The sequence below is a fragment of the Epinephelus lanceolatus genome, chromosome 21, assembly GCF_041903045.1.
Source record: "Epinephelus lanceolatus isolate andai-2023 chromosome 21, ASM4190304v1, whole genome shotgun sequence".
Lineage (NCBI taxonomy): Eukaryota > Metazoa > Chordata > Actinopteri > Perciformes > Serranidae > Epinephelus > Epinephelus lanceolatus.
In genome coordinates, this window is record NC_135754.1 from 6,553,968 (window position 1) to 6,698,146 (window position 144,179).

The following is a 144,179-nucleotide window of genomic DNA, read 5'->3' on the forward strand; positions in this document are numbered from 1 at the left end:
AACTCCTGTGTTTGACCACTCACCTCCCAAAGCATAACTTCTCTGTCTTTCTACTAACGTTATGTCAGCTGACTTCCTCCATTGCCACTGTCAATAAACACAATGGTTCAATAAGGTGATAACTGAGCATACTAGTTGTTGTGGCAGGACCAACCCTTTTTACATTTCTGCAGTCCACAAATGTGTGTGACATTCATATATATATATTTTTACATGTATCATATCAACGTTTCTAAAGTGACACAGTATATGAGCTTCTTCTGGACGTGGTCTGGGGTTGGTGGATGTTGTGTCCCCTAGGTGAGACCCCTGCCAAGCTGCACACCACTGAAGACCACTGTTCAAGTCCAGTTGTGTTTTAGCAAGTCATCGCTGTTTCCAGTGGCTTTTTTGAGCATCAAATGTGGTGTTTTTTAGTGACCCGTTACTGTTTTCTCAGCGGGGATAGTGCCACAAAAACTGGTTGTTAATCAAGACATCGCTGCGTATCCTGTGGGAATGGTGCCATGAAAAGCAGATATTTATGCCAAAATGTGATCTTTTCCTAACCATAATGTTACTGTGCCTAAACTTAACCACATGTTAAACAGTGTTGCTGAAATGTAAAGAAATGTTTGAGCATATAAAAAGAAAACATATATAAGATATATAAAAATAAAAAAGATAGATAAAGTACACAAAGAGTGACCTAAAACGTACATATATATATATATATATATATATATATATATATATATATATATATATATATATATATATATATATATATAATATGCATTGATATGAGAAATGGCCCTCTCAATATACATATTCATATCTACTACACAATATTGTACAAATGTTATGTATCCATTGTTTGCAGAAATGTACAGTGCCAACATTTTATCTGCTGACTGGTTTCAGCAGGATCCTTCTAACCCCTACATATGACGCTGATAACCACTAATAACACCCTCTTAATTGAGTAATAACATTAGAACCTGTAGCCAGTGCCGGCCTGTGGCACAGGCAGTATAGGCAAATGCTAAGGGCGCCATCATCCATAAGTGATGCTACAAATAGCGGCCAGCTAGTCACACTTTACAGGCTCTCTGGGGGAGATGGGCAAGCTATCCGACATCAGGTGAACCCCAAATCATGCTGTATCGTTATCATGTGAAAAGGACAGAAACTCTCTGGTGCCCACTCAACTACCACTACATTACTGAGAGGACACAACTACCACTACTCTACTGAGGGAAGCATATGTGGAGAGAAAGGACATGAAATAAAAACGAACAAAACAAACCTACAAATCTGTGTTTAAGTCAATAGTAGGAGAGCTGGTTATCGTTACCTCTGAGCAGCCAGTGGCAGCAATGAACAGCTCACGGAGGTTGTATTGATTTACATTGTGAAGCATTCAAGCTCTATTAAGTAAGTCTAGGGCACCACATGTGCTAGGGCCACCACTGTTGGTAGCTCAACCCAGCCTGGCTTACTTTCTTTCATAAGCTGTAGCTGTGGTGTGGCTGTGGAAAATGTGAAATTACAGAATCAATATCAGTTATCACTGCAAGAACAAAATCTTCTTTTGGGTAGTTACTACTGTGCACAAATGAGTATGCAACTTAAAACAAACAATTTTAATTCAACTTTTTTTGTACAGTATCTCACGAAAACCAAATTCAAATCAATACAGAGAAGAAGAAGTTGAGAATCTTGCTCACCCACATTCACTCTGCTGGATGGCCAAATTCTGACTAATTGGTGTGCAGCTTTAACTTTCCCACCGACCCAGTAATGAATGCATTTGCTTTGTTGCATTATTTATAAAATGTTTTTCCTTTCATCTTTCACAGGAAAGTTTGAGGTATCTGAGAAAGACCAGATAATAAACGCATAGTTAATTTGCAGGTAAAACTGTTAAAATGAAATCACAGAAATCTGATTGGATGTTGACAGCAACTGACATGGAGGAGTTGAGCCAACATGTTGATCTTTAATCATTTGAGTTTGGTATTTCAGCTCATATGGCAAAATCCACAAAGTGCGATTTCTAATGCAGTCCTTTTACGATATGAACCATGTTTGTGGCACAGAGGAAAATAAGAGAGACAATTGTTCATATGTTCAGTTAACTTAAAAAAAGCCACCATGTGAGCTACTTGGGTTGTAGATGAGTTAGTGTGAAGTACATCATGTTTGCTGGGGATCAGCTGTTAAAGGAAAATGAATGAACTTGATCCTGCTCACAGTGTGTACACATGGCCAGTACATGTTGATTCTTACTGCTTCCAAAATCAGTGGCCAAGTGATTTAATCAGATTTGTCCCAAACTGACTCGATACCATCGTCATCACTCATGTCCCCGCTGTCTCCTGCATTAATATTCAGCAGCTGACGTGAACAGAAGCAGATTCAGTGAGAGCGTGGACTGCTCTGTGAGCTGAGAACACATGCAAACATCTAAACGTTTGTACTCCAGAGATGCATTTCAAACACAACAGGGGTCGACGACACGCCGTGCCTCACAACAGTTTACATGGGGAGACAAAGTGTGTTTTCTGGAGAAGATGAAAAACTACCTTGTGTTTCCTCCTACAATAATGGACTGATTATTTATGAGAACAACAATATATTCTCTGATGCTTTCTGCCAAACTTGGTACCCTCAGTGGCTTCCGTCGGTGTGAGAAGTCTGCGGATCTTCACCTCCTACTTTGTGTTCTTGTTTACTGTTAGCTGTGCCCTCTCGAGGGCGCCTGCAAGAGAGGAGTTAGTATTGTTTTCTGCCAACCTCAGCAGTCGTTCCTGCCTCTGCTAATTAAAAAGCATCCTCAGCCTCCCCTTCACCCGCTCACAGGTAGCTGAGCTGGGGCTCCGAGTGTGGAGAGGACCATTATACCTCGATTTAAAAACACTTTGCAGGAATATTTTATTTTATTATCTTTTTCAGCTGCTACACCTAATAGAAAGACATTTTTTTACTTTAACAATCACAAGCATTTGGGGGGGGGGGGGGGGACATTTTTTACAGGCACGGATCCTCAAAAGGGTTTTAGTTTCTCAGACAACCCTACGCAAGGTAAAACAAAACACGCTCATGTGTTTTGTCACACCCTTGGCACGTGATATTGACTAGAAAGGAAGTCTTTTATGTCTTTATGAGAACTCCAGTGTAAACCCATCTACAGCAGTATTTAGCGCAGAGAGCAACTCACGTGGCATAACGGGTGAGAAAGTCCATATAGGGCGGTAGGAAGGGGAGGTGGATGGATGGGCCCGAAAAACTCTTACCCGGGAGACAGCAGTTTGTGTCCTTTGTAAAGCAAAGGTCAACTTTAAAAAAAATAAAATAAAAAATTACATATGGTCTTCAAATACTTATATCACTCACATGACATATTAATGACATATTAATGTCGTGTTGTCAGCCCCTCCAGGTAATCTCAACAATTATAGCAAATTTTATCCAATCACCAAAACTTTCCAAATTTGACTGTTTGAAATGGGAAAAATCTAATTTCATTGTAGAGCTACGCGCAGCATATCCTCATAGAATGGTACATAATGTCCTTTGAAAATTCCCACACAGCAGTTTGTATATGTGCTATGAACTAGCGCCCCACGAATGATGTGACGTCCTTGACGTATAGTTATGAAATGGGCTTAGGAAAAGAAACATAGTGACCACGCGTTGTTCAGAACACACACACACACACACACACACACACACTTACTCTTGTACTTATCCCTTTTTACTCTAAACACTATATCTTGTATATTTTTTAATATTTGACTGATAATTAATACCCCATTGTTTAAAAAAAAGAAGAGAAAATATAGTCCTAGTTTGTAGGACTGTAGTCTCCTGGTCGACTAGTCGATTATTTGGTCAATATGTTCTCGTCCGACCAAATTCTCATTGGTCAAATAATCGCTGTGTTACTTTCATAAGGAGAAAAGTGCTACATCAACAGCTTTCCAGGATTAATCCATTATTTCCTGCAGCAGGGGGGACAGGCTAAGTTACCTCTGAAAATGGAGGTGTTTTCAAAACGCCCCTGTTGTTGACAGACAGTTGAACTCACCCATCCTCATGCTCAGCGTCGCGGTGACGCAGACCTCCTGTCTGTTTCTGTATACTGACACCATTTCCCTCAGTGGAAACGAAGCTTGTATTTACTTGTATTTTACAGATAAGAAACAATAAATTGTGAAGACAGTAACTAAAATAGCATTTTAAGACGTGTGTGATTTATCCTTCAGGGACTTCGCCTACAGGATTTATCCTGGCTTCATACGAACAGAGGAAATCTCTGCTCGTCGCTAGGCTAATTTATACAATGTAAAATGCCATAGGCTGGTGCTAATAACGTTAGCATGTTGTATTTGTTGAGAAAACGTGTTTAGTGTGATGGTTGTTTTGTCGTGAATCTTGTGAGTTGTAATGGAGCTAAACTGTGTGCCCTACCTTTGTTACATGTTGCTGTTGTCCCTGGCTTTATATGAGAAGAGGGAAAGATCGCTAGGGAAAGATCGCTAGACGCTAGGCTAATTTATACAATGTAAAATGCCATAGATTTGTGCTAATAATGTTAGCATGTTGTATTGGTGGGGAAAATGTGTCCAGATAAAGACAAGTGTTTGTCTGTCAGTTCTGCGATTTATAGTGAAGCCAATTTATGTACTTGTGTCTGAAACTGTCTCCATTAAGCCATGTTTAATGTGTGTTTTGAATCAACTAAACTTTACAGCACTTAACACAGTCCTCCACCGCCGACTAGTGTTTTGGAGGTGTAACTGCAGAGTGACACAGACACACCACCGCAGAAGTAAAAATAACATGCAGATTTTTTTTCCCCCCACGACCAGAGTTGGGTATAGACTGCTTTGATTACTTTTTGCAGTAACGAGTAACCTAACGCGTTAGTTTGCTGTTTGAGTAATCAAATACTTGAGTACAGTTTCTACAAGCCATCAGTTACTTCCTTTACTTTTAGAACGCTGGTCCTTCAGCTCCGAAACAGCAACGACTGTCTTTTGGTTCTAATAATGGAGATAATGTTAAACCTATCAGTCTGAAAGAAGCCACAAAGCTTGTGGCTCGCCACGTGGTAGAAGAAATGCTGCCTTTGTCTACGGTGGAGTCTAAAAAAAGGTGGAGGAGGTCAGACTCAGGACTTGCATTATGCCTGGTAGACACTACACGACTTTTCTGCCCAATCCGAAAGTCACTATGTCACATTACAAGATTGTGGAGTTATAAAATCGTGCCGTGACTTGGCCAACAGGCATGACACACTACACGATGGTACACGCCAATTATCCCCGGTCGTCTTTCACGACATGTGTGATGTCATTATTTGAGTCACTGTCTGTTCATGTGCCAGCCGAAATGTTGTTGTAATCACTTAAAAGCGTCAGCAGATGGCAGGAGCTACATTTGAAGCACCATATGTAAACATTCAAGCTACTGTATCTTCCACAACCAAGGTCTTAGAAATGTTTCACAATAAAAGCCTATTTAGAAAATGGAGGGATTCTCTCAGCCGAGGTTATAAGGGGCTTTTAATTTGAAGGAAAATCAGAAAGTGCTGAGTTTGAAATGACGACACAATGTGTTAACTTTATGAAGACAACAGGAGCGGATAAAAAGTAAATATATAAACACACAGAGAGATTAATAAATAACGGACCGTCTATAATGTAGTTTGTTTCAAATGAAGCTGGGAGCCTCTGCAGTTGTGGTGAGTAAAAGCCCCGCCCCTGTTTGTTAATGTTATTACTTTATGTCCGACCATGAGGATGGGCCATTGTTTGCTAGCTTGATGCTAATGACGGTAACGTTAACTCAGCGGGTTGACAAAGTGCCTCTGCTGTTTCACACCATCATTTCCCCCTTTTACTCTGTGTAGTAACATCCCTAGAGGAAATATTAAAAACGCTGGGGTGTTGTTGTCATACAGTTGTCTACGGCAGCAGATCATTCTGTGTTTCTACTGGTCAAAGTGACGGCTGTGATGGGAGAATTGGATCTCAGCGAAGGGCAAGTGTATGGAGTTATATTTGTCTCATTAATAACTATAAATGTGGGTGGGCTGTGCCCTGCCTGCTGTTGAGTGTTCTTGGTGGATGCGGGGGGGGGGCAGTGAACCTGTGTGGGCCGGGCCTGTGTTTCCTGCCCCCTCTTGGCCTCCCCTCCGCCCTGGTTTCTACCCTGGGCTGGGTCCATGTTGCACGCCTCGCTTTTTTAATACATCACACACCAGCTCAGGAAAGGAACAAAACAAAACATAAACCAAAACCAAAACCAAAGCAAACAAACAAACAAACTGCTCCCCCCTGCGTCCCGTAGCAGACATGGGTGGGGGTCGGCCTGCTCTGTGGCTGTGTGGGGATCCGAGGCAGATCCTTCGCTTCTCTTCCTCCCTTTATTTTTATAGATCCCCCCTTTATTTATTTATTACTATCATTATGACGATGATGGCGATGATGATGATGATGATTATTATTATGTGTGTGTGTGTGTGTATGTGTATGTATATACTTTTATTATTATTATAATTATTATTATTTTATTTTATGTATTCATTTTGTTTATTTTGTTTATTTTTTTTTCTATTTGCTTATTTTATTTATTTGTTTATTTTCTATTTTCGTCTCCCCCCTTCAGTGCCTATATGATGATAATGTTGTTGTTGATTATTACTATCATTACTATTATTGTTATGTATGTCGTTGCTACCATTTATATCTACTGTTCATTAGTTAAAATACACGCACGCACCCACGCACTCACGCACCCACGCATCCACAGTCACTAATTGTTGTTTCGTCATGTCGTATGTCTCTTTATGTATGTATGTAGCCTTATTTTACGTGTCCTTACATGTATCTTGTATTGTTTCACAATAAAATAAAATTAAAAAAAAATTAAATTAAAAAAATAACTGTAAATGCACAGAGGGTGATCTACAAATATTTCTTGATCTGCACACGTCATAATTATGTGTGTGAACAGATCGACAATCTGTGTGTAAATGTGTAATCTGTAAATATAAAACACATTCCACAAATACAAAAAATATCTGTGAATACATTAAATTAATTTACAAATAAATGAAAAGCATTTGTGAATATCTTCCTAACATTTACAACTTTCAAACAGGCATTTGTGAACTCAGTTTTTATTTGTGAATCAAAAAAACATTTGAGGATCTCAGTTCTACGTGTGTGGATTTGCTTTTTACACACACAGATTTTTGAGACAAACTTTCCGCTGGTCCCGAACGAAAGTGCACTCGTATGACTCTGATGACGTCATTTCCGCATGTGAAAGTAAGAGCACGCAGTCTTTCTATGAGCTGTTTTTTCTTGTTGTTTTTTAATAATAATCAGCGATAAGTAACGTGCATTCATTGTTTTATGTTAATGTCATACAGTGAGTATTAGTGTGTGTTTATTTATTCTATGTATCTGGCACACACTTTTGTATACATTTCTGTTTGAGTATGAAAGGCACGGTGGCTTGGCTGCTTCTTCAGTTGGCAGTTATCAGCCAACTCATCCTTTATATTTTTCATTTATTCTTTCGAGTAGGATTAAAGTCACAAAGCACTTAACATCTTATTATTAGTGTACTCTTAGTAATGTAGTTGTAATGTCTGTGCTGACCGCACCGTGTTTAGTTAGGTTACATCATTTCAGTGAGGTTACCTTAACTCTTGTAAGATATGACAAGTGGCAACACCCTGGTTAAGAACAGAACAGCTGTTGGTGTTGGTAGCTCTTTTTGTTTAGAAATGTAATATTGTAGTTGTATTGTTAATTGTTAATATGTAGATTGCGCTAAGCTAACATTAGCTACTGAAATAGCATCTGCTGCCATGGCAACAGTAAACATTTATGTTACGGGCTGGGGGGACGAAAGCAGGGTGTAGCATTTTATACATTGTAAATAGACCAGAAGTCAGTACCATCCAACCTGTAAAGAGGGCCACGGTAGAAGATGCTGGTGAATGACATCCAGACATCTCTCCACAACCTTTCAATGCTAGTGTAATCAGTACAAAATTATGGGGTTTAAGATTTAGACATTTTCAGCACAGCATTTAAAAGACCATTTTATCGTTAAACAATAATAGAAAATAAATATAGCTATTCATAAAATATATTTGTTTTCATAAGAATGAATAAAAATGCAATATATAAGTGTATCTACATCTGATCTAACCCATGCAGTCTATGTTCTAACTGCTGAGTTTTCTAGTTTCAATAGAGCCATGGACAGCGGAACGCATCTGAACAAGGGGGGGCCATAATTTCAAGTCACGTGGAGGGGTGGGGGGGGGCATATGCATTGAAACAGACAATATTACTGACGTATTAAATAACGTTGTGGAGCACTTTTTTTATTCCGACGCCACACAGTCACATCTACAGTATACGCATGAACACGAACACATGCTTGCTCAGATTAACCCCTCTGATCCCACTCTAACATTCACACACAACAGGCCAAGCCTATTTACACATATACGCACAGATGAAACTATAGCAAACAACAAAGTATATCCAGTCCACAACCACAACCAAAACTCATCTTGCTGCCTTGAATCTAAATCAACATCATATTCATTATCATCACGAATCAGCACTCATATCAGACTGATGTGCACAGCCGCACACACACACACACACACACACACACACACTCAACAACAAAACAAGCGCAGCTGCGCAGTTACTGAAACGTAACCAGAACGCTGAATTTCTGACCATTACCGCCCGCAACCGCAATGTGTATGTCCACTCCCGCCCGCTCCCGCAAAACTCTGAGAATTTATGCCTGCACAGTAATAGAGATGCATTGATTTTGTGTCTTCTCCCGTCCCGCAGGAGAAAACACGTCATTTTATAGGCTATTAATAAAGAGATTCATGGGGTTGTTTGTTTCGTTTCCCTGGTCTGCATGTCTTTTGACGCACTGGTCAGGAATAGCGCTCCTATTTCGTTGTTTTCATTGAGTTTTTAATGAAATAAAGGCTGTTTCATATTCTATTCTCCTCCTCTGTATTTATTTATTTTTCTACCTTTATATAATCACGCAGTGATTGAGGTTAAGGCAGGCCCGGCGCCAGGATGAAGTTACTGTGGGGGCGGTTAAAAATTACGAGGGGGCAAATCTTTATTATGCAACATAGGTTCACACAGTGAGTTATAAAGAGTGCGCAGACGTGCGTAATAGTCGCGCATAATGACAGCTCGTCGCCGGTGAAACACAATAAACTGCACGTCTTCTTTCATGTTTGTCTCATGACAGACAGACAGACAGACAGACAGACAGACAGGTGGAGCAAGCGGCAAATTGGTATGAAAGCTGGCTCAGGGCATATTCGTCCATTTATGAATAAATATGGAGTGGAAACGCTCATGCATGTGCACCAAGTTCCTGTGTTGACATCCTGTCGCTAGGCTACATCTTCTTCTTCTTTTTTTTCTTCTTCTACTGTTTAATGGGGACCCACGGGACCCGGCAGGACCCAATCCCAATGCAGCCCTCTATGTGAGAGTACAAAAGTTACCCGGGCCATGGCCCCCCTGGCCCCCCCCGGTTCCGCGGTCTATGAATAGAGCCAAAAGTCATGATGACACAAAAACACTTTGACCAGTAGATGGTGGTAGCAGGTCTGCTGACCAAACAAAGACAACTGCTATGGGGTGAAATTAATGCCAAAACTCCACAAACAGGCAATAGCGTTTCACGCACGTTCACCGTTTCGCAAACAAACTTACTGTGTTTTGCAAATACAAAACACAATTCACAAACTAATGTATTTGTTTTGCAAATAGGAAATTTACCTATCAAACAAATACACCATGCTTCTGACACTAATAATGTTTCTTCAAGAGAAAAACAAAATCCTTCACCTAAAAAAAATACCACTACAAAACAATTTTACCACTACAAAACAATTATACGGCTACAAAACAATTTTACAACCACAAAACAATCCTACAACCAGAAAAAAAATCTACAAAAAAATTTCACGCGCGTAAAACAATCCTACGCCCAGAAAAACAGCCACGTGACTTTTGGCAGTAATATTCCTCCCTCCTGTTTGTTTTTCTCGTGTGCACTCTGATCCACAAACAAATGTCCCGCAATTGGTACTCAACAACACTGGGTGGCGCTGTTGAATCACTATAAGGTCTCCAGCGCCATAGTACCAGAGTGAGGCCCGGTCCCGGACCCAAAATGGAGAACCGAGGAGGAGGGAACGAAGCTCAACCTGTAAGTAACGCGTTTGTTTTATTATCCCCTCGTTTTCAATCATGCAACATTATTGAAATATTATGAGTTGGTGCGTTATGCTGCACCAAGAAACATGTGGGAGCGCTTTGTGTTCAGTTAGGTCCAGACGTTGCGCTCCTAGCATTGCAGGCTAACGTTAGCTCTCGGTAGTTTCCCTTTCCATGACTGACGGCGTTGGTAGCTAGATGAAAGGATGGGGTCAGGCTCACGTTACGTTGAGTTGTCACTCTGGCTTGTAATGTTACTAATGCCGGTATGTATTCTGAAAAATTAACATTCAGAATTGCACATGGCAGATGTTATTACCCTAGCTATCACTACAACCGTAACATTATGAGCTGCACACGTGCGGCTCAGACCAGGCAGAATATGTAAACGAAGAGTTTAGCTCAGTTAGCTCAGAGTGACAGATCAAACATCGTAATTGGCGATACACTTGACAGAATAACAATGGTTAGATTGGTATTAGTGTTGTTGATGATGTTTGATCACTTGAACAAGTTGACATAAATATGGGACAGACTGCTTGCTACAGGTGGCTTGGCTGACATTAGCCTTGTGCTTCAGGAGTTCAAGTTTAGCCTCCGTGTTCACCGTGTCGCAAGCGGTCACAAACTAACCAATTTTACAAGCGGTGTATGACATAACGGTAGGAACGGTAACGGGAGAGAGAGGGGCTGGCCAACGGACTGAGCAGTCAGTGAAGACGACGTTAAGTTTGCAGTGAAGCTAGAACAGTGTGCATCCTGTTTTTATAGGCAACTGTGGCGGGAGTAGTGGTGACTTTAGCTGTAGCAGCTACAAGTCTCCCTGTGCCAATCCATGTTATTTAAGTACATATATTGTTGATGTTTCAAGTCTTTTTTTTTCATTCTTGTTTGTATGTATGTGTGTATGTGTGTATGTATGTATGAATGTATGTATGTATGTATGTATGTATGAATGTATGTATGTGTGTGTGTGTCCAGAAGCCTGACTACATCCACATCGCCGCTGCTGCCCGAAACTTGCTTTCCCTATTGGCAGCAAATGTGGAGCAAGCTGGGCAGGTGGCTGAGGTGCCAGGCCAAGTACAGGGACAGGGACAGGGACAGGCCCCACAGTCCAGCCAGGAACGCAGAACGATTCAGGAGAACGTGCAGCAGGAGATGTCTAAGTTAGAAAAACAACATTGTATCTATAATGTGTATAGGCTATGCCGCTTCTATAGGTTGTTGTTGTGAACTGTTTTTGTCTGTAAACAACAACATCCCTTGCATGCCTGCCGGTCCTCTGTTGTTCACCCTGAGGTTTCTCCGATTCCCTGTTAAAAGGGTTTTTCCTCAGTGTGAAGGTCTAAGCGTAGAGGATGTTATGGTATAATGTTACTATGTAAAGCCCTTTGTGACAAACTGTGTAAAAATGGGCTGTACAAATAAACTTGCCTTGCCTTTCCATGTGGGTTAAGATTTTGTATGACTTGCCTTTCCATTTTCTTTACAGGTCTTTTCCTGCTCTCTTTAGGAAGAGCACTGGGAAGCGCAGGTTTTCAGCGACAAAACCAGCCGCAGCGTCATCCCCAAGAGGAACAAAGATTAATTTCTATTTGCTTCCAAACCCCTTGACAACCCGAACTCCACAGGGCACCGAGGAGCTTACACTCCTGATGGCAGGCTTGGGAAAGAGGGTTATAATGGTTCCTGACAACAGCAACCATTCAGAGGTAATACCTGTCGATGTTATAAATGATAAAAATGTTTTAAAATGGGAGACAGGAATTAACGGTACGCCAGAATTTAACATTCTATTTTGATCAACCCTTTTACCTAGGTGAATTGGTGATTTCTCTTGACCAGAACCAGAATGTAGACCGATACCAGGCTCTTTCCCTCTCTATGAAGAGCCTGGTAGAGCGAGGCTAGATAATCAGTGAAAGCACCCGTTGAACTCTTTGTTTAGAAGGAAAAACTGCATTCACACTGCTCTCCATGGCACATACTTCCTCACCACTAAACTAAAGAGAAAATGTGTTTTTTTTCCCCCAAAAGTAATTGCCAATGGTTTGTCCTATTAAGATTTCAGAAATGCTGCAGTGTGAGTATCCAAAGCTGAAGAGTTTGTCCGGGGGATGGCTGTTTTACAAGGCTACTGGTAGGCATACAACATAATTTGTGATGATGTGTGTTTTGACACATCTGAAATGGATTATTTTAAAACTGTAGAATTAAATCAGTGTTGCTAGATATCTATGATAATATTCCAGGGTTCAGAATTAACATGCCCAAAATGTGGATAGAGTATTCAGTTGATAACTTTCTTTTACTTTGATCCCTATTAATGTGATCATTTTGCCACTGTTCAAAACAATGAAGGAGGAAGTGGCCAGAGAAAACTCGCCATGGTCCCACCAGAGTCGGAAGGGTACAATGGCAAGCTCCTAAAAAGTGTTTCCAGTTATGGAAAAATCACACTATTCATCATTCCACTGCAAGACAACATCGACACAACACCACTCCCAGCTGATGCCCCCGAGTTTAGCAAGATGCCAAAGTCAGAATGCAAGTGCTGTGGAGAATGTTTACCACTACAGGCATTGGCTCTGCATGTAGCCTCATGTAGTCGCAAATCTTGTACTGAAGAAGTAAGTTTTTCAACATAACACTTTTAGCTAAAGTGAATGTTTTTAAAATATTTTTTTCAACCTAACCTAATCTACTTGACAGGAAGACAACAATGACAATGAAGACGAAGAAGATAATGGTGCTGGTGCTGGGGTTGGTGCTGCTGTTGAGAAAGATCAGGATGATGTTGCATTTGTATCCTGCAGTCAGAGCAGTAAGTATAAGTACACTGTCATCGCACAAGAATACCTAAACATATTTTTACGGTTTATTGGTTAATGATGGGTTAAGCAAGCCCAACAGGGAATATGCATAGATAGATAGATAGTAAAATCAGTTGTTTTGGGTTATTTATATTTTCTAAACAAAACAGTAAGTCCTTGATAACATTTGATTCATTATTTTTCTTGTCTTCTCTGCTTTCACAGATGCTACAGAGATGCCGTGTCCCATTTGCCAGGTCACGTACCCTGCTCAAGTCATTGAGATGCATGCCAGCGGCTGCAATGATATGTATGTTGTTGTATTACTCCCTGTATTTACAAGGTCTAGATTCTGCCTAGACCCTATTCAGATATTAGAGTAAGCTAAAACCTAGAAATTATGTCATTAATGCCATCAACTAAGGAGAAGCACTTGTTTGAAAGCAGGGGATTGGATTTAGATCCGACGGAAGGACCATGTGGTGCATCCTCACAGACTGTGCCTTCTCAGAATCAGGCCGCAAGACCTTCCGAGTTAGACCACACAATTGAGGGTTTGTAATCTATTTGATACACCATTTGAGTGTTTCATGTTCAAATTTTTGGTTAATGGCTTACTATGTTAAACTTTCCATCTATTTCTAGATTGGAAGACCATACCAGACCAGGCAAAGGCTGCTCAGGTGTACAGGAAGACAGCACTTGAAATCCACGCATCAGGGAAGCCACTGTATTTGCGTATTGACATTAGGAGCAGCCAGTTAGACCAGGAAATGGCTTTGATTGCTTTTTATAAAGCATGCAGCGCAGAGTGGGCGAATCCTCTGCAATGCAGACTTGAAGGTCCATCTCTTTTCTCTCTTTTTATTCAATTTAACAATTTATGTGCAGTTTGATTTTCACAAATAACCCTGAGTATTTCTTATATTTAATAGGTGATCCAGCAATGGGAGAGGGAGTGAACCGCTTCGTGTTGTCCAGAATCATGGAGAAGCTCAAATATGGTTTTAAGATCAATTTAGGTAGTGTCCTCAATTACATTGCCATATTTGATTTAGCTGCAATATTCTTACTGCCATCATCTCTCCAATTAATGCTGTATGTGTAGAGGCCAAGTAAAACTTTGAATACAAGGTACCTGATCAGGGAATTTCTTCTGTTTGCCAGGAAATGCTGGTGCCACGAATCTATTTGACGGCGAGCCGGATCACCTTGTTCCCTCTTCCTCTGCTTTCATTGTGGACAGTGACCTGTTCTTAATGGCAGGCTGCATGATCGGTCATTGCTTTTTAAATGGAGGTCCTGCACTGACGGGACTAAGCCCTGCCATTGTGCACGTCCTATGTGGCGGCACACCTGAAACCGCCCTCATAAAAATTGACTGCCCAGACTTGGACCTACGAGAGAAGATCACATTGGTGTGTATTCTTCAAACTAAAAAAAAATTGTTTTTTTTGTCTAATGGTAAATTCAGGTTTTTACAGATTTGTGTTTCTGTTTTTTTTTTTTTTTAAATAGATTCTTCTTTATTGGGTTTAAGTGTGTTCATATTTTGTCTTAAAGCTTGAAGGGAGTTCTGAACTGTCAGCAGAGGAGAAGGAGAACCTTGACACCTTGTGTCTCGCATGGGACCTTCCATTGATGACCCAAAACAACCGAAGATGGCTCTTTGAGAGGCTTCTACATCATGCAGTATTTGAATATATTTCTTTTTTAACTATTTGACAACATTTATATCTCTTTTAAACCACTATACGTGTAAAGATTTGTTTTTGTTTCCCCACTAGGTCATTGGACGGACGATGAAGCAAGTAAAGCAAATAAGAAAAGGCCTAAAAGAAACCATGGTGTGGCCCCTCATTTGTGCGCGCCCAGATGTTGCTCCAGAGATTTTCCCTCGGGAGATGAGTTCTGTGTTGACCCCAGAGGTAAAAAGCACAAGATAAGCAGTTTTGGTAGTATCTGAAAGTTTATTGTTAAATCCACCAGGACAATTGCCTATCCCAGTTTGTTTCTCTGCTTGTTGTTTTTATGTGCAGTGCATTCTGGAATGCATCAAGTGGCCCAAAATGACCGGGACCGAGGACGATGACGATGATGAATGCTCTGTGTCGGATAAGAGCCGCATCACTGGCTACCTACGGCAGTTCATTGAAAATGGTATACTTTATTATATGAGTGATGCATGTACAAACAAGACACTGGCTCTGTTCGTCATTTTTATTCTTAATTTATGAAAGAAGAATTGCTCGAGCTTGTTTTTAAAAATAAATATTGAAAACTGGAGTCAAACAGTAATGATGAAATAATATCGATGAGTTGGCATCAACTATCTTAACCAATACTTTTCAGGTAAACTTTTGGAAAGCATTGTTCTTGACTAAGATGTACATGACAACCATGAGCAAAATGTATAAAAAAGGAGAGCATGCTCATCACTATGAGCATTGACATATTTTAAACATTTCTGTTTTTCAGCATCCAGTGATGAACTGAAGGCACTTGTGAAGTTCTGGGTTGGATGGGAGGCTCCAACAGCTACCCTCATAGTGGAGGTCGTAGACTCCAGCCTACCAAAATCGTCCACATGCTTTGAGACTCTCCGTCTTCCTGCCCGCTACAAGGACTACATGACCTTTAAGAAAGACTTGATTGCCTGCCTTCAAACTTCCGACACAGGGTTTGGATTAGTGTAGTGGCAGTATAGTGTCATTAAAGGGGAACTATGCAGGCCTGGTCGCTTCCCCACTGTTTTTCTGACCCTCCTTCCAGCTATGTGCGTTTATTTTCAATGAAGCTGGCAAGAGGGAAATCCATGAAGCGGTGGATAACGTTATATATGCAATGTTAGGAAGGGTATATTTGTATAGTTTCATTTGTCATAAACAAGAGATTTCAGTTTGCAGGGCGCATTAAGGCATGGTGCTGCTAGGATGGAGGCACTGATCTTGCAAGGTTGGTTTTCGGCTAAGAGGTGCTACGTAGAAGACAGAGAGCCTCTTCTCTGCCTCTGACAGGTTACAAGTCTTTAATTTAACCATAATTGTAATTCTGAAGCTGTTTAATGAAGGTAAGGTGCGTAGTTCCTCTTTAAAAGCTGGTTATTGTTCTGTTAAGGTTTTTTTTTTTCACCTTGGCTGCCTGCTGTGACATAAGCACAGTTGCAAAGCACAGAGAAAAAACAAATTCATTACTCTGAAACAAAATAAAAACATTCTTGAAATAATTGAATGACATGTTTATTGTACAGAGTTTTCAACAAACAGCCCAACATGTATTACACATAAAGCAGTGGTAATAAATTTATACATAAAGCACCTTTCACAGAAAGACTTATACATCATACATCATCTGAACATTGTTAAACTCTTTGACATCAATTTTGCCTTTGTTTCCTCACCAGCTGATTGGACAGACGATAAAGATAAGAGGCCTTCATTGTTACTGAATAAAACAAGGAAATTGAAACTGTCCATCAACAATGGTGACAACCCCCTTTTTACTTGGTATCAGGCCCTTGAATATGAAAAAAGTGGTCTGCTCACCTGAATGATCTTAACTGAGGCATCAGTGTGTAGGAGGGAGGAAGCAGAACCATCATCTTCATTGACCTTTTATTTACAGTTTTTTTTGAAGCAATTGTACACAACAACCGCAATGACAAATAAACATAAGCCAAAAAAAACCAAAACTTTCAACCATGATTCCGCCACACCCTACAGTCCCAACATCACCAACAGTCTTACTGTAACCCTAATAAGTGTTGCACATACTGGACCGTAGCTAAGTAGATGTCTGCACCATGTGATTGTGATTGTCTCAGAGGATTTATGGCTGCCCTTAGTGCAGCCATTTGTTCAGCACTCAGTATGTTGCCGGTATCTGGAACAGTGACCCCATGGTGTGGCTCATCCAGCAGGCCACTGTCCTCCCAGTCCAAATGTGGTAAGTACAATCCCTGAAAAGACATGTAGATTGCTGAGCAGTGGTTTTAAAACATTCACTACCAAAACCACCAAGGACCCCAAAACAAAGACAAAAGTTCTCAAATTTTCAAAAGAAAACTGAACCACAATGCCTGAGGAACCCACTTTGCTGGATGTAGAGCTTAAAAACACATTGGCATTTTTATTTTTAAATCTGATTGAATATACTTGATCAATTCAATTAAAATCTTCTCACACAACTTGTGCATATAATACTCTAGCAAATTTGAACAATGGAGCACATTATGCCCCCAAATTTTAGCTTAAATTGGCCAATAAAAGTCTAGTAGTCCTTTCAATAACTATTATACATATTGTGAATTAATATTCTCTAAAATGTGACATTTATTATTTACCTCTGCATTTTCTGGTTCTTCCATGGCATCTTGAATGCTCCCCATCTCCCACAGCTGATTGGGTGTCAGGTTACCCTCGGTTCTGAGTGGGTGGTTGTCCCATCCACTGCTGAAGGTATCAAGACTCGCTTGTAGTCTTGGCAGAAATGCATAATGACAGCTGAAGAGGTGTGCAATGTTTGATAGTTCAAGAAAACCGTCCTCCTCTAGCGAGTGCAGCACACTATAGTAGACGCTGGTCACAGCACACCACACGTCTCTCCAGAGTCGATCAATTCTGGGAAGAGAATTTGATTAAGATTAGATATGTTAACCAGAGATATAACCTAAAGGTCTCTAAGAAAACTGAAGGACAACTAATTGAATATTCTTTTTCTTTTCTTAATTTAAAACCTTATTTTTCAGTCACTATGTGCTGCATGTCAAAGACTTGGATATATATTTACCTTGTTTATTTTCATAAAAGATTTTATTTTGCATAGATAGACAACTTTGTTTTAGCAGTTGAAAGACTACATAGAGGATACATGTGGGGGTGCATGAACCCCCAGCCGGGAGTCAAAAACTAGCTGGTGTACTGTATGTGGCTCTAGCCAATCCACCACCTTAGCACCCAGATTTAATTACATTTCATGATCAGATATATAGGTATACCACCATCGACCAATGCTGCAAGATTGTCAGGTGGAAGACAAAGTAGTCTGCAACTTCTTGGTCATAAAAAATAAATGAATGAATGAATGAATGAATGAATGAATGAATAAATAAATAAATAAATAATAAACATTAGAGTGTTTTAAAATGAGCATTATATCAAAAGTATCCAAAACGTTGTTTTTTTTTATATTTGGTCTATAGAAATAGAAGTGTAACAAAAACCTGCCTTTGATTGTGCACGCTCTTTCCAGCAATGAAACTTGACCTTCCAGTTCCCTTGACAGAGAACATCAGCCGTGCAATGTCAACATTCTCAACTCCATGATCCCCTCTTACCCTTTAAAATAAAAATATTGAGCATTTATTATTTTTGGTGCTGTAAACATTTATAACTTCAGACATTCCCTGTTTGTGTGAAAATACACACAACAACTTAACACTTAAAGATGAAGTAGTTACATTTAGCAAAACAAATAAATAAATAAAGGGTTATAGTCAAACTCAACTGCTTGATTGACATATTTTGGTGAGTTAAGTCAAGGCATGAACCACAGAACCTGTACTATTTACCTCGATGGGAATCCATGTCTTTCCACTGACTGCTGGAAGAATGCCAGTGCTGTTGAGGACCGATTGTTGTTTGCTGCACCCAGGTACATGATCTATAGAAAACATTAACAAGGTGTAAATTTTTTTTTTTGTCAACAGTCCTCTTAAATGTTTTTTATGTCACATGAATTGCACCTTTCTTGAGAAGCCATCCACAGCACCAAAAATGACAATGTTGTACCTGGTTAGACCAAAGACATCATTATAGTACAGCCAGCAAAAAAATATAAATGAAATATCTTTCATTTATATTGCATCAAATCCAAACATACCGTATTAGTTTGTGATTGGTGTCAACATGGACCAGAGCTTTGGGGCCAGGAACTGAGTAGGTGCGACGCACAACACACCCTAACTGGTTCAACCGACATAGGATGCCAACAGTGTCCACGCGGTGCATAGAGGCCCGCACCCTCTCCCACTGCACTCTGAATCCTCGGGCCTTCAAGCTTCCTTTAACTAAGCGGTACCCAGCATGAGGCATTTCTTTTTTTATTTCAGTGATCAAACGGTCCAACTCCATGTTTGAACAGGTGCTATAGCGTGCTCTGACAGAAAAGCCAAACTCTCTCATTCTCCTATAGATAGAGCGAGTGGACACTCCCATCAAGTTAGCAATACAAGGCACAGGAAGCTCTTGGTTGATGAAATGTAACAGTGAATCTGGAGAAATATCGAATCTTGGACGCCCGGTAGCTCCATGACAAACCTGCACAAATATTATGGGGACCTGATTGTCTCTCTCTTCAACAACCAACTTGTGCAGCTCTGTAAGTGCATCTACAATGGCTTTTGGGATCAGGACCTGGGCAGAAACAGCACTGAAAAGAACAGCCTCCTGAGAACACACAAATTCAAGGTAATCCAGGTCAAGTGGCTGCCGACTGATGATATGCTGAATCCGAGTCTGGAGTCTCTGTAACATAGTTTGTACAAGCAGTTCCTAGAGAGAAGGGAAAAGGGGGGATGTTTGAGAGCTCAAAAATAATGGTTGATTAAAAAAAAAAATAATAATAATCTCTTTCACAGAAACCGGATATGCATAGACAAAGGTTACATTGACTTACATAACGTGTACCGCTCTATGTATTGACCAGCAAAATATTATAACAAATAGATAAAAAAAAAAGGATAACACAACGAGCCTACATATTTATTATCATTTACTATGACTACAACCGACTCATTAAACAAAGACATAATTAAACACGGAGGCTAAACTTGAACTCCTGAAGCACAAGGCTAATGTCAGCCAAGCCACCTGTAGCAAGCAGTCTGTCCCATATTTATGTCAACTTGTTCAAGTGATCAAACATCATCAACAACACTAATACCAATCTAACCATTGTTATTCTGAGCCTGACCCCATCCTTTCGTCTAGCTACCAACGCCGTCATAGTGATTCAACAGCGCCACCCAGTGTTGTGGAGTGCCAATTGCGGGACATTTGTTTGTGGATCAGAGTGCACACGAGAAAAACAAACAGGAGGGAGGAATATTACTGCCAAAAGTCACGTGGCTGTTTTTCTGGGCGTAGGATTGTTTTACGCGTGTGAAATTTTTTTGTAGATTTTTTTTCTGGTTGTAGGATTGTTTTGTGGTTGTAAAATTGTTTTGTAGCCGTATAATTGTTTTGTAGTGGTAAAATTGTTTTGTAGTGGTATTTTTTTTAGGTGAAGGATTTTGTTTTTCTCTTGAAGAAACATTATTAGTGTCAGAAGCATGGTGTATTTGTTTGATAGGTAAATTTCCTATTTGCAAAACAAATACATTAGTTTGTGAATTGTGTTTTGTATTTGCAAAACACAGTAAGTTTGTTTGCGAAACGGTGAACGTGCGTGAAACGCTATTGCCTGTTTGTGGAGTTTTGGCATTAATTTCACCCCATAAACTGCCAACTGATGATACATATAGAAAATACCAATTACACTAAAAACAACAAATGGGGTGCATGATTACAATAATTGCAATGGTAAGTTAAACATGACACAAGTTATCTACTGACTTCTGGTCTATTAACAATGTTTATACCATGGTCTGGGTGAATACTCAATTCTGATTGGCTGCAGGGTGTCCGTTAAAAAGTGTTATAGGACAGCTAAAAAGACGTTCCGGTCAAATTGCCTGATGATAGGTTCTAAATTATTGCGCTGGCTCAACTGCTAGTTTGTAACCATAGCAACGGAGAGAGACAACGGATTACAATGGGCATCATGAGTGATTTTATCGTTTCATTTAATTTATTTGGTGAATTTGATCATTTTGATGACTGGGAAGCAGAAGAAGAGAGGTTAGAGAATGAAAAGAAAAGGGAGAAACGGCACAAGGAGTCGCGGGTCTACACCAATCACAGCCTCAGGAGCACAGCTGTAGGTTGGCTCTCTGACACTGGCCTGGAAACTCGTCAGATCATGACGGTCACGGGACATCGGTGTGAGAGCAGCCTGCAGGCTTATTGGGCTCCGTCAGCGCAGGAGAGACGAGACTGGAGCAACATCTTGTCATCTCCAAATGTCCCAACAAGCAGTGCTCACTCTGTCAATCTCCGTCCTTTAAATGCCACTATGATGGACATAGAGAACAAAAGGATACGCACATCCTAGAAAAGTCTTAGCCTAGGTGCTGGACCACAAAGAGGCATCAATGTAGAAAAAGTTGAGTAAGCACACTAGATACAGCTCCCAAGATTTAATCTGAATATCACCACATGTGACGTTTCGGGCACAGGCCCTTCATCAGACATGAAACTGGTACAGAGACACACCTGCTTAAATCAATGTCAGGGATCACCTGACAGGTCATGTGATGTGGTAAACAAAAGAATGATAAAAAAAAATACACATATATGATCATATCTAATCCCCATCAATAATGCTAATAATCAATACACATCACTTCACATCAATACACAACAATAATGATACTCACAATCAGCATGTGAAAAAGTAAGATCGAAGCAACTTGAATATCACATGACAAAGAACATCAGGTATAAACCGTCATACTGTGATGTAATATCAAGAAGAAAAAAGAAAGTAGAAGGAATACCTGAAAGAAGAGGCGCCTCTGCTACTCTTAAAAGTAGTGATATAGAAGAACAAGACATTTCAAATTGTCCACAGCTATATACGAGTAGAGAAAATAAGAGAAAGTCATGTCAACAACACCACTGGAGCAATGGTGCCATGTACCAAAACCCACAAACAACCACAAGCTCGAATGCTAATGTCAGCACAAGGTAATCATCATCAAAATACAAGAGTCAACATCATCATCATCAACATCAGCATAATAATGGATCAAACACTAAGAGCAAGCATACAACGCATAGAACAGTCAAAAGGAAGTGTCACAGGAAAGGCCTCAGGTCAAACTCCTCATTTAAACCTTTCGGAGAAAGAGTGCCAAGGGTGTAGATCCAAAATGCTTCTCTCCTCAGTAAAAGAGAGTTTACATCACCTCCCTGACTTGGTAGTTTGACCTGTTCAATACCAACATATCTAAGGGAGCACACATTATGTGAAGTCTGTGTAAAGTGTACTGCTACTGGGCTTCTGTTGTCATGGTTACGGATGCTGGACCTGTGCTCCTAGATCCTAGTTTTTAAAGCTCTACTAGTCTTTCCAACGTAGGCTAAGCCACACGGGCATTTAAGCATGTAGATGACGTTCTTGGTGTTACAAGTGATCATGCCATTGATGTTGAAAGGTCTACCAGTACTTGGGTTATTGAAAATGTGTGTTTTATGTGTAAAGTTACACTGAGTACAATGGCCGCATCTGTAGTTACCATGGGGAACAGTCTGTATAAAGTGAGGCTGCACAAGTGATGGGAGGTGGGCTCTCACCAGCATATTACTCAGGTTAGGTGGTCTCTTATAGACAATCCGAGGAGGTGAGGTGAAGCACTTGAGTGTGGGATCAGACTCAACAATGTGCCAGTGTTTCCTGATGATGTCCTCAAATGCTTTGCCCAGAGGTGAGTACTGAACAATGCAGCTGACTCTGGAGTCTGCTGTTTTGACTCTGGTGCGTTGGAGACACTCAGTCTGTGATACATTTTCAAATTTGGTGCGTGCCTGTGTGGGTCATTATCAAAATACGGTGATTTTCCGAGTCAAAAAAGTAAAAAAAATTAATTCAGTTTTCACAAATGTAATTTAATGGGAAGTATTTATTAGCATGTTGACCATGTTAACAACTGTAATGGACAACTAGAACATTTGTCTTTTTTAAAATTTTTTATGTTTTTTATAAGGCGTACTTAGTTTTCTGTCATTGGTGTTACCACACTTTCGGTTATAATTACAAGATTCATGAATGCAATAAAATGAATCAAAAGGCACATATCACAACATCTGGAAACTGTTGAACAAACTCCATGAAATAAAACAGTAATTTTTGGAATTAATTTTGAAATATTTAACATTATTACTCAATTTCAGTGATAATGTTTTATTCGACTATATGTGTACTTTTGATAAAAGACAAAATATGCTGATAAAATTACTGAAATTTACCATGGATGAAGTCAAATAATAATATATTTGGATAAAAGTTAAATTGCACTGACATAAGTAATAATAATATCTTAAATGATGTCTAATGTTATATGATCTTCAAATTTCCTTGTAGTAACACCACTGACGCAAATGTAACACCAATGACTTTATACTGTATGACAAATAATTTCTATTCATTGTTACATTTAACATTCCAATAAATGGCACTGTACAACACTGTATAACAATTAATTTAATTTCAAATTCAATTTCAATTAATTTCATGCATTTCAACTCAGTATGAATAAAATCTAACTGTTCTCATTCATAGCTGATGAAGGTAAAGATAACAGTAAAAAAAAGAACAGAAAACAGGCAAGGATAGGCCTGAATGACTTTAAAACAGCTAAAGACTTCCATTAAAACAGTCATTAAAAATTCCATAACATGGAGTAAACAGGCATAACATTAAAACGTAAACTTCAAGAGCTATTTCATCTATCTCTGTTATTAGTGCAAACAAACGAGGGCCAAAAAAGAAGGCACTGGTCTCTGCAGCTCTGAAAGAGCTGTAAATTCATCTTTGCTTGTTGTTGATTTTTGATGTTTTCTTTTTGTAATGTTTACATGCGAGTTTCTAAATATCTCCACGTCATGGGATCGATCTCAACAGATCTCCGGTTGACAGGGCGAGGTTCAGGAATGAAACACACAATCTGGCTGTCATCATACCAGTTAACATCTTCCCTTGGGCCAGGCCAGTAAAACTTGTTAATTCCATTCCTGTGCATGCACTTTACTTTAATGTTGTGCTCCTCAACATCCAAAATTACCCCAGGAAAAAGGTCTTCATCATAACTGAGTACACACCACCGACCACTGTGATGGTTTCCAATGACATCAGGTCGGGACGGCACTGATGCATTATTTTTTTCAACTGTGTTCTCCATCATAAAGGTAGCTTCTTGAAGCTCATAACAGGGACAGTCCCACACTCCTTTTGCTAGCTGACAAAAGCAACTGATGTCCCTGTATTTGACTGTTCCAGGTGTGGTGGAAATCACTTGGTGAACATTCATTGTCCCTTTAATAGGGAGGAGAGGGCATATTTATATGTTTTAGTTGAGATAAAACATGCTAAATGATGATAAAACACAGGCCTATAGTCATTGGTGTTACAGGCAAGGGCGGTAACACCAATGACAGTAACACCAATGACAAACATCTATAACAGGCTAATTGCACAAAATGGTGTCTAAGCTAGCTTAAATGTGGCATGAGTCAGCATTTTAAAATCTGTAAATTACACTAATTAACCTGTTTTTTTCCATAAAAATATTTCACTCTAGCACAAATCAAAGTAACACCAATGACACAACAAAAAGAACCACGTCGAAAAACAAAACTTTAACTGAAAATATCTTACTTTTACTCAGTAAAGAGACACTCACCATGCATTGACTTAAATGGCTCTTCTTCTTCTTTCTGACCTTGACCTGACCTCTTACATATTCTTGACCTTTCAAAATAAGGATCTGTGATACCAGTAACACCAATGACACCCAATCAAGGGACAGATATTCTTTTAAAAAATATTTTTATTATTAAATAGCCAATTTAGTTTTAATTTTATTCATATATTAAGAGCAGTGTTTGTCCATAATTGACCAATTATTATTTTTTTAAACAAAAAAGAGGAAATATTTTTACACCGTCCAATACCGTTGAATCATGGCAGTGGGACAAGTGTTTTTTTAGCTACAAAGGAAATTAAAATTTAAATAAAAAAATAAAACTGCAAATATATAAACTGAAATTATCATCATCATTTAAAATGGTATTGAATTACATAATTTTGGTTTAATGTGGATGATTTTTTTAAAATTTTCAAGCATTTGTGTGTCTGGAAAATGCAGGGACATGTTTTTCACCGTATTTTGAGAATGACCCGTGTAACCCACTCATGTTTGTATTGTCTGTGTAGAAAATGTTTCTCTAGGTCATCTGCCTGGATTTGGAAATCAACATCAGAGCTGCAGATGCGTCGGATGCGACTGAACTGTGAGATGGGCAGACTCTTTTTCAATGGTACTGGGTGGAAAGATGTGCCATGGAGAATGGAGTTTCTGTCAGTGCTCTTACGTTATAGATTAGAACAAAGTCTATTTTGATCTCTGTTCACAAGGATATCTAAAAAGTTCATCTTGTATTTATCATAGTCCATGGTAAATTTCAAGTGGTGGTTGTTAGTGTTTATGAAGTCATGGGATTCCTTAAGTTGTGTTTCAGAACCACTCCAGACAAAAAATACATCATCTATGTACCTTCTCCAGCTGGAGATGAGGGGTAGATGAGGATTGCGTTGTTGGTTGAAGATGATGTCATGTTTGAAGAATCCACAGTAGAGGGAAGCAAAGCTAGGAGCCATTTTTGCTCCCATACTTGTTCCTGACACCTGGAGGTAGAAGTCAGGGCCAAACAGAAAAAGTTGGAGGTGAGTACAGTCTCAATGAGATCCAAAATACAAATAGTACTGGGAATGCCATGAGAACGCTGATTGAGGAAAAATTCTGAAGCCCTTAACCCCCCTTCAAAAGGTACATAGGGATTCAATATCCATAGTCACTAAAAAAGATTCCTCTGGCATTTCGATGGATTGAATCATTTTAATGAATTCCATGGAGTCTTTAACATATGATGGAAGTGACATGACCAAAGGCTGTTGAAAGTGATCTATGAAGGCTGAAATGTTTTCTGTGAGTGTGCCGATGGCAGCAACAATAGGCCGACCAGGAGGGACATCTGTGTAGCTTTTGTGTATTTTAGGTAGGGTGTACAGCACTGGTGTCACAGGAGAGTCCACAACCATGAAGCTGTGTTCAGTTCTGGTGATTTGTCCACTCTCCAGAAAAGAATCCAATTTCCTCCTGATGCGCTCTTTAAACTCTTGTGTGGGATTGTGATTAAGTTGTCTGTAAAATGTGGTATTGCTTAATTGTCTCTGGATTTCACCCTCATATGCGTTGCGGTCCTGGATGACGATAGCTCCACCCTTATCTGCACTCCGGATGACCAGTGTGCTGTCATTTTTAAGAGCCTTTAATTCACTTAACTGATTTTTAGTCAGATTATGAGACACTCTATACTCCTTTTTTCTTTTGAGGAGGAGGGAAACATCATTCTTAACCAACCTACAGTAGGTGTCTATAGAGGCATTTCTCTTGTTAGGGGGAATGAAGGTACTTTTACCTCTGAAGTGAGTTTGTGCTCCAGTGATGGTTCTTTGACTCGTGCTGGTGGCATCAGCGTGTTGCGTCACCTCGTCTGTACCTTGGATGGAGACCGGAGGAGAGTTAGGAGAACACCTGTCATTGCCACTGAAAAACTCTTTAAGCCTCAACGTCCGAAAGAATTTATGCAAGTCTACGATGGTGTCAAAGTCTTTGCAGTGTGTGGTGGGAACAAATGACAGGCCTCTGCTTAAGGCGGCCAAACAGGTATCCGATACAGTTTGACTAGATAAATTAATTACATTGTGTACCTGTTCTGTCTCCGACGAGTCGGATATGGATCTCTGACGGGAGTGGCCCTTCCCCCGCTGGCATTTCTTCCTCTTTGTGCGTGAAATGGTCTCCTGGATTTGTCGCCTCTCCCGCCATCTAAAAAAGACCCGCTTGTATGAGAGTGGGCACTGGATTCGGAGTCCTCGTCCAGGTCTGTAGTCAACTGATACTGTGTGTGGTGACGGTTAGTCGATGCGAAGTTAACGTTACCTCTCCGGTCTTTGCTGCTCTTGGCCCTGGATCCTCGTGTCCTTCACAAAGTCAGATTTTTCCATTGATACACTCTCCCACTGTCATAATCTGCAGCATCTCTTTCAAACTTACTCTTCTTGGAGGCAGTAATTTCTTTGGCTAGTTCATTCTTGAGATGTTCACACTCGTCCAAGAGCAGTTTGAGTTTGTCCGTGTCTGCGAGCTTGTTTCCCAGAAGTCGTTTGACCTGCGAGATCTCCTCGCGCACTCTCGCAAGATTTGCCGACACCTCCTGGATCGTGAGCGCCATCAAATCAAATGAACATTTATTCAATATCTCGCACCATCTGTCACAGAAGATATCATTGTCTTTGCCAATAATGGGGCCCTTGTTAATCCTTAGGCCACGTGGGATCCTTTTCACTCTCATATAGTCACTGAGTATGACTGCGTGCAGGTATAAACATGTTTCTCTTTCCTGCAGTCTTTCCAGAGTCCTGGTGGAAACCTCAGCTTTGGCTCAGCTTTGGCTTTGGCTTTGGAAAGTCATCTACATGCTTAAATGCCCGTGTGGCTTAGCCTGGAAATGGAGCACAGGTCCAGCATCCATGACAACAGAAGCCCACTAGCAGTACACTTTACACAGACTTCACATAATGTGTGCTCCCTTAGATATGTTGGTATTGAACAGGTCAAACTACCAAGTCGGGGAGGTGATGTAAACTCTCTTTTACTGAGGAGAGAAGCATTTTGGATCTACACCCTTGGCACTCTTTCTCCGAAAGGTCTAAATGAGGAGTTTGACCTGAGGCTTCTGACACTTCCTTTTGACTGTTCTATGCGTTGTATGCTTGCTCTTAGCGTTTGATCCATTATTATGCTGATGTTGATGATGAAGATGTTGACTCTTGTATTTTGATGATGATTACCTTGTGCTGACATTAGCATTCGAGCTTGTGGTTGTTTGTGGGTTTTGGTACATGGCACCATTGCTCCAGTGGTGTTGTTGACATGACTTTCTCTTATTTTCTCTACTTGTATATAGCTGTGGACAATTTGAAATGTCTTGTTCTTCTATATCACTACTTTTAAGAGTAGCAGAGGCGCCTCTTCTTTCAGGTATTCAGGTATTCTTTTTTCTTCTTGATATTACATCACAGTATGACGGTTTATACCTGATGGTCTTTGTCATGTGATATTCAAGTTGCTTTGATCTTACTTTTTCACATGCTGATTGTGAGTATCATTATTGTTGTGTATTGATATGAAGTGATGTGTATTGATTATTAGCATTATTGATGATCATTTGTATTGTACTTTGGGGATTAGATATGATCATATATGTGTATTTTTTTTTTTATCATTCTTTTGTTTACCACATCACATGTCCTGTCAGGTGATCCCTGACACTGATTTAAGCAGGTGTGTCTCTGTACCAGTTTCATGTCTGATGAAGGGCCTGTGCCCAAAATGTCACATGTGGTGATATTCAGATTAAATCTTGGGAGCTGTATCTAGTGTGCGGACTCAACTTTTTCTACTATGATGGACATACCCATATCACTTTCAAATTTCACTATTAATGGTAATGTAGCATTTAATTTTAAATAGGAAACAATCGTTAATTTGTTAATGTGTTTATATGATTTAATCTCGACTACTGTATGTTTATGAATTATTTGTTGCAATTAAAAACAATTTTGACTACTATTTGGATGTTGATTATTTGAAACAAATTTTTTTGGGCCTATAAATGAACGCCAATGAATCATGAAAGTAATATCTCAAGTTTTTTTTTTTTTTTTTGCGCATCATCCTCTGAGCACCAGAGTCTGTAACATACAAGCGGTAAGAAGTGCACTGGCTTTCTGAAATAATCATCTTCTGAATAATATCACGTAACGTTTAGCCATCATCTCACTTCCCTTCACTGATCAGAGTCGCTCTCTACGCTGCGGCCACAGCGGGTTTCCATGGCAACGCCTGTCAACTACAGAGATTAAATAGTCGTCGGACATTAACCTTTACATAAAATGCTGCACCCTGCTTTCGTCCCCCCAGCCCGCAACATTAATGTTTACTGTTGCCATGGCAGCAGATGCTGTTTCAGTAGCTAACGTTAGCTTAGCGCAATCTACATATTAACAATGAACAATACAACTACAATATTACATTTCTAAACAAAAAGAGCTACCAACACCAACAGCTGTTCTATCAAAGACTTTAACCAGGGTGTTGCCACTTGTCATATCTTACAAGAGTTAAGGTAACCTCACTGAAATGATGTAACCTAACTAAACACGGTGCGGTCAGCACAGACATTACAACTACATTAGTAAGAGTACACTAATAATAAGATGTGAAGTGCTTTGTGACTTTAATCCTACTCGAAATGAAAAATATAAAGGATGAGTTGGCTGATAACTGCCAACTGAAGAAGCAGCCAAGCCACCGTGCCTTTCATACTCAAACAGAAATGTATACAAAAGTGTGTGCCAGATACATAGAATAAATAAACACACACTAATACTCACTGTATGACATTAACATAAAACAATGAATGCACGTTACTTATCGCTGATTATTATTAAAAAAACAACAAGAAAAAACAGCTCATAGAAAGACTGCGTGCTCTTACTTTCACATGCGGAAATGACGTCATCAGCTGGGTGATCACGTGCTATCCGAAGATGGCCGAGTGATACGAGTGCATTTTCGTTCGGGACCGCCGGAAAGTTTGTCTCAAAAATCTGTGTGTGTAAAAAGCAAATCCACAGACGTAGAACTGAGATCCTCAAATGTTTTTTCGATTCACAAATAAAAACTGAGTTCACAAATGCCTGTTTGAAAGGGGTCCATGTCATTGGTTCGACAGCCCATTGGTTCAACATCCCATTAGTCCGACTGTCCGCGGTGCTGAACGGCTCGTGGTGGGCGTATGGTGCGCCGCGACCGGCTTGAGGTGGAGCAGGCTCACGTCTTATGTGTTTGTCACTTTCTTTTTCATTTTAACCCACACCATGATCTTTTCCTAACCCTAACCAAGTGGTTTTTGTGCCTAAACCTAACCAGACCTTAACCACAGGGCATCATGATGATTTCGGAACGGACTTCGGAACAATGAGTTTAATATGGTCTGAACAATGGGATGTCAAACCAATGGGCTGTCGAACCAATGGGCAGTTCCCGTTTGAAAGTTGTAAATGTTAGGAAGATATTCACAAATGCTTTTCATTTATTTGCAAATTAATTTAATGTATTCACAGATATTTTTTGTATTTGTGGAATGTGTATTATATTTACAGATTACACATTTACACACAGATTGTCTAACTCTGCCCACTAATCGATTAGTTGAAGATTATGTACGACTTTAGTCGACCAAAATTTTCTTTGGTTGACTATAGCCCTACAAGTTTGTGACCCAGACACAGGGAACCCACTGGTTGTTGCTGGTTTGTGAATGTTAATTGTTGTTAAAACCACTCTTGAGATGGTGGGGGTACCTCTGTAATCTCATGTAATTTTTCCCCTGTTAATTTGATTTTTTTTTCTTTTTTTTTAATTTTTCATATTATTTTTTGGGCTTTTTGCCTTTAATGTACAGGACAGAGTGAAACAGGGTGAGAGAGAGTGGGGGTGACATGCAGCATGGTTGCAAGCCGGAGTCGAACCTGCAACCGCTGCAGCGAGGCATCGCCTCTGTATATGGGGCGCCGGCACTATCCACTATGCTACCGACGCCCCAGGATTTATTTTAAATTTGTGCTGGTATCTGCCTTGATATCAGCCCTACACCTCAAAGCAACATGGATATCGAAATATATATTTATAGTAAAACTAGAGCCTAGTCCAGCCTTTTTGGGCCAGCGCTCTCCTATTTATTATCCAGGTCCCTTACCACCCCTCATTAATTAAAATGTAGGATAAGTGTCTTCTCTGAATATAAATGGTGATTTTTACCCTGTGTATATTATTTTAAAAAAAGCATGCTATTGAATGCCAAATAACAGATTTGATTAAACTGCACAGTTAGGTATCATTATCATTAGTTTCCCAGGGAGCAAAAAAGCCATGTGAATAGGAATTATATTTGTGAGTCTTGAACAAATGCAACAATTAGAAACTTGACATTCAAACTTTGATTACTGTAGAGCTTCTTTTTGATCACAATCGACAGCCTGTCAGAAGGCGATCATTTGGTGCTGGTTCCAAAAATGAAACTGAGTGTCAGTCACTTCATTTCCTGCATTCTGGTGTTTTTTCTTCCACCAGATTTATCATTCTGGTGGAAATGTCTTCATTTATGTAAGGGAAAACACAATATTCAGGCAACAGGTGGCTATTTAAAATATAAAAAATTAAATGGAATATAATGCAATAAGGCTCTCAGGCACTCTGTATTGCCGTTAAATATTTATTTTCCTCTGAATCAACTTTTCTCATTAAATGTTATCTCTGATAAGTTAACACACATGATTTACTCTTCTATCCTCATTTGTGTCCTCTGTTTGAGGAGGTAACCTCTTTAAATGTGCATGTGGCACCTACGTCAATGATACATTAATTCATTATAATTAATTTATGAATCCTTGGACTTTAGCTATTTAGCTGTTTCAGCAAGATTTCTGCTCATGTTGAATACTTGATGCACATTCAAAACACATCCCACATGCAGTGGCGGCTCCTGCCAAATTTCTCAGGGGGGGGCAATTGTTGTGATGATGGCTGAGGTGACCCGTTCAATGGGTAAATTTGAATTAATTTGGCTCTACAATGACTGAACAATCCACTGTGGTCATCAACAGACTAATTTTCAGCAGTTTGCCCACACAAATACCTTTGAATGTGAACAGAGACCTGTTTTACCATTAATCAAATAAAATTGACTAAGGTATTCACTGAGTCATTGTCAGTCCTAATCAGAAAACATTTTATTATAGCTAAGTGGGAATTCATTTTGTGTTCTGATTAAAGAAATAAATGCAGGCATACCCTACAACTTAATACAATGCACATCACATGGTATCACTGCTCTTTGACCTGACCTGAATGTTTATTTGTTGTTGTTTTTCAGTTTCAGTTATATACTGGGGGGACATTTTGGGCATTGGGGGGGGACGTGTCCCCCTCAATGTATATTGTGACTACTGCCCTGTCAGCATGCATAATTAGGCCTCAGTTGTCTGGGTGCACAAAGGTGAAGTCACTGGTCACTGGTCATACAAAGTTTGATGGAGTGCCAACTGGACAATATGGAGATATTTGCATCTTGAAAGCTGGATTACAAACGTGGATAGACAGGGAGAAACACACACAAGCCTAAGACGTGGTAAGATAAGATATTCCTCACTATATGAAGTGACGCGCTTTCATGTGATATGCGTGGCATTTCTGTGCGAGCCTGCATTTGCAAGTAATCCATCCAAGAGTAATGTGTGTGCAAAGCTGTATGAAAGCTTTGTTATACATAATTTAGTGTAAATTTATAATTTTTTTTCGCTGTTGGAAAGCTGCGGTTCCGCTGTTTCACGTGATATGTGTGGCTTGTCGCTATGACCTATGGTCACAGAGAAAATCCATAGAGAAGAATGGGTGTGAATTTGGACGCACTATGCGTCGTTACTTTATAACCTATATGGTTAAAAAGCCTCTTGGATCAGCTGGAAACGTTAGCCATGTTGATCTTGAATGTGACCGCTGCGCAGTGGCGCTGCCTCAAGTGATGTCGGAATAATAGGAAAAATTAGTTTCCGACTGTAAAGCAATATTTCAGTGGAAATGGTTGGCGACGTGTTTTTTAAACATTTTGAGTGATAAAATACAACACATCTTCTTTGTAATGTCCATGATGTCTCCACATTACGACTTAAATGCTCATGAACACACAATGAAGTAAGAACGACTTCCCAACATGGGAAATCGGACCATCCGAGGAGCACATGAATGATACTTGGTGGTTTACATATGACAAAAACACGTTGGGGCAAGCCAACACATAGAGATTGCATTGGAGTGCCTGCATTTAGAAAAAAAGCCTTTTACATGAAAATCTATGAGAGTGAATCGGGGTGATGTCCAGCCAGGCTGACGTTGCCCCAAAGGGTCGGAACACGACTTCACACTGCCTCTGAGGCAGGACGAACTGTTTCGTGTGAAAATTATCAGAATAATTAATGTATTGTGTGTATATATGACAATAATGATGATGATGATATTCATACATTTATTATCATCATCTTTCTTTTGTGGCTCAAGGAGGGGCAGCGCCCTATCACCCTCTATTGGCCAGCCACCCCTGCCCACATGTCTGAGTTCTCCAAAAAGTCAAGAATAAAGTCATAATTTTTTGGGAAAAAAAGTCCTGCCCTAAAGTCTGCTGTGTATCACATTATTGCTTTGCACTTTGGTATTCCCTTCACTGGTTGACAGACACAGAGCCCCGTTTGGAACTCTCTCTGGATGAGACAAAAATGAGGTGGAACATAGAAACTAGATCTAACAAGGAGAGACGACTGTACACACCACTAACGTAGGCAAGGCTTGCTGTTAAAAAAGAAAGCGAAGCAGATGCAACCACAATCTCTTGGCCAAGCTTTTGACGCGCATATAATTGACAGGACCGGCCGCTTCATAGTAAATAGTGAAAATCTGCATGCAAAGGCTTCATTGAAAAAGCTCTCTGAAGTTTATTAACATCGACATGTTTCTGTGTCGATGCAAGATTAATGCCTCTGTGTCGGATGTTATCCGCAGCTGCGAGGCTTCGTCCATCCATCCATCCATCCATCCATCCATCCATCCATCCATCCAACCATCCATCCATCCATCCATCCATCCATCCATCCATTCATCTTCAACCACTTATCCGAAGCCAAGTCGTGAGTGCAGCAGGCCAAGCACAGCATTCTAGACGTCTCTTTCTCAATGGTTTCCAGCTCTTCCTGGGGGATGCCGAGGCGTTCCCAGGCCAAATGAGATATATAATCCCTCCAGCATGTTCTGGGTCTGCCCCTACACCTCCGACAGGAGTTGCCCAGGAAGCATCCTGATCAGATGCCTGTACCACCTCAACTGACCCGTTTTGATGTGAAAGAGCAGTGGCTCTACTCCGAGCTGCCTCCAGATGTCCGAGCTCCTTACCCTATCTCTAAGGCCGAGCCCAGCCACCCTTCTGAGGAAACTCATTTTGGCCGCTTGTATTCACAACCTTATTCTTTCATCATTACCCAACGCTCATGACCATAAGTGAGGGTTGGGACGTAGATGGACCATTATATCAAAAGCTTTGTCTTCTGGCTCAGCTCCCTCTTCACCATGACAGTCCAGCACAGCACCTGCATCACTGCAGATGCTGTGCCAAACCACCGATCCATCTCACGCTCCATTCTACCCCCACTCGTGAACAAGACCCTGAGATATTTGAACTTCCTCACTTGACGCAGTAACTCACTCCCAACCCAGAGGGACCAACATTTTCTATCGGGAACAGATTGCTAGATTGCATAGACCTGGATTGCATAGAATCATAGCTTGGAGGTACTGACTCTGATCCTGACCGCTTCACACTCAGCTACAAACTGCCGTAGTGCATGCTGGAGATCATGGTGTGATGAAGCCAACCGGACCACATCATCTACAAAAGGCAGAGATGCAATTCTGAGGTCACCAAACCAGACGCCTTCCTCTGCCTGGCTGCACTTTGAGATCCTGTCCATGAATATCACAAATAGAATCCAAGACAAGGGAATCAGAGGCTTCGATCCAAGCGGCAAATTATGATAAGTAGGGATGAGTTCAAGTTGTTCCGTGTTAGCTCATACTACCCAGACAAAGAGAGCTGGAGGAGAGCGGCTCACCATTCTTTGAGTATTCTTCAGCACTATGTCGAAACAGCTGCTCAGCGGCTGTCAGCTGTTGCTCCCCCCACCCTTGTAACTGTCACAAATAGATTCTAATTCTATCTGTGACCGCATCGCAAATGCTTTGGCAATTTTCACTTGCCCCTGCAATTCAGTTGTGAAAAATACCTATAAACATTGCAACAATAACATCGCAATTTTTTAGAAAAGCTGCTGTAAAATCAGGTGTTTCAGGCTGCAACAATAAAAAACAGCCAGGGACTGATGTATGGAAGTCCTAAATAAACATCATGAATATAATTTTTCTTGAAGTATGCAAATGGTATTTGATAGCATATAAAAGCTCTTAAATAAAATGTTTTGTTAGATTTAAACTTTTACTTTCATTAGGTTCATTAGGCTCAAAGACTACATACGTAATAAGGTTCTGAAAAAACATCATGATTTGGCTTAAACTAAGTACATATGGTATGTCATGAACTATAAGTCACATATGTCATACTCCTCGTGACTTACATATATCACGTACTTAAAATATGTCAATGTTGCCTTTAGGTGACATGCTAGACAAAAAAGGCCCTTGTTTGGCCCATGACCTCAACACATGGACTTAGTAGGTCTTCATAGTAGTGTTGCATCAGGGCTCAGAGGGTTATTAATGTGGTTAATATAGACACCAACTCTTAATTCTCATGTGACATATATGGAAGTCCAAACAAAGAGCTCTCAATAAAATGTACCTGAAATTGCCAGACCAAATCGCAAAGGTTAATTAGTCTGGCCCCTTGAAGTTTCCAACAGAATGGTGTCACTGCTGTACACCAGAATACCTCTGAATGCAATTGGATAGACTGGATAGACAGTCACTATGTCAGATTAGGCGGTTGTGGAGCCATAAAATCGTGCCGTGACTTGGCCGACAGACATGACAGACTGTTGTTTATTGTTTATTAAATGAATCCCCATTAGCTTAGGCCTTGGCGACTGCTAGTCTTCCTGGGGTTCATAAAACATAACAGACATAAATATAATGGACAAAAACACCAGATGGCAGGAGCTAAAGTAATGTACGCAAGCATGCAAGTCACTGAATCCTCCACAACAAGTTCCTGCAAATGTTTCACAATATAAGCCTATTTAGAAAATAAAGTGATTCTCTCAACCGAAGTTATAATGGGCTTTTAATTTTATACAGGTACAGGAAGTGCTGAGTTTGAAATGACGGCCCGATGGATTAACTTTATCAAGGCAAACGGGAGCAGATAAAAAATAAAAATATAAAAATACAGAGGAAATAATAAATAACGGCCCGTTTATAATGTTGTCTGTTTCAAATGAAGCTGGGAGCCTCTGCAGTTGTGGTAATTATGTGTGTGTGTTTAATTTTCTTAATTTATGTCAGTCTCCATTATGAAGAAGTAACATTCTTTGCTAGCTTGATGCTAATGGCAGTACTCAGGGGCTTGATAAAGTGCCTCTGCTGTTTCACACCATCTATTTTCCCTTTTTACTCTGTGTGGTAATGTCCCTTGAGAAAATATCAAAAAGGCTGGGGTGTTGTTGTCCTGTAGTTGCCAATGGCAGCAGATCGCTCTGTGTTTCTATTGGTCAAAGTGACGGCTGTGACAGGAGCAGTCATGAATGAGAAAAAAACAAAAAAAAAAAAACATGCTAGACTTTCTGTTGGAATGTCCTGAGGTGTCCCAGACGTGGCGTTGGTTGTCGTCTACTATGACACACTACATGAGATGATGTTCAGACTCTACTTACTAAGTGCACCGGAGGTGTATGCCGGGTGGTAAGAGTGTGCACCCAATGCCCAAACAGCACTCCTATTTACAGTGTCAAGCATGCTGTGAATCTTTGGTCTGAACTGGGCTTTATTGGGAAACATCCAAGCAGAATGTGTGATGCCTGTAATCATACAGACTGTGGATCATGTGATGTGTCCTAAATATGCATGTGAAAGACAGTTGCTGAGGAATAAACTGGAGCTTAAAGGAATAAAAGACATGCACTTCAAAATAATTTGAAAAAAACCCCCAAAAAACTGATAATATTCCATACAATTCAAATATATTAAATAACATTTTATAACAAAGCACTTTTTTGTATTTTACATATTTATTTCTGTTCATGTCATTATTTATTTAATATCAGCCATTATGGAGATCCATATGTTTGTAGCCCACTAAGTATCCATTTCATACCACCAGACTACATTTATTTATTAATGCTACACTTCTCATATTTTTGCAATTCATCATTCTCTAAACCATTATGTACAAGTATGGTGTCCAATTACCAATAACGAGGTTGTGATAAACTCCATCCATGACAGAGTGAATCAATATAAATCATGTGGCACATCTTTGGAGTCCAGTCCAGCTGCCCTCCATAGTCTGCATGGATCTGCTCTTTTTCTTTCTGCGGGGCTGAGGAGGGATTGCTGCAGCCAGCGTAGCCTTGGGCGTGCTTTCGGGGGGCTTTGGGCTCAGGCTTTGAAGCAAGCTGTGAGGGCCTGACCACTGCAGCTTTCCGGATGTGTGTGTGAATGCTCGTGTATGTGTGTGTGTTTGAGTGTGTATCTGAGACAGCCTGAGAGAACTGTGAACGTGATTCTGCATGTCGATGCACATATAAATCCCTAAATGTTTGTCAAGGGGCTTTTTCTAAACAGTGTTGTGTCGCATGTTCTTGTCAGAGATGTCTCATCTCCATCCCCACAGAGTGCTATTCAACATGAGGGTGCCTTGCATTTGTCTTTGTGATAGATGGAGATTTGCCTCTGAGGATGGGGTAGATACCCAGTTAAAACAACGGGCTATACTGTATGTCAGCCACATCATAGTTAATTCTCCAGAGACTGATGTTTAAGTAGATTCCCTCCATTCTGCTGGACCTTTGCTTTTCAATATCTGAGATATGTGTAGCTGCAGACACATCCCGTTTGTAGTGTACACAACTCGCCCCAAAACTCGCGCCCACCACTAGTACAAGGCAAACCCACTGTAACAGCTAGCTGAAGCCTGCTACAATGCTACACTTAAATGAGACAAAATGTAGCAATAATCCACTTTATCATTCACAATACATGAACATATGGTTCAAGATGTTTCCAATTACCCATATCCTAATTTTAACCGCTCTCTTTTAACATAGTACTTCATAGTGTTGCACGGTATACTGATACCAATGGTAGACCGCAGAACTTAAACACCACGGTACATATGACACCATAATGTTGGAGTACCGTAGTACTACGGTACCCCACGGTACCACCATTGTGGGATAAGTTCAAAGTCCAATCGCAAGAGGGTGAGTATCCTCGCATTTGCGACTAAAAATAGTTTTCTGCGAGCAAAAGAAATCATTCAGGAGCACGCTGTGCAAGTTCAGATTTCAACCAGCAGCAGAAACGAAAGGCGAATCCTGCCCATTGTGGGTTGAACGGGGGTCACAGACAGGAATATGGTGGAGCGCTACGGCCACACAAGATAACGCAGTTTACCGGCAACTGAGAACTCCAGGTCCAAAAATTTCCTTTTTGTTGGTGTCATGACTGCCCAGGAGTACCTGAACAGCCAAGCCGTGGCGGCACACAGGTATGTGACGTGTCAGAGGAGAAATGAGCTGTTCACATTTCTCTCTTTGTGGCAGGTAGCGGCCCACAAACCTCACCGCACTTAAAGGAGCTATATGTAAGAAATATAAAGCAAATAGTCATAAAATCCTCCTAATATGTCTCAGAGACTAAGGAATAATGTTCATATAACATACTGATCTCACCGACAACAATAGTACAGCCAGAATATTCGCATTTAAAAAAAAATTTTATGGTCCGCAAATCATGTTTATGTTTTGAATTTGTGTTTTGGCCTGTTGCGCCACCCACCGCCGTCTACCAGTCACGCAGTCAGTAGAGTCTCAGCATCAGTTACAGTTACGACTGAGCTACAGCAGCACGGCAAGCAGCATTAGCAGTGTCCCGGTACATAGCATTAGCAGCCGGCTCCTCATCAGCTGTATCCCGGCAGCAGCGTTAGCAGCAGAGAAGCCGGACTTGCTCGAACGGTCTGCTGGAAAACTGAAGATCAAGGACGCGGCGACGCAGCCCTGCCACGGCAGCTGCCGGTGGGTAAACAAATCAGTCTCCAGCGTGCCGCTGTCCAGCAGCCTCGAATCTGTAGGGGAGGGGGGGGTGGACACGACTCGCGGCAGTATTTTGAATTTGAGTGCAGTAACCGTTTTGGCCACATTCTTACATATAGCGCCTTTAAGGGACTGTTCTTAACTTATCAGAGGAGGTGGGTGGCTGGTTGATTTTTATCTTATTTATTTATTTTATTTTGATCCCCCCTATGTTAATTACTTATTCATACTTCAAAAACAGCATCAATATGTCAATAAGTAATTTATTCCATTGAAATATCATTGATGTATTATAGAAAAGTGGTTTATCTTTTTATAAATGACAAAAGGCACATCTGCCTAATTTTTGTTTAGTATCGTGATACTACTCAGAACTGTGATACTTTCACTGGTATCATACCGTGGGTCCCAATTTTGGTACCATGACAACAACAGGTACTTCATACCTAACATTAACTAATTGTTAACAGAATTAGCATGAGTACCTAGATGAAGCCTTTCCATTACTCTTACCCTAATGTTAACCACCTCTCTTTTAACGTAATACTTCATCTAGTGTTAGCTAATCACAAACTTAGCTTTAGCATAAGTAACATGATGTAACCCTTCTCATTACAATAACCCTTACCTCAACCACCTCCCTTTTATCATAATACTACGTAGCTAACATTAACTAATCGCTAAATCTGCATTAGCATAAGTAACAAGATGTAACCCCTTCCCACTACCCCTACCTAAAATTTAACCACCTCTATTCTAACATAATACTTCTTGGCCAGCTAATTGCTAACTTAGCATTAGCATAAGTAACACGATTTTGCCTTCCCATTACCCTTTCCCTAACCAAAGGAAGCTATAGTCCCATTTACACTGCCAGATTTTCGGCGAATGTTGGGCTGTTTTGCAGGCAAGCTGCGAGTGTTTAGACACACAGAGCCATATTGGCGAGTTTATCCGAGGTGCCCAGTTTTCCGCCATGTAGGGGTAAACGTATCGGCAGAACCTTTTTGATTTAAAAAGAACAAAGTGCCCTTCCGCCATGGGAGGGGCTGTTGATGACGCCACACATGTGACCCACTGGTGGTGGACTAACAGGAAACAGCAGATAGCAGGAATGAGCAGCTAGTAGCAAGAGGGAAACGCAAACCTGACAGACACTGTAAAGATGGGCAACTGGGGAGACAAGGAATTGCATGCCCTCCTTGCCCTGGCAAACGAAGAGGCATTAACCATCAAGTGACAGGAATGGTGAAAGACAGGCCAACTTATGAGAGAATCGACGAAGGACTGAGCAGCCGTGGCTTCCCTCGGAGTACGTCACTGTTTACGTCACACGCTGAGCTACACGTTTTGTTACTTGCTCACATCCACCATTGCCCTGAAAAAAGGCACATTCTGTATGAACAAAAGTAGGAAGGCCGCATTTTGCTGCATTCCCTGATTTTGTTTTTATACTGCCAATGCTGAAAGAAGTGATTGGGCTTTCCTGCAAATTTGCACAATTCCTATTTAAAAAGGGCTTATGAAGAAGGAAGGGTCATGGAGTCAGTGACAGTGTTTGAGGAGCCAGACTTTCGTGTCAGTTCTATTGGAGTCAATATGGCTGGCACAACAAATCATACTATAACCCATCATATCTTTGTGATGCTTGCCGACGTTTTTTATCTAAATGTGTGTGTTTATTTCTCAAATTACTGGTCTCCAAATAGATCATGTCTCTGTCCAGCAGATCTGGTGGAAGGACTTTTCAAATTTGAAACAATATAGATATGACGGGTTAAAGTGTGATTTGCCGTGCCTGTTTACAAGGTCTTTAGTATCCCGGTTTTGAAGCTTATCTCGATGAGCATATCTGGGATATGATGTTTCCATGGAACACAGAGAAACCGGGTTATTCATATCCCTGTATACATGATAAATACCAGTAACCCGTTTTCTGATCACTGCATCCTATCTGCGCAGGCGTGTTACGTCTTTTACGTCTTTTGTTTACAACAGATTGAGTGGGAAATGTGATATATTTATTATATTTAGAAGTAAGACAAAAATGAGACCTCTGTGGCTTCTAGCGGGCTTAGCATTAGTATATACTCACATTGCATTACAGCTATGGCTCATCCACTTCATCTTCAGCAATGGCAGGAGAGAGCGACAACAAATATTGAACACGTCACCAACTTTGATAGGTATTCGGCTGTCATTTCATCATTTTCAGGCAAAATTCAGTCTCTTCGTCACTCCAAAAATGGGAAGCTCTCGTTGCCGCCATGTTGCTTGTATATCTGGTGCATCACTCTGGCACCTGCGCACACGGTGGGCAGCCGTCAGAGACGGGGATAAGGCGTTTACATGCTCCAGTATCCCGGCTGCTATCGGAGTACTCCAGGTGGCAAAACCAGGTTTCTTGAAACCGGGAAAAGGGCAAAACCCGGTTTCTGAATTCGGGATATGGTGTTTACATACTGACGTCATGGCCATTTCTTCTCTTATAACGTAATATATCACAGCTAGCTAATCGCTAACTCTTTAATTTTGTCAGGCCTTCCGCTTCCAGGCCAAGCAATGAAGGGGAATATTTGTGGACTGATTGCGGACTGACATGTCTATATGGTGGGCAAGTCATGTCGCTAAAGGGTGGGTCACATAGCTGACAGACCTACTCTTAATCTACCCTTGCAGCCACCATTTAAAAAAAAAAACTTTAACACAATGCACCCACAATGTGTTCCTTTATCCATTTACCTATTTGACTAATGTTCCTGCAATTTGATCCACTCTCATCCAATCACAGATGGATGGAGAGTGATTTTCTGCACTCAGGTTTGCTTGATTTTCATCAGTTTGCAGTTGGCAGGCATGCATCTCTGTCCGTGCTGGGCATTTTATTCAGTAGATGAAAAAACAGCTGGGCCACTGTAGAGGGATCCCTCCCTCTATCTGTAACTGACTGTACCCAGCCAGCTCTTAGACAAGATAATAAAAGTCTCCACGATGTGTTCTCTCCAGGAGGACATCATGTACTGTACCACATGAATAATAAAACCCTCTTGAGAGACATAAATCCTGCTGTCTAATCAGAGCTTTAATTTGACTTTTTTATGGCCCCCCAAAATTTCTAAGCCTCTGAAACTGCATTTAGACCTTGAGGCTACTGAAATCTACGCCAATTAAATTGCTGTGGGTGGGCTCTCTACATGGAAACTCTGGTATTAGCCAAGTTGGATGCTGTTCTCAAATAAAATGTTAGGATGCCTTTTGGTCATTTTGCTCACCACCTCAATTGTAGAGCTTTGGGGATGCAGGAAGAATTACACGGGTTGGGGCAAGAAGTGTAAGCCTCATAGGTCATTAACATTCACATATTTTTTTTCTGTTTTTAATTTTGCTGAAGGAAGAGGGAACGGGTCTTTTTTTCGAGAGCAGGGATTTTTTTTATTCAGACAGTCTTTTTTAAATTAAATTTCAGCCTTCAGGCTCTCATGTGTGCCACAGGTTATAAAGGTGGATTTTACATGCAATGGATTAATCCTGTCTCTGTGTCATCATATTTTAAAAACACAACACATACAGATCCCATTAATTATTACTAATTTAATGACTCTAATGAAGAGTGTATCATTTTGGATGTGCCCTACAGTTGCGCCCCCAAAGGCCACCCTGATACAATCGACCCCCCGAAAATAATTGGAGGCCTCTGTGTGATGTCCTGATGTGAGGTCCTCAAAATCAATGTTCTCCATCAAATTAAAGCTGTTTGTCTTTTCAAGGAAAAGAACACCCAGCCTGTTTAAAGAAAAATGAATCACCTAACATGTATATATAGATACATAACACAACAGTATTGTTTTGGAACTTACATGTTATCTCTACTGGTATTAGTCTATTTACATCAGATATCAGTATGTGATTCCTTAACTCTCCATATTGATATAGTTTTCAGCTAGCCTATACACCTCAACAGCATAAGAATTCCTGAAATTCAGTTATGGCTTTTGGTTTTGGTGTGCCACTCCAAGATTTTTAGTGGCCTCGTCTAGCCACCCCGGTGAAAAAAAACTGTGGGGCAGCACTTGTGCTCTGGCACAGATTAACACGCAGAAAAAAAAAAAAAGATCGCTGAATAGATTTTTATTATTTTATTTCATTTTTGTTTTTATTTTTCCAGTGTGACATAGTAGTGACAGTTTGCAGAGGTGTAGAAAAATATATTAGCATTAAGAAAATAACTTTGACATTATGATATGAATATGATACAGATTTTTAGTTGCTTTTGTTAGTGGGGTAATCATTATAAAAAAATTAACTGCATAAAGTACCATAAAACTTGGATTTATAACCAGGGCTATTATTTGCTTAAATCACTCATATTAACAGGCCTATATTTGGGACAGGCGTCTATTTGGGACAGGCCTTTAATTCCTTTTACACAAAATTGTTGCTCAGCAAAGATGGGAAATACAATCGATTATTTAGACCAGTATAAAAATTGCTCATTTGAAAATTAGGTTTCAGAAATCAGTTATGGATCATTCATTTGATTTAGCTCCGACAGGCAGCGCATTAGAGAGAGAGAGGGAGTTTCAGCACTTGATTACAGTAAAAGTGAAGACTTCACTCATGTCAAACAAAATTCAGCAACGATTATGATGGAACACTATCTGTAGTTTATATGAAATGACCACAATCTCTGAACAGTGCAGTGGTGGTGGCACATAATGTGTTGAAATTATGTAATGGTGAAATGGTTGGGTTTAGGCACCAAAAGATCATGTCAAAGATCATGTTTTTTGCCAAAAATTACTATAGTTGTTGAATGTAAGTACGTCATTATGTGACGTAAGTACAGTAAATAACATTACGTGACATAACTACGTAAAGGACGTAAGTACGTTAATAGAAGTCAGCCTTGTCTTTTAGTTTCACACAGGACACAAACAGCAGTCTCCTAGGTGAAAGTCCAGTGTTTGTTATCCCTTCCACCACTGCAACCTCCTACCTTCACTGACTTTCTCACTCTTTTTACTACCAATGGGGTTGTAACATTAACCACTACCCACTGCGTGAAGCCATTAAACCAGGGAATTTATGTGCACCCCGAAAAAGGATCCTTATTGACTTTTAATCCTACTGTTTTCACGGAGTCATGAACTACCACACAGTACAATAATACTGTCATGACAAATACAATGGTTTCCATGGTAACTGCCTTATTAGCCCAGCCTTTGCTGTAACCAAGTGTGAGATGTAACCTACATTCTAGTGTTAGTGTCATTCGTGTGACATGCTCGACAGCTTTCTGACTGCACACACACACACACACACACACACGCACACACACACTCTTGTATTTCTATCTTCTATCTGTGAGGACCCTCACTGATATAATGCATTCCCTAGCACTTTACACTAACCATCACAATTAATCACCTAACCCTAACCCCATGGGAATGGAGAGCTGCGGATGATGTGTGTCGGCTCATACCTTGCCTTTGGTGGCCCAGTTCAGCTGCCCAGTCGATGGATGAGACAGTTACAGTCACCAAGATAACTTTTTCCCAAGACTACAGTGGCATGCAAAAGTTTGGGCACCCCTGGTCAAAATTTCATTTACTGTGAATAGTTAAGTGAGTAGAAGATGAACTGATTCCAAAAGGCATGAAGTTAAAGATGAAACATGCTTTTCAACATTTGAAGCAAGATTAGAGTATTAGTTTTATTTTGTACGATTTTACAGTGAAAAAAAGGAAAGGAGCACCATGCAAGAGTTTGGCCACCCCAAGACATTTTGGCTGTTAGAAAACTTTTACCAGGGTCTCAGACCATAATTAGCTTGTTAGGACTCTGGCTTGTTCACAGTCATCATTAGGAAAGGCCAGGTGATGCAAATATAAAAGCTTTATAAATACTATGACTCCTGAAACCTTGTCCCAAGAATCAGCAGCCATGGGCTGTCCTAAACAGGCTCCTCTAAACAGCTGCCTAGAACTGAAAACTAAAATATCTGATGCCTACAAAGCAGGAGAAGGCTATAAGAAGATAGCAAAGTGTTTTCAGGTAGCTGTTTCCTCACTTTGTAATGTAATCAAGAAATGGCAGTTAACAGGAACTGTGGAGGTCAAGTTGAGGTCTGGAAGACCAAGAAAACTTTCTGAAAGAGCTGCTCGTAGGATTGTTAGAAAGGAAAATCAAAACCCCCGTTTGACTGCAAAAGACCTGCAGGAAGATTTAGCAGACTCTGGAGTGGTGGTGCACTGTTCTACTGTACAGCGACACCTGTAAAAATATGACCATCTGAGTCATCAGAAGAAAATCTTTCCTGTGTCTACCACAAAATTTAGTGTCAGACAAACAAGGCTGATGTTTTTTGGAAAGAAGTCCCGTGGACTGATGAAGTTAAAATATAACTTTTTGGACGCAATGAGAACACCTGTCCAACTGTTAAACACAGGGGTGGATCAATCATGCTTTGGGCTTGTGTTGCAGCCAGTGGCACAGGGAACATTTCACAGGTAGAGGGAAGGGTGGATTCAGTTAAATTCCAGAAAACTCAGGAAGCAAACCTCACACATCTGTAAGAAAGCAGAAGATGAAGAGAGGATGGCTTCTACAACAGGACAATGATCCTAAACACACCTTGAAATCCACAATAGACTACCTCAAGAGGTGCAAGTTGAAGGTTTTGCCACGGCCCTTATGCATGGTGTTCCTTTCCTTTCTTCACCCTAAAATTATACAAAACAAAAATAATACTCTAATCTTGCTTAAAATGTTGAAAGGCAGGTTTAATCTTTAACTTCATACTTTTTGGAAATCAGTTCATCTTCTACTTACTTAACTACTCACAGTAAACAAAATTTTGACCAGAGTTGCATTTCGGTCCTCACTATGTAGCAAGTATGAGTACACACACACACTTTCACAATGAAGTGCAGGGATTTTCAGCACATGTGACAGTGGGAAGTGGAGAACTGGTGACACACTGGTTTTTAATCAGCTTCACCTTTATCCTCTTTACTACGCTTACACTTTTCAAAATCAGTGTTGCAGTTCAAAGAGGTATAAATAGACAGCTCGTGCAGCGCAAACTGGGGGACATTTTCGTTGATATCTCCAAACTTTCATCCACCACAGTTGAAACCTTTGGGTTAATTAGGCAATCCCTCCCTGACTGCTATAACTGTTTTGATGCCTGGCTTCAAAACACTACTCTGTGTGCTAGTTACATAATGAAAAACATTCCAAAGGCTTGTCATATCACACGTCGACCCGCACGCTGTGTAGGAAAACCTGCTGCCTGAAATTGAAACTAGACAAATAAAGACATTCATAATTTCCACATTAGATAGCCTCCTGTTTCACAGAGCCCCCTTCCCACAGCTGAATTATTCATTTGCTGCATTATTCAACAAAGTGTTATTTATCCTTTCCTTGGGTTTTTAATCTTTGCCAGCAATGACTTTGTTCCAATATTAATGAAACCTGCCCTTTAACAAAGACATCATCTCTGGCAGGGGGAATGGGTGCAGAGCTCAAACAACCAGGATGAGGAATGACTTTGTCACAACAGTTCACTGCTGCAAAGCTTACCTGTCTTCAGGCCTCAGGAGACACACACACACACACACACACACACACACACACACACACACACACACACGGACTTTCCTACTCATTAGTTGAGTCCCGTCGCTTTCTTTCAGTCACGTACTTTTGATGTAATTTTCTTGAATGTTGATGTTAAATAAAACATTATACTCTAATATTAACAGAGTTGCAAGATTTTTTTTTTTTGTTTCATGTCCTGCATGTCATTGTTCCCTTTTTGAACTCCTACTGTCAGTTTATTTATGCAGCTGCAAGTCTTCCTTTAAACTGTACTGAAAAGAGGCCATGTTCCCACAAATGAGCCATGTACTGTTCACTATTCCAAAGTCTCAGTTTGAAAGCACTTTTGGGGTTTTCAAAAACTAATTTGCCCCCACCCTCCGAACTTTTCTATGTAAGCTCTCTGGTAGCCTGCCAAATATGTGGCTAAATAACTGAGGGCTCTAGTTTCCCGGCGCAGCACAGGGTGGCGAACCCCGCGCAGAGCTAGTTTCAAGCAGCGCAACCCGAGCGCGCTCAGTTTGGTAGTTTGGCAAACCGAGGTGCTTTGCCAAAGGTGCGCTAAAAGCTCGCCAGCTGAAACCAGGTCTACTGTCAGCACAGGCAGAGTGCAGCCGGTGTAAGCCGAAGTTTGGCTGACCGGCGGACAGTGCGCACACGTCACCAAAACCTCACAGGCAGGTTTCCAGAATATCAGGCACATTAATGATGCAATAAATAGCCACAAAAACCACTATTCAATGCAACTATCTGCAATCAGCACATAAATGTATCTCTATATCGACTGTCCCGTCACATCTGATGTCGGATCAAAGGGGATTGGGACCGTTTGGCACGTTTGGCACGCGTAATGGAAACCCAACCTGATTTGATTAACACAGCTGCAAACTAATGAGTTCACATCCCTCTCAGCCAACCACAAACAGCCACAGCATCAGATAGGGAGTATATATTCAGCATCTGTCATCTTAGAAAAGTCAAAAGAAAAGAAACAGAGTGAGACTGCAAGAGAGAAAGAGAGAGCGCGCGCGCGCACGAGAGAAACGCAACAGTGACTTACAATTGTGGTGACCTCCTCCCAGGCTACCTTTGCATCATCAGCCCGTGGAGGTCTGCTCGCAGTTGCGTATATTCGGACACTGCGAGCTTGGACCTCCTGGACCAAAACATCAGTTTCCTCCTGGGAGAAGTTTGGCCGTCTGATGCTGCTGCTCTCTTCTGCCATGGCTAATTGAGTAAACTCTAGTTACGCCTTCGTGCGGCGCATTTAAGGGCGAGGAGAGGGGCTCATTTGATTGGTGTGATGTGTGTAAAACCCGCTCCACGCCTTCTCTCCTCCCTCTTTCTGACTTGCGCAGGTAGGAGGGACAGAGGTGGGAAAGAGGAGTAGCTGCGCCAGGCGTACGATGTGCCAAACTTGCAAAATCCGCCTGGCCACACCCAGTTGGTGAAGTGCAGGTGCACTGCGCCACTGCCTCGCCCGGTCTGCGAAACTAGAGCCCTGAGTGTTTTGGCCACATGGGAACAGCAGTACAGGTTAACATGGCAAACGTTTGCCCTTCTACACACAAAACAACATAGTCATTTATCATTCACAGGTGTGTCAGTACTTTCGGACTGTCGTGAGATGTCTGCTACGGTTTAAGATAGGCAAGGTTATGCTGGGTCATTTGTGAGACATGGATGTAGTTACGCCTCATTCCTTACTGAAGTTGCTCACCAAGTGCAAGCTGAAAAAGTTTTTCAGGCTGCTGTGGGCTGCTGTATTTTCTGGTCCTCAGAGACCAAAGTCTCCTCCTTCCTCTGGCTGTGCCGGCTCATCCTGTTTCCATCCCTGAGTGATAACTTACTGTCTCTTTTACAATTACCAAGTGCTATTTGTCTCCATTGTTTCTCTGGTTGTGTTTCTTATACACCATTCCTGATGAACGATCAGAGATCTTCTGTAATTAAGTCTTATTTTTACTGCTTAGTTTAAATATAAATAAATAAATAGATAAATAGGGCTGTTAAGTGATTTGAAAAAAAATATTCTAATTAATTACATGCTCTGTGATAAATTAATCTAAATCCTCTAAATCATGCAACTAAAATCTAAATCTAAGTTAATTAATCTAAGTTAATTGCTGTGAAAGTATTTGAAATATTTATTCAGATGAATTTTGGCAGATGTGTTGCAGTAGAGCTTCTGGAATTTGGATCCAGTTTGGATTGGATTTGGGTCCAAGCAGCATTGTCTCGTCTGCCTCCATCATGTGACAAAGTCAATGTGGCCTTCAATGATGCACCAGGTCAAAGGGCGATTAATCTGCATTAATATTTTTAACGCGTTATTTTTTTTGTGATTAATTATTAGAGATTATTGCAACAAAAAGATTTTGTAGCTTTAAGTAAATATGGTCTCTAGCTGTAACCATACAGAAAACTAAGAGAAATCAAAATGAGATGCTGAATATACACCAGAAGAAAAATAAAGAAAGACCATGTTTGATGCAGTCACTCTAGCCATGATACCACAATCCGCCGCTTAAAACCAATGGCTCCTTCTCTACTCCTTACCCCTCTTCTTCCAGCCCCCTTGCGCAGACCACATCCATCTTCAAAGAAGGGTTGGCTACTTTGTGCTTCACAAAATATTCACAAAATTAGATTTTTGACCAATAATCATCAGTGATGTGGATTAGAGGGTGACATTGGAGTGGATATTCACTCCTGTCCCATCCCACTTCAAGAAAAATACTCTTGTCCCATCCCAATCCCATGACAGAGTAATAAAAACAAAGGAGGTTGACCTTATTGATTACATTACATTATAATGCTTGAAGATAATTTGGAATGAAGGGTTTGAATTATTGTATGTGATTATTATCAAATTCTAGGCTAGCAAGAGTAATGCAACAACAACAACAACAACAACAACAACAACAACGACAACAGCAACAACAAATAAATAGTAGATATCACAAACATGTGAGGTCATGTACTCTTCAAATAAGTGAATAAAGTGCTGCATAATGTAACATTATTTGATGTGGTTTAAGGCTTCAAGCCACTGAATAGTGTTCAGATAGATAGAGGGATGCTCTTATTGCCCAGTGCATTATGTATCAAATACCCACCTCAATCAAATCTAGTGTACAACATACAGATGCATCACCATCATTTAGAATATCGTAATAAGTTCAATATTTTTTGTCATATATATATGTATATATATATATATATATATATATATATACAGTACAGGCCAAAAGTTTGGACACACCTTCTCATTCAATGTGTTTTCTTTATTTTCATGACTATTTACATTGTAGATTCTCACTGAAGGCATCAAAACTATGAATGAACACATGTGGAGTTATGTACTTAACAAAAAAAGGTGAAATAACTGAAAACATGTTTTATATTCTAGTTTCTTCAAAATAGCCACCCTTTGCTCTGATTACTGCTTTGCACACTCTTGGCATTCTCTCCATGAGCTTCAAGAGGTAGTCACCTGAAATGGTTTCCACTTCACAGGTGTGCCTTATCAGGGTTAATTAGTGGAATTTCTTGCTTTATCAATGGGGTTGGGACCATCAGTTGTGTTGTGCAGGAGTCAGGTTAATACACAGCCGACAGCCCTATTGGACAACTGTTAAAATTCATATTATGGCAAGAACCAATCAGCTAACTAAAGAAAAACCAGTGGCCATCATTACTTTAAGAAATGAAGGTCAGTCAGTCTGGAAAATTGCAAAAACTTTAAATGTGTCCCCAAGTGGAGTCGCAAAAACCATCAAGCGCTACAACGAAACTGGCACACATGAGGACCGACCCAGGAAAGGAAGACCAAGAGTCACCTCTGCTTCTGAGGATAAGTTCATCCGAGTCACCAGCCTCAGAAATCGCAAGTTAACAGCAGCTCAGATCAGAGACCAGATGAATGCCACACAGAGTTCTAGCAGCAGACCCATCTCTAGAACAACTGTTAAGAGGAGACTGCGCCAATCAGGCCTTCATGGTCAAATAGCTGCTAGGAAACCACTGCTAAGGAGAGGCAACAAGCAGAAGAGATTTGTTTGGGCCAAGAAACACAAGGAATGGACATTAGACCAGTGGAAATCTGTGCTTTGGTCTGATGAGTCCAAATTTGAGATCTTTGGTTCCAACCGCCGTGTCTTTGTGAGACGCAGAAAAGGTGAACGGATGGATTCCACATGCCTGGTTCCCACTGTGAAGCATGGAGGAGGAGGTGTGATGGTGTGGGGGTGTTTTGCTGGTGACACTGTTGGGGATTTATTCAAAATTGAAGGCACACGGAACCAGCATGGCTACCACAGCATCCTGCAGCGACATGCCATCCCATCCGGTTTGCGTTTAGTTGGACGATCATTTATTTTTCAACAGGACAATGACCCCAAACACACCTCCAGGATGTGTAAGGGCTATTTGACCAAGAAGGAGAGTGATGGAGTGCTGCGGCAGATGACCTGGCCTCCACAGTCACCGGACCTGAACCCAATCGAGATGGTTTGGGGTGAGCTGGACCACAGAGTGAAGGCAAAGGGGCCAACAAGTGCTAAACACCTCTGGGAACTCCTTCAAGACTGTTGGAAAACCATTTCAGGTGACTACCTCTTGAAGCTCATCGAGAGAATGCCAAAAGTGTGCAAAGCAGTAATCAGAGCAAAGGGTGGCTATTTTGAAGAAACTAGAATATAAAACATGTTTTCAGTTATTTCACCTTTTTTTGTTAAGTACATAACTCCACATGTGTTCATTCATAGTTTTGATGCCTTCAGTGAGAATCTACAATGTAAATAGTCATGAAAATAAAGAAAACGCATTGAATGAGAAGGTGTGTCCAAACTTTTGGCCTGTACTGTATATAGAAATATATATATATAGATATATATAGATATATGTGTAGTTTCTACACCATCTAACCTCATGTAACTTTATTTGGCCATGAAACAGCCACCTGCATAACGTTAAATAACGTTACTTTTGAGAGCATGGCACTGACTTAATGAGCTCACATCATGCATGATTAGCTAGTAGCTTTCAACACATTTTGTCACAGCTAAAGCTTCTAACATTAATGCTACTTAGCAAGAACTTAACTTTTTCTTAAACTTTAAGAAAGTTGCTGCTTGGTCGTCGCTAAAATAATAATAAAATTCATTCACTCACCTCATCAGTCAGCTAGCAGTATCGTCATCTTCCTGTCAACTCAATTCAAGTTTTCCACGTTCTGCCGATACATCAGATAACTTCCTGCATGTCGTTTCAAAATAAAAGCTGTCCGGTGTGTTAATTTCTTAACCATGCTGTGTGGGGCTTCCTCAGTTTTTTTCTCTCTGAAATTTTTACCAAGGTCCAGACCTCATTGTCCTCATAGCTGGCTACGGCCATGGTTGTGATGCCATTGCATTGACAAAATCTGTCCACAAATAGACATAGAAACATATAAACATCACTAAATGCTTCTGTGGTTGTTTCCACTGCAAGTAGTGTCACCTGAAATACGTTTCACCACCACAACAACACACACAGACACACACACACACACAGGCTCAAAAGGTGAAAACAACACTAACCGTCATAACGTTGTCAGGCGACTCCAAGAATATCAGCCAGTTCCGAATCATGTCACTGCTCAGTGTTGAAGGGAAGATTTTCTTCAGCATTGTAGCTAAGCAACTGGCTGAGTTCTTCCTCGAGAATGGATACATCGACAGTGCAGAAAGGCAGCATCCCCGGGGTACCAGGGTGTTTAGAGCACATGGGTGTGGTCACTCAGCTCATCAGGGAGGCAAGGGAGAACAAGGGTGATCTGGTGGTGCTGTGGTTAGACCTGGCCAATGCCTATGGCTCAATGCCCCACAAGCTGGTCCTCGAAACACTGGAAAGACACCATGTTCCAGCCGCAGTAAGAGACCTCATCCTGGATTACTACAGTGATTTCAGAGTCTGCAGGATCAACAACATCTGAGTGGCACAGATTGGAGGTGGGAGTCATCATGGGCTGCACCATCTCAGTGATCATGTTTGCTCTGGTGATGAACATGTTGGTAAAATCTGCTGAACCAGAGTGCAGAGGCCCCAAGTCAAAGTCTGGGATCCGCCAACCGCCAATCCATGCCTTCATGGATGACCTGACAGAGACCACTGAGTCAGTGCCTGGAGGCAGATGGATCCTGAAGGGGCTGGAGAGGCTGATGGGATGGGCCAGGATGTCATTCAAGCCAACGAAATCAAGGGTCTTGAAAAAGGGCAAAGTAGCAGACCAGTTCCGCTTCTCTATCGCAGGAACACCAATCCCTTCGATATCTGAGAAGCCGATAAAGAGCTTGGGGAAGTTCTTTGACAGCAGCCTCAGGGATACAGCCTCCATTAAGAACACCTGTGAGGAGCTGGAGGGATGGCTGAAGGACGTCGACAAGTCTGGCCTTCCAGGTAAATTCAAGGCGTGGATTTACCAACATGGGATTCTGCCAAGGATACTGTGGCCACTAGGGTTGGGTACCGTTCATAATTGAACCGATACGGTACCGGTACCGGTATCTGGAATTCGATACCGGTACCAAACGGTACCTTATTTCGGTACTTTTTAACCCTATGGGCCCTAGGCCTTTTTGGGGCATTTTTACTGCCTTTACTTTTAAGCTCATACCACAGTCATTATAAAGGCTACATACACATGCTATATCTTGTTTTTTTCAGGACAATCTGGGCTAACCAGATTTGCCATCATTTCATGTTCTTCTATGTGCCTGTATTTTATATTATTTTTATATCAATGAAAAAAACAAATCTGTGTGCCTAAATTCTTACATTTTTACATGTATCTCACCATAGCAATTTGGAAAATGACATATTCTGCCATATCTGAAGAGGGGAGACTCTCTGGAATCTGGCAATATAAGAACCATGATGCTGGGACATTCTGTCACTTCACAGTTGTCCAAAACATGTGGTTTGTGCCAGGCGGACATGTTTGCCAGTATTTTTTCATTATTGCAAGAAATTCCATTGACTCATTCACAAGTCAAAAATGTGTTTTATCTGAAAGAAACATGCAATATTTACATCTAAGATCATAGAAAAATAGTCAACCAAGTGCAATGATGTCTTCCAAGATAATATTTGTTTTTCAGTTTCAGTTATATATTGGGGAGACATTTTGGGCATTGGTGGGGGGGCACATGTCCCCCTCAATGTATATGGTGACTACGGCCCTGTCAGCCTGCATTAGGCTGCAGTTGTCTGGGTGCGCAAAGGTGAAGTGGCTGGTCTTGTCATACAAAGTTTGATGGAGTGTCAACTGGACAATATGGAGATATTTGCATCTTGAAAACCGGACTACAAATGTGGATAGACAGGGAGAAACACACACAAGCCTAAGACGTGGTAAGATACGATATTCCTCACTATATGAAGTGACTGACAACAAGATCTGTATCATGGATTGTAAAGAAATTCGTCAGGTTTTTATTTTGTAGACGATCTGGATTTATAGCGTGATGGGATGACAGCACAATGATGTGTGTGGTCCTGCGCTTTCATGTGATATGCGTGGCATTTCTGTGCGAGCCTACGTTCGTGAGTAATCCATCCAAGAGTAATGTGTGTGCAAAGCTGTATGAAAGCTCTGTTATACATCATTTTATTGTAATTTTATAAATTTTTTTTCGCTGTGAAAACATTGGATTACCGACAAGTGCTTGGCCTTGTTGGAAAGCTACAATTCTGCTGTGTCCGCTGATATGCGTGGCTTCTCGCTATGACGCACGGTCGCAGAGAAAATCCACAGAGAAGAACGGGTGTGAATTTAGACGCACTATGCGTCGTTCGGGCCCATAGTCTAAACTTCTCAGTTTCAACATTTTATTGAGAACATTTAGGAACAGTGCTGCATGTTAACTTTTGTCTGCACATTGTTTTTGTCGCCATTGTTGCTGAGTCTGAGGTGCGAGTCATGCGCTCTCGCTCTGCCTCCACCTCAGGTACCGAAATTCGGCACCGTTTCATTTTAAGTGAATCGGTACTCTGTAGTACCGATGTGAATCGGTACCAAGTACAAAAAGTACCGAGTTTCTGTACCCAACCCTAGTGGCCACTGCTCCTCTATCACATTTCAGATCTGGAGAGGAGAGTCAGCCGCTACCTGAGGAGATGGTTAGGACTGCCAAGGCGCTTGAGCAACATCACCCTCTATGGAAACACCTGCAAACTGACACTGCCCTTGAAATCCATTGAGGAGGAGTTCAAAGTATTGCGCGCAAGGGAGGCGCTGCAACTCCTTGAGTCAACGGAACCCAAAGTCTCTGGGGCAGGGGTGGCAGTCAAGACCGGCAGGAAGTGGAGAGCAGAGGCTGCAGTTGAGCAGGCAGAGTCACGGCTACACCATGGAGTCCTGGTGGGAACAGTGGCCAGAGGAAGGGCTGGACTACGAACCGTAGCGCCCCCCTCCCGTTTTAACAAGGGGGAAGGAGCATAGGCAACTAGTCCAGAATGAGATGAGAGCAGCCGTTGATGAGGAGAGGTCCAGCAGAGCAGTGGAAATGAGGTAACAAGGTGCCTGGACTAGATGGGAGCAAGTTGTGGAGAGGAAGATCACGTGGACTGACCTCTGGTGGGCAGAGCCACACTGCATCAAGTTCCTGGTCCAGGCTGTCTATGATGTCCTTCCCAGCCATCCAACCTGCACTGCTGGGGCTTGGTTGATACTAATATAAATATTGAGTTGCTGCCCAAAAGCTCTGGGGGAAGGCCGATACCGATGGCGACATGACCAGGTGCTCAAGACCATTGCAGAGAGCATCTGTAATGCCATCACCAGCTGTCAAAGGTCAAAACCCATGAAGCAAAACATCAAATTCATCAGAGCTGGGGAGAAGCCAAGAACAACACCTAGAGCAACATCAGGGCTTCTCAACACTGCACAGGACTGGCAGCTATCAGAAGATTTGGGCAGTCAACTCAAGTTCCCTCAGCATGTCGTTAAGACCACCCTCAGACCTGACATCGTCCTGGTGTCAGAGGCAACAGAGAATGTTGTTATGCTGGAGCTCACTGTGCCATGAGAAGAGTGGATGGAGGAGGCCTTCGAGCGGAAGAGAGAGAGATACGACAACCTAGTCAGCGACTGCCACAGACAAGGCTCGAAGGCAAGGTGCCTGACTGTGGAGGTTAGGGTGCAGAGGCTTTGCAGGACAGTCTCTCTGCAAAGCATACACTGCACTCTGCATCACAGGTGAGAGGAGGAAGGCTGTCTACAACAGCACAGAGGCGGCAGAGAAAGCCTCTAGGTGGCTCTGGATAAAGAGGGCAGATCCGTGGTCGAGTGCTGCTAGGCCTGATCAACCTCAGCTGGGTCGCCTAAGCGAGGTTGTCTGATGTTCGAAAGACCCGAAACACCCAATGACCTCAGGTAACATCACTGATGATGTGCCCTAGCTATGCATCAAAAGATGTTTCACTAAGGGCTGGTGAATACACAAAGAAAGAAAGAAAGAACGAAAGAAAGAAAGAAAAAAACATTTTTGACGAGTTAACTAGTATTCTGTAACCTATTCTATTTAAAAAGCTACCTTTCCAACACTGTGTAACTACAGTAGCACATTCACTCCTGCATGTGTACAGTACCCTCCCATCCCTGAGAAATCAAGGGCCTCTTCCCACAGCTCTGTCTACAGTTGACACATATGTGAGCTATGAGTTATGTGTTACAGAGACCTGATGCGCTCTGACTATTTATTGGAGTTATGGAAGTGGGTGACCCAGTTCTCCAAGTCTGTCTCACATCTGGGCTGAATTTTGCATACTGAAACCATGAGCTATACTTACACGACATCTAAATCACACCTAATTAAGGACAGGATGTGAAGATACATGAGCTGGGACTGCTGTTGCTGCTGTGCTCCTTAAGTTGAGCTAATGAAGTGCAGTGAAGAGCAATTCTCTTCATCATCAAAGCAATCCAAAGCGGAGAGTTTCATTCATGTGCTTTACGTGTGCAAGCCAATTTCAGTGGGTGGAGCCAAAGAACTACAGGCACCACTGGCGTTTCAATGCCGAGTGCCACACAATGTAAAGAAGAACACAGAGCAGGATGAATGAATCATTAGGAGGGGGAATACATTAACAGGCACTGTGAACTTCAAGAATGGCAAATAGCATTAGCTACAGAATCATACACATACTGCTTGAATCAACATAACTTAATCTTTGCAGTGATAATAGTTTTGCCATGTCACGCTATCTGTAAAATATATGTCCGTGAATTTCTTCAGAAATCATATAATAGAGGGTCTCCTAATAACTTCAGGTCTTATCATCAAGTTTTAAGGTTCTCTTCAGTACTGAGTAAACCAGGTGATTGTGGTCTACATATCTGGATACAGTGTTAACAGGAACTGCTGGAGCAAATTAAGCATGACTTTCAATAGGGAGGAGCAGGAATGAGTCCCTAAGCCCGGAAACGTGTTAGCATTTTTGCACGGAATTTCTGAATGGGGGTTTTGGTGAGATGACTGAGAAAGGGTCTATGGTTGACACAAGCTTAAGAGACTTTCACATTTTGCTCTGCAACATAAAATACATCAGTTAATACCCCACTCAATCATTTTGAACACCAATTTACAGCCTTGTTGTTGCAGCTACATTAAGTCATCTGACGATAGTGTAATTTGCTTATAGCATAATGTGGCCTGTCCAGTAAAAATCAATAGCTTGGATTAAAACATATTATGAAGGAGGATTAAGGCCATGTTAAAGAAGAAAAAAAAACTTTTTATTTTGAGAATTAAGTTGTAGATCTATAAGAATAAAGTTGTAAATCTTTGAGAATAAAGTAAAAAAATTATGAGAATAAACTTGTAATATTAGGTGAAAAAAAATAAGTCTGGAAAGCTGGGTAACAGTATAAAAAAGAGACAAAGTGTGTACAAACAGTGTTGGGGGTGACAGTAATATGTTTTAGCATAACCAAAGTAATAGAATGCATTACCAACAAGATTACAGGTGAGATTATTACATTTACAATGACACATAACGCATTACAACCCGAAAACTGTTTATTGTTTTCATTTTTCATTCATCCACACTGATCCACACCGCTCCACAAAAAATGAAGGCGCTGACAACGCCACCTAGGGTTTAAGGTTCTTACGTGAACATTCAGTCATTCATTTCCATAACCGCTTATCCTCACTGGAGTTGCGGGGGGCTAGAGCCTATCCCAGCTGACAGTGGGTGAGAGGCAGAGTATACCCTGGACAGGTTGCCAGACTATTGCAGGGCTAACAGAGACAGACAACTCACTCACCCCTATGGCCAATTTAGAGTCGCCAATTAACCTGTCCCCAACCTGCATGTCTTTGGACTGTGGGAGGAAGCCGGAGTGCCTGGAGAAAACCCATGCTGACATGGGGAGAACATGCAAACTCCTCCTGGGTTTGAACCAGGAACCCTCTTGCTGTGAGGCGACGGTGCTAACCACTACACCACCGTGCCTGAGAACACGATTAAAAAATGTATTACATAAAATAATGAATAAAAGACAGCTGTAAGATAATTAAAACATATTAAAAAGTCTCTTAAATCCAGTTCATTACAAGTCAATTACTGTCCTTTGTCAGGTGAAGCCGTCGTCCTCTGGTGCCAGCAGCTGTGCTGGCCTCAGTGGCCTGTTTCCTTTTCCATGTGTCCGGCTGTGGCTGCTCTGTTGTTGCCGTGCCCCTCTGTACAGCCCTCCACTCGCCCTGTGGAGACAGACAACAGCCTCCAGTGTGTTGCCAAAACACCAAGATTTGCCACACTCTGCCTGGCCCCGCTGCCAGCCCTCCCAGTATCCGCCGTAAACCAGAGATTATTCCTGGGCAGTAACTGCTGCTATCGACCCAGGCTGGAGCATTCACGCTGAACAGATACTGGCTGCTGTGCTTCAGGCTACGGTAGCTTGTCTCTGGAAGGTCGCCATGTGACTTGTGCTGGCTCCGAGGTTTCACTCCGTCTTTCTCTGCCATAGGCCTCCGTGCTGATTCATACTCCTTGCCTGTCATGTCCCACACCTGTACCTTGTTTTACTGATTGCATCCAGAGGATTGTCACTGTATACTTAAGGGGCAGTAAAAAAAAAATGTTGCATGCAGTGACCATGGCACAGCAATGTTGGCATGCAGGCATCTGTATGAATGATTAAAAAAAAAAAAAAAAAAAAAAAGCAATCCAAGTTAAAACACTCAAATGATAAAAGTCATAATAAAAACACTCTGTAAACAAAGAGAAAGATACAGAACATACAACACACATGCAAAACAAGCCCCACTCATGCCTGAATTGCTGTTTTGTGCAGATCTTTTACCTAAGTTGTTATCTGGCCCTGGAACACTGTCCTTTGATATATTTTAGTGTGTGACGCAAACAACTATGGCATGTCTAGCTAAAGCATGTGTAAACATCTAAAAAAGGCAACAACATCAGAAACTTGTAGTACCATCCAATAAGTTTCATCTATTATTGCTTATACTGTAATTTTAATAAATGAACAAAGCATGCAAGCTACTTCAGACAGTTCACTCAAGTCTGCTTCTGTTCTCACAGGAAATACTCCTTTCGCTGCAAAGTATATCCAGTGCAGCCTAAATATTTTGTCAGACTACTTAAAAAAGTATTAAACTGCTGAAATTTTCTTTTCACAAAACTGGGCTGTCTGTGCAGCAGAGAGACGAAAATACTTTTGAAATTGGTGATACATGACCCAAGAAAATAGAAAAAAGGCCTGTGGCATTTACTTTTACCAGAAAGCACTGCATCGCACTGGACCAATAAATGCTCACACTGGTGGGTGACCTAACATGAGTTGCCCATCCAAAAACAATATGGTTGCCTACTGGTAACAAAACAATCTCATATTACAGTTAAACAGTAAACCAACATATGTTTCTGAAGACATTTGAGGCAAGAAAAAGTTTTCTCAGTTGATCAGTTTTTTAGCCTCCATTTTAACAATACGGGAAACAGTATTGCACTCACTTCCTCTTCACAAACTCTCAAATTACATCTACACAGTGCACTAAAATATGTTTCCAAAAATATTTGTGGCAAAAATAGGCAACACAGTAACAGAATCTTCGTTCATACTTGATAAGCACTGTCCAGTGTTTTCGTTTGATCTGAGTTTTTTCAGCCTTTGTTTTCACAATACAGGAAACAGTATGCCACTCACTTCCTGTTTACAAACTCTTGAATTACAGCAAAACAGTGCGCCAAAATATGTTTTAGGTGAGTAATAGATAATACAGTCACAGAATCTTAGTTTCTATATGATCAGCACTGCGTAGTTTTTGAGTTTCATTTGAGTTCAAGAGAGCGAGAGAAGGGCAGCTCCAGGGGCGGTCTAATAGTATTTGATATGGTGGGTGTACTGTGTTCCATGAGATGGATGAGTAGGTTACACAGGAGGACGTGGGTATACTCTCTGTAAATGCCCACATTGTTGGAAACTGGCGAAGTATCCCTTTAAACTATCATGTCACAGGGAATATCATCAGTTGGTCCTCCATTGTTTACCAACTTCAAACTTGTTGGCGTGACCACCACAGAAGATCCACTTCTCAAATTATCCAATTGGACAATGGTGAAAAATGCTGACACGACGTGGGGTGCTTTTCCACTCTGAGTTGAAGTTTTTTCATCTTGAGTAGTTCAGACCACTCCAGCAAAAACGCCAGCCGCCTCAAGAAACGCAAGGCACTTAGCAATACAAAAACAATGAGCATAAAGTCAGATCAGCTGATAAAGACACGTCACAACCACCACCAAGTGACACTTCTAAGGAAGGCGGAAGTTTCCGCCGAAACATGTCACGGTATGTAATATCCTAACATGTCTGAGATAAAAGAACAACTGAAGTCATAAACTAAAGACATAATGAACACCATTGAACTGCTAAAATGCTTTCTGAAAAGCCTGCATTTGCTTGGTTCTGTTTATGGAGATGTGCAGGTCACTCCCTGAAGTCATGTGAAAGCAGCAGATATTTGTCTTAAGTGACGTACACTGTCAAAGTGCAGTTATGGACATCAGAAGCCCTGCAATTATTGTTAAATTTGTAGACTCATTATTTAGTTTTGTAAGAAGTTCATTCCTCATATCCTGGATGGATCATACAATTTAAATAAAGTTGGTTATTAGGGCTGCTGATAGCTGATGGTGAGAACATTACATTTTCCATGCTGTCCTGATGAATAATACTACAACACAACTGCTGTTGCCTTCATGACACAGGAATAAAGTAGAAATTACCTTTTTCTAACACACAAGGAAATAATAATAATAATAATAATAATAATAATAATAATAATAACACAAGAAGAAATGATTTCATTTAAGTTTCATTGTGGGGAAAATATGATGGTCCAATATCTTCAATACATTACATAACTGATTCACTTTAAAAGAGGATGACAACCTGACGTGACAAGCCATGATTATTACCAATCTGAATCACACCTCGCAACAATGTATGATAATATATTCCTCTTAATTGAGCTTGTACTTGACATTAGATGGCCTGATGTACCTGGCTTGGTCAAGTACAGTCCAAAAAGTTGCTGTGTTGTTTGCAGGCTGAGGTAGAAACACAATTTTAGTGTCAAAACAAAATGGCATTGTTTCATCTAATCTGTTTTAATGCACCATTTACACCATGTCACTTTGCACCAGCGCTTTGTTTGGAGCCAGGAAATTACCAAAAAGGCTGAAGTTCAGGTGAAACTAGTTATGCTTAACAAGTACACTGTGTTTTTTTTTTGTTTTTTTTTCCCCAAAATTAAGTGATTTATAATAGCCTTACCATATGTGCAATTTGTTAGGCTTCAAAGTCAATGGTTTTATGAGTGATAACAGAACCAAAAATACAGGGAGTAACAGCTAAAATGGCTTTACTGATAGTAAAAGGGGAACACCACCTAAATTAAGATATCCAATTTGTTATTTCCATGCCCACATTGTAAACCCCAATTTGCTTGCTCAACTTAAAAAAAAAAATTGTAATCACTTTTGAACTCAAAACTTTTAGTTTAGTACAATACATTAACATAAACATGTACATTGAGTACAGAAGACAAAAAATAAATGTGTCACATGACCCTTGCCTGACAGGAATTTTATGTAAGTAAAGTAACACATTTCTTTTGTTGTTGCTGTTGTTTTTTAAGCATTTAATGTCATATGAACATAAAAACATTAACTACAAAAATATATTATGGCAATCTCTTCTCAATCACAAGAATGACAAAAGGATTGAATTCTGAACCAGGAAGTGCTCTTTATTTCACCTCAGCACAACCGTACATTAATATCCACACAGGGTCCTGTACACACAAACTGTGTATACAACTTAATTCTTGATACAAAATGTTTTTTACCACAACACTAACTGTAGCTTTGATAAAGCTGCCAAATGTCCGCTATATAAAGTTTCAGTAAGAAGTCATAATTCCCTCAGGTGAAAAGGGGTCAAATGGCATACTTTTGCTGTTGCCTGACATCTGATAAATCTAACAAGCACATACACTCTCATCGTTTTTGTTCGTTCAGATAAGCTCAGATTGGTTCTTCAGATTCTGCCCTGCCAGCAGCTCTGCATGAGTGTAGACACAACCCACCAACTTGATAACTTTTATAAGTAGCACAGACAAAAAGTGACTCTTGACTACCAATGCTCAAGTCTCAAGCTAAGCCACTGACTGCAGACAGCTCCACCTCCCACAGCCAGGACATAGGTTGGGTAGTAGCACACTGCAGAGGAGGCCTCACCTCCTCACTGCTGTGAAACAGACCTCCATATCTGATCAACCATCACTTCATCTGTCAGTCCACTCAGCAAATACATGCATCAGTGTATGCATGTTAATATTACTTTATTCTGAGACAACAGAAACCTTTCCTGTCTCTTAGACCTTTCTTGTATATTTTCTACACATCACAATGGATGATCTGTACTGTAGCTACTGAGGTGCTGGAATAAATAAAATACTTTGGAAAGAAAGTCATAAGTGCACTGATTTTAAGAGGGATGATAAAGACTATCTTTGCAAAACAGAGAAAACTTGGCAAAAAAATCAATTTCTCAAGGAGTGTGTGCTACAAGCTTTGGCAGATTTTCTATTTTTATGTAGTGAGGGAAATAATAACATCAGGCACTTAGTAGGGGTTTAACAATTGGATTTGCATTTTGGATGAACTCAGAAGAAAGATTTCACCTTGACCAGCATCTTTATAAGTAGCATCAAGTTTAACATCACATAAAATGTGTAAACAGAGGAAACACTGTAGAATGTGGTGACCAGGGGCGATTGCTCTGAGACAACAAAATTTCCTAAAATTTCCTGAAATTTCATAGGAGAAATGTTCAAATATGCACTATTGAATTTACATTAAAATAAGAATTTACATTGCATTAAACGTGCGCTATGATGAGTTTCACATCATGACTATGGTGTTCAAACGTCAGCCGTTTATCACCAGTTTTCACACGCGACCTCCCTGTCATACATTCTCGTGTCGGCACAGTGGACGCGGAGCCTTCAAGCATTCCTATGAGACAGTGCTGAGCAGATTTTTTTCATGCAGCAAAGCGAGACGGTCATTGGATAAATGCAACAAAATCATCACTTCCAGGGAGGCTCAGCTTCCCTGGGACTTAATGGAGCGGTAGGCGGGAGAGGACGCTCAGTGTATGCATGATGATTGGAGGAACTGCCTAAAAGGCTGAACCCCTTTGTGATTGACAGCGCTTTTGAAATACACACCAGCATCGTCGCATTTCGAGCTCAGTCCCATGCAGATATTTCGAGTGGAGTCTTCTGACAGTGTGCTGTCCGGAGTTCTATATATAGCTCATTTTCACTGTTAAACCCATCTGAAAATCTTTGAGGTGTGTTTTGCTGTGGTTCTATGGCATTGGTGTGGTTGAAAAACAGCTTCAACAGATTTTATGATGTAAACTTGAAGTGAGCTTCCCCTGTTTGAAAGACAAGCAGCTGCCACTGGCACTGACACAAATAGAATGAGACTTGCATCCATAGGTCTGTTGTCCCTCTGCATGAACAGAGTTTTTTTTAGGTGTGGAGAGCCACTATCTCAGAATCAATGTGTGCAGCATATCCATTATGGCCTCCCACTGGGTCAGCAGGTCCAGCCTGATGATGCAGGGGTCTTGTACTTCCGCTGGTCAGCAACCAGGTGTTGAGGATAACATAGAGAGACCTTTTTTCTTTGCCCCTTTATGTGCTAACACCTGGATTGTTACACTCCGCATCCCTGGCTCATTTATGGGCAACATTTATTTTGCACAGGGTTTCTGCAGGTATCAGCAAATCTAATTTAATGCTTTATAATGCCCTTTTTAATGCCACTTTAAACAAATTTAATGCCCATGTCAAACTGCAGATGGCCCACAAGACGGTTTATTTGCACATTTCAAAAAGAACAAAACCAGCCTGAAGAATGATGTGAAAAACTAACTCTAACCTGAAAAGGCCGGAGGCGGTCACTGTAGCGGCAGGTGTGGTGGTGGTAGCAGCAGCAGCTGCAATTGTGGTGGCAAAAGCAAAAGTTGCGTTGCTGGTCACGGCAAAGAAATTCAGCACAGTTAACTGCTGCCTGCCTTTAATCACAGACTTGTGACTATCTGACAGCATGTGTGATTTCACCGCATTGACGGGCATTGTGTTTGAAGATCTTTTTGCACACGCTGCAAAATGCCACTCGTGGTTTATCGTCGACAGGCTTTAACCAGGTTCTGAATAGTTCCTCATCCAACCACTTCTGCTGAAACTTGCACAGTGTTCAACATAACATTTTTTCCCCACTGGCCCCCTGGGCCAGTAGTTCAGAGTTTTACTGGCCCCTTGTATATTCTTACTGGCCCAAGTAAAAAAAAAGAGAGAGAGAGAAAAAATGTCTATAAAACTTGATTTCATTTAACTTGATTTCATTTAACTCCATTATACCTCACCATAGTGCGTGATGGTCTATATACAGCACAGCCTCTGTCCACTTCTTAGATGACCTCACAACAGGTTTACAGAGCTTTAACTTCTGCCTGTATGAGGGAATCAGGTGGACGGTGTTGTGGTCAGGGGACGGGGTGATAGGCTTTGTTAACAGTTGTCTAACAGTGATCTAGAATATTCTTCTCTCAGGTCGGACATTTTATAAACTGTTTTTATTTGGGGAGTTCATGTGTGAGGTTACCTTTGTTAAAGTCGCCAATGACAATAACTAAGGAGTCTGGGTAAAGTCCGCTCCACAAACAGTAGCTATCAGGTCGGCGAGCGTGCGCTGTAGCCTACCTCCTGCACGTTGGCCTGCAGTGGGATGTAAACACCGACCAGAATGAATGAAACAAACTAACGGGGGGAGTAAAAAGGTTTGCAGTTGATGAAAAAAGATTCCAGATCAGGAGAACAGTGCTGCTGGATCACTGTCACGTCATTACACCAGCCGCTGTTAGTGTAAAAACAGATACCTCCACCTTTAGTTTTGCTGGAGAGTTCCGTGTTACAATCCGCTCAAGAGTTGAAAGCCTGCCGGCTGCAGCGCAGTCCGGTATCGATTCACACAGCCACGTCTCCGTGAAGCACAAAACTGCAGATGTAGAAAATCTCCGTTTTTCACCATCAGTAGCTGAAGTTCATCCAGTTTACTGGCCAGCAAACACACGTTGGAGAGAAATATACCTGCATGGCAGCGGTGTGCAGTGTCCGCGTTGGCGAAGACGCACAAGCGCACCGGCACGTTTCCCCCTCCTCCGGCGTTTCACTGCACGAGCAAAGGTGAGGGCACCTTTGGCCAAAAAGCCCAATAAATCAACTGAAGGCTCCAGAAAAGTGGGATAAAAATCCGCTGGAGTGGTTCCCCTGACAAAAAAAGCCTTACAGTGTCACTGGCCCGAGCGGGCCTGTGACCTGTCAATCAACTTGCCCGACATACTATTTTATTGGCCTGGGCCATCAGGCCATGGGTTATGTCAGCTTTCCACTATTGCATTTTTCCGCCATTTCGCTAATATTCCCTCCACTCTTTCGCCACAGCATGAGCGTGCTCACAGCACGTTGCATTCCAAGCATCAGGTGTTGTGACTTCGTGCACCGACCGTAAACAATAGCCAATTAAAGGGTTCCGCCTGTCAGTCATCACATTATACTTCCGATCAAAATTATTAAATGTTTATATAATCAAAATAAATCATGAATAACAATATTTTTTTTTCCATCAAGTGTATTTAATTTTTTAATGCCTCTGGACATTGAATTTAATGCTTTTTAATGCCATTTAAGGCTTAATTTTCGCAAAATCTATTTAATGACTTTTAATGCTTTTTAATGACCCGCGGAAACCCTGTTGCAGACACAAGGGATATTTATGGGATGCCTGTGGAAATAAGTTAAAGGAATACTTCACCCTACATATGATTATTTGTATATCAATCACTCACCCTAAGTTACGTTGAATTGGTAAGGTAAATGGTAAATGGACCTGCATTTGTATAGTGCCGTTCTAGTCATCTGACCACTCAAAACGCTTCTTACTCAGTCACATTCACCCATGCATTCATACACTGATGGCTGAGACTACTATACAAGGTGCCACCTGCTATGCAGTTTTTTTTAACTCACTCACACACCGATGGAAGCATCATCGGGAGCAATTTGGGGTTCAGTATCTTGCTCAAGGATATGCATACCTCTGAGCCACAGCCGCCCCTAAGGGAAGGAAAACTTTGTTTTGATCTCATGCCTCCAAGGTGAGCAGTGAATCCAAAAACTGAGAACTTCTTGATGAATTGAAGTAAAGGGAATCCGCATTTAACAACAGCATAATTAAACTCACCAGCCACTTTATTAGGTCCACCTTGCTAGTATCAGGTTGGAACCCCATTTGCCCTTTGAATTGCCTTAATTCTTGGTGGCATAGATTCAACAAGGTGCTGGAAACATTCCCTGGTGGTTTTGGTCCATATTGACATGATAGCATCACACAGTTGCTGCAGATTTGGACACAGTTGGCAACAATACTCAGGTAGACTGGCATTTAAATGATTTACAATTAATTGGTAATAAGGGGCTTTGGTGAGCCTGTGTGAACTGTAGCCTCAGTTTCCTGGCCTTAGCTGACAGGAGTGGCACCCAGTGAGGTCATGCTGCTGTAGCCCATCTGCTCCAAGGTTTGAATGTGTTGTTCGTTAAGAGATGGTCTTCTGGTTATTTGAGTTACTGTTGCCTTTCTGTCATCTTGAACCAGTCTGGCCATTCTCCTCTGACCTCTGGCATCAACAAGGCATTTTTGCCCAGAGAACTGCTGCTCACTGGATAGTTTCTCTTTTTCGGACCATCCTCTGTAAACCCTAGAGATGGGTGTGCATGAAAATCCCAGTAGATCAGAGGTTTCTGAAATACTCAGACCAGCCCGTCTGGCACCAATAGCCATGCCACATTCAAAGTCACTTAAATCACCTTTCTTCTCGTTCAAACCGAGCAACAGAATGGGGATTGGCTGATTACCTACAGTATTTATATTAACAAGCAGTTGAAGAGGTGTACCTAAAAAAGTGGCCAGTGAGTATTTATCAAAACATCTGTTTACAAACTTTCTCACAGCTTGTGCATTATAATCCAAGTGTCATTATCCAATTGTATGCTCAGTACTTCACAAACACATGCATTTTTTGCTAAAACCTTAGTATTTAAAACAATTCACGGTAACAGTCTCATGCATGGACAAGTAGTGTGCCTGCGCTTTTTTTATGAGATGTGTTTTAAATATTGAGATTTTATTGAAAATGCGTGTGCTTGGGAAGTACTGAGTAAATGGATGTCTTAATACAGCTTTGCTATTGTTAAATGCAGACCCCTATGACTTCAGTTCATCAAGAATATTTTCCATTTTTTTATTCTTCATTGTGGATGCATTCAAGATAACTTTTCTTCCTGAATCTAACATTACACATGGGTGAGAAATTGATATGCAAACTGTCATTTGGAAGGGTAAGGTGTTCTTTTAGGTTACCTTATGGTAGGTTACCCCCAGTGATCTTTGGGAAGTAGCTCTGTGAATTAAAGATTCTAAGACTCAGGTTGCTCTCAAGTAGTCTGTATTTGTCTTTAAAAAGGCAAATGGGAAGACCGACAGGATGGATTCGATGCTAGTTAGTCAGTTAGCACATTCACAACACAACACAACGTTGAAAGAACAAGGTATACCATGTGCTGGCAAACAAAAACATAAACAATTACAAACTGTTTATGCTAAACAGCTCAATGGCTCAGAATAATCTTACCTGTTTTTATCACATGCTCTCTTGAATTTAGTCATTTGTTTGCTTTCCTCACTTCCCTTTCTCCTCTTGTGCTCTGACACCAATTCACCATATTGAATCAACCGAAAAACAGCCAAGTACTGCCTATTGCCAACAGTACAGGACGCACCACAAAGCTGGGCAATGGATGCTCAACGGCTGTCGGCTTGGTGTGTCAGGACACTTTTGGTTAATGTGGCTTTTTGTTTGCCTCATTTGCATCTTTCCCCTGCTCCCCCAGATAATTTAATATAATTTTATAGTTTCTGAAACCTTGTAATGATGTGCTATTTTGGCCAGGTCTCCTTCAAAAAAGATAATTTAATCACACGGGTCTTCCTGTTAAATTAAAGTCATAGTTGGTGATGTTGGAGAGCTAGCAAGATTTGAAAGTGGCACCTCCTCTAAGCTCCACCCCCTGCTCCCCCTCCCATCAGTGCTCCATCCAAAGCCACGAGCCCAGACATGCCTGAACGCGCATCCTGCAGTCAGCAGAGCAGAGGAGAGCCGAGTAAAATCACAAATCCCCCCAAAGCAAACAAATAATTACCTGTCCAACAGAAAGACAGCAACCTCTGCATCACTTTTCAGGCCCTTCAGCTCCCTCAGTTGTGAGTTCACACAGGGAGGAGGGAGGGAGGGACGGAGGGGGGCTCGGGCAATACGAGACATGAAGGCATCTGATTGGTTCTTTCCATTCGCACCGAATGGCAGGGATTGGTCAGAGTTGTTACAGGCCTGCAGCTGCCACAGAGGTCGGATTTTTTTCATTCCTTTTTCTGAACACATTTAAGCTTAAAATATGAAAAAAGTTATGTCTTTTTTGTCTTCTTACAGAATTAGAAATCATGCGATGTTGTTAATATTATAGTAAAGATATTTCCACAACAGCCAACTGTCCCTTGACTGTTTTACATTACATTCATAAAATCTGGTAAAAAGGTTACGTTCAGGTTAATGACTTCATAATGACAATATCACACTGTAATCACAGTTGATAAAAAATTGTTTTGTATTTATAATGTAATACATACTTAATTATAACACATAATTTCCATCATATAGAGAAGGATACCATTGACATGACAGTGGCACACTGACTTCATGAATGAGCTCAATACTTCATTGGTTAACTGCAGGCTGGGATGTTTGAGCTTGCAGTGCAGGTCTGTGACAGATGGATAAATGTCCTCACAAAGAGAACCATGCAATAATAACACCACAGGTTACATTTCTCCTTATGTTCTGCCCTCTTTCCCTGGCTGCCTTCCTCCTGCTGGGTCTTTGGTGATACAACGGCCCCCTGTCTCCTTCACTGCCACTTATTTCACATTACAGCCATCATCTGTGCAATTGGCTGTGTAATGCCGACAGCGACTGTGGAAACCTCAAATGAGTCGTAATTGACCTATAATAGCACTTTCATCTATGAGCCTTCTGCCCAAATCCCAACATTGTTCCTCAGTGATACCCATCTGCCTCCCCCTACTGATACTGTTCTTCTCACTGCCTACTGGAGGTTACAAAGGTCTGCCTGGTTTCGTTATAGGTCACAGTTAACCTGAGATGATGTATTTCCCACTTGGAATGATTTGAGCAGGAGGGTTAGTTCTAATGTCTTCATACTGTACTCTGAGGCAGCTGTTGTAGTGGATCGGTTAATGCAGTTGACTTTTTCTGTCTGACCCTCTTTTGCAGATATAGATATGTCATTGTGACCTAACAAGTGTAGCAGAGTAAGTTGTTTTCTACCCATTAAACTGTCATTAAGCTCATGGATGGATTTCTGAATGGGCCTACCAGGCTCAGGCCCGGGGCCCAAAGTGTCAGTGGGCTCCTTGGCCTTCACCGGCAAAATGTCACTCAAATTCAAACTTGCGTACCAAAGGAAACTCAAAATGACCAAAATGACCAAAATGTCCTCTGCAAGGACAAGCGACTGGTCTCTTCGGATCCTCCCTCCATCCATTCAGGGATTGGTAATGTAACAACTGGGCATCGCATTATTGCAGTTGTACAAGCTAAGCAAGACAGTTTAACTTTGTCAGAATCAGAATCAGAAAAACTTGATTGTCCATTGCAAAGCAATGGAAATTTGTCCAGGCTTCACCAAAGCTAAGTGATGTTAGTTTGCTAATGCTTTTCACAGACGCAACTAAACATCCTTTGTACTAACCCAGACCCTTTGCAACACATACCACATGCATATATGCTCACTTACAAATTGGCTCGCAACATAACTATATCCAAAGGGGAAACTCGCTTCAACTCCCTAGTCTTTGTCCTAACCGGCCACACAGTCAGGCAAAACACACACCCACACACACATATACACACCCATGCTTATAAATAGTAGTATAGCATAAACAGAACCTGGGTTTGTTGAAGGTGGCAGTGCTCTTTGGGCTGAGAAAGCCATGTGTAAGTAAGGTAAAGGAGGTTGTTGGGTTGGTGCGGGGAGCAGTGAGAGCTGGCATTAGGGGAGTGTCTCTGGGACACCAGAGATCACTGTTTAGCCTCCTGCAGGTGTCGTGGGACCAACTAGACAAAACACTGGTGAAAGGAGGTTCCCACCTGATGACCCCAAAGACGGGTTAGTTATCACTGCTCATTATTAATTTAACTATTAATCAAAATTCCAAATTTATAGTTCAGTGAACTTTATGAGACTGATATCATTAACTGGCTATTAAGGAATGGTGCCCCACGAGGTGATTTAATGTAAAGTAAGTCACATTATTTAACATAATTAATTATTATTAATAATAATTATTTTGGATAGCCATTTTGATAATTTAATTTGAGAACTGTTACGAGGTCAGGCCTGCATTAAGGCTTAGATCCCAACAATGCAGAGCGGGTCCTCTTCCATGGAGTACACCATATTATTTCTACAGCTCAGAATGGACACATCAAGCATTGACTCTGAATAGGGCCATTCACATTTTTATGTTTGTTCTCTCACACTCTTGGCACACCTGAGGTTTCAGTCCTGCAACCTCACAGCTAGATTCCATGAAATCCTACACACCACGCCTTTAACCAAAGTGCTCTTGTTAACTAAACCTAAGACAGATGGATGCAAACCTGAAGTTCTGGTATCAAGGTCCTGCAATTTGCATGCCCACCATTCTCCCCAATCCAGAGCCTACGTGATACATGAATGGAGTGTTTTGTTACCCGAAAGAAACACTGACCCTGGACATTATCCAAGCAGTGATTGTGATTGTGTTGCCACAACCAAAAGCGTTTTAATAACATAATAGAAAAATCTATGAGTTACGATTGCTGGAGTGATGTTGTCCGCTTTGACAACTTCAACTTGTTTTTATAGTGCTGAGCTGCATCCTGGTTGCTCTTACCCTCCTGTTGCTGGGAAGCTGCACCTCTACTCTACCTCTGCTGTACCATGGTTGGGGCCTGTTCCAAATCCCCATCTTCCAATCCCCAGTGTAGCAGCTGTTTTGTCTTTACATGTCTCTACACCTACACATGTTTTGTCCCTTTGTGGTTTTGTCTCTACTTTTTATGTCTCTGCATCCACGCTCTACACTCCAGCAATTGTTTTCATATCGATTGGTTTTATGTCTATTATTTTTGTTTGTTTGTTTTTGCAGCAGAGGCGGTTCAGCCCTGCTTTGTCTGCACTCCCTTCAGCAGAGAGTGGTAAACTGTCCATGTAGGACACTGGGAATGTTTTGGGTGCCCAGTGAGAATACGAAAATACAAGCAGTTTGTGTTTTGTAACTTTTTCTTTCTGTATGGTAAGGGTTGGTTTAAGTGGTGGTATTGACTTTCTTTTCAGTTTGTTGGTTTGTTTATTTGAAAGAGTTAGTTCTTTTGTGCTACATGTGTCATTATTATCATTTATTATCATTTTGGTGATTGGCGTTTTTAATGTTTTTAATTGTCTTCATGATTTCTTTTTCTTGTTTTCTCTGTTTAGTTGTGTGTGTGTGTGTGTGTGTGTGTGTGTACGTGTGTGTGCATGCGTGTGGTTGACTGTTTTTAAAACAGACTGTGTTAACTGTGTCATTTTAAAGAATTTCAATTTCAAATCTGGTTGACCTTTATTTTTGAGTGTTCAGTGGTTTAAGCTACAGTTGGTAACTTTTACCAAAAATATTTGTCGTCTTTGCTAAAATTTTTGCTACATCCCAACAGATTCACATGAGACAGATAGAGCTGAGAAATGCAGCTGTAAATCATGTCAATTATCAGTGGTTAAATACATCAATTCATTAAGAGAAAAACATTTTCATACTATAATGCATTGTAAAAAAAATACAAAAGTCAATGTAATACAATAGCATTCTGAAATTTAAAGTGATTTTGTACAGTAAACAAATAAATGGAAAATAATTAAACAAAATGAATAAATATATTAATAATTCTAATAACAAAATCTATAAAAAAAATTGTGGTAAAAATGGATAGTCTGTGTAATATGATAATAATAACAGAAATGAATAGAAAACAAATAAAATCTAAATACTAAAATGCATCTGATAAAAGCATCTGTGTAAAATCAAATACTGTAGATAATGAGACAGACATAAGAATTATAGTTTATACAATATGGCTATCAAGATATGTATGCACTCGATCAATAACAAACCTATATAGAAAGCAAAAGACTGAAATGAAGGTTACTGTGCTAAATAAAACCAGTCCCTTAATGTAAAGAGTAAATGGTTTTGTATATACAAACATACATATATTTATATAAATATATAATATATATACAGTACCAGTCAAAAGTTTGGACACACTTTCCCATTTACTTGAATGGAAAAGTGTGTCCAGACTTTTGACTGGTACTGTATACTGATCAGGCATATCATTTTGACCATCTGCCTAATATTGTGTTGGTCCCCCTTTTGCTGCCTAGACAGCCCTGACCCATCAAGGCATGGACTCCACTAGACCTCTGAAGGTGTGCTGTGGTATCTGGCACCTGGCACCAAGATGCTAGCAGCAGATTCTTTAAGTCCTGTAAGTTGCAAGGTGGGGCCTCCATGGATTGGACTTGTTTGTCCAGCACATCCCATGGATGCTTGATTGGATTGAGATATGGGGAATTTGGAGGCCAAAGCAACACCTCAAACTCGTGTTTCTCACACCATTCCTGAACCATTTTTGCTTTGTGTCATGGCGCATTATCCTGCTGAAAGACGCTACGGCCATTAGGGAATACCATTTCCATGAAAGGGTATACATGGTCTGCAACAATGCTTAGGTAGCTGGTACATGTCAAAGTAACATCCATGCATGGCAGGACCCAGGGTTTCCCAGCAGAACATTGTCCAAAGAATCACACTGCCTCTGCCAGCTTGTCTTCTTATCACAGTGCATCCTGGTGCCATGTGTTCCCCAGGTAAGTGATGCACCTGGCCATCCACGTGATGTAAAAGCAAATGTGATTCATCAGACCAGGCCACCTTCTTCGATTGCTCTGTGGTCCAGTTCTTACTGTATGCTCACGTGCCCATTGTTGGCACTTTTGGCCGTGGAGAGGGGTCTGCATGGGCACCCTGACTGGTCTGCAGCTATGTAGCCCCATATGCAACAAACTGCGATGCACTGTGTATTCTGACACCTATCTATCAGAACCAGCATTAATGTCTTCAGGAATTTGAGCTACAGTAGCTCATCTGTAGGATCGAACCACACGGACCAGCCTTCGCTCGCCACATGAATCAGTGAGCCTTGGCCACCCATGACCCTGTCGTTGGTTCACCACTGTACCTTCCTTGCACCACTTCTGATAGATAGTGACCACTGCAGACCGGGAACACCCCACAAGAACTTGTTTGCGAGACCAGCGAAAGCACGTGAACACACATGAAGGCGGTGCCGATGTTTCACGGTCTCGCTCAAGCGCACATACGTGACATGACAGAGAGGCAGTTAGAGCTACAGGCTACAATGAGGCTAAAAAGAGTTTAAATGACGTTTTTCCAAACCACTTTTTATGTCGGGGCTTCAGGACACTTGGATCACTACAGACGAGCAGTACGGAGATATTCTGTTGTTTCAATTACGTGTTTTTTGGACGTTTTAATCTGGGGCACCCGGCCTCCATTAGGTGGAGTTTTGTTGCTAGCCCCATCTACGCAAGGGATGTGAGGACTTTAAAACTTCACCTGAGCCTCCCTCAGCATATGGGTGAGTAGATAATGGCTCAATTTTCATTTTTGGGTGCACTATCCCTTTAAGCTTCGCCTTGAAATGTGCAAGCTATTCCAGAAGAAAGTCAAGTTCCTGGGACACGAAGTCAGCAGCCAAGGAGTTGCACCGGACCGAGAGAAAGTGATAGCCATCCAAGCTGGAACACCCCCACCACAGTCAGGCAAGTGAGATCCTTTTTAGTGTTTGTAGGCTACTACAGACGGTTTATCAAAGACTGTTCCAAAGTTGCTAAGCCACTGAATGAACTTTTGAGATGCACGGGCGGGAGCCGGGGGCAACGCTCAAACTTTGACTATGCAATCAAGTACTGCCTTGGAAGAGATCATACTAATACTGAATACTTCCCCCACAAATCCTACAGCAGCTGAGAGGGAGTGTGTTGAAGGCCTGCATGTAAGAATGGTGGGATCCGCAGACCCTGGAGGGGACTGGCTCACCAGCTGGGGATGGGACCCTGACCACAGGGAGAAGACCCTGTTCTCTGCCAAATTCGTGGGTACTTGGAGCAAGGTGGGTTGCCAGATGCTACACAGAGACAGTTACTTCCACAACCCATAAAGAGGCTGCTAAACCAGTGGAGAAGGCTGGAGCTTTTAGATGGGGTTGTATGCAGACAAATACAAGACTCATTGACTCTTGAGACATTGAAACAAGTAATGGTCATTGAAGCCCAGACCCAGGCCCTGCCAGAAGCGTGCCATAAACATTCAGGACAACCAGGAACAGAACGGATGCTATCCCTGTTACGGAGGAACTTCTACTGGCCCCAAATGTATCAGGTGGTACAGGTTTACACACAAAAGTGCCCTCGCTGTGTTCTGCATTAGGAAAACAAATGCTAGAGCCCGCCTCGTCCCCCTCACTCCAAACGCCCCCATGCACATCGTAGCCATGGATTTTTTTGACACTGAGCTGCCCAACAGATACCAGAACATCCTTGTGATAACCAATCTGTTTACTAAGTATGCATGGGCAATCCCTACCCCAGACCAAACAGCTTCAATTACAGCTCGTGCATTGTGTACTCATGTCATACAGCCCTTTGGCTGCCCAGAGATCTTCCATTCAGACCAAGGCCCAAATTTTGAGTCGAAATTGATAAAAGAACTGTGCCAAGAGTATGGTTGTCGCAAAAGTCGAACCACCACTTACCTCCCACAGGGCAATGGAGCTTGCGAAAGATTCAATCAGACGCTCTTGAATTTACTAGGGACATTAGAGGTAGAGTAGCATTGTAACTGGGTGGGGTACTTGCTGGGGCTAGTTCAGTCCTTAGGACCCCTATAGACATGTTAACTGAAACAGTAGGTTCAGAGGCCACTGCTACCACAACTGAGTGGGTTGACCAACACCATAGACAGCTAAGCTATGTTTACAATAAGGCAACAGCTCATCTCAGTAAAGCAGCAGGGAAGAACAAGAGAATATATGACAGGACAGCTCAGGATGCATCCATGCTGCCGGGTGAACATGTACTGGTTTTAGACCAGAGAAGACAGGGAAAAGGAAAATTGAGTGACAGGTGGGAGAACTAGCCCCATGTGGTGGTAGCCAGGCCCTATCCAGATCGTCCATTGTACTCAGGCCTGAAGGCAAAAACGGCCCAGAATGTGTGCTCCATCACAATAATTTACGTCCCTGCCTCCCCTGTTTAACCCCCAAATCAACTGAGACCAAGGAGCCTGAGGCCAGAGAAACCAATAATGGTTTTCCAGTTTGGGGTTTGGCACTCCCCTTTAATCCGGGGGATGCTGCTCGAGAAGCCCACGGCCCTGAGTTAAGATGATCCCAAAGGGAAAATAGGCGTAAACTGTATACAGAGTGAGCCATTCTAGGGACTAGAACACTTTGAGTTGGGGGGAGTGTCACAGGGTGACTGTGTGTCTATGTGTGTCTGAGCCTTGGGTGTGGGGGCGCTGTTTAATGTTGTGTTTTTCTAGTGTTTTAGCTGGGTTTGGCTTGACCCGGAAAGACACCGGCTAAGCAGTCTCGTGGTTGGGGGGAGTTTCAGCACCTGTCCATTGACAAGAAAAAGGGCGGATACAGAACAGGTGTGTGGAATGATGAGGGAGACGCGGTGCGAGCCGACGCTGCCAGAGAAAGAGATTCGGTGCGTACAGACCGCGACGCCAGGTTGAGGAGACGCCAGGTTCAGGAGGACTGTGGACGAGGGGACGTTTGGAGCCAGAGGAACGGCTGACACCCCGCATGAGCCACGAGAGAGGCGGAGGAGAGCAGACGGAGCCCGCTGTGCCCACAGATCACTAGAGGAGAGAGAGATGGACACCTCGTGGGAAAGCAGATGGGTGAATATGCACTTCACCCCTCCTCCAGTCAAGTCTCCTTTTTAAATGTTTGCACATCTTTTGCACATTAAGTCGTTCCGATGCAGAGAACAGAATAACTGAAAGATGCTAGAATAAAGTGGTAGAAACTGGATTAAGAAAGAGCCCATCCTTAATGTTTGCTTTTTTGTTTTTTTTTTGGTTTTGTTTTTTTAAATTTTGTTTCATTTGCATGAATATTTAGTTGTTTTGTGTGCCGTGTAGTTTGTTACATTTGCTATTTAGTTTATTTACTTTTATTGGCTCTACCAATTATTCACCACTCACATAGGAACTTTTAAAATAGCGAAACACTGGTCAATCTGTTGATTTGATCTCACTTTGTTTGTTGGAGCACGGAGCAGCTGTGAGGGAAGAGAGACCACCTACTCACCGCAGCTGAAGATCAAAGGATTGTACTTGATTGTATTGGACAATGGACTCTGTTAGCGTCATTTTACCCCTCTTAAAAGACATTTTACCCCCACCAGATAGATAGATGACTTTTATTTAAATTTTAGATCTGGTTTTAAATTGTGCATTAATTTTCATTTTATTGTGAAATATTAACCTTTGTCTGCATGCTGTTTTGGGTCAGCACGACTCCCCAGCAGAGGTCCGCATAAAGTTATTTTAAATTCACAACACTCACCTGTGACACAACTGCACGTTAAGAATGTAAAATCGTAGGGACGTAGCCTCCATCTAAATTTCAGGCATTGTAATAGTGATAATAGCGATTCCAAATATAACAAATGTTTAAATTTATGGAGGCAGCCCTGATGAGTCTTCAAGCAGTTTAGAGGGTTTACAACTAGATTTGTAAACCTCTCACATTACCAAGTAACCTGTGCCAAACATCAGTATTGACTAAGGTCCCCAACCAGATTCTCCTTTGCTTGTTGGGAGGGGGTTAACTGGGGATAAATCAGCCCAACACTCCTGTAGTCTGAGCCCAGCTTTAGTCAATATCAAGCCTCATCATTTTTTATTTTGTTGTTTTTTTGCCAGTGGTGTTTGGAGCAATCATAGTTGGATCATCATCTGCCAAATGTTTACTTGACAGTCCTTTCAAAAACTTCTCCATGCTGCAGAGCAGTACCATCACATTCACTCAGCATTCCCCTTGTTGTACCTCCAGTCCAGCATCCAGTTTGGGGGTTCAGAACATATTTTGTGGACTGAATATGTTTTTGCGCTATTTTTACTTTAATAGATATATTTCTTTCTTTTTTTAATGTTACTTTGTTGAAGGTAAAGTGTCAAAAAGGGGAAAAAAAGTTTCGACAACTTGCAATGCTTTCTGCTCTCTCATGTCAGACAATTCAACAAAACACTGTGGAGTCCGTACTATGTGGAACTCAAACACAACTCTTTGTTGATGTGGCTTTCTGAATGCAATATGGAGAGTAACAAATAGGGGTCATTTTATGGCTGGCACAGAATGCATCAGAGCTTAGACTCCGTATGAGAAACTGAATTTGCTCTCATCTGATCAGCACAGCTCAAGTCTCTGAATACAAATTGAGAGGGAGGGCTGAGGAGAATGCTGCTCCGGCTCTTCTGATTCCAGCAGGATTGGATGTGCCTTATTTCCAAGTGAAGTGCTCGCTGCTTCCATTCTCTGCCCTTTGGTCCTCCCCTGCTATCTCGCTTTCAATTATTAGTTTTCTTCCTCTTTTTTTTTTGCAGTGGGGGTGGAGGGGCTGTGAAGAGGTAAGAGGTGAGGTGACCTGATATATATCAAATCAGCCCTAACAGAGGACAACTCATCGTCAGATTTTCTTTTGATTAGACTCCAGCATCAGAGCAGCGGAAGAGAAACGCATCAGAGGGGCCAGAGGAGTACACAGGCCTGATAACAGGCAATCAGTGAGAGCCACAGGTCAGCTTGTACACGTTGTTGTCGAGCTAATAGTATTGAGACTGCGCCATGCTTCCGTATCGGTTGTTGTCTTGGTAATGAGGCTGCACAAACACACAGAACAAAGACATGCTAGAAGAAAAAAAGAACAAAGAGCAGCATGTATGAGCATTCACTCTCAAGGATCTCTGCAGCGTCGCTCCCCTGTGAGCATGCCTTCTCATGACTGTGCTTCAGAGGCCATGTTCAGCTTGTCTTACAATGTTTTACTGGCTTCAGTGTCTGTAGCACAGTTGTTCTGTACTTTGACTGGAGTATCCCCATCCTGCCGTCCAGCCCCTTCAGGGCATAGCTCCACCATTGTTGAGCACAGATAGTAATCCATCTTGCGCACTTACAAAATATTGCAGCTTCTCTCTAACTTTCCGATAAGAATCCTGTCAGAAACAAAAGAAAATCAGAGACTGACCTGTCACAGATGCCTGGCAAAATCTAGGTCTTGGGGAATTTCAGTGTTGAAATGCTAAAGCAGAATTTATCAAGGCTATTAATATTTAAAAATCTACTCAGTTACCCCTGTCTCTCCCTCACAGTGAGAATGAAAGAGCTTACTAATCAAAAGCGTCTCCCCACGTGGCCTGATTCTGGTGATTATAATGATGTTTATGTCACTTAGTCATTCCTTCACTCACACACTTTGGTGTATGTTTTATACATTTTTTCTAGTTTCAGAGCCTCAGCAGACATTGAAATAGTTGATTCTGCAGTTGTGAATCAAACTGGGCGTGAGGATCATCTCCTCACTCAGCAGAGCAGTAATTGCAGATGTGCTTGGTTGGAGATGACTGGAGATATCCTGACACCAGAGCGCTAATCACCTTTTATGTTGACTGGTTATGTGGTATCTTGGGACTTCAGCCACATCACTCTGGCTGCAACTCTGCGCTCATTCAAGCAGTTTGTGGACTGTCCAGTCAGGGGAAATAAGCCATTGGACAGGCTGAATGAAGTGCTGTACACTATTCAGTGGAAAACAATGTCATAGTTGTTGGGTCATTTCAGTCTGGAGAGAAATAAGCGACTGAACGAGAACATTGCCAGGCCAAAAATCAAGTTTTCTTATGGACTGAATATATATTGAGATTTCACCACCAGGCAGAGATCTTGGCAGTAGTGATACAGGGTTGCAACACTATGCCTCTGTCCCCCTACCCCGATCCAATCGACAGCTTCACATTACTGCACCAAACGTTTGTTTTTGTAAATAAAGAGTTGGTGCTCAAATTTGTCTGACTTTCTGTCTTTCACTGTAAACAAATTCCCAATCCATCTTTGATTTTAATGTAAAGTCTACACAAATGGCCCAAATTGTCAAAATGACAAAAACTTGAATCTCAGGTATAAGTTTTATTCCCTTCTTTGTATTATTTATTTAATTCCTTGTTCATTTATTCATTCATTTATTAATATGTCTATTCATTTATTTACTTTGATGGCAAAAGGAAAGTATACACTATTAAAATTCTGGTAAACAGCAGCACAAATCAAATGAAAGTGATAAAAATTCATATAAAGTACATAAAATGGGAGCGATTTTACTTTTGTCCATGGTTACCAAATATAACTGCAGTTCCTTTTTCCACCGCAGGGAGGGAAGTTTGTCCCAAAGCTTGCCACTGTGTTTATCCCCTACACCTTGATGTAGGGAGCATCATTCAGCTGTGAAGGTGACTACAAACCTGCCAGAGTGTGAGTGGGTAGGGTCCGGTTTTGGAAAGGCCCATATTGTGGCCTGTTGGGGCTAAATGGGAGGAGTTTCCCAGCATGCCTTAAGACAATGTGTTTAAGGTTATAAGCCGGAGAAAACTGTGTTTTAATGTGTTCTGAATCACTCACGTTACCCATCATGCAGTGATTAATGTTTATGTATTTTACAGTGGTTCTAATGGGTTACACTTAATGTTGTCGTAAAGGACATTTTTGCACCAAGAGTTAAGTCGTATACACAGTTAGTGACGTCCCGCCTGTGTGGAGATTAGAGTCTAATGTAAAGTTGGGGTAAGGTGAAACATAGAACACCTCCTAGTTCAGAAATCATCTATTTGCCTTATTCTAGCATTCAGGAAACCTATGCTCAATATACTCAATATTTTTATTGTCATATAACAAAATGAAATGGTCAAATAACCATAAAGAAGTCATGTTAAACTGACAGAAAATTCCTGTCAGACAAGGGTCATGTGATGTGTTTGATGTACTAAAAAATGTTATGTTACTGAATTGTACTAAACAAAAAGTTTTGAGTGCAAGCTGTTTACAAAAACATTTTAAGTAGCATGAGCAAATTGGGGTTTACAGTGTTCCTTACATCATGAAGAATATATGCTTTCAAAGGTGAGTGATGTGATTGTCACACAGTGCTACCCAACTGCCACAATAAATGGTTGTTTCTCCTAAACCGAGAATACATTACATTTGTACATTATTATGTAGTGGAAACGGTTCAACTTTACATTTCAAAAACACTGTGGTTAATGTGGTTATGTTTAGGCACAAAAAACATGTAGTTATGGTTTGGAAAATGTCATGTTTTGGCTTAAAATAGCTGCTTTTGGTGGCTTATTTGGTGCTGGAAATGCAGCAATGTCTTGGTAAAAACAGACGCTTTTTGTGGCACTGGTAAACACACTAATAGATCGCTGAAAAACAATTACGTTTAGTGGCTAAAAGGTCACTGGAAAATGTAGCAACGGGGCACCTAAAAACAACCAGTTTTGTTGTTAGTTGGTTTCGAACAGTCGGCGGCGGTGGTCTGGCATGTGTGTCACACTATCACCATCCTCTCTGCCTCCAGATGACAAAGTCAGCTCAAGTCACTTTAGAAACATCGATATGATACCTAGGAAGACTACAAATGTAACATTTCTGTGATTTGCAGGCATGAACAATGTTAACATATTCTCCTGATGACTGGGCTGAACAATGTATGAGAAGATGGGTGACATGACAGCCCCCCAAAAGTGAAGCCAAAACATCTCGACCGCCCCCTGGTGGCTGGCTGCAGTATAGGTTATAAACCCTGCTTCCTCCATGTTAGAGGATAGGACATGGGCCAAACTAAAAAACCAAAGTACAGGTAAAATACATTTTTTTCCCAAAAAAGGTTTCTGTCACTTTAGGTAGCTTTATAACGTCTTTGTTTGTTCAAGCAATCATTTTTCTGAGAGGTCTGGTTTTAATCAGTTATTTGATGCTGTAAAAAGGGGGTGTGATGTCATGACTGACAGTTGTGTGTCGGTCGGTGTGTTTACAACAATGGTGTTACTTGCGATTGGCTCCACTTCCTGATAGCTATCGTGCAGACTCTGGCTACCAATGACATAACCTATGCAAGATTGCAGCGGCCGTATCTGGGACATTTTGGCTTCATTTTTGGACAGTGGGAGGAAGTGGAGGCACGTTGTCTATCTTTATATAAGGTCTATGGTCAGAAATGATAAGCCCGTCTCCTCAAGTGCACAAACATGCAGTCTGACTTAATCATGTAGATGTATACACATCAATTTTACATGTTATAACTTTTGATTGGCATGATGACCTGGTTAGCTAGCAAGTAGGCTCAAATTAGGCTACAGGTTAAATGCAATGTCACCAGAGTGGATATTTGATTTCATTTCAAAACCTCCCTCTGAGCCAGCTAAGTGCCAGAGAGAGAGAGAGAGAAATGACAGTTGATAAGTTCACAACTGCCCCTCCCAGATCTGTGCCAGTTGGCCGACAGCAACAGCGGCAGCAGCAGCTAGCCCCAATCAGTGGTACTACTCTTCCTTCCTGGCCTTCTGAGGATACTCAAAATCCAGGTGCAGCGTCCCTCAGAACACCAGATTATGCATTCCCAATCCGAAAATTCACTGGGGAGAGCTTCACTCACTCCTGCAAGGCCGCTTGGTTCAAACAGAGGCAGTGGGTAGAATACATTGTGAACACTGACAGCATTGTGTGCGGAGTGTGCAGGTGAGCTATCAATAACAAGGTTAAAGAGTACTTGAGTAAAAAGTTCCATGTACTAGCTGTGTTAAGTGCAGGTACCTATTTTTCTTTTTTTTTGCCTATTTTAGTTTGGCCTCATGTTCCATTTCATGCAATTTCTATATGACTATATGAAACAGCCAAATTTTATTCAGAAATGGTCTCTTGTTTATGTAAGCAACCACATCAATTTCCATGAGCAAGTAAAGTTTCCTCGGACCAAAGTTCCTTCCTTCACATATGGAGAGAAGGTCGTAACCCTTGTCTCTGTTCAAGGATTGTCTTTGACACCACATGATGTCAGCTGAGCCGTTACCTTAGCTAGCTCACTGGTGCAAGCTGAGCTAGCAGCAATGTTGCCAACTTAGCGACTTTGTTGCTATATTTAGCAACATTTCAGACCCCTCTAGCGACTCTTTCAAAAAAGCGACTAGCGACAAATCTAGTGACTTTTTCTGATGTTATAGGAGACTTCTGGAGACTCTGACGTGAAAGCAAGTATCGTTCTTATTCTTGTCAACGAGCAGATGATGGCGCCGTGGGCCCTTCCCTCGCCCTAAAGAACTCACAGACGGCCCAGTCCTCCCTCCCAGCAGCAGTCAGAGCAGGGGATGTTAACCCCTCTGCGTCCAGACTGTAAGTGAATCGCGCATGCACTGGCTGATCCCGACCTGGTTTACAGTCAGGGCAGGATGTACATGTAAAATTTTCTTTGTCTAACATAAATCACTGAAAGAAGGTTCATTTGTAGTTCTAAACATATTCAGGGTTTTTTTTTACTCAGTTTTTATCTCTCCCACAACGTTATTCCTCTCTCCTACAGCAGCCATTACAATTACATGCATATAGTCAATTATAGAAATTAGGTGATGACGTCATTTAGTGACTTCTAGGGACTTTTAGGACAGCCAGTAGCTACTTTTCTTACTGAGGAGTTGCAAACCATGGCTAGCAGTAGATTCACACTTTCCTCTGTGTTGATATGGTTAGCAAGTGTAGTTCATTTGTAAAGAAGTAGTTCCTACCTGAAAAAGCTCACAACAAGGTCTGTGGATTATCTTGAGCAACTGGTTCACGGTTTCTGGATAAAAAACACATTTTGAGTTTTTCTAGTTTAATTTTTAGCACTTTGAGCACTACAGGTCGAGCCCCATCTAGTTCCATTATACTGGAGAGAAGGCAGACATCTCTACTGCCGATATTACCAACAATCAGCAACTCTACACTAAACACTAAAACAACCCAGTTGTTTAACATCTAACATCTGGAGGAATGTTACATTTTATTGACACTAGCTTAACATGTGAGCCTTTATAGTACAGATAATTCCACCCCCTTTCCCAAAGTGTTTTATCTGGCCTTTATTAAGCACTGGCGATTATCTGAATACCAGATTTCATTAAGAATTAATTTACAGTAAGTAATTTCCTCATGGTCTCCTTGGCAACCAACCCATTAGTGTTGATTACCACCACCCCAATGCTAAAGGCAAAGGAATTAGAAAAGAGAAAGGCATCTCATGTGCTTCATATAACGCAGATTTAATAGACAGGAGTGTAGAAATAATGTCTAATTGCGGCACACACCTGTCAGAGGTTATGTATTACTGTGTGTGTGTGTGTGTGTGTGTGTGTGTGTGTGTGTGTGATTTAGCTTTTAGATGTGTTAAGGTGATCAGCTGGCTGATGTGATTGAGCAGGATAATCGTTCTGCCGATGTGATTGATCTGGAGCCGCTCCAGAGGGACTTGGCTATTGGACGGAGTGCAGCGGTGGGATATGGATGATAGAGGAGTGGAAGCAGTTACTGTGGGTCTGTGTTCGTTCTTCTGGGCTCATTAATCACGGTATAACTTCATGCCTGATAACTGATGTAGTTTTAGTTCTCCCAACATACTGACATCTCAGTGACATTATGCACTGTTAATTCTTTATCTTGCATGTTGGAAACTGTTGACCGCACTGCTATGTCCTGAAGGCCTACTATATTTTGCTAACCAGTCACCTAATAAGGCAATTACACAGATCTCTCGGAGGATTGAATTGTGTCCAGATCCATCTGGTATCAGATTATAATGGCTGCAGTGTTTAGATTTTTTTTTCTCCGTACTGACTATTAACACTAATTCAGCTTTATCTTACCTGGTCTGCCAGTGATCACTGATCTCTTTGAAAAAAAAAACCCTTACAGTTAGAATCCTTAATGTTTGCATAAAACTAAGTTTAATACTGTTTATGTTTGGCAATTTTCTACAGTAGCCATTCAATGTATTTACATTCTGTAATTACTTCACTATACTGGTTTTCATTGTTAGTGGCCGAGTCTGCCATTCCTGCTCAGGACAGGAAACAATACAGCATGTGTTATTGTTTGTAATATTATGTCATTGATATTTGCCTCACTGGGTGTGTTTCCATCCACCTGTTTCGCACATTTTCAATTTGTGCATGAAAAAGTGTCACTTGGAAACACCAAAAAAATCAAAGAAAATCTCAAAACATCACAAAAAGGTAAGCATTGAGGAGGCGCACCCTGGGCTTGCCTCTCTCTGCCTCCAGTGAAGGTCCACTGCAGCGCTTTACTCTTTTCACATTTAAGAGTAGTAACTGAGCTCATGCTGGGACTCCTGCCCCTATCTCAAACTCTTGTACTGTTTTCACACTTTAGGGACCTCTGCTATCTCTTAGTGTCTTAACCCTAGCTCCTGGTAAAGCAGTGCACATGCATGTGTTTAGAGTCAAATGTACAAATCCTTCTTGTCTCTTTATCAATTTCCGATCAACTTCAAGGTCATTTTTGGAGGATTCTTGACATCAGTCACTGCATCTCCCCAAAATCTGGCGAGGTCACATTAAGAATAAAGATCAAAACATCTCTTACCTTTTTTTCCGTTTTTGTGTGTGGCCACAATGTGCTCCTCATGCAGAGTATAGAGATGCAGCAAACTGGATGTCATTTCCTCAACCAATCCCATCCTCGTCACCAATTATGTTGTGGATTAAAGATACTCAAAACACAGGGTTGACATTTCGGGGTTTACTCACAAGGAAGCCAAAGAATTGGTACATCATGACAATTTACAGTGTCTGACAAACAGTGACGGACTGGGACCAAAAAGAGGCCCTGACATTTTTGACACAGAGGCCCCATGGCGGCGCATTGGCCAGCCAGGGGTGAAAAATTTTCATATTATTTTACAAAAAAAATATGCATTTTTATGTCATTTTAGATCATTAGTTCCTTATTTGTGAAAGAACAGGCATGGTGTCTCATATCCCCCCTCCCACATATTACTAGGTACTATGACTGATGATTTTACACATACTAACATAAAAAACACTACCATTGGCGGAACGTTTCAGAGCGCCACAGAGACACAGACTGTTCCACAACTACCATAGAAACTCACTCACTCACTCACTCACTCACTGCCTTGATGCACAATAGAAGAGGAGATATACAGACACAGTCATTATGAACGATAAAATTGATTTGTGTCTTGCATGGGAGCATGTGGAAAGCTAACCATATGATGAGAATGCAGAAATTCAAAACACACACCACGCAATCAACTCACTACAATCGCACTGGTACAGTAGACAACAATGCACAGCACACAAGATAATAAGGCAGCAGCAGAACCCCCATAAATTCAGGCACGTTCAAAGGCCAGACTAATAACCTCAGTTAATAATACTAGCTCTATGTCTACCAAAACACGAAAATCTGAAATCAAACACCACACAACTTCATCCTAAAGGCTTAGCCTACTTCCACCATTAACCATAGGCGCCCCCTCTTGGACAGAATACAGCACAACCAAATTATAACAACAGAAACATAAATCTTACACCAACCACAATGCATATTACAATAGCTTCACCAAAACATGAAAAGAGCACTGCACAGCCACAGTGCACACTTCAATAGCTCTATTAAAAGCACTAGTTACAACAGAAACAAGAAGGACCCTATGTGTTATAAGCCATAATAAATGTTACAGCAGCCACAATGCATATTACAATAGCTTCAGCAAAACATGACAAGAGCACTGCACAGCTAGAGTATAAAAATAAATATGTCTCATGTGTCTCTTTATTGTTTTATGTACTAATTGTTTTTATTGTTAAGCACGTTGTAACTCTGTTTTGAAAGATGCTATACAAATTAAGTTATTATTATTTATTATTATTATTGTCTTACCTTTAAGTAGTTAGCAGGCTGCGAAGGAGTTTGCTCTTCTCTGAGGCAGAGGCCGTACTGCTAGCTGCACTTGCTGCAGAGGTGCTCGGTCTGTCGCCGCCGGGTAAACACTTTTTTGTAAATAAATCTGATATTTACGCATACTTTTCACTCTCCGCGAGCATAGCTTTCCTTTTTTTCTCTCTCTTTTTCTCCGCTCCACCCTTCTCCACCCGTCTTTTCGTGCCTCGATCCATTTTCTTTTCTTGTTGTGATGTTGTCGTTGATGTTGAGTGCATTACCCATCATTCATTTTGTCACTCAGATGTCAAATGTCATCACTCAATGATCGCAAGAAAATGCTTGATGACCAAAAACACTTTATATTACCGGTAGCCCCATTTCACTCATATTTATTTAAAATTATATTTAGGCTACTACTTTTGTGAGCGATAAAAATGTTTTGGGCTGCCAAGAGAAGATTTATTTATTTATTTTTTAATTTTTAATTTTTTAATTTATTTATTTATTTATTTTTTTATTTGCCTGCCGGCCGGCGGCTACAGCACCATGCAGCCATTCTGGCATTTGCCCAAATGCCAGATGGCCAGTCCGTCACTGCTGACAAACAAGCAGTATCAGTTGACACACCTACAAGCTTTCCAATAAAAACATTAAAAGGTGTTTCCCATCACTTATGTTGCTGTTTCCTGTTATTCCGATAACCAGTTTGTTGAACAATTGCTTCTCCTCACATACCCAGTTTGGGCCAGAGTCATGTCAAGTCATTTGGCTAAAGTCATGTCTGGTCATCTACACCAGTAATTCCCAACTGGTGGGTCAGGGTCCAAAAGTGGGTCACAGGTCAGGAATTTCCAGCACAGAGCTTTCATTCTGACGTGCCGTTTCCAGCTGTCGAGTAAGTGACTTACGGACAGCTACTTGACTTTGACAGCAAACTAACTCGATGACACGGCCAAACCCAAGTATGACGCTGAATATATTACACTGTGTGGACCTTGAACTAATGACTTAAGAGAAATATGGACCCGTGGCTGGACCAGTTAGGAACCACTGATCTACACTATAGGAGTTTATGACAGGTCATCTACACTATAGTTGGGGAACTGTAAAAAGGTGCAATAAAACAGATTCACTAAATGAATAATGGCTTACAGTCATATGTACCACCATTGCATAAGCCAGGGGTAATTACTACACTTGTCCTCAGGCCAGACTTTTTCATAGCAGACATTGTTATAATGGTGTTATTTTTGAATAATAACTGTGTTATCTTAAAACATTTTGCAACATCAGCCTCAATTTTTTTTTCTTGTCCTCTCTAACCTTTTCCGCTCCACCTTTTCACTTTCTTGATCCTTTATTATCCATTTCCTTTGCTCTTTCTGTCTTGATTTCATTTGATTAATTCTGCTTGACCTTTGACATTTCATGGATGGATTCACTTGAAGGGTTCAGGGGGAGGTGAGGACAGTCTGTACCACTGCACCTGCTTTACAGTAAAGGTAGCCTATTGACAATTTTGGGGACCATGTTACCCCTAATCAGATGGGCTTTTTACATCATCAATTGGGCCTGCAGATCAATATATTTTTTCCTACATTGCCCTCCCATCTGGCATTGGCCAGAATTGCCAGATTGCCAGTCTGAGCTGCTCAATGAGTGTTTGCTGTAGTATTGTAGGGGCGCAAAGGGAGAGATGCACAGATACTGCGTGAGGTGAGAGGGACAAGAGTGTGCTGGTGCTCTAATGACAACAGGGAGTTAGTTATCATAGTTTTACCAGCTTATCAATACACACAGCTCATGGAGGCAATTAACTTTAAATCCATTAGAGCCCCATTGTTACAAGTCACAACTCAATCAAATCTGAACGCAGAGTCCTAATACACACTTTCTGATTCAGAGTGACAAACTTACAAGGATATCATTATCTCTGATACACATAGCGAAGAAACAGCCATAAATCCACTTAGGAATCATAGAAATTTGTAACTCCAAAAGTTTTATGTTTCCTTCTAAGTACTTAAGTGATAGTTGTCTATACATTCACAGGTACAAGTCTTAATAGTTGATACAGCATATTTTTAGTGGTGCGTCTTTGCAAAAATGTAAACATATGAAAGCCAAGACAAAAAATACAGGGCTAAACTTGTAGCTGATTCTTTTTTTCACAATCCTAGTCAACAGTGTCATTAACTGCCATGATGTAAAGACATTAGTTCCTTCTAAAGGAATAGTTTTTTGAAGTGGGGTTATATGAGTCAGTGTACTACTTTCAGTACATGGCGGTTGCCGTTTCCCCAGTTTGGAGAAACAGGCAAGAGTGCCAAAACTGAAGCTAAGCTACATGCTGCTGTAGCTGGGGGTGAGCAGCCAAACTGTTTTAAGCCACCAGAAAAACTACAACATTTTACATGGACCCTATATAGAGTGATGCAGGGCTGAGACCAAAGATAGCATCACCCTAGTTGCTTTAACGTAACTACAAGCTCTGTGGCAAACCACTGTTTATCATACTTACAGGTTTTGTTCAGCAAGATAATCTTCAGAAATGAACACCACTTGTAGGATTTTTGGAGCCTAAATGCAATCACCAGAAGTAACAAGCCAACATTAAGCTATAAATGACCAACACTGCAGTTGCATGACATAAAGTCACCACCACAACGAGACTGTAAAGCTATGTTCGGCGTGATGACATTCTGTAGTCTCATTTAGCTACTTGAGAGTGACTGCCTCTTTAAAGACAAGTAGGCTAAAGGCTTAAACATCATGGGTGGGGCATTTAGTGACACATTTTAAGTGGTAGAACTAAACATGAAAGTCTCTTAAGCTTGTGTCAACCACAGAACTTATTTCAGACATCAAACCAAAAACCCATTCAAAAAACCCATTGACTTTGAGACAATGGAACCTGGAGTGCTAAAATTCTAACTTATTTCTGGGTTTAAGGACTAATTTCATGACCACTCTTTTCTGAATATTTTCATCGCTTTACCTTGCCTACAGACAGCACTTTACTTTGGCACTGCATTTTTTCAAGCATAGAACTTTCACATTCCTATGCATAACTGCAACTGTGCTGTGCATCATATTACAGATCTGCTGTTTCAACACTTTATGCAGGGTTGCCAACCTTGGTCAGAGGGCCGGTGTGAGATTTTAGCTTGTAATATCTGCTTGTGCGTGCGCGGTAATGAACATATGTGGACACGGCGGCATGTTTTTTTTTTTTTTACCTTAAAAGAGTTAATATGCACATGTGGCAAACAGAAGAAATGAGTGTACATTTACATATTCATATCTATAGGCCTAAGTCCCACATACTTCCATAGACATATATTTGTTTTACAGCACAGATCAAGGTCGATTTCATCAATCTATGGTAGTATAGTCATCTGCTTAAAAAAAATCCAGTAATATGTCCTGTTGTGACAAACGGAAAGCTTTCAAAGGGAGTTCGGGGGGTTCTCCCCTGAGAAAATTTTGAAATTCACACGGCGAAATCCTATTTTCATGAAATTTCATATAGAAATAGATAAATTCAAGGACTTTCAATGACCTGTGTACAGGGCTGGACTGGGACAAAAACTTGCACACATTTTATTAAAAATTGAAATGATAAATCTTGTAGAGTTTCTTTGGCAAGTGCTTTCACCATAGGCATTGTGTACTCCGTGGCCATCTACTACCACCAGGGTGTATATGAGAAGTGAATGAGCACATTGATTTTCTAGCCTTAGTACTCTCTTCCAAGGCACGTAGGGTACTACTGAGATTTATTTTAATTTTGGTAACAGCATAGTGTGTGCGTATAGCATTTCACCAATCATAGTGGGCCGCCATGGCCAAAAATGCCAGGGCCATTTTTTGTCCCAGTCCAGCCCTGCTTTATAGGCAGAGTTGGGTATAACGCGTTACAAAGTAACGTGTTAGAGTACTTTGATTACTTTTTGCAGTAACGAGTAACCTAACGCGTTAGTTTGCTGTTTGAGTAATCAAATACTTAAGTACATTTTCAAACAAGACATCAGTTACTTCCTTTACTTTTAGAACGCTGGTCCTTCAGCTCCGAAACAGCAACGGCTGTCGTTTGGTTCTAATAATGGAGATAATGTTAAACCTATCAGTCTGAAAGAAGCCACAGAGCTTGTGGCTCGCTACGTGGTCGGAGAAATGCTGCCGTTGTCTACGGTGGAGTCTAAATAGGTGGAGTAGGAATCGCTGACAGATATATTTCAGACTCAGGACTTGCATTATGCCTGGTACACGCTACACGCTGGTACTCACCAATTATCCCTGGTCGTCTTTCATGGTGTGTGTGATGTCATCAGGTTATTCTTGTCCTATTTTTATCACTTTTACTATTATTTGTGTCTGTTCATGTGCCAGCCGACATGCTGTTGTAGTCACCTAAAAGCGTCAGCAGATGGCAGGAGCTACATTTGAAGCGCCATAAGTAAGCTATCAAGCTACTGTATCTTCCACAAGAAGTTCTGACAAATGTTTCAGAATAAAAGCCTATTTAGAAAATGGAGGGATGCTCTAGCCGAGGTTATAAGGGGCTTTTAATTTGAAACAAGTGTTGAGTTTGAAATGACGGTGCGATATGTTAACTTTACAAAGACAACGGAGCAGATAAAAAGTAAATATATAAACACACAGAGAGATTAATAAATAACGGACCGTCTATAATGTAGTTTGTTTCAAATGAAGCTGGGAGCCTCTGCAGTTGTGGTGAGTAAAAGCCCCGCCGCTATTTGTTAATGTTATTACTTTATGTCCGACCGTGAGGATGTGCCATTGTTTGCTAGCTTGATGCTAGTGACGGTAACGTTAACTCAGTGCCTCTGCTGTTACACACCATCATTTCCCCCTTTTACTCTGTGTAGTAACATCCCTAGAGGAAATATTAAAAACGCTGGGGTGTTGTTGTCATACAGTTGTCTACGGCAGCAGATCGTTCTGTGTTTCTACTGGTCAAAGTGACGGCTGTGATGGGAGAATTGGATCTCAGTGAAGGGCAAGTGGTCCATAACTTTAATTTTGGAGACAAAAAAATGTAGGCTTAGCGCCCTGTGGTCCATTGCCCAATAGGAAATGTAGAATACTCAAAAGTACTTTAAAAGTGCTTGAGTTACTTTTCTCAGGGAGTAACATTGGAAGTACTTTTAAAGTAATTGAGTTACTTTACTCAGGGAGTAATGCAGTAAAGTAACTGGTTACTTTTTTTTAAAAAGTAACGCAGTAACATACTTTGATTACTTTTAAAGTAACCCTTACCCAACACTGTTTATAGGTTTCCGCAAATTCCAGTTGGACATTGACGCCCGGCACGGCCGAGGATGGAGCGAGTCCACGCAGCAGACCTGGCAACCCTGTTTATGTAAGAGACAACAAACACAAGAAAATAAAAAGAATGAGTGCTTATGACAGCGCTGACAAAATGCTGTTAACTGTGGAGACAAGAGGATACCTTTATGAACCAGTATGGAGTGGTGCAGGAATGAGTCCTAAAACCAAGAAATGAATTAGTATTTTACAAGTCCTGCTTACTTGTCTTGTAGTCAATGGGTTACCTTGAATGAGGTTTTGGTTGGATGCTTGAAATAAGGTCTGTGGTTAACATAAGCTTTAGAGACTTTCATGTTTTGTTTAATGACAAAAAATATATCAGTAAATCCATCCCTTGTGAATTTTAAGCCTTTATGTGTAACATTAGCTTTTTACTTTTGGTGATTGCATTTACATTTCAAAAATTAAAATGGAGTACTGTTGTGAGTATGTTGCTGAACAAAACATGTATGCTTTATATACTTTTGTTGCCACAGAGCTTATTTTTGGCAATAGTCCAAAACCCAATGGAAAAATCCCATTGGCTTTTGTCAAAGAAACCAGGGTGATGCTTCTGGGTCGGGCCAAAATAAAATATCATTCCTGCTGCACTCTATACAGAAAAAGAACTTTTGCAGAGGGAGACTGATCAGGCTGAAATAGAGATGCATGGGAATATGGAAGTTCTAAGGTTGAGAAAATATGCTTAAGGAAAAGGTTGAAGCTAAATGGTAACCCTAGATTTGTGAACTGTTGCAAGCAAAATATTCTTGTCTCACTGGTGTGGTTAAGGTCTGGTTAGGTTTAGACACAAAAAGAACTTGGGCAAGGTAAGGAAAAATTCAATGTTTGGGTTAAAATGATCACTTGAAACATGGTATGTGAAATATGGGAATTTCGCAAATCTGGGGTTACCATCTAGAAAAAACCAAAGGAAAGGACTTTCTGACAGCAAAGTAATGCAGTGACAATATTCTGAATATAGCTTCCACTGATTCAGATTTTTTTGGGTAGGCCTTTTTTTAAGTGGTTAAAATGCATTTTGCTGCTAATCTTCATCCATAGCAGTACATGGTTTCGCTTCCCTGGTGGCACTCCCATCTGCAACTGGAGGTGTGCCAAGTGCCATCTACTGTAGGTATTACACTGACATGGATTTCAGAAAATCCCACTTTAAAATATCCAAACCATTCTTTTAAACTCAATAGAAATACCCATAAACTTGGACCGTAAAATGTAACAACAGATACACCACACAGGACATGTATACATACTGATGTAATGTGATTTATCCACCCTGCTCCATTCAGCTAGACAGGAACTAACCAGTGTTTCTTTGGTGCATGTCAGAGTAACTTGGGTCCTTGGTATAGAATGAAGACAAATTCTTCAAGCTTCAGTGGCCACTGCCAGCAGGCTGGTGGCACAGTGGGGAAACAGCACACTCAGCAACAACCTTCATTCTGCACACAACACGCACCCAAATATGAAGACATCTGTTTGTGTGTATGACAGTGTGCTTATACATGAAGCTGTAAGGGAGTCTGACAAATGAGCAACAGCTTAAAAGTGCTGTATAGGAGAATAGCCTGCATGTCTCTGCTTGTTTTCAGATGTTTCTTTCAAAATAAAAGCTTCTCCTTCCACCATCTTCTCCCCTCTGTCCTAACTACATCATTTCTCTCCCTCAAGCAGAAAAAATTAAGATAAATCAGGCCAAGGAGACTGTGGACTATTGCTGAGCTATAATGACAGAACAACCCATCAACATCACCCGCCTTGCAACACAACACCTCTGTTAATAAAATGAATGCTATCCTCCTCCACATCTCTCCCTGGGGCTCTCTGATAAGGGATAATTGCCTCTTTGCTTATCTGAGGACTAAGATTAGCAGGATGGTATGGTCCTGAGCCCTCCTCCCCTGGACTAGCAGGGAAACCAGATAACTTTGCTTCAGGGACAGAAGAGACAGCATGAACAAATAGACATGGAGGGCTATGATCAGATAGGATGCTCATGCTAAAATACACACAACTCAAGGAAGCACTTGTTCAACCTTTACTGAAAAGACCAAAGCTAGCTCATACCATACTCAATCACTTAAGATCAGTCTTTAAATTGTTATTTTCATCGAAGGCCCTGCAGAAAGTTGTCTTGTCACAACTTTTTTTTTCTTATTTTAGACTGAAACAACAAATTTTAGTAAGGTTTCAGGATTCACCAAGTCAGTTTTGCTAAGATTAATTAACGTCTTGCTGCTGTCCTTTGTGCTGCTTTTGATTCAGTTGACCATTGTGTATACTCTTGGTCTGTCTTAAGCATGCCGTAGACATTCAGAGTAAGACTTTAAAATGGTTTAAAGAGTACCTACAACAAAGATCAGTATCAGTTATGATACTCCTGCTACAGTCTCCTGTGGTGTACCCCAAGGCTCCATCCTAGGCCTATTTTATTTTTGTTATATATGCTTCCAGTGGGGTCTGTTTTTAGAATATTCAGCATTTCTTATCACTATGCCAACAACACACAGGTACAGTTCCTCTTGAAGTTAAAAACACATTAGGTAATAGTCAAATGGGACTAGTTTATTTCCTGAGAAGAGACGATATCTCTGACTAGCTTCTTTGTCCATCCTCTTTACATCACAAGTCTAACTGTGCTACAGAATGGCAAGGCTAAATCAGTGGACTATCTCCGACTGTTCTCATTCTGAGGTTGTCAAATACCATTGCATTGTCAGTGATTTCAACATCAGACACCAATGCCAAAGGCCAACTTTTGTAATGTTATGATACACCACTGGTCAGCCTGATGGCATCGGTTGTGGCAGTTGGATACCCGGGGAGGAGGTGTCAGTACATAACACTGCCAGACAACACCTGTTGCAGCAGTATGATATGCAGCGTCACATTGAAATGCTGCCAGTAACTACGTAATATAAGGAGCTGAACAGTGCCTATATGGTGGGTCCAGTAAACCCTGGACTTTGACTGTTGAGCTTGTTGTTTGCTTCCAAAGTAGAGCTAAACTGATCCACATGCTTTTGTTGCCTTAACCTAACAACATGCTTTTGTTGATGTCCCTGCATTGGTTGCGGCATCCTAGTCAGCAACAGACGCAGAAGGCTGCCTAGCACTTAATATGTTGACGCGAAAGTCCACTGACAAAGCAGCAATATGTGACGACTTGGGATGAGAATGTGTTGAGTGTTCCTGTAGGGATTCTAACTTTAACACTAGTGCTCATGTGTTTAAATACTGCTTAATGAACAAATGTACATGCTCCTTTTCTCCTTCACTAAAACTCTCATCAACTTGTCAGTTGTTACAGAGGAAGAATCATAACGGTATGATGGATGATACCTGCAGCTTGGAAATCAATGACAACTGTCAACAAGCCAAACAAGTCGAACAATTATCAATCTAATTATACTTTGGAAAGACAGAATAAAGGGACCAAGAAGGAGTGCACAGAGTTAGAGAGAAAAGGACAAATAGATCAACAGAGACAGATAAATATGAACATTATCTGTCAGCATGAAATTGGGTCTTGTCTTTTGTGCTGCCTGTTCCTCTTTGTCATTAAGCTGCAGGGCCAAGGAGGGATGTAATGACCAAACAAATAGGTGGAGACTTCACCACAGCTCATTTTACAACTCTAGCTCTTTGCTTCTGTATTCAAACCCATGTTACATGAGTTAATACACTTTTGCTGGGCTAATGATTTTTATGTAGTCATGCATGTAGTATAGAAATCTGAAAGTGATGCAGGAAATAGATATGGATAAATAACTGTGCACAATAAATACAGATGAAAAAATATACAATATAACAAAAATATGATTAAAATTAGCAAAAATTAATAAATAATTGATTAAAAACATTTTCATGTCTCATTTCATTTTACTATAATTTTTCTTCATTAATTATCTGTTTATTTTCATTTAAAATAATTTATGTAATGCCACAGTTTTTCCCCATTTATTTTGGAAGGCATGGTCAGGTAATAGAGAAAAAAGTATTTGCTAATACTAGTGCAATTGTAGCTTGGCTACGATCAGACTTATTATCATACAGGGGAAACATAAAAAAGTAAATGTGGAAATGACTAAATATGTAACTACATCAATGAAGGCAGAAATACAGAAAGCATGTGTGTAAAATGCAGAAATAGTATTTCTGCATTTAAAATTGTTAATTTATGTAAATGCATTGTTTGTTTGTTTTTTTAAAGATATTTTTTTGGGCATTTTTAAGCCTTTAATCGATAGGACAGATGAGCGTGAAGGGGGGAGAGAGAGAGGGAGTGACATGCAGCAAAGGGCCACAGGCTGGAGTCGAACCCGGGCTGCTGCGGCAACAGCCTTGTACGTGGGGCACCTGCTCTACCACTAAAGGCCAAAACACACCAGCGGCGTCATATGACAGCGTTTTTTTCAAAATTGCGGTTTTTCAAGGGCGGCGATGCTGGAAAAATAGGACAATAGCGTAAAGTGCCGCGGTGCGGCACGTCGACGCGCGTTGAGCCACCGCCGCTGTGGGTTTGTAAATAGAAAATAATGGGGGCGGCTGTTTTGACACGCGTCGTACGCCGCTGGTGTGTTTTGGCCTTCAAACAAGAAGCTAATACACATGCCTCACGAGGAGACTTCTCACAGTTTCCTGCCTGTGGTCCTATTCCACTTGCTCTCAGTAAGGATGCCATGATAATGCCTGTATTGTAACTCATTCAAAGAAAGCTTGAGATATTAAGTGAAATTCAATGTGCTGCTATCCCGTAATTACCACGTTACCACATTTGCCACCGTTTGGAAAGAGTTACTTAAGCTCGCTTTGAGGCAAAACAGAAATAATCTTTCAAATCAAATTCTCACGTTTAGTTTTCCTGACCTCTCTAGGACATACTCACATTTACTTAGCTGTAGTAGTATTCAGCACATGTGCATACACACACACACAAAACGGGCTTTTGCAATTTAAAATTCAAGACCAAATCATAGAGTGAATTAAAATGGGGTGTATCTGTACACAAATCACTGAGAGCTTTGGGCAGCAATAGTCACTTCAAATGGTTTTACAATTTAATTGCTCACTGTTGATAGGTTGAGGCTTGGAAAAACACAGTGTAACGTGAGCACACACACACACACACACAAACACACACACACACACACACACACACACACACGGGCCCACACATGGGGCCAGAGAAATGACTTGATAGAGCAATCTAAATTTGAGTCAGATGCTGAGGGGGGTTGTTAGTCCGCAGACTTCGGGGGGATTTATGAAGCAGAAAAGGACTAAGAGCCACCTACATGCAGGCCTTGCAAGACTGCATTGGTATGCAGCGCCTGGTGGCGACCCAAATTAAAAAGGAATGTATTACACAGGATTTTACACTTGGCCGACCAGGCTGAAGAAAACTCATCAATCCACAGAGTAAGAGATAACTCCAAAGGGAGGGCGGTGGGGTGTGTATGGGAGAGGGGTACTTGCTTCTATTTATTTTCTGACCTTCTGAAAAACATGCAAACAGACCCAACTGTATGCAGATATTTCCCATTATTATTGTCTTTCACGTTTTTCATTTTACATATTTTCAGGTTACACACTCTTCTTTATATATAATTCAGATACCAGTACTACAGCCTGTGTAAGGTCCACAGTCAGTTTCAAATGTTTTGTTTGTTGGGACTGGACTCTGAACTTCGTCTTTCTCAGATTTGACTCGGGATATGTTGGTTTGGACTTGGTACTGGTCTTTGGACATGTTGGTTGTGACTTTGGACTAGACTGTGGATGTGCTGGTCTTGACTTATGACTGGACTTTGGACACTTTTTTGACTTGGGACTTGGTTTTAATTCATAACAGGACTCTTGACTTGTTGGTTATGACTTGTGACTGGACTCTGGATGTTTTGGTCTTGGCTTTTGACATGACCTCTTGATTTGGGATTTGGTTTGGAGCAGGTTGGTCTTGACTTGGGACTTGTTGGTGTTGACTTAGAACTAGACTTGGAAGTTGTTGGTCTTAACTTGGGTCTGAACCAGGGCTAGCTGTTCATGATTTGGAACAATGTTCTGGAGCTGATGGTCTTGATTTGGTACTTGTTGGCCTCGATATGGGACTGTCTTGACTTGAAGTCTGACTGAGGACTTATTGGTCTTGATTTAATACTTTACTTGGGATTTGTCTGTCTTGACTTGAAATTTACTTGGGACTCGTTGGCCTCGATATGGGACTTGACTTGGGACTTGATTTATTACTCTTGATTTAGGAATTGGATTCTGGATTTGTAGACCTCAACCTCTGACTGGACTCGTGACTTGTTGGTCTTGACTTGGGAATTAGCTTGGGATATGTTAGTCTTGACTTGGGACTGGACATGGGACTTCTCAAGCTTTAAATTAGGACCAGACACAGGACTAATTGGACTTGACCTGGGACTTGGGACACTATGGAATGGACTTGGGATTTGTTGGTCTTAACATGGGTCTGAGCCAAGGGCTTGTTGACCATGACTTGGGACTATATTCCTGACTTGTTGGCCTTGACTTGGTACTTGACTCTGGACTTTTTGTCTAGACTTGGAACAGACACTGGACCTGTTGGTCTTGACTTATGACTGGACTTGAGGAGTTGCTGGTTTTGACTAGAGGATGGGCTTAGGATATGTTGGTCTTGATTTGGGACTGGGCTTGGGACTTCTTTAGCTTCATATAGGACCAGACACAAGAGTAGTTGGACTTAGTTTGGGACTTGTTGGTCTTTAGGACTTTTCTCACTAGTGACTGGATTTGTTGGTGTTAACTTGGGTCTGAACCCAGGGCTTGTTGATCTTGTTTTGGGACTAATTCCTATGGGAATATGCACTACTTAAGGACATCAATTTTATTAGTACATGGTGTAAAGTTAAAATTCTTACAGTCTTCATTACAGCAAACCTTTTTTTGGGGGGGATACAATTCAGTATACTACAATTGTATCAGAATTGTAATTTTGGAATACCTAATGCAAACCAAAAATTTCCTCATGCTATTTCATATTAAAAGCTTTCAACTGGCAATTTATGTCCTGGCTTTTATTATGAAGCAGCCACAGGAAATGTACTAACCTCCAAGTATTTGTCATTGAGGTGTGTAGTACTTTCCGAGTGGTGCTATTGTTCCTCAAAATGAGTCTACAGGAGACATGGACACATTCTTCATTGTCTTGTCATCAGTTCAGCTCAAATTAATTATAAATGCATGTGTATTTAGTAATATTACCAAAAACTAACTTATACACAGCGACATTTCCACAGTACTATTCCAGGAGTTCTAGATGAGTGCCTGGAGGGGTAAATAGGGTCCCATTTTTGTCCTGAGGCTCTCTAGGAAGTTATTCTATTTAATGGCAACTGTTAGATCGATTGATAGACTGGAAGACGTCATTGAAAGTTAGGCTCTAACTCCTCGTGGCTTTTGAGGTTAAATACTTTGTGTTGTAGTTACTATAAATCAATTTCCTCCATGTGCCCTGAATTCCGCTTCCCATTAATTAAAAAGGATTTGTGAGAATTAATTGGTGTGCCTTGTAAGCCACCTTATCAAATGTAAATTGCTTATTGAGGCAAAGTAATTAAAAGGAAACCCACACCCCAGGAACTCCATCTGTGTGTTAAGGACCTCCACGCACTCAGACAACAGGTTAGGGGCAATGCACAGTGCAAGATTTTTGATATGATGTCAACTCAATTAAGTCAGCCCACACAAACGGTGGGAGATCAGGGGCGAAAACTCCCCTCTCAGTTTTGCTTCAGGGTTGTCTCCCAGCTCCTTGATCTACACAAAGACATTACAATAGCAGTTTAATTAGTTGAAGAAATCTTGTAGTGTCACTCAACCCTGTGGGACAAATGAACAAACTAACTGCGCGTGCACACACACACACACACACACACACACACACACACACACACATGCACATACACACACACACAGTAATTACAGCACTCACTATTACTACAAAGAATACAGTGGTGTATAAAAGTTCCTTTGTGATTTTGCAAGTATTCAACACCTCCATATGCAGATTTGAATAATTAAATGGATATGTTTCTAACTTATTGCTGCTGTTGTCATGTTTGTGTTTGATGCTGCTATTTTACTCTGTCTTGGCTTGGTCTCAATTGAAGAAGTGGTTTTATAGTAATCGCAATATGACTTCCTGGTTAAATAAAAAATTAGGGGACAAAGGGTGAGTTCAGCCAGTTTTTACTTACGGCAGCTTTTAAGTGAGGGACGATAATGACTCCAACTAAGGTATATACACATATTTCAGGATGTTGTGCATCCCTGTGAATAGTCACTCTGGATCTAAACTAAACCATTTTCAAAATATGACTTACCAAAAAAGTGGTCTCTTGGCTAAGCTCTCCCATGATGAGTGGTGAGTTGAGCTACGTGGGTGTAAATTGCTCCACTGATAATGTTTAAGTAAAATAAAACATTTTACTAAAAAACAAAACAATATCGATTCACTTCTTAAAAGTTTTATTTAAAAATAAAGTCCAACTTCTCAGGCTAGTTTTCTTTAACAAAGCCCCAATTTTCCAAACAAGTTCCAAACGAAGAACAAATTTCTCCAATTCTAACAGTTCCAGCCTCCTACTCAACATCCCACCCACTGAACTGGCTGTGCTACTAAGTTTTTCTGGTTTCAGTAGTTTCATAGTGATAGAGTGATGATAGAATACATCAGCTTCAGTTTACAGACACAAAGCATTATGATTTTAGGTCTAAAATTAACATTTTTAAAATAAAATTATTTCAGTGTTAAGAATGAAATGTAGAATTACACCAAAATATTATTTTGATGATGATCACAAGTGAGGTGAGTTGAGCCACTGGCGCTACTCACCCCAGGCGTTTTGACTCCAATCACCCCACCTCCGCCATTTTTAAAAACTTTCATTATCCAGCAAAATAGAGATAATATCATTCTAACAGTATAGTCTCATATTGTAGCTTCCTAAAGCACTAACACGTGTGAGGTTATTTCAAACTTGTCTGTAATTGTTCAAACACAAGGAACATGAGTCCTTAAATGAAAAAAAATCACTTTGTACAACAAAAAACAGTAAATGTGCATACCATCTATTCCATTTGCTTCTCTCCTCCCAAGGGTGAGTAAAATGTGTGGTCACATGACCATTTTTTACTATGGTTGCCCAGAAACAAGGAGTAGCTCAACTCTCCAACCAGTTCAAATCACCCCACTATCAAATCAATTTCAAATTCATATAACTTAACCATAGTGTCGGTCTATCCATATACTTTCAATATTGCAATATAATAATTTAGTAAACAATTTAATTTCATTTAGATTTAAAGGTAACATAACCACATTAAAGAAATGGTTGCTACAATGCTAAGATAGTTACTTTTTAGCAGGACTAGTTTTTTTTCTTTACCAGTTTACTAAGTTTTACAGATTTACTAAGATACTTGTTCATCAAAAAGTAATATTGTTCAATTACAGATTACAGGTGGGGACAAATAATGTTAATTTAGCATTAGCAAAGACTAGCCCTGGCAATCTCCTTAGCTAGCTTTAAGCAGTGTTACTAACTTAGCGACTTTTTCACTAGTGTGGCAACTTTTCAGACCCCTTTTTCTTTATTTATTTATTTATCGTTTTTTAAAAGCGGCTAACAAAATGTCTAGCAACTTTTTGGACAGACCTTAACTCGTCTACTTGAAGGAAACTGCCATAATTTCTCAGTGAATGGTGAACTAATGAAGGTCTAATGTGGCTCTCTGGACTGTGTTCATTGGGTGAGACGGAGCAAAAGTATGTTCACTTGACCAATCATCAGCCAGTAAGACACAATGGATGAGCTGTGAACGTGCATACCCAGTGACCAATCACTGATCCCCATTTTTTTTATTCTAAATGCTTTAACTTTACTGTCTAGATGTGATGTTGTTTTGCCAAAATTAACATTGATGAATTTATTTCATCCCTCTTTTCTTGATACGTTAGAGTTAATATAACAGCCTGCATACTAATATTTAATATTAGAGGTAGATTTTGATGCACATTGAGGACCTGCTTAAAAATAGCCAAAATAGCTAACGATATAGCTAGTTACAATAACCTTAGTTCAACTTGATTTCCTTTGGATTTTTTAAAATCTTGTATGGACATATATATACATAATAACATCATGACATGGACCCCAGGAAGAATAGCTGCTGTTTCGGCTGCAGCTAATGGGGATCCTAATAAATGAAATGAAATGAAATTGTAAATATGCAAATTAGCACACGATATTATCTAGCGACCTTTCTTAGTTTGAGCTGTCTCAAGTCATTCTTTTTTGCGTCTTGACTTTCTAACAAAAACAAGCAAGTAAATTTATCTTTAGGGAAGACTAGCCCTGGCAATCTTTTTAAAGTGGCTCGCAAAATGTCTAGCAACTTTCTGGACAGCCCTTAACTCCTCTACTTGAAGGGAACTGCTATAATTTCGCAGTCAATGTGCGTTTTTCGTCTTGGCACATGCAAATGGTAAAGTTGACGTAAACACCAATGCATGAACATCAATAACCGATAGCTACTCTCTCTCCAGCACCAAACAGGAAGCAAGAAACTGGTTACATAGTAAACATAGAGGGGACTTTGGAGAGGCATAAGCGCATGAACAAATCTTGGTTCTCTTGGACTGTGGAAAATGAGAAGAAACTGGTGGGGATGTGGAGTGTACAAGAGTTTGTGTTTAATCTGGCATACATCTGATCCATCAACTACCACTTATTTTAGTCACAAATCTTGTTTGCCTCTCTTTCTCATGGTCTTCTCCTGCTAAAATGGTGCAGCTAATCAACGGAGGCTGATAGCAAATTGAGTCAACAAAATCTAAAATGTAAAGTATGTGTGCAAATAGTTTATCTTTATGGATTATATTGATGCAGGATTGACAAGAATACCATTATGATGCATTTTATCTTGTGTTTCTAGACTTATGTGTTTTTGCGTACACATAAGGAATGTGTTACTCTGCCATATTTCTTAAAGGGATGGCATAAAACTTTCACCAGGAGCAGAACCATAGACAGCATTTTTCCAAGTGTAACTGGCGTAACTGATGTAACTACTGTAATGTCACCCACCGGTTTGTGGACTCCCAGTATGAAGACTCAAGTTTGGCATCTTGAGTTAGGTTAATTTAGGCATTTTAACATGGGGCTTTATAAGGATTGACTCACTTTTGGAGCCAGCCTCAATTGGCCTTTCGGAGAACTGCAGTTTTTGCCCAGAATGGACAAACCAAATGTGGTTATGCTGAACTGGCAGCTTGAATTCAGTGGTATGAAGGCCATTGTGGGTTCTCATCAAGCAGCAGCCCATGAGCCAAAAAATTAAGGCCAATGGAGAAGTACCTAAAACTGCAATTCCTCTAATGACCATTTGAGGCTGGCTCTCAAAACAAGCATCAACCCCCATATTATCCCTTTTGCTAAAATGCCCGACTGTACAGCAAAAGTAAACATGTTCACTGATACAAAAAATGTTTTGGGTCTTTACAGTGGCGGCGCCAGAATGTAGCTAATGGGTGGGCCTGCAAAAATTTGGATGGGCCTGATTATTTTTAAAGCTGAGATGTCTGTGGATTTAGTAACAAGAAGATACTAAAACATAACTAAAACTGTGTACCCGCACAAAGCCAGAAATATGCATACACATTATTTTCGGCATATTTGTAAAGCCGTGTGACGCTTGATTCTGTTTTATAACTCTCAGTTAATGTACATATTTGGACATATTGACATATTTGATGAAGCCTTATTGTTTTGCTGCTATTAAACAATGAGAGACATGTTCTCTCCGTTTACTTAATAGCATAAATATTCACACTACTGCGCACGGGCAGACAGAGACCTGCTCTGCTCCAGACACACTCAGCACCTTGGACAGCACGGCGCACCTGACTGTTGTCGCTACAGTTACTAGCCTATAAGGTTAATTCATAAAGTTGGTGATTTGCGGGTGGGTTGGATACAGCACAGATTTTGAAATGTCAGACCAGTAGAACATGTTCAGAGCCTCCTCACAGGCTCACACAAATGCAATCATAACATACCACGGCGGGCCAGAATAAGAATAAAAAAAAAAAAAAACAGTCTTACCTGCAGATGCTACACAAGGCGGAGTCTTCTGGGTTTGGAGTTAAAAGCGTTGATTATGTCATCATAATCCGAACTGTCTCTCTTTCAAATGACAGGAGTGTAAGGTTGTTGAGGCGTCCAATCAGCATGGATGATCTCAGGCGCGCCTGGATCCTGTTGGGAAAAAAGTCTCTCGACGCTGCAGGAGGTCAAAGGGAGCGTTATGATGGCCCTTAACAGATTGTTCATGTTAGGAAAAATGTCAGACGGGCAGCTGCCCAATATTTCCATCAGTGTGGGGAAGTTGTTCTGATCCATTTTCTGTCTGATGTGCTGAGTGAACACAGAATGTTCAGCATCACCTATTTCAATCCCATACAAGTCACACGGGGCTTTTAAAATGTCTTTGTCTCCAAAAGTGGCAGATCCAGGTGCAAAAAAGGCCGATGCTCTCATGATTCCATATGTGTCCTCTTTAAATCGGCTGTTTAACTCCGATACCTGCCTGTCCAGAACACTGTTCCACAAAGCCTTTAAGCCTATTTTATCCTAATAGCCTAATATATCTCTGCAACCACAAGGTCTATTTGAATAATTTTGGTATCATGGTAAAGGGAACACTTGTGAGATTTGTTAAGATGTGTAAATATCAGTATATGTGAAGAGTAAATGAAGATGGCACACAGCACAAATGAAATATTTTGAGGTTCGCCTAAAAAAGCATTTTCAGGATGAGTATCGCTTAGGAATGATGCAGCTGCAGCTCTAAACCTCTATCACATCATAGTACAATATGTTAACATTAACTCTGCAAAGGTTGATTCTGATAAAGTGAAGCAGAACAATATTAGATAGGTTTAGGACAGAAAATCCAGGCAAGCTCTCCAAAATTGCACCATGTTTGCATGTGATTTTTGTCATGTACAATCCTATATCTTTCATTTTTTGTTTCTGTAAATCCCTAATGATGTTTAGGGTATACACACAGAACTGCCTGTTTCATTTTTTTACTCTTATTTCCCACTCCAAACTGACCAATACACACCTACTACATTTGAACCTGAGTTTCTATTCTGAGCTTTGGAGGCCTGTATCTCCGTGAAGGCTTGGCTGATTTGAGGGACTGACACCTTGTTTGATTCGTTAGAGCCAATAGAATGACGCTATACCCACCAAAAGCACTGTAAGCCAATCAGAGTCAGCAAAACGTGTTGTGGGGATATGAGTCCGTCCCAAGTCTCTTAAATTACTGCTAGTTATCTTACCTAGCCGACTTTGCTAGCTGTTTAGCCCCTCCCACCTAGGAAAAAATGCGAGGAGCTAGTGCTAGGAGCGATGAGCGAGCATTGTCAGTTTAAGAGACATGAGACGGCCTTACTCTGAAGCGTCACGTGAAGCTACGTCCATTCCTGATTTTGGCGGCACAGCTGGATCTGCTGCATAACGGAGCCAGCGTTTGGCGTACATCCCAAGTCACATTATATTCGCTGATCAAAGCCGTACAGTCGTACAGAACAGATCAGCATAATAAATTAACAATAATCCGTAGGTCACAATGAGACAGAGAGAGAGAGAGAGATGCAGGACAGACGGTAATGACAGTAGCTTACAACAACATTAATGAAAGTAATACTATTAATTAATATTAATATTAATATTAATAGGCTAATTAATATTACCTACAAGCTATTAAACATTCCACTCACATGACATGCAGGACAATTAATGATGGGCAAATGTGTGTGTGTGTGTGTGTGTGTGTGTGTGTTTGTGTGTGTGTGTGCGTGTGTGGTGTTATATCAACACGTGTGATTCTGGACATGAGCTGCTGCACATTTAACAGCCACACATCACCGACAGTCCGCTGAACAACGCAACGGATTGTGAATGAAATAAACTTAATTACAACATGATAGTCTTGCAGGAAATATCATTAACGTTACTCTTTGTAGTCACGTAGGCATGTGAATTACAGCGTTTCATTGCAAAGAATGCATGTAACAGGTACACTTGTGCTGTTTCTCTGCCATCTCGTTCAAATGAGCCAGATGTAGGGGGCGGGTATTTATACATCATATTTATACGTCATGGCATTCAGCTGAAAAACTCTTCCAGATAGGAAGCTCTCGACCATCCTAGCTTGTAGCTGCTTAAAGCTTGCTGCTAGCTCCTAGCACTAGCTCCTCACTGCACAAATAAGAGACTTGGGACGGCCTAGAAGATGGCGGACCTCGAACGACTTTCGGTTCGAGTGAGGAGCTAGCAGTAGCACTATAAAAATAAGAGACTTGGGACGCACCCTATGTCGGCTGCTGTGAGTGGTCATTGTTTTTGTTCCCCCGGAACCTTTTTTTCTGCCCGGATTCATTTGAATGACGGACAACTTCCGGTAGTCCGCGAACGGAGCATGAAACAACAGCAGAATGCGCATTTTACAGCGAAATTAATAAGGTAATAGCCATATTACAAATATATTTTGGCAAAGAGATTTCTGTTGTTGTTCTTTGGGCTGTAGCTCTGTGATGGTTAAAGGGAGAGTGATTTGGATATACATGTGGAAAGAGTGGAGTCTCAGCTTTCATTTGAGATGAATGGTGTGTGTTTTGAATAACATGTGGTCGAGTTAGAGCCCAAAATATACCGAGTGGGTCGGGATATCGGTGCTGTTTGGAGTTGTTGGAGTTAGTTGTTGTTGTTGTTTATTTAGTTAATGTTAAAACTGAGTTTGGGGCATGTAAAAAGTTTTTTACAGCCTTGTAGCTGAGGTTCTGCTGTTAAATTTGATGGGCAACATCACTATATTCTTCTGATCAGTGTATTGATACACACCAGGCCTTTATTAGCAGCTCTAGAGCTCCCCCAACTGGGGGACTTTAGGGTTCAATATTAAATCAGCATCACTCCTGATGGCTGATGTTTTCCCCAGTGTCGTGGTGACAACAGATGTGCGAAACTTTGAAGGCAGCTTGCACGCATGAGAAGCAGCCACATCCCAGTTAGCTATCTCGTGCTTTTCCATCAATTCTTCTGTCAGTCTGAGCACTTTTTCAAAGTCACCATCTGAATCATCCCGGAAAGTCGCATATGTAGCTTTCAGTGTTTCTATGAGGGATATGCAGTCTGTGACGCATAATGTTGAGCTCTGCAGCCCCTTTGTGGCAAAATCACTTTGACATTTTGCAAAAGTTTGCAAAATGTCACAAGCATGAAAATGAACTTTTTCGTTTGCATCTGTTACAACAGTTGTTCTGCTTCTATTTTAGTTTGTCCACTGCCTTCTGCACATTCAGCTAGAGCCTCCAGTAACACATCCAACAATTTCAATATCTTGTGCACCGACCCAGATTTTGAACTCCATCTGGTGTCACTCGATCTCTCCAGCTCCATGCTCTGACCGTCGGGGTGCATCTCCTTTTGGATCTCCATAAATCGAGCGTGCCGCTGGGCCCCAGTGAAGAAGCTGTGTATTTGATTCACATTGTCAAAAAAGGTGCTAACATGCCCGGATTCTTTGGCTGCACTGCACAACACTAAGTTCAGCCGATGTGAGTTGCAGCGTACATAGATGGCTTTCGGAAAAGTTTCTTTCAGGACAACCTGAACCCCACCCCTGTGTCCCAACATAACAGATGCTCCATCAAAACAGAGCCCGACACAGAGACAAGCATCCAGACCAAGTTGTTGAAGGACCTCCAGGATCTTTTGTGATATTCCTTGTGCAGGCAAATCCGCGGTCTCAACAAAGCCCACTGCCCACTCTTTGATGACTCCTCCATGAATAAATCTCACACAAACAGCAACTCTCGTTTCGCCAGATCTTTATACTCATCTGCAAGTATTGCAAAATATTGTCCATGCAGTTCAGCCTTTATCTTACGAAGCATCATTGATGCCGCAGCTTCAAGCAGCTCATTCTGAACCTGGTGGCTCATCGGTGTGGCATTTCGTGGCAGCTCCTTCAGTCGGTTATCAATTTCTGGTGCATATTTTGACATGAACTTAAAAAGCTCCAAAAAATTCCCTTTGTTGAGCGCGTCCTCGGTTTCTCTGTGGCCTCTGAGCGGGATTTCAAGCTTGGCACACAACATAACAATGTCCAGGACAACCTTAACATGTTCCTGGTGTCTCTCCACAAATGCTGGAGCATCACTGTGCAGCTGGTTCAACACTGTCCTGCAGCTTTGCGGCCCGTGGCTGTCCCTGAATGATGCCAGTTTTGTTTGCGCAATGACATGCAGCTTACTAGACTCATGTTTATCGCAGGCCTCTCTCTGAGACGTTTCCAGTTTTTGTAGCCACTTATAAACGTAGTCTCAGTGTGCATCTCCGGAAAATGTCTGCAAGCTTTACAAAACACTGCATCTTGTTCTTTACTGTACTCAGTCCACTTGTACTTCCCATACCAGTTGGCTTTAAATGACTGCCATTTCCCACCTGTGACAGTAGCTGGGAATGCTATTAGCTTGGGTTGAGTGGCTGGTTCCTCCATCGTTGATAAATGCAATGATGTCTGGATTGGCTCACTAGATGCAGCTAGTAGCGGTCGATGGGTCGGAGCCGGAGCCGGGTTAGCACAAATGCTAGCATGACTCTCAGGGGATGGCGATGATGACGTGGTGGCTCTTTCTCCCTCATTCCCCGGGCCAATTAAGTTCTCCTGACGACCATCCTCTTTAAGCACAGCCTGGTCCGAACCTTCTTCTGTCTGTAGATGTGGTTTTTTGAAAAAGTGGCTCAAGGATAACTGTTTAGCCATTGTTAAACGGGTCCAGCTTCCTGCTACAGTGCCTATGACCCTTGGCACCCGCCGTCTTACTGCTCGTGAACTCAAGCGTGTGCATGACATTGTCAATGATGCAACAGAGGAAGTTTTGTTTTTTTTTTTATTTAATTTTGAAATTTCTCAATAAAACAGGAATGACAATTAAACATTTAAAGCAGATTCTCTTACAATTCATTATGTTATGTTTCATGAATCTTACTGGGTGGGCAAGATGTCAATCTGGGTGGGCCTGTGCCCACCCAGGCCCACCCATAGATCCGCCCCTGGGTCTTTATAGGTAAATTTTCCACTCATGACAACTATCCAGGGGTAAGAGACAGCTACTTTTTTTACTACCATCAGATCTGGGGTTATACTTGAATTATAGGCTCATTCTAATGGTGATATGTACAAAGTTTGGTGCATTACGTTTTGTAGGAAAACAGTATGTATTAAGGAAACACATTTTTGCCACTTGAAAAACTGAAATACAGAATATTTATAGTAATAGCTGTTTGTCTTGCCATATGTAAACATGATAATAAATGTCAATGATATGCACCATCAGAGATCATGCGTATCAAAAACTGTTGGGGGGAAAAGTGTCCATAACACCATTTTTACAATATTGCAATCCTAAGCAGTAGTTTCACAAAATGAAGTGAGAAGCTTGTACCAGCTCACAGTCGCGCTCTTCAAGCTGATGCAGCTTGAATGTTATGTGCATAATTAACACCAAAGAAGCTATTCCTCGCCTCTTTTATGATTCCGAATAATTAATACAGTATTTCGATGTGAGTTTGACTTTAAAAAGAAGAAAAAGGAAGGTCAAAGAATTTTTGTGGAAATATGAGCATGTCCACTGTAAAATTATTCAAATATTCAAATGTACACTATTTTCCCACTTGGTATTCCTTACTGTTACAGTCTTCATCATCATGTTCTACTCCCTGGACTGTAACTGTAGAAAGCCCCCCAGGGTTACACAGAGGATATCATTTTCTATCATAAAAGCTGCCATTGGCTCAGTGTACATAATCAATGCTGCCTGAGCTGCTACTCTCACCCCTGTAGCATTGTTAGGCCGTGCCAAAGAAAGACATTTGACAGGCTTTCTCATGGGATGTGCAAATCAGCATGTATGATGTAATGGTGTCCAGTAAACCTTGACGAATAAAAAGACCAAAAAATCACCAACAAGATTAATGATTGCTCAAATTAAAAGTAATTAAGAGAAGGGCATTGTGGTGGAAAGCATTAACTCACATGGCTAAAATTTCCCACTGAACGCCGCCAGCTATATTGGAGCTGGGGAGATGTTTCCGAATCAAACCACTGAGCCGAGGAGTCCCTATGGACCCCAGTACTAGCACTGCTCATCAAGGGGCCATTCACTCTCCCAGGGCCCAAGGGTCATTAGTTAAAGTAGCTGCTGGCAACTCTGCTTCTAGGAACTGCATGAGTTGCCACGAGCATCCCTGTCATGCTCCACTCCAGTTTACTCGCTATAGCAGCCTGCCTTTGTTCTTTTTGTTTTGAGTGTGCACATGCATGTGTGCTTAAAATGATACCGTATATATCTCATGTCTTCCAGTGTATCTCAGTATGTGCACCAGTACTACAGTGGACACAACAACAGGTACACCACTGCTTTCCAAAGCTATCCAATCAGGCTGTTCAAATAAACTGTTCATACATTTTCCTCCAAAAAGCAATGCACTCAAATTCATTCATATTCTACATATTCTGAAAGGCTGTGATCATCATCATCATGTGACCAATGTGAAGGGCGTAAGATAAGATAAGATAAGATAAGATAAAACTTTATTAATCCCACACAGCAGCTCAAAGCACAGACAGAAAAAGGAGGGTGACAATGTTACTTGAATAAAAGAAAATTAAAAAATATAAAATGTGTATACAGTATATGTACAGTACAGGCCAAAAGTTTGGACACACCTTCTCATTCAATGCGTTTTCTTTATTTTCATGACTATTTACATTGTAGATTCTCACTGAAGGCATCAAAACTATGAATGAACACATGTGGAGTTATGTACTTAACAAAAAAAGGTGAAATAACTGAAAACATGTTTTATATTCTAGTTTCTTCAAAATAGCCACCCTTTGCTCTGATTACTGCTTTGCACACTCTTGGCATTCTCTCCATGAGCTTCAAGAGGTAGTCACCTGAAATGGTTTCCACTTCACAGGTGTGCCTTATCAGGGTTAATTAGTGGAATTTCTTGCTTTATCAATGGGGTTGGGACCATCAGTTGTGTTGTGCAGAATTCAGGTTAATACACAGCCGACAGCCCTATTGGACAACTGTTAAAATTCATATTATGGCAAGAACCAATCAGCTAACTAAAGAAAAACGAGTGGCCATCATTACTTTAAGAAATGAAGGTCAGTCAGTCCGGAAAATTGCAAAAACTTTAAATGTGTCCCCAAGTGGAGTCGCAAAAACCATCAAGCGCGACAACCAAACTGGCACACATGAGGACTGACCCAGGAAAGGAAGACCAAGAGTCACCTCTGCTTCTGAGGATAAGTTCATCCGAGTCACCAGCCTCAGAAATGGCAAGTTAACAGCAGCTCAGATCAGAGACCAGATGAATGCCACACAGAGTTCTAGCAGCAGACCCATCTCTAGAACAACTGTTAAGAGGAGACTGCGCCAATCAGGCCTTCATGGTCAAATAGCTGCTAGGAAACCACTGCTAAGGAGAGGCAACAAGCAGAAGAGATTTGTTTGGGCCAAGAAACACAAGGAATGGACATTAGACCAGTGGAAATCTGTGCTTTGGTCTGATGAGTCCAAATTTGAGATCTTTGGTTCCAACCGCCGTGTCTTTGTGAGACGCAGAAAAGGTGAACGGATGGATTCCACATGCCTGGTTCCCACTGTGAAGCATGGAGGAGGAGGTGTGATGGTGTGGGGGTGTTTTGCTGGTGACACTGTTGGGGATTTATTCAAAATTGAAGGCACACTGAACCAGCATGGCTACCACAGCATCCTGCAGCGACATGCCATCCCATCCGGTTTGCGTTTAGTTGGACCATCATTTATTTTTCAACAGGACAGTGACCCCAAACACACCTCCAGGCTGTGTAAGGGCTATTTGACCAAGAAGGAGAGTGATGGAGTGCTGCGGCAGATGACCTGGCCTCCACAGTCACCGGACCTGAACCCAATCGAGATGGTTTGTTGTGAGCTGGACCGCAGAGTGAAGGCAAAGGGGCCAACAAGTGCTAAACACCTCTGGGAACTCCTTCAAGACTGTTGGAAAACCATTTCAGGTGACTACCTCTTGAAGCTCATGGAGAGAATGCCAAGAGTGTGCAAAGCAGTAATCAGAGCAAAGGGTGGCTATTTTGATCTGAGCTGCTGTTAACTTGCGATTTCTGAGGCTGGTGACTCGGATGAACTTATCCTCAGAAGCAGAGGTGACTCTTGGTCTTCCTTTCCTGGGTCGGTCCTCATGTGTGCCAGTTTCGTTGTAGCGCTTGATGGTTTTTGCGACTCCACTTGGGGACACATTTAAAGTTTTTGCAATTTTCCAGACTGACTGACCTTCATTTCTTAAAGTAATGATGGCCAATCGTTTTTCTTTAGTTAGCTGATTGGTTCTTGCCATAATATGAATTTTAACAGTTGTCCAATAGGGCTGTCGGCTGTGTATTAACCTGACTTCTGCACAACACAACTCATGGTCCCAACCCCATTGATAAAGCAAGAAATTCCACTAATTAACCCTGATAAGGCACACCTGTGAAGTGGAAACCATTTCAGGTGACTACCTCTTGAAGCTCATGGAGAGAATGCCAAGAGTGTGCAAAGCAGTAATCAGAGCAAAGGGTGGCTATTTTGAAGAAACTAGAATATAAAACATGTTTTCAGTTATTTCACCTTTTTTTGTTAAGTACATAACTCCACATGTGTTCATTCATAGTTTTGATGCCTTCAGTGAGAATCTACAATGTAAATAGTCATGAAAATAAAGAAAACGCATTGAATGAGAAGGTGTGTCCAAACTTTTGGCCTGTACTGTATAACAGAGCTTTCATACAGCTCTGCACACACATTACTCTTGGATGGATTACTCGCGAATGCAGCATCGCACAGAAATGCCACACATATCACATGAAAGCGCAGGAACAGAGCTTTCCAGGGATACCACACATCATTGTGCTGTCATCCCATCATGCTATAAATCCAGATTAATTGTCTACCAAATAAAATCCTGACGAATTTCTTTACAATCCATTATACAGATCTTGTTATCAGTCACTTCATATAGTGAGGAATATCGTATCTTACCACGTCTTAGGCTTGCGTGTGTTTCTCCCTGTCTATCCACATTTGTAGTCCAGCTTTCAAGATGCAAATATCTCCATATTGTCCAGTTGACACTCCATCAAACTTTGTATGACAAGACCAGCCACTTCACCTTTGCACACCCAGACAACTGCAGCCTAATTATGCATGCCGAAGGGCCGTAGTTACCATATACATTGAGGGGGACACGTGCCCCCCTAATGCCCAATTTTTTTTTAATGCAATCAAAGTGGCAAATATTATCTTGGAGGACATCATTGCACTTGGTTGACTATTTTTCTATTATCTTAGATGTAAATATTGCATGTTTCTTTCAGATAAAACACATTTTTGACTTGTGAATGAGTCAATAGAATTTCTTGCAATAATGATAAAATACTGGCAATCATTTTCCGCCTGGCACAAACCACATGTTTTGGACAGCTGTGAAGTGTCAGAATGTCCCAGCATCATGGTTCTTATATTGCCAGATTCCAGAGAGTCTCCCCTCTTCATAAATGGCAGAATATGTCAACTTCCAACTTGCTATGGTGAGCTACATGTAAAAATGTAAGAATTTAGTCACACAGATTTGTTTTTTTCATTGATATAAAAATTAATATAAAATACAGGCACATAGAAGGACATGGAATGATGGCAAATCTGGTCTCCTATGTCCGAATTTCATGTTCATCTTGGTAATAACGGCTGAGCCCTCCGCCTCAAACATTTGGTTGAGTGTCCCTTTTTTTCACAAATCCAAGGTGGCAACCCTATGCATTACTTTCTAAAAAAGTAAGCAGTTACTTTACTGCGTTACTCCCTGAGTAAAGTAACTCAATTACTTTAAAAGTACTTCCAACGTTACTCCCTGAGAAAAGTAACTCAAGCACTTTTAAAGTACTTTTGAGTATTCTACATTTCCTATTGGGCAATGGACCACAGGGCGCTAAGCCTACATTTTTTTGTCTCCAAAATTAAAGTTATGGACCACTTGCCCTTCACTGAGATCCAATTCTCCCATCACAGCCGTCACTTTGACCAGTAGAAACACAGAACGATCTGCTGCCGTAGACAACTGTATGACAACAACACCCGAGCGTTTTTAATATTTCCTCTAGGGATGTTACTACACAGAGTAAAAGGGGGAAATGATGGTGTGAAACAGCAGAGGCACTTTGTCAACCCACTGAGTTAACGTTACTGTCATTAGCATCAAGCTAGCAAACAATGGTACATCCTCATGGTCGGACATAAAGTAATAACATTAACAAATAGCGGCGGGGCTTTTACTCACCACAACTGCAGAGGCTCCCAGCTTCATTTGAAACAAACTACCTTATAGACGGTCCGTTATTTATTAATCCCTCTGTGTTTTTATATTTTTACTTTTTATCCGCTCCCGTTGTCTTTGTAAAGTTAACATATCGCATCGTCATTTCAAACTCAACACTTGTTTCAAATTAAAAGCCCCTTATAACCTCGGCTGAGAGAATCCCTCCATTTTCTAAATAGGCTTTTATTCTGAAACATTTGTCAGAACTTCTTGTGGAAGATACAGTAGCTTGACAGTTTACATATGGCGCTTCAAATGTAGCTCCTGCCATCTGCTGACGCTTTTAGGTGACTACAACAACATGTCGGCTGCCACATATTTTTATACAGTCTATGGAACAGACGCAGTTCTGGCAGTGACTCAAATAATAGTCAAAGTAATAAAAACAGGACAAGAATAACCCGATGACATCACACACGCCGTGAAAGACGACGGGGATAATTGGTGAGTACCAGCGTGTAGCGTGTACCAGGCATAATGCAAGTCCTGAGTCTGAAATATGTCTGTCAGCGAGTCCTACTAAACCTATTTAGACTCCACCTATTTAGACAACGGCAGCATTTCTCCGACCACGTAGCGAGCCACGAGCTCCGTGGCTTCTTTCAGACTGATAGGTTTAACGTTATCTCCATTATTAGAACCAAACGACAGCCGTTGCTGTTTCAGAGCTGAAGGACCAGCGTTCTAAAAGTAATGGAAGTAACTGATGTCTTGTTTGAAAATGTACTTAAGTATTTGATTACTCAAACAGCAAACTAACGCGTTAGGTTACTTGTTACTGCAAAAAATAATCAAAGTACTCTAACACGTTACTTTGTAACGCGTTATACCCAACTCTGCGTAGGATATCATACAAACTGTTCTATACGAGGAGTGCTGGAAGCACTATGAGAGTCATATTGTTTGACTTCTTCAGTGCCTTAAACAGCATTCACCCCAGCCTCCTGAGACACAAGCTGCTGGATATGCAACTCCACCCAGACATCACTGCCTGGATTTTGGATTACCTCACAGGCAGGCCGCAGTACGTCAGGGTGGATGGCCGCGTATCTGAGGTGGTGTCTAGTAACACCGGGGTGCCCCAAGGAACTGTTCTGGCACCATTCTTCTTCACCCTCTACACCTCTGATTTCCAGTTCAATTCTAGTTCCTGCCACCTCCAAAAGTTTTCTGACGACTCTTCTATAGTCGGATAAATCAGCAATGATGACGAGGAGGAGTACAGAGGACTGATTGAGAGCTTTGTTGCATGGAGCAATGGAAACCACCTAAAACTCAACTTCAGCAAGACTAAGGAGGTGGTGGTGGACTACCGGAGGAACTGGAGGCAACCTGCCCCAATCACCATCCAGGGTGAGGAGGTGGAGATGGTGGACTCGTTCAAGTACCTTGGGGTCCACATCAACAACAAACTGGACTGGACTCATAACACAGATGCCCTCTATAGAAAAGGACAGAGCAGGATGTTCTTCCTGAGGAGACTCAGATCGTTTGGTGTCTGTAGTGGGCTCCTCAAGACCTTCTACCAGTCTATGGTTGCCAGAGCACTCTTCTTTATTGTGGTGTGCTGGTGGGGTGGAGTTAAGACTGGTGAGGTCAACAGGGTCAACAGGCTTGTGAGGAAAGCCCGCTCTGTGGTGGGACTGGACCTGGACAGTCTGGAGACAGTGGCTGTGAGGAGGGTGAAGGACAAAATCTGTGCAATCCTGGACAATCCCTCTCACCCTCTGCACGACAAGCTGTGGCTGATGGGCAGGTCATTCAACCAGCAGATCATCCCACCCAGGTGCAGGACTGAACAATTCAGATGCTCCTTTGTTCCCACCGCCATCAGACTGTTCAACAGCAGTTTGGCTTAAGCTACAGCCAGCTCTGAACTGACATATTTTGCATCTGGTCAATATGAAACTTTATCTGCCACCTGTATCTTTATTTTATTCAAATGATGTAGCAAATTTATTGATGTTATAAGTTTTATTTTTTAATTTTTTCTCTTTAATCTTATTCTATTTAATGTCTTCTTGTTTTTTTTAGTCATGTGCTGCTGTCATACTTATAATACATAATTTCCCCTCTGGGGGATCAATAAAGTATTACACGTTGATCCAATCCCTACAAAAACTCTTCAAGATATTTGTGATGTTAATGATTTGATGTTTATATCTATAGTAATTTTGAAGTTGTGGTTGCGGGTGGTGTTGGACTGTATAGTGTTGCATTATATGATAAACTGTTCCTTGCTTATTTTACTCTTATTTTACTGCACTTACAGAGCTCAATGCGGGTAGTAGGGATGTACCCCAATCTGAATACGTTATTCGGAAAAGCAAGAATTATTTTATGGAAACAGATATTTATTCTACCCAAAGTTGCTTGATATTATCAGGGGAAAAGCCATGATTGACATGTTTTTGCATTATGTTACTTCAAACTAATTCAAGATAGCTGTTCCTGGCTATCATTCTCGAACCAAGAGAAGGACCAAGCGTCGTGTTTGAGGAGTGAGACAAAAGCTTGGTGTGGCAGCTAGAGTTCTTTCAACCACAAGCAAATTATACATTAAAATGAAGCTTAGAACCATCCATCAACATTCTACTAAGTATTTTATGGTTATTTAAATGGATGGCAAGAAAAAAACATATATATATATAAAAGTAGTCCTTTGACTAACATCCTTGAAAAAAAGATATATAAAAGATTATATAAAATATATATCATACTCCTTTTTATATTCATATTTCCATTTATTTATATATTTCATCTTTTTTTTTAATTCCAGATTTATTTCATAGCTATCTTTTTTTATTTCATATATATATTTATTTATGTATTTATTGATTTACTTATTTAATATTGAGCTCAGTGCCATTCCATAGTGGTCAGGTTCATAATATACAGTGGTGGAAAAAAGTTTTCGGACACCCTTAAAATTTTACACAATCTCAAATATTATCATGAAATATTAGTGGAAAAATCTTTTTTGTGTTTCAAAAGGTGTGGCTGCATTAGACAGATACAAACAAATACAAATTATATTTTTTTGTTTATTGTTTATAAGAAAAACTAACAAAACTAAATTCTTGACAGTTTCAATATGTCAGTTCTCAACATTGTCGGTATCAAAGTCAACAAATAATAGAGAATGTGTTCAAAACTGAACAAAAAATAAATAAACCATCACATCATCAAATTAATATTTAGTAGTCCTGCCACTGGCACGTAGTAGAGCTCTAATCTTGGCTGGCATGTTCCCCACGAGCCTTTCACACTGTTGAGGGGTAATCTTGTCCCATTCTTCTTGAATTACTGCTTTTAATTCTTCTCAGTTCTTTGGTTTATGCTTTGAAACAGACCTTTTGATAATCCACCACAGATTTTCAATGTCCGGGGATTGAGCTGGCCACTCTAAGACCTGGATACTGTGCTCCTGCAGCCAACTTCTACTGGCCTTGGATGTGTGGCAAGGGGCATTATCTTGGTGAAACATCCAGTTTTTACCTCGACGGAACAGTGCACGCGCAGAAGGGAGCATGTGGGTTTCAAGAATGGTACAATACTTGGTAGAGTTCAATGTGCCATCACAGACAGTGAGATGACCAACACGAGCAGCACTCATGCATCCCCAAACCATGATACTGCCTCCACCATGCTTGACAGTACTGTACATGCTGGAGATAATGCTTCGCCTGGCCTTCTGCGTACCCTCACATTAGTAGGAGGAAGATAAAGCTGGAAACTGGACTCATCTGACCACAAAATCTTCTTCCAATTCCTGGCTGTCCAGTTCTTGTGTGCCTGGGCCCAACGACGCCGGGCTAACCTCTGTCTCTCATTGATCAGGGGCTTCTTGATAGCCTTGTAGGACCTTAAGCCATGATCTAAAAGTCGGCCACGTACAGTGCGGGTGGAACACTGGACACCAGTTTGGTTTGACCACTGCTGCTGAAGCTCCTGTGATGTCATTCGGCGGTTTTGCCTGCACATGCGGATCAGGATGCGGTCATTTCTTGCTGAACAAAACCCTTGGACGCCCAGATCTTGGTTTGTCTTCCAAGCTGTTGGTTCGTCTGTATTTCTGCAGAGTGTATCCAACTGCTGAAGGACTGCATCTGCACTTCCTGGCAATCTGGCAGCAGCTGTACCCTTCCTGGCTGAGAATCTTTATCTTCAGGCGTGTTTCCTACGTTAGGTTCCTTGTTTTAGCCATTTTTGTGTCTGAAGAACTTTCAAATGTGCTGGCTTTATGTAGACACGAAGCTTGGCAACAAAAATTGTGTCTTTTAATAAAAAGAACGACCTTCATCACTGGTACCAAAATGACCCAATACTCAAAATTTCTCATGTATTTTTATGGAACCAATCAATTTTAAGTTTTTAATGGCTTTTTTAGGATTTATTTAGTATTTTGGCTGTGACTGTACTGAAAGAAATTGCACTTGAAGACCTAAGAGTGATTCTTAATGCAATATTTCACAAATGCATGGGGTGTCCGAAAACTTTTTTCCACCACTGTAGTTCATAAAACTTAGTTTAGTAAAAACAGAAATAAAAAAAAAAAACACAGGTGAAAACAGCGATGTTACTCAGCTGTTCACTTGTGTTCAGATCACCAAAACGACCCCCCTGCCTCAAGCTTCGATTAATTGTGAATTTTTCTCCCTGAGCTTTGATGTCCAAAAACTGGTATTTTGGACAGCCCCAAAAGACACAAACACAACTCCAAATAAATGCTAATGTTGCTCTGCGTCTGGTGGAAGTGTAGGTACACAACTTTTACAAGCATGGTCATCTAAACAGCTTTCTAGGGTGATAATATGTAAAGGTGATGTTAAGAGCTTGTTAAACTGCCCCCAAGTGCCCAAAAAAAATATAGTAAGCCACGTTGTAACACCATTATACCTGTCAGTTTTCCATAATTGTGGAGCACATGAGGCAGATAGTCTTGCCAAAATGTGTCCAAAACAACTAGTCAGAGCATAGGCACACAGATTTGTGTTATTTCAGATATACTGAAGAATAGCCGTTCAGAAAATCTACCAGCCACCACCTCTATAGCCCACACAACATATCGCTCATATATAAGTCAGTGAAGGCAATGACTATTATGGCAGGCGTCCTTGGCTGGGGGTTCTGTTTGATCTGCCATCCTGTCAGGAGGAAACTTCTTCCTGTTCAATCGCTTTGTGAAAAATGAGTCAATTACTGCATTTCTTTGAGAGGATTCCCATTTTAGGTGAGTGGATGGTCATTTATCATCAAAGGTTTGGAGGCACAGCCTGCTGACCCTACAAGAAATCAAAAACCTAACCGATTTAAAGTTTTGGCCCGTTCCTTTAAAGCGTTAGTGTGTATATTTCTGTTCATAAAAGTGTGTGTTAGGCATAGCTTCCAGGTAACGTATGGTCCAAAGGCAATCTGCCATGAACTGAGCCCTTTCTCTATCAGCATATGAATATGTCCTGATGACTTACCTGTTTCATCAGTCAGACTGCAGCTGCAGCAACAGCCTCTGTCTGTCCTCCAGCCTGATTCTCCATGCAACACATCTTCCATTCTGTTGCTGTTCACTGACCTTCACTCAAATATGAACTATATTCCTTTGAGATCAAATATTATGAGCAAGTGACTGTGCACAGCACATCACTGTATGGAATAATACCAGTGGCATTAATTATGTCTCTTTGGTAGTCACTTTAAAACTTGTGCATTTGAGGTCCATATCAGCGCAAATTTCCCTTCCTCTAATTGTCTTTACAAAAAAAAAAAAAAAAAAATCAAGTTTAAGAACAAAAGAACATTTGTTCGTACTGTGCATGGCCCAGTTCCTGGTTAAAGCAATACTTCACTCACAAAGTGACCATTATTATATCAATTACTCACTGGGTTACCTTGCCTCCAGAGTGAACGAAGAATCCAAAAACAGCAAACATACTTCATGACTTGAATAAATCCAGCTTTGCATTTAACAACAGCAAAGTTATCTCATATAACATTTGTTTACAAAGTCTTGCACAACTTATGCAGTATAATCCAAGTCTCATTATCAGTCCAATGCTCAGTACTTCCCAAGCATGCATTTTTGCTAAAAGGTTACCATATGAAACCCTTTTGTCTACAAGTAGCATGCCCTGCGTTTGAGATCACATGCATACTACTTGTCTGTGCCTTCTGATGTGTTTTAAATCATAACGTTTTAGCAAATATTTTTGGATTCATCTTTCACTGTGGGGGCATGCGAGAAAATCAGTTTTCTTCACAAATCATTCTTCAATGAATAATTGATATACAAATGATCATTTTGTGAAGTATTGCTTTCAATGTCAATGTCAACAGGATGACTGCTGTATCAAAACTAAAAGATCATTTTTGCATCTTACAACTATGGTGAAGTTCAGGCACAAAAAACAACCCCCCCCCAAAAAAACAGGTCCTCTGTAACTCTGCAGGACTTATTTCCACCCTGCCCAGCAACAGTACCGTGGCGAACGGTCCCTAACTGCGGGGCGAACGGAGCAGGCTTCCCCGGAGGTCCGCCGCTTTTCCCGGTCCCTCTTCTCCACACTTTGGGCTCTAGTTTTGCAGACCGGGCGAGGCGGGGGCGCAGCGCACCTGCGCTTCGCCAACTGGGTGTGGCCAGGCGGATTTTGCAAGTTTGGCACACCGTGCGCGCTGGCGCAGCTACTCGTCTGTCCCACCTCCGTCCCTCCTACCTGTGCAAGTCGGAAAGAGGGAGGAGAGAAGGCGTGGAGTGGGTTTTACACACATCATACAAATCAAATGAGCCCCTCTCCTCGCCCTTAAATGTGCCACACGAAGGCGTAATGAGAGTTTACTCAATTCGCCATTGCAGAAGAGAGCAGCAGCGTCAGATGGCCAAACTTCTCCCAGGAGGAACCTGATGTTTTGGTCCGGGAGGTCTGCTCGCAGTTCCGTATATTCGGACACTGCGAGCAGACCTCCATGGGCTGATGATGCAAAGGTGGCCTGGGAGGAGGTCACCACAATTGTAAATCAATGATGCGTTTCTCTCGTGCGCGTGCGCTCTCTCTCTTTCTCTCTCGCAGTCTCACTCTGTTTCTTTTCTTTTGACTTTTCTAAGATGACAGATGCTGAATATATACTCCCTATCTGATGCTGTGGCTGTTTGTGGTTAGCTGAGAGGGGTGTGAACTCATTAGTTTGCAGCTGTTTAATCAAATCAGGTTGGGTTTCCATTACGCGTGCCAAACGTGCCAAACGGTGCCAATCCCCTTTGATCTGACATCAGATGTGACGGGACAGTCAATATAGAGATACATTTATGTGCTGATTGCAGATAGTTGCATTGAATAGTGGTTTTGTGGGTATTTATTGCATCGTTAATGTGCCTGATATTCTGGAAACCTGCCTGTGAGGTTTTGGTGACATGTGCGCACTGTCCGCCGGTCAGCCAAACTTCAGCTTTCACCGGCTGCGCTCCCCCTGCGCTGACAGTAGACCTAGTTTCAGATGGCGAGCTTTTAGCGCACCTTCGGCGAAGCCTTTTGGCACGAAACTGTCACTGCGCCAACCTGGATCTGTCGACACCTCCCACTGCTGCGCCACCAAACCCATCTCAGCGCACCTCGGTCTGCCAGACTACCAAACTGAGCGCGCCTCAGGTTGCGCTGCTCGAAACTAGCTCTGTGTGGGGTTCGCCACCCTGCGCTGCGCCGGGAAACTAGAGCCCTTTGACTTATTTCAACCCAGCCAACAGTGGGACTTAGATTCATTGTGCCGACAGTGGCTTGGAAAACCACCCATAACCGTGTCACACGGGGAAGAGGGAAGAGGAAAGAGGGAAGGCGGCTGGAGTTCCTCCAACATTTGCGGTTAGATTATCATATATTTTTATTGACAAAAATATAGGCTGCTTCGGCTGATTTTTTTTTATGCGCACATGTGCCCCTAAATATTTTTTACAGTTCGCACACACCTATTTTTAGTGGAGTGAAACGCTTGCACTGTCGAGCGCTGGATCTGACAGCCTGAGCACATCGGCACAAAATGCTACAGCGTTCGAGATATTATTTATATCATGAGAAGTCAATACTTTCGGCAGCCTAAATCTTTTATTTAGAAACTATGGCGGGTCAAATTAAACTATGGCGGGCCGCCATAGTTTCGTTAATTAATGGGAAACACTGGGGATATACATATAATATGAGTACACATGTTGTTTGTACAAACCATTATGAACATGTATATATACATACATGCAAATACTTTAGGCCATTCTCAATAAACAGAACATGATTGGTTTCCATATTTTATGAAAGATTCCTGAGCTAACAGAAATGCTGTATCTTACTCTCTCCATGTGTAACAAGTTGGTAATTTCTGCCAACCAGGTCTTTAGAGAAGGCATATCCCCAGTTTTCCCAAAGAGTTAAAATATTCCCATTTGCCACAACCATGCCATATATTGTATTGTCTTTTGTTGCAAGTGGGACAGAGCTAATAGATGTCGGGTTCCATCCAAGGTGGCAGTGCGTGGGTCTGGTGTAATATCAGATATATATACTTCTGAAAAGAACTTAAGAAAATCTTAAATGTATATATATATATACATATATATATATATATATATATATATATATATATATATATATAAACTTGTTAAGTTTGGGGCACTGAAGAGCCTACATGTTTTGTTTTGTTTTTTTACAAATGAAATGCACTGATGCGGAAGACTGTCTTTCTCCTTCCAGTCCATTCTAATTCTCAACTCATCAAATACCACCCCTTTGTCACTGATTTTGGCGTCAGACACCAATGCCAAAAGGGACCTTTTGCAGTGATATGATATGCTGCCAGGTGACGTCTGGCAGCATCAGGTTGTTACACTGCTGGCAACTACATATTGGGGAGGTGGATGGATCAAACAAACCAAGGACTTTCAGCTTTCCATATGAATGTTAAGCCAAACCGTGATGTTTTTTCTAAATCTAACCATGTGCTTTTGTTGTCAAAACCTAACTACGTGGTTTCATTGCTCAAGGAATGTAAATGTAAAATCCAGGTGTTTTACCTATGTTGTAAGTAAATTTTAAAGAATGATTAGGTTCATTTTGTTTTCTTATTAGAATTGTTCAATATTTTCTTATTTTCAGACAAAAAGCGTAGGAGATGTTTCTTTTACCTGCTTGACAGTTTTGACTGTGACTCCAGTCTTCCTCAGAAGTGTCATCCGACGTGTTGCTGACGTGTCATTTGTCAGCTGGCCGGCCCAACAGATCCCACAAAAGAAAAGAAAAGGACATTGAAATCGCTACTGAAACCTCTATGGAAACCAAAAAAATAACATGGGATGCATACGACCACTTAATACCCACAGCTAATGGCACCACCCCGGATATATGGAACACCAAAAATACACAAGAAAGATACCCCACTGCGCCCCATAGTTGACAGCATCGGAGCAGTCACAACCTCTCAAAAGCTTTGGTTGAAATAATCAAACCCCTCCACGGTACAACAGAACACAATTGCAAGAATTTGAAACAATTGGCACAAGAGCTTAACAACATAGCAGTAGAAAAAGACTAAATACTCAATTCACACGACATTGTGTCACTATTCACAAAAAAAACCTGCTAACGTCACTCTACACATTGTACAAGAGCGTCTCGAGGAAGACAGGACCCTCAAAAAATGCACAAACCTAACAGTTGAAAACATCTCCACACTTTCTCAGAATGTACAGACAGAAAGAAGGCTTCGCAATGGGAGATCCACTAACCGCAATAATGAGCAGTTTTTTCATGGAGGACTTGGAAACCAAAGCCATCCACACTGCACCCACACACTGTAAACCCACACTCTGGAAAAGATATGTTGATGACATCCTGGAAAAAATAAAAGCTGGACACACACAAGGTCATTGCGCGAGGGGTGAGGGACCGCTGGCAATCTGCTGCCGCGTCTCCTCCGCTGTTTTGCTATTTTTGTTGTTTCATCTCGATTTATTGAAAGTTGTCTTGTATAAATGTTGGACTTTAATCCCACCTGTTAGATTCGGCTTGTTCGATGTAACACTCTGCGACACCGAAACAGCAGTTCAACAGTCTTTACCTGTTTGCTGCTACCGCCTCGCCACTCATTAGCCAGAAGCTAGCTTCGCCGGTTAAGGGCTCACCTGTACAGGACTCCTGGGGTTCCTCTCCGCATTCTATGGCTGGATAGCCTGCTGTGATGCGCCCCACACCCTGCCAGCTCTCCTGGGCACTTACCTGTGACCGTGGATTGCTATCAACACGGAGGACGCCCCCTCCCCGGTACATGGTGTCCGCCTGCCAGCCGGCTAGCCTGCTGCTACTCCCCAGCGCTGTCCAACTGGTTTCCCCGTCTCCAGCGAAGCTACAGCCAACACGCTCCACTCCTCCGCCACAGGTGTGCTGGTTTTGAGGCCTCACCACAATCACCTGGATCATCTACCGCTGGATTACATTGCTGCCGATCTCCCATCATGTGGATTTTTAAACTGTTCACCTTGGTCGCTCTGTTTTTCACTCTCATGAGCGCGACTCTGCCACTCTGTTAAGCCCTTTTCACACAGAGCACGCAAAGCGCAGACCTCCGCCAATGAACCCATTCATTGTGTATGTGCTACCGCGGTGCAAGAGCACACCGCTCTGCCACCGAGCTGAGCGGCGCGCAAGAGGTGCATGCCGCGCTGTCTGCGTGGTGCCAGCCTGCGCTTGAATTTAATTTTTTTTAATTTCACCGCAACGCGCTGTGACAACACTTCGGCGCGTCCAATAGCAGAGAAGAGCCTGAAGTAGACCTGGAAGCGGTCACCATGGAGCTGTAGCTCCTGAATGAGCCTGTACTCCCCCAAATCCTGTCTTGCGTGCCTTGCTCTCCACTTGCTCTGCGCCCTACTCCACGGTGGGCGCCGCGAAAATCGCGTTCTGTGTGAAAGAGGCTTTACTCAGCAACGGAGATATTACGTCTCCGGACTTGAGAAGAGGAGTCCATTTGAGAATGTGGTGGTGTTGTGCAAGCTGAGGTGGAGGAGTCCTGGAGAAGGTCCGGAGACGTCCTAAAACCCTCCCTCCAGACATTTCCACTGATCAGTGCACTGCCTTCCTGAACTTCTTCAGCTCCAAAATCAACACCATTCACCAACAACTGTCCTCATCTTGCACCTCCTCAAATGATCCACCCTGGATGATCACCACTGGCCTACCTCTCATCAGCTCCCTCACCGACTTCACCACGGCAACAGAACATACCATCTCTGAACTCATCTGTATAGTCAAAACCACCACCTGTCAGCTTGATCCTCTTCCCACCTCCCTTGTCAAAGCCTGTCTGCTGTCCATTTCCCCCATGATCACCAACATAATTAACTCCTCCCTCACCACTGGTACTGTTCCCCCCGCTCTCAAACTGGCTGCCATTACACCCATCCTGAAAAAACCCGGTGCTGACCCAGCTGACCTTAACCTACCGGCCCATCTCCAACCTTCCCTTCATCTCCAAAACACTTGAAAGGGTGGTTGCCGCACAACTACAGTCCCACCTCGACATGAACAACCTCCATGAACCCTTCCAATCCGGTTTCCGTCCAAAACACAGCACTGAAACAGCCCTGGTCAAAATCACCAATGACCTCCTCCATGCAGCTGACTCCAGGCTACTCACCATTCACATCCTCCTGGACCTCAGCGCAGCATTCGACACCATCTCCCACCCACTACTCCTGGACCGCCTGGCTGGCATTGGGATCACTGGTGTTGCACTCTCCTGGTTCACATCATACCTCACCGACCGTCAACAATTTGTGCAAGAACCACAAGTTTGGGTGTTTGGGTGTTTCACTGGGTGTCCCCCAGGGTTCAGTCTTGGGTCCATTTCTGTTCATCATTTACCTCCTCCCCCTGGGCACAATCCTCCGTCACCATGGGGTCCATTTTCACTGCTATGCCGACGACACACAGGTCTACATCTCCTCCAAACCCACCACTGCCATCCCTCCCACCTCCCTCGCCACCTGTCTTGAAGATATCTGGAGCTGGATGAGCAGGAACTTCCTGAAGCTAAATGGCAATAAAACCGAGGCCCTGCTCATCGGCTTCAAATCCACCCTCACCAAGTCACAACACACCCCAGGTCCACCCATCATCATCGACAGATTCCCTGTACCCTTCTCCTCCCAAGTCAGGAGTCTCGGCGTCATTCTGGACAGCACTCTCTCATTTGCACCTCATATTCAAAACATCACCTGGACTGCATTCTTCCACCTCTGCAACATCTCCAGACTCCACCCATCACTGTCCCAATCCAGCACCGAAATCCTGGTTCACTCATTTGTCACATCCCGCATCGACTACTGCAACGCCCTCCTCACCGGCCTCCCCACCAAACTCATCAACAGACTGCAAATCATTCAGAACTCGGCCGCCTGGATCACCACCTGCACCAAATCATCTGACCACATCACCCCTGTTCTCATTCAACTTCACTGGCTCCCTGTACAATACCGCATCCACTACAAAAACCTTCTCCTCACCTACAAAGCTCTCCACAATCAAGCCCCCACTTACATCTGTGACCTCCTTCAGGAATACACCCCCTCCTGCACATCCGCTCAACCTCTGCTGGACTCCTCACCATCCCCACTTGACGTCTCAGTACCATGGGTGCCCGAGCCTTCAGCTGCTCGGCACCCAGACTCTGGAACTCCCTCCCCCCACACATAAGACAGTCAGACTCCATCACATCATTCAAATCCCAACTCAAAACCCACCTGTTCAAACTGGCATATTCACCCTAACTGGACACTGTGCACTACACTTGTTTTTATGTTGATGTTTTGTTTTAATGATGTTTTATCTTTTATGCTCTGTAAGGTGACCTTGGGTGACTTGAAAGGCGCCTCCAAATAAAATGTATTATTATCATTATTATTATTATTATTAGTATTAAGAACTCACAGATCATTTGAACACCATGGACAACACCGGCAACATACAGTTCACACACAAAGAAGAAGAAATAAACTGGACCATATCATTTCTGGACATGAACACTCACCACAGAGAAGATGGCAGCATTAAAATCATGGTTTACAGGAAACCCACACACATGGACCAGTACCTCCTCTGGACATCAGAACATCCCACAACACACAAACTCTCAGTCGTCAGAACTCTTCATCATAACCGAAGATAAAGACAGACAGAAGAGGGAAAAACATACACAACACACACTCACACCCTGCCAATATCCCAGATGGGCCCTAAACAAAGGAAAAGAACAAGTCAAAAACAAAGAGAAGAGGCAAGAAGAAAACACAAACACAAAACACACACAAAAAATTGACGATAAAAACAAAGACATAATAACCATACCATATATCCAGAGGATAACAGAATCAATACAACGGATCATGAAAAAACATCACATCAACACAGCCGTAAAGTCACATAGAAAACATAGAAAGCTGCTAGTACACCCGAAAAACAAAAATAAAACCGGACAAAAAATGCAATGTAATATTTGAAATACCATGCAAATCATGCAAGAAAACATACATCGGAGAAACAGGAAGATCATTCAATACAAAGAAGAAAAAAACATCAAAAAGAATGCGAGAAAGAGACAGCGAGGCAATTCACAAGGACACAAAAAGACAAAGCACAACAGGCAAACTTAAAATCTGCCATCACAGATCACTGCAGGAGAATTAACCACATTATGGACTAGGACAAGGGCAAAATAATCACATCAGAGACCAATAAATTCACACGTTGGATGAAAGAGGCAATCGAAATCCGGAAGCGGGTGAGCGGCACCATCAACCGGGACGAGGGGGCGTACACCCACTCGCACACCTGGGATTCCCTCCTCCAGAGATCATCCAGTGGCGGGGGTTGTGGATGGCCCGACAGATTCTGATAGGTCTGTTGGGCCAGCCAGCTGATAAATGACACGTTAGCAACACGTCGGATGACACTTTTGAGGGAGACTGGAGTCACAGTCGAAACTGTCAAGCAGGTAAAAGAAACTACTGAACAAATTTTGAAGAAGACTGTATGTCTCCAACGAGCAGAAACTGTACATTTCCTGTGAAAATGGAGGTGTATTTTGAAAAGACACAATGCATGTAACAGGCGTAAATTGACACGCTGTCCCAGAACGTCAACAACAGATGCAGGAGGATCCATAGCATGTCATATTTAGACATGAAAGTCAACCAACAAAGCGGGAATACTTTACAAGTAGGGATGAGAATATATTGCTCCTTCATGCATCCTGGCAGGTGAAGCTCCAACTCTAGTAAATATTTGCTGAATCTCACCTGCATCAGTTCCTAACCAGTTGTTGTCCTGAACATCAGCAAAACTAAGGCGATGATAGTAGACTTTCGGAAGAAGCAGCCAACGGGTCGTCAGACACATGAGGAGATTCCAGGTATCCCCTCAAATACTGAGGAATTTCTACTGCTCCACAGAGAGCGTCCTGATGGGTAACATCACTGCCTGGTACAGAACCAGCACCACAAGGCCCTGCAAAGAGTGGTTCAGTTTAACACGCTATATGAGCTGCTCTTGATCTTTATCAACGGTGTGTCGCTCCTGGAAAAGATCCCCAACCACACAAGAAGTGATGCGTTCTACATATGTTGTTTGTGGAGAATATTTCAAAAACAGTGAAGCATTGTGTCAGCTTAGGCAGGACACTATAAAAACACACTACAGTGTCTCTTCAGAACTCCTCATTTATCCCTGTGATTCCTTCCTGTCACACACAACCTGCTGTTTATTTTCTGATTAAGAAGGGAAATCTGTACAGGCAGGTTTTGATGTTCATTCAATAAAAAGATGCTACTGTACATGATCTTTTGTCTGGCAGTTTGTTAAATAATTATCTAGACTGTGTGATCATACAAATGGAAAGCCCTGTACATTGTTGATTGTCCTAAACAGTATTGGCAGATGCTATCAGTGGGCCCTGAAATGTTCTGTCATTGGATGTCAAGAATTATGGTGCTGATTCTGGATCTGTACTTGGCATACAGCTGATACACATATACAAAATGTAACAGAGAAACTGTGTGAATGTTAAGCCTCATTGAAACCAATTGAAAAGCAACAATAGTGGGATGGATGGATGTGGTTAGCTGTTTTTTAATGTTCGATAGTGACAACGGTGCATGAAGGTCCTATGAACTTTACCACATTTTGGCCGGAAACGGAAATTCGCCTCCTTCGCCCAAATCAAACCAGAATGCCAAAAAATTCCATCTGCCGGAAGTCAGACGCCAAATACAGCCAATGGGTTCCGAGAATGCTAAAAAGGTAATGAAATGTACCCAAAACCTGCAGTTCCTGTTGCCAGCTACACTGGTTTCGACTTGTTTGCCGGTCCTCAGAGCCAAAAAGACGAGGACCTCTGGGATAATACAACTGGTCCATTGGTCAGATGGATGCCCACTTGTTCTTCATCATCTCAGAGACTGTATAGATTGGGGATGACATCACATCACTAAAGATGCTGGGATGTGCCATCTCTGCCTCCCCGAGCTGAGCTCCTTGTCTCTTCTCCTGCTGTTCTAATTTCACAGTAGATGAATATTTCTGTTGAATAAATTAGCAGTGGTTATCATGCTGCAAGCTGATCCATTTATAAATAATTCCATTTATTACAATATATGATTCATTGTTAGGAGGCTGACTGCACTCTCATTTCACGTTAGAAGCTGGCTGACAGATCAGTGAAAAGCATGATGTCTGGATTTGGGTAGCAACATGTTGTCCCTGATCATATACAGAGACTGTTCTTGTCAGAAAAATCACAGCATTGGACCAGAGACTGTATGATAAAGGTAGACAACATGACAGCTGTCCAAATGTGAAACCAACACATCTTGATTGCCCCCTAGTGGCTGGTTGCAGTACATGTCATAAACCCCGCCCCTTTATGTTAGGGGATGGAACTAAATTTAAAGATCAAAGTACACATCAAATTCCTTTTTTCCCAAAGATGTATCTGTCATTTTAGGTATTTTCTTTATTCATTTTAAACTGGCAAGTTTGATTTTAATCGAAGTGATTCAATGCTGATTCAAAAAAGGGGGTCTGATGTTAGGATTGACAGCTGTCAGTCAGTGTTCTCATGATCAATGGCACTGCTTGCTGTTGGTTGAATGGCAGGAAATCAATACTGCAGAGATCGCTACTGTGGAGACTCAGGCTCCAAATGATGTCACTAATGCAAGATGGCAATGACTGTATTGAGTATTTTGGCTTCATTTTTGTGCAGTGGAAGAGGTGGAGTTGCAATGTCCATCTACACCAATACCCATTCAGGAATGGACCGGGGAACGCAACAAAAAGCTCAAGGCATCGACCTGGCCTCCAAATTTCCCAGATGCTGATCTAATTGAGCACCTGTGGGACGTGCTGGTGCCACCTCACAACCATTGCAAACTAATCTATTACAAACGGCCTGGTGCCAGACACCACAGGACACCAACCCAGAGGTCCTGTGTCTAAGCCTCGACAGGTCAGAGCCAAGTCCAATCCAAGGAGGCCCCACTGTGGATCAGGGGTACCTCTGAAGTACTGGCACATCTCATGAATGTTAGATCAGATTGGGGTCTGGAAAATTTGGAGGCCAGGTCGATGCCTTGACACCCACTCTTGGGTGTCCACCTTGAAACTGTGCTGACTGTAGGATTTAGAACATATGACTGATGATCACTCTGTCCTTGGACCCTCATTGCAGATAAGGAATCCATCCCCCCCAGCTCTTGTAAATGTCCTGTGCCTGATGTGTGAGCTGTGCACATTCTCAGATTCTCAAATTTATATGGTGAAAATAGCTTATGCATGGTAGTTGTGCATATGCCTGGTTTAGCCCCAGGTGTTTCAAACGTACAGCGTGTATGTAAAGTGAATATAAAAAGTCAGCCTACATGGGTATTTTACACATTTGTACTGTATTTAAAAGGTAATGCAGAGGGTCAATAGTTGTAGTTTTGCTGTGGCCTTGGATAATGTGGGTGCTCATTCAGCCATCACTTTGGCTTTCAGCATATATAATCATATCAATCAATGTGTTTGGCCCAGTGGATTTTTCTGATATCAGTATGTTCTCCCTCTACAAGCAGAGGTAAGAAGGCATCCAGAGCCTCAGGGTGTCTTCCTTGTTGCTCTCACACTATCTCTTCCCACTTGAACCCTAATTGCCCACTAGGACTCATTGTCCAAAGAGTTTGGCATGAAAAAAATCAATGTTTTCTCAGGACATGATGAAAAGCATCGATCCTATCCAGCCTGTAAGCCTGAATGTCTCTGTGTATTGTACCTAATGGATGCCAGCGTACACACATGTACAAACACACACACACACACACACATACTCATATGCAGTGTAAACCTTTCTCCTGACACTCCAGATGTACCTTTGAGAGCGCTCAGCTCAAGCAACCCAATACAAGCGGCATGCCTTCACTAAAGATTGACATGATGGCTATCCAGGGAGGACTAGTTGAATGGAATGCAATGAATAATTGAACAGTCAGACAGGGTAGTAAAGAGAAGAGCGGAAGCATGGCAAATTAGTGGATGTGTTCTTTTTTTCATGAACTTGTTTTTGGTTCATTATGCATAGCATCCTATCAGAATTTATCCACGCTCAGTGAAGAGTCCCTGTAGTTTGGCACTCAAGGCCCCGAAAGCAGGCCACGTTTAATGAATGGAGAGGCTGGTGATCCATTGCTAATCAGTGAGAAGGAGCAATTCCAAAGGCACACTGAGCATGGCTACTCATAAAATCCATTATTAATACACTTTGTGAATCTATGCCAGTGTGGACTAAAACTAGTTAGGATGAGGGGAGAAGTATCAGTACCTGAGGCCAGATGAGTAACCAATGCAAATAGACACACTTGAATCCATAATAAAATTGTAATATGCACACAAAACACATATCCCAGTCAAGTAGGGATGGACCCAAATCTGAATACGTTATTCAGGAAAGCACAACTAATGGGATGGGAACAGATATTTGTTCTACCCAAAGTTGCTCATTATTATTTGGAGAAAAAAAGAGTCTGTTTCTTCACACCGATTCATATCATTGTGGATAGCCACAAAATAAAAATGCCTATTAAGATTTTTTTGGGGGGCATTTTTAAGCCTGTAATGGATAGGACAGACAAGTGCAAAAAGGGGAGAGAGAGAGGGAGCGACACGCAGCAAAGGGCCACAGGCCGGAGCCGAACCTGGGCTGCTGCGGCAACAGCCCTGCACATGGGGCGCCCGCTCCACCACCAAGCCACTGACGCCCCATAAAAATGCCTATTAACATAGGACCTTGATTTCACTAAACAGTCATTTGATTTACTACACATTAATAAAATGTAATGGCTATATTCAGTAGTCGCCCCCACCGAGTCAGCAGGCTGACAGCTGACCATCCCCCAGTTTGCCAAACCCACCGTATGATGTGTTAATCAACCACTCAAACCTAACCTGACCTGTAAACTGCCAATTTAGGGTATGAGACAAGAACTGAGTGCAGCAGCGTTTTCCAGGGTGTGTGTGTATGTTTGAGAAAGAGAAAGTGACAGAGGGGAAAAAGAGGGTGGAAGGTGGACTACTGCATGCAATGTGTCTATAAGTAATTAAAGGTGACCTCTTTTGCTTTTTTGTGTTTTGTGTTTTATACGTAGTGTTACAAGGAAAGCTATTAATATTAAACCTGGCCAAAGTTTCAAATAATGAGGTAAACATATATAGAGGTAATCTCTGTTAGCAAAAACCTCAGGCTTCCTACTGTTCCGAATACTCTATTTCCAATGTTTTTTTCTACTCTGGTTACAGTATGATATAATAATCTGTCGGATATTTTTATTTTTTTTTTATTTATTTTTTATTATGGTCATCTGCCCCAGGTCCACTACTGCAAGTGTTTACATCATGTAGCCTACACTGCTACATGTAGCTACATGCTAACATTAGGGAACAAGATCTTAGTTGCCGATGTCATTAATTTCTCCCAACATTTGGATCATATTCCTGCTGGCGTTCAGTTGTGTTAAGAAGCTTTTATTTGTGATTTTACATGAACCTTTTAAAACAACTGGCCGGATAGATGTCAAGTTTGCAGGGAGTATTCATGGTTACTAATGTTTCAGGTGATCCCTTGACCTTTGGCTCACTGCCACCATCAGATCAAAATACCCCCAGAAGAAGGTAATGGACATACTGCAATAAAATCAACTGAACAAATCCATACTCCCCCACAGGATGAGCTTACAGTCTATAAGCTCTAGCACCTCTGGTCAAATTGACAACTCTACACAAGATGCTGAATATTAAGTTCTCAATTCTGAACTTCCTCAAAGCCACCCCAGGACAAACTTTACATTTTTAGCCTGACTTCTCCTGCTGAGACCGTAAGAACAGCAAAATATCAGTACAGAAAATGTTTCTCAATCCCGGCAAGGATGCAATACAAACCAAGTGAAGCTGTGTATCCATATCCTTTTCTGTCTGAGAGTTCAGCATGTCTCATTCCCAGGTTGACATATACTGACACTGACACCAAAGGCACCCTTTAGTATCTTCATGAGACTCACTTCGCATTCAGCTAACTCCATATCCATCCAACTGAGCAACCGCCATAGTATAAAGAGTGAGAAAGTCATCTAGGGTGGGGGGCAGAGGAATAGGGGCAGGAATCTCCAGGCACCTTGTGATTCAATTATGATTCAAAGGGCTATGCTTTGATTAGTAAATGATTATCAATATTTGACTCCTGTACATGATTTATTTGTAATGATCCATTATTAAATATACAGATGAATTTACTTGCATAGAGTGGCTGTTGTCCAGGTCCTTTTTACCTTTAACCTCATAGAAGCTGAAATGCTTCCATGTCAGAGTTTTTAAACGAAGGGTTGCCAATCAAATTGTATTCATTTGATACAAATATATAAATATAAATACATATATAGATATATACACAGCTCCAAAAAAATTAAGGGAACACTTAATTGTCACAGTTTAACACCAAGTCATTTAAACTTCAGGGATATCAATGTGTCCATTTAGGAAGTACAAGTGGTTGTGAATCAATTTCACCTGCTTTGGTGCAACTGAAAGTGACAACAGGTGCAATGGAGAGGCAAAAGCAAGAAAACCCCCAAAAAGGGAATGGTTTTACATGTGGTGGCCACAGACAGTTGCTCTCTCCTTATCCTTCCTGACTGATTCTTCTCTTGTTTTGTGTTCAGCTAGTGTCCTTGTCACTACTGGTAGCATGAGGCGGTACCTGCAGTCCAATCAAGTTGCACAGGTAGTCCAGCTCCTCCAGGATGCCACATCCATATGTGTGGTCGCAAGAAGGTTTGCTGTGTCTCCCAGCACAGTCTCAAGAGCATGGAGGAGATACCAGGAGACCAGCTGTTAGACGTTGAGAACTGGACAGGGCTGTAGAAGGGCATCAACCCAGCAGCAGGACAGACATCTGTTCCTTTTTGTGAGGAGGAACAGGAGCAGCGCTGCCAGATCCCTACAAAATGACCTCCAGCAGGCTACTGGTGTGCATATTTCTGAACTGTCAGAAACAGACTCTATGAGGGCCCACTGTCCTCTAGTGGGACCTGTGCTCACAGCCCAGCACCGTGCAGCTCTACCAGAATTGGCAGGTCTGCCACTGAAGCCCTCTTCACAGATGAGAGCAGGATCACACTGAGCACATGTGACAGGTATGAAAGAGTCTGGAGATGCAGTGGCGACTGTTATGCTGCCTGTAACATCATCCAGCATGACTGATTTGGCTGTAGGTCAGTGATGGTCTGGGGAGGAATATTCTTGGAGGGTCGCACACGATTGTCAGACCTCACGCTGGTGCAATGGGCTCTGGGTTCGTCCTGGTGCAGGACAATGCCCGGCCTCATGTGGCCAGAGTGTGTATACAGTTCTTGGATGATGAAGTCATTGATGCCATTGACTGGCCCTCTTGTTCCCCTGACCTAAATCCAACTGAGCACCTATGTGATGTCATGTATTGGTGCATCCAATGCTTTCAAGTACAGACATAGACTTTCCAGGAGCTCACTGATGCCCTGATCCAACTCTGGGAGGAGATCCCTCAGGACACCATCCACCGACTCATCAGGAGCATGTCCATACTTCTTGGGAGTGCATACAGGCACGCAGAGGCCAAACACACCACTGAGTCACATTATGAGTTGCTGTGATATAGTTCACCAAAGTTGGATCAGCCAGTGATTTCAGTTTTTTACTTTGATTTTCAATGTGATTTTGAATCCAGCCCTCAGTGGGTTGATGATTTTGGTTTCCACTGACCACTGTGACATCATGTTAACGTTATATCTGTAGCAGTGGAGAGCAGCTTTTCTGCTGCAATCTTAGATCAAGACAAGACAATTCTGTGGCAATGGCTGCTCAGTCTGTTTGAGGTTAAACAGACTGAGCAGCCATTGCCACAGAATTGGTTTAAGTCTTTTAATGCTGCAGTGTGTGTTGGACTGCCAGTCTTGTTTGTTTACATGTTGATCTGCTGTGTTGATGTTTGTCTGTGGGTGATGGCATAGAAAGTATTCATAATATAATTCACATTTGTCTCTAAGATGTAATTATTTAGATATTAAATTAAAAAGTACTTGCAACCGCTGGTTTTTGTTTAGGTGAATTACAAGTTAACTCTAGCATGTGCCACGCTGTAGACTGTCTGGATGCTGGACTGCCCTTGTGGTTGAGCTCCGCCTTTTTTGTTCTGTCAACATCACGTTATTAGCAAACATTTAGATAATCGACTATTGACATTTGTGAATCTATGCCATATCGTCTATGTCCTCATCCCCATGCATCTAAGGATCAATTGTTTCCCCTACTCCTCGACAGGAGGTGGACAGGTCAAACAAACACAGACTTTCACTAGCAGACAGCAGTTCATGTCCCGCATGAAACCAAATGTCTATGTTGTTTTAACCTAATAATGCATAATTTACATTCTTATCTTCACTCAAAACATTATCCTTTTTTCTTAACCTAACCATGATCATTTCATAACATTAGCCATGTGTTTCAATGTGTTTCAGCTGTGCGTCACATAGATTAGCTTGAGGGTGCCCTGTGCATTGATATCAGATGCTGAGGGGCATGGCAAAGTGTTGGAATTTGATGACCTGGGAATGAGAACAAGTTGGTGAGCATCCACGTCATGTAGATGCACACAGTTTCACAAAGAAACGGAAATAATATGTGAACATTGCTTCAGCTTATTTCAATACATGCATATCTTAAGGTCTGGGCTGACAGTTCAGACTTGATTCTACAGAGTTTTAAATATCCTCTTCCTGGAGAGTGACATTATAACTGCTTTTGCACCAGTCTGATCAAATACATCAACATGGTGATGAGAAAAACAACCTACCACAACCCACCCTAACCTTTAATTACTACATTTGTGTATTAACTGCTTCATAATCATTCAGTATACATTCCAATACTTCTAATCACTGAAAAATATCATCTTATATGGCAATTGTTTTAACCTCCTCTGTGTGTCTGTGCGAACAGATCCTGTGCATCCTCATGCAGACTGTTAGCTGTTGCTTCTTTACTAGATCCCAAACTGGTAATTGGTTTGACTCTGCACCGACATCTCATCCTCCAGCTGTCCCCCCAAGGCCAAAGACACCAACAGACCAAACTGTCCACAGCATGAACCCAAATGCATCTTTTTAACATAAAACACTTATACAGGTCAGATAAAGGCAGCTGTGTGTGCCGTCAGTTCAAAACAATGACAACAATTCAATTGTTTTGTACTATATTTACCTTTTTCCCCTCTACACATCAAGTAATCTGAGCCAAGGAAAAATCATTTTACTTTTTCAGACACACACACATTTTAATAATGCAATGCATTATAGCACTATTCTGTTGGAATTTTACAGATCATAAAAACTCTGTAAGAGAATCACAATTACATCACATCTCTGTACTGCAATAAATGTCATTTTGATCAGGCCAATATCTGTAAGGTATTTTTTAGAAAATTAAATGAAACATACTACTGCATTAGTGGGAATAATCATTACAGCAACCTATTACCCCATCTCTGCAGATGGGAACTCATAGGCAGTGTTTTGCCCGCCATTTATTTTGCATGCGTTATGTTTTGTTTCCCAACTGGCAGTATTTGTGAGAAGTATAATACAAAAAGAATATGTGTGTGCAAGAAAAGAATTATATATTTAATTTTATTAGGTTGCAGCCCAGTTGCCAGAAGAAAATGTTGGCATTGTACATTTCTGCAACCCACAGATACATGACATTTTTCCATTTCATACATATCATAACAACCTTTCTGAGGTGATGTAATATATGAGTTGACTTTGTCATGAGGAGGTGGAGGGGACAGTGAATGGCACAACACCTAGGCAAGATGGCCACTGTAGCAGCAGCTATAGACCACTGTTCAAGATCAACAAACAACATCACCGGTTCTTTTTTACCAACCACTGGCCATGTTACCGGTGGCTTTTGTGCTGCCAAACGCAGCTGGTTTTTAGTGTTGCGGCTTTTCCAGTGGCTTTGGTGCAGTTGAACATGGGAAACTTGTTGTGGCTTTTCCACTGTTGAATTTGGGTATTTTCTAGTAATACCTAAAAGCTTGTCCAGAAGCTTTTGTGCTGCTGAGCATGGGTGTTTTTTAGTGACCCATCACTGCTTTTCCAGTGTCTTTTGTGCCACCAAAAGCGGGTGTTTGTTTTAGCAAACTATCGTCACTTTTACAGCATCTTTTGTACTATTGTATGTGGCTGGTTTTTAGTGTTGTGGCTTTGTTCAGTTGAACATGGTTGTTTATTAGCCACCTGTCGCCGCCTTTCCCAGCGTTTTTTTGCGGCCGAATATGGATGTTTTTTAGCAGCATATTGCCGCTTTTCCCCTGTTGAATGTGGGTATTTTCTAGTGATCCCTCCCAGTTTTTCCAGCGGCTTTTGTGCTGCTGAATATGGATGTTTTTTTAGCAACCTGTTATCATTTTTATAGTGTCTTTTGTGCTGATGAACATGGGCATTCCTTTAAAGATTCATCTGCATTGTTCTAGCACATTGTTGTTGAACACTGTTTTCTGCAACCTGTCACCACTTTTTTGTGGCAGCTTTTGTGCCGCTGAACATGGATGGGTTTTAGCAACACATCTCTGCTTTTCCAATGACTCGCCGTTGAACGTGGGTGTTTTTCAATTACCATTCCCCACTTTTCCGGTGTCTTTTGTGCTGCCAGAAGTGGGCGTGCTTTACTGACTTGTGGCCACTTTTCCAGCAGCTTTTGTTCTACCAAACAAGGGTACTTTAAGCCAAAACATAATCTTTACCTTAACATAACTTTTTGGTTTTTGTGCCTTGACATAAGGAGGAATGTACAATGCCAACATTTCTGGTAGATTAGAGAAATTAAACCACTGGAGGCCAGCAATAACATGATTTCCAACTGCTGTCAAACTGTCCCTGAAGTGCTTCACTGGAGAAGTACGCTCCAACTGTCTGGTGTCAGGTATGAAAACTGATGCAAAATCATCTACACACAGGAAGTAACGACACAAAATCATCATGAATAAAATGCTGAGATCTAGAAGTGTGGCATCAAACCAAATTTATTTGAGGGAGAAGATGTAGGCATAGAGTGAAATTTTGACCCAAACTGTCACACTTAAAGGACAACTTCGGTATTTTTCAACCTGGGCTCTATTTCCCCATGTGTATGTATGCGTATGATTCATGGGTACCACTCATTCTAAAATTGGTTCTGTATTGAGGCGTGAAACGAGCTAAAACGGTAATGGGGGCAAATGCGTCCCGTATAAACGTGCTTTTTTCGCCACTGACCGGTTCAGATTGCCAGTGTTATCTCTGTAGATAGCATATTGTAGCGGCCCTGGGGCAGTGGTGACTGTGAATGAGTGGAGTCAGCTGTCAGTCAGTGTTGGAGCAGAGAGGGGGATGGCGTCCCTGCTCGGTACTGTAAGTGAGTATGTGTGATGGCTCCTACAACAGGACAATGGTCCTAAACACACCTTGAAGTCCACAATAGACTACCTCAAGAGGTGCAAGTTGAAGGTTTTGCCATGGCCCTCACTGTCCCCCGACCCTAAACATCATTAAAAATGTGTGGATAGACCTCAAAAGAGCAGTGCATGTAAGACAGCCCAAGAATAACAAACCTTTTGCAGGAAGAATTGATGAAAATCCCCAAAACAAAAATTGAAAGACTCTTAGCTGGTTACAAAAAGTGTTTAGAAACTGTGATACTTGCCAAAAGGGGTGTTACTAAGTACTGACCATGCAGGGTGCCCAAACTTTTGCTTCAGACCCTTCTCCTTTTCTGTTATTTTGAAACTGGAAAAGATTGAAATAAAAAAATCTTGCTTAAAATACTGAAGAAATGAGTCATCTTTAACTTTTTGCCTTTTGGAAATCAGGTCATCTTTTACTTGCTTGGCTATTCACAAAAGTTGGTAAACAAAATTTTGACCAGGGGATGCCCAAACCTTTGCATGCAACTGTACATTTTACTGGCTGTATTATGAACTGACGCCACAATCACTGACAAAGCAGGAGTATTTGGCAACTTTGGAATGAGAACCAGCAATTTGATCAGAACTTGCTATATTTATCATTTTTTGAAAACTATATACAGAAAAATGGTAGGGTTGAGCCTCAGATCAGTTTTGATCACAAGAGTAAGAGATGAAGCTCAGCTATCCTTCATCAGGAGTATGGGATATTGATCGAAATGATTTTTTTTTTTTTAAGCAATCTTACCATGTGCTTGCATCTAAGCAATTAATCCGTTAACACAATGTTATTATGATTTATAGAAATTATGGCCAAAACTACCAACAAAAGACCCTAGTTGTAAAATAAAAAAAAATTAAGTGCAAAGATCAACCAATGTCTTTCAAAAAGCAGAAAAAAGAATTCCACTCAACAGAACCTGAAGTTACAACTCTAGAGTTTATGCTTCTTTCATCACTTTGACAACTTCTGCTTTAAAACATCACAGACAAACAAACTGAAGCACTTCACTAACCTCAAATTACATGATTTCTCAGTATTCAAGGTTAATGTTATTTTCAAATTAAGTCAGTTCAGATCCATGCAGGTGTGTCTGGTGCTTTAAAACACTGAACTTATTAAAGTCGAATCCTACAGATTTCAGTCCTGGTTTATTAAGCATTGAACAGTTACTCTGTCAAAAATACAACAGAGGAGCAACTGGTGTATCTGTTTCCAGTGCAGTCAGACAGACATTGTTTGAAGTCAGTCAAAAATAATTGCAACCTCCATCTGATTTCATGCTGCACGCTGTGTGTAGTTTTCCACACAGGGTGCAGCACTTAACAGCAGGGCTTGGTAAAAGGAGATGGTTAGCTCAATGAAGAGTTGGGAGGTGTGCAGCCCTTCATCTAACAGCTCACTGTGGCTCCTTCTGACTGATCCATAACTCCATTACTGTAATATTAAAAAGGGAATAAAGAAGCTAAATTAGTTGTTTAATGGATTTATTTTTGATGAATGATTGCAATTACAACTAACTTCAATAAAAAGTACTATAATTTCATGTGACTACTTCACAATAAAAGACACCCCATGTTTTGCCAGTTGAACACTTTTAATGTCAGCAGTAGTAAATGTTGTGTTTTCATTAGCAGTCATTTAATAAAGCTCTGATACCACTGCAGGAGAGTCAACAGTGAGCAGTGAGGCAATCAGTGAAATAAAATGAAAACAGTGATGCTGCATCGTTTACAGACAAAATTAGACACTGGCTGGTGAACATAGTAAAGAATTTAACAGCTAAAAAAAACACCAACTTTTCTAAGGGGTCAGTGAAGACCAAATCAGAGCTAATAGCAAGGGAACAGTAAATATTATGCTGTGTTAAGGCTAAACACGAAGCACATTTTGGCCTTGCGTAACTCACATGAATGTGGCTGCTGGAGTGTTTTTAGAGTATTTCGTAACTGGTGAATAGTTGCCCTTGAGAGCTGTGCTAGCAGTTTTGCTAACTAACTGGGGAAGGTATTGTATTGTATTGAAAAATAAAATGTACTGTCCCATTTTGAATCAATATGGGACACAATTTGTCCTGTATTTCCGTATGCACCACACTCTACTGCATAAACCATGTTTTCACATGCTTGGAATGACATGAGAAATATTAAACTAAAAGAGTTTCACAAGGCATTGCAGAGAAATATTTAATCAGAATTTGCGAAGGACAATATCACCAAATATCAGGTCCCGCACTCATTTATTTATTTAACTGCTTTGGCCTGCCTACTGTTGCTGCTACCTCTGCAAGCCACTTTGCAACCCGCCTCCATCCCAGCTCCTCCTGTTCCCAGGGGATCTTTGCTGCTGCTCTTCTACACGCTTTCCGTGTAGGCACATGGAAGGGCAGGTAGATTTAATACTGCAAACTGAAATAAAGTTTTCTTTGACTAAAGTGGCCCTGACTGAACTGAGCTTATGGTTTTCTAAAGCCTCATGTGCGTTTGATTTTGTTTTACTTGGCTATTGTGGAGCTGGGCGCACATGCACAAGCTCCGGACACAATGAAGAGAGTGAAAGAGTTATCAGGAACTACTGTTCAAACTGTTTAGTTGTGCTATCTACAGTAGTAAATGTAAGTTAAAATGTGTTGCTGATGTTACCAGTTAGAACTCAAGTGGTGATGAGGTCTTAAAATGTAGGCTATGAAAAGTTTCTCAAAAAGGTCTTAAAAGGTTTAACTTCAGGATTCCTGCAGAAAGCCTCCCCTGTCTTTCTTCTTCCAAATTTACCAAATAGTTTATTTTGACAGACTAAACACTGATGCAACTGTTTACTAGAATTAATTATTTTTTTCCCTTCACATTCTTGGTGAGAGTAATGAGGACTTTGAACTTGATGCATTAAAGAACACAAATTGGTGCATAAAAAGTGAGTGAATCTAGTAAGAAAGCACACTGAAAATATAGTGTAAACTATATAAAGTGTATATTCAATCTGATATAAAGGATCTAACTATAATAAATAATGGAATATGCATCTCATGCTTCCACATATTTGTAAGTTGTGTTTAAACACAGAGCCACAGAGACTAGCTGAGCCCCTGAGCAACACACACCCACACTCACACGCCCAATCACACAAACATACATACATCACGACAATGAACAGATCAGAGCGCTTCCGCATCCAGTGTCAACCCAGCACCAACCACATTTCATTCCTGATAGACCTTGCCATAGCATCACTCATAATTCTACATCCAGGAATTTAGGAATATTGCAACTTTTGCACGTTAACATCGTTTACATCCCCCAGCACGAATTTACGTCTACTCGTGTCTTTGTCTTGACTTTTAATCTTGCCATACGAAATGCTTGCCTTGCCTTAGCCTTTGAATCAGCAGGTGGCAACACAACTCCAGATGAATAGTGATGTTGCTGTGCATTTGCTGGATGCCCTAGTAGGCAACTGTTTGCTAACACATCAGCCAAAACAACTTTATATGTCAGTGTTGTTGTGATGCCCCCTGGTGGCCAAAAAAACAGCTAGTACAGATTTAAAGAAATGTTACTGTACCTTCCACCTTTTCCTTGCTGCACACAGTGTATATTATACCAGAGTCCTCCTGTCAGTCTGTCTGTGGCCAAAGGCCATACCCTGGACCCCAGTCAGACAGTGTCTGATAAATGTAAGAAGGTGTTTTGGCCCTATTGTACTTCCCTCCCTATCAACCTCTTTCATGTGCTTAGATGAAATGCTTTAATCAAGAGTACATCAACCAGGGCACTGCAACCCCCCCACAACACACACGCGCACACACACAGACACACACACACACACACCAATATTCCTCTCACTGTCTTTCATGTATTGGCTGTCTATCCGTCTTTCTAATCCTCTGTGGTATTCCCCCCTCCAACAACTCTACGTCTACCCTGCTAGCTTCATTCCCCCCAACCCCTTCTCTCGCTTCCGTGTGCCAGCACAGAGGGATCTCCCCCGGGGCCGTCCTAATTAGGCCATAAAAACCAGGGAAGTGAAGGAATAAAAGAGAACAACCTCATCATGTCGCCCTGCTTTAGCGCCTCATAAGGCCACATACAAGTGATAATTATGGCAAATGAACGAGATTGAAGCATAGAGATGTATAATGTATAGAAGAATGCACAGTTAGTTTCGGGGGGGGACCTGTATTATGGCAGCCACATGTACCTCCTGTTATGCAATCAAATTACACTGAATGCTTCCTCAGAATAGAATAAAATGCATGCTATTTTGGGCCAGCTTGTTGTATGGAACCTGCTTTTAAGATTCCACCGCTCCACTGTCTATATGGACTACTATTTTTTTTAATCTTTTTTTTTTTAATGCATTTCATGTATTTATTTGTGAAAGTATGTCGATAAGGAGAGATAATTTTGATGTTTACATTAATATTTTTTGAGGTTAACAATTAAAAAAAAAAAAATAATTACACAGCGACCTGTGCAAACAGGAGATAGCCCAAGATACCCTGCAGTCTGAACAAGAGACACTTTTTATGAAGACCACATAGTGCATTATTAGGGCATTCATAGTGCATTATAATGCAATTATAATGATTGATAAAAATACTTATAAACACATAATGCTCTCAGATGC

General features: G+C 41.4%; 2 protein-coding genes and 1 pseudogene across 2 annotated transcripts; 2 read left to right on the forward strand and 1 right to left on the reverse strand.

Moving 5' to 3' along the window:
• Nucleotides 1–11,874: 11,874 nt before the first annotated feature.
• LOC144459425 (uncharacterized) lies at nt 11,875–16,188 on the forward strand. Its single transcript, XM_078163437.1, has 13 exons — nt 11,875–12,001; nt 12,354–12,429; nt 12,651–12,919; nt 13,002–13,113; nt 13,328–13,412; nt 13,550–13,656; nt 13,748–13,973; nt 14,006–14,124; nt 14,270–14,520; nt 14,666–14,794; nt 14,890–15,030; nt 15,142–15,262; nt 15,581–16,188. Exons 1-13 carry the CDS (start codon nt 11,945–11,947, stop codon nt 15,796–15,798), a joined length of 1,911 nt encoding a protein of 636 aa, XP_078019563.1. The 5' UTR covers nt 11,875–11,944; the 3' UTR covers nt 15,799–16,188.
• A 2,108-nt stretch (nt 16,189–18,296) lies between these two features.
• Nucleotides 18,297–27,049, reverse strand: LOC144459466 (uncharacterized). Its single transcript, XM_078163657.1, has 8 exons — nt 26,985–27,049; nt 26,753–26,870; nt 25,536–25,666; nt 22,558–22,735; nt 18,983–19,653; nt 18,846–18,891; nt 18,672–18,763; nt 18,297–18,438 (listed from the first exon to the last, which is right to left on the reverse strand). Exons 1-8 carry the CDS (start codon nt 27,047–27,049, stop codon nt 18,297–18,299), a joined length of 1,443 nt encoding a protein of 480 aa, XP_078019783.1.
• Nucleotides 27,050–27,141: 92 nt separating this feature from the next.
• On the forward strand, nt 27,142–55,969 carry LOC117247479 (uncharacterized; annotated as a pseudogene).
• Nucleotides 55,970–144,179: the final 88,210 nt, after the last annotated feature.

Coding starts and splice junctions, on each gene's coding strand:
- LOC144459425 (XM_078163437.1), top strand. CDS start 11,945: ATGGCAGGCTTGGGAAAGAGGGTTATAATGGTTCCTGACAACAGCAAC. Junction 13,657..13,747: donor GTTAGACCACACAATTGAGG/GTTTGTAATCTA, acceptor ATCTATTTCTAG/ATTGGAAGACCATACCAGAC. Junction 15,031..15,141: donor GTTCTGTGTTGACCCCAGAG/GTAAAAAGCACA, acceptor TTTTATGTGCAG/TGCATTCTGGAATGCATCAA.
- LOC144459466 (XM_078163657.1), bottom strand. CDS start 27,049: ATGGAAAAATCTGACTTTGTGAAGGACACGAGGATCCAGGGCCAAGAG. Junction 22,736..25,535: donor CTCATCTCCAGCTGGAGAAG/GTACATAGATGA, acceptor CCAACGCACCAG/AGTCAAAACAGCAGACTCCA. Junction 19,654..22,557: donor CTAACCTGAGTAATATGCTG/GTGAGAGCCCAC, acceptor CCTTCTCTCTAG/GAACTGCTTGTACAAACTAT.